The following is a 143,888-nucleotide window of genomic DNA, read 5'->3' on the forward strand; positions in this document are numbered from 1 at the left end:
GCTCTTTCCTGCTATGGGACCTTTGCACATGCTATCTTATTGTCCCACCCTTGCCTCTCCATTTCTTCTTCTAGCCAAACTGTCATTTCACCTCAGTTCAAACACAAGTTCTTCAAAGATGCTTTTTCTGAATGCTGCAGAGTAGTGAGGTGCCCCAGTTGTATGCTCCAATTATATCACAGCATGTTTTGCAATTATAATTACATATCTATAGTTGTGTAATTACTTTATTTCTCCTAAGGTCATGTAACTTATTACATGTTTATAAACAATCTACATAGCTTGTTGTGTACATTGACATGACTACTATTCTATTGCTGCCATCCACATAACTACTATTCCAGGAAATACTTGACCAGGAAGATAAAAGTTACAAACATCTTTATTGTTGATTCTAGGATCTTTTTAAAAGACCCATGAACTCTTTAAAAGAAAGTATTAAGTGACAATTTATACAACAACATTCTTCGACTCCTTGCCTCAATTGCTGTGCCAATCCTAAACTATAATATCATGATTCTTACCCAATTTTAACTAAGACTTCTCTCTCTTCCCAGTGAAAGACTCACCTTAAAGCAGACTTTTAAAGTTTAATAAATAGCCCTTGCTGGTTTGGCTCAGTGAATAGAGCATTGGCCTGAAAACTGAAGGGTCCCAGGTTCAATTCCAGTCGAAAACACATGCCTGGATTGTGGGCTTGATCCCCCATGTGGGGCATGCAGGAGGCAGCTGATCAATGATTCTTTCTCATCATTTATGTTTCTATCTCTCCCTCTCCCTTACTCTCTGAAATCAATAAAAATATATTAAATAAAAAAGATTAAAAGAGAAAATAACCAAATTTAATACTATGTATGCATGGGAACCTCGCATACATGAGAGAGTCAGAGACCCCACATGCAGTAGAGGTCCCAGGAGAGAAAGTTAAAACGAGCTCTATATGACATTCTGAACTAAGGATGAGGTAAAGTGCCTTGGAGGCTTCAAAGGGTCAAGAGCAGATGTTAGAAATGAGAAGTTTGCCCTGCTGTAGTGGATTTCTGGGAGAGATTAGGCTTCAGTAACTGAGTCCAAAAGCCCTCCTAATAGAAATCAGGTAAGGTGGTGAGAGCTGGGGAAGGTCAGGCTATAGCAGAGAGAGAGAGATGCACTCTGAAATAGGTCCAGGTTGGCCAGCCTAGCCCTTTGTCACTCTGAGCCAAGGGTATCTAGAAGGGTTCTGAAACCTATTTAGAAAATTTCAGTCTGATTTTATGGGACATACCTGTGGCCCCTGAACACCAGGTGGCCTTGTCAATTCCCTGACGTTATAGGAATATTTCAAACTGGGGACAACTCCATGGGAGGTGGAAGTCAGGGAACTAGGCATTCGGACAGAAGTTCTTTTCAGAGGATTGAAGACCTGGAGTTTGATATCTATGGCAGGCAAAGAACACTTTAGCCAATTCCTTCCTTTCTTCCTGCTGACTGAATGGACAGGAGTTTCTTATCTGTTAGGCTTCAACACATTGTTCCTCTTTCTGGGAAGATCGACTGAGTTTTATTTAAGGGTGAGGAAAAAAACAAAAAAGATTCAAGTAATCCTAGAGCTTACTAATAAGGCAATTTTTTCCTGAGGACCCAGTCAATGAAAATGTTGGATATTTCTTAGATATAAAGCTGTGTGCAAAGTAGTGGTGGGAGAGGATACAGGGTTTGATAAAGTGTGGTCTCTGCTCTCAAAGAGCTTGAGTCTAGCTGCAAAAATAAAACATACATAAAAAATTATAATAGTATGTAGTGCTGTCCAGTAGATCTTTCTGCAATGCAATTATGGAAATATTCTATAATGTTCATATCTAATACAGTAGCCACAGCCACATGTGGCTGTTGGGCACGTGAAATGTGGATGGTGCAACTGAGGAACTGAACTGAATTTTTAACAAGTTTAATTAATTTAAATAGCTATATGTGGCCATGGCTTCTGAACTGAACAGTTTTGGGAGGACAAAGATCACCCATTTAAGGTTGATATGGACAGGGAAGGTTTCCAGGAAGGGGTATAATTAGAATTGGGCCCTTAGGAATATGTAGGATTATGATGAGGGAATAAAAATAGATGGTACTAGCTTTTGGGAATTTTCAGAACACTGTTAGGGGTACCAGAGAGTAAATATTAAACAGAGTAGAGTCCTCTTCTGGTTTTCCTGTCATCTATCGTATTGAAAAGATGGTAGGGCCCTGGTCGTTGTGGCTCTGTGATTGAGCAACGATCCATGAACCAGGAAGTCATGGTTCAATTCCTGGTCAGGGCACATGCCCCAATTGCAGGCTTGATCCCCAGTAGTGTGTGTGCCAATTGAAGATTCTCTCTTATCATTGATGTTTCTATCTCTCTTTCCCTCTACCTTCCACTCTCTGAAAAAAACCCCCCACAAACCCACATATTTATAAAAAAAAAAAAAAGAAAATATGGTAGGGTTTGATGAGGCAATTATCTCTCTTCAGTGCTCTCTGCCCCTTGCTTTTCAGGGTCCTGAGCAAATAATCTTTAAAAAAAATTTTTTTTAAAAAAAATGTATTTTTAATGGGGGGGATGAGGACACATTTGTAATACCTTAACTAATAAAGAATATATATATATAATTATTATTATTATTATTGATTTCAGAGCGGAAGGGAAAGGGTGAGAAAGAGAGAAACATCAATGATGAGAGAGAATCAATGATGGGCTGCCTCCTGCATGCCCCACACTGGGGATCGAGTCCACAACCCGGGCATGTGCCCTTTACCGGAATCGAACACAGGACCCTTTAGTCCGCAGGCCAACGCTCTATCTACTGAACCAAACCAGCTAGGGCCTGAGAAAGTAATCTTAAGGGCAATGGGAAAAGCACAAAAATGGGAGTCAGAAGACATGGGTTCTACTCCTGCTGTGTCATTAACTCACCCATAAGGCTTAGTTTCCTTGTCTAAAAAGAATCAAGGGTACTGTTCTACCTGTGTTCCGATTCCCATCACATTTTAGTGGAGTAGGATGGTGTAGCCAACGTCACCCAGCTTAAAGTCTTGCTCAAAGTGAAAAAGGGGACTCATAGGGGGTGCAGGAATATTAAGAGTCTACATCCTCTTTACTCTCCTATCTTGAGGGAGAAAAGCAGAGGTGAAGGAGTGGGTAAGCTCACTTCTAAAGTATCTCTCATCCCTAAGGCAACAGGGGTTTTCTACAGGTTGAGAGGGGCGGGAAAAGATAGAATAGAATTGGAAAATACATTAAACTGAAGTGGGGATGAGTTTAAGGTGTGTTGAGAGTATTTGGGATAAGGATAGGTATGGAGAGTGGGTGTCTGGAGGAAGAAGGTGGTGTGATCAGGAAGTTCAAGTCCTGAAAACTTTTCCAACTGTACAATTTCCCTTAAGATTTATCATCACTGCAGCCTACTATCAAATATGGTGTTTTAGAGCAGGGGTCCTCAAACTATGGCCCGCGGGCCACATGCAAATACAAATATTGTATTTGTTCCCATTTTGTTTTTTACTTCAAAATAAGATATGTGCAGTGTGCATAGGAATTTGTTCATAGTTTTTTTTAAACTATAGTCCGGCCCTCCAACGGTCTGAGGGACAGTGACCTGGCCCCCTGTTTAAAAAGTTTGAGGACCCCTGCTTTAGAGCCTCTGAAATAAAGGGATATTTCTCAGTCATTGGACTTCTTAAATCCAGAGTTCTGTTTGATAAAAATTCTCCTTTACCAAAATCTAGTCAGGCTTCTTTGAGCTCTATTCTCAACTAAGTCTTAAACTTGGCCTATAAAAACTATAGACTCTTAGCACAAATGATTTTTCCAATCCACCTCCCATAAACTAAGAGATCTGAACAAACACCAGGATACAGTCAAATCTCGGTTCTTGAATATCTCTCTGATCTTAAACAATTTGGTTCTTGAACAAGTTGTTCATGGAGAACATGTTGCAGTTATCCAACGAAACCTCAGTCCTTGACCTGACAACCCTTTCATACTGATACCTCAACATGATAAAAAATGTCTCTCAGGCCACAAACAAAGGAGAAAATGCATGAGTATGAGTCAGTTTACCACTAAATTTTATGTTGTTAACATCTCAGGAAATCGTGCTGTGAATATTTCTGTGGGGTGTGTGTGTGTGTGTGTGTTTTGCTTTTGTTGTTGGGGAAATGAATGATTGGCACAATTTTAAAACATAAAGAGGCCATCAAGAATGCTGATGTGGTCCAGTTGGCGAGAGTCAGTGATTGAGTGTCAACCTATGAACCAGGAGGTCATGGTTCGATTCCTGCTCAGGGCACATGCCCAGGTTGCCGGCTTGATCCCCAGTGTGGGATGTACAGGAGGCAGCTGATCAATGATTTTCTCCCATCATTGATGTTTCTGTCTCTCTCCTTCTCTCTTTCTTCCTGAAATCAATAAAAAATATATATTTTTAAAAAACTGATGTGGCCTTTGCCAGTGTTTCTTAGTGGTTAGAGTATCCACCCATGCATGGAAGACTTTGGGGTTCCATCCCTGGTCAAGGCCACATACCTGGGTTTCAGGTTTGATCCCGGGCCCCAGACAGGGTGCGTGCAGGAGGCAACCAATCCATGTGTCTCTTTCACATGGATCTCTCTTCCTCCTTCCCTTCCCTCTCTCTAAAAATCAATGGAAAAAATATCGTCAGGTGAGGATTAACAACAACGAAAAGAATGCTGATGTGGCTAAGGGTGTGAAAGTGCTCATGAAACAACAATCCCAGGCAATTGAAGAGGTAGAAAAAATGTTGTTGATTTGGTAAACAGAAAGCAATCAGCTGGTGATAGCATTTTGGAGGCAATGTTATATGAAAAAGCGAAGATGTTGCAGCTGACCTCTTGAAAGATGCCCCTGGAATGAGTGCTGACCAGGTGCTGAAAGTGATTCATTTAGGGCTAGTAGGAGGTGGTTCTTTAATTAAAAAAAATAAGTGTTTGTTTATAGATTAAACAGTATATTAGACATGTACAGTATATAAAAAAGGTTCACACAGGGAATCATTTGGGGGTCTGGAACAGATTAATTCAATTTATATTATTATAATATTATATATTATAACAAATCACTTCTCAAACAGGCCTCTGGAATGAATTAAGTTTGAGAACCGAGGTTCCACTGTAGTTCTAACAGCTCAAGGCCACATCCTTAGGTTAACTCCAGGTCCCCTTCCCCACCCCTTAAAATGCCTGCCTGGGAAAGCTCAGTGCTGCCTGGAGAATTTACTATTTGTTCCAGCCAAAGCTTGGTGTTAGGCAGATAGGCCCCAGAACCCCTCTTTGAGCAGTTACTTTTGAAAGCTTGCAATTATAAATCTTTTGCTGCTTTCTTTCTTTTTGAAATGCAAACATTCAAGAGATAACTCATTCCCAGCCCAGGGCTCTTACTTGCATCACTGCCTCCTGTCATAAAGATGCAAAAAGAGCCTGTGATGAGTTGCTCTAAAAAAAAATGCAAAAAGTTTGTCTTCCAGTTAAATGCCAATTAACAAACCCAGATGGCCTCATCACATGGACCAACCAACCTTAACACTCTTCAGAGCCTTTTCCTTAGCTCACCCCAGCTTTTACAAAGTCTATCTTTTGTTTTAGTGACATTAAATTCACATCAGGCCTTTCCCCCTATTGGAATAGTCATTACTGCATAAAGTCTGTTCTTACTGTTTTAACTAACGTCTGGTTTTCTCTATCATTGATGGTCTTCTGTGTTGTTGTGTGTGGATTCAGAAAGGGGAGAGGTTAGGCAATGAAGAGAACTTACACACTTATATGCAAAGCCCATGGACACCAGCAATAGGGTAGTGAAGACCTGAGTGGGGGTTGGGTAGGGGCTGGGCAGAGGAGGATGGAAGGGGGTTAAAGGGGGGATGGGAGATGTCTGTAATACTATCAACAATAAATACTGTTTTTTTTTAAAAAAAAAGAAGGGACAATTTCAGGTACAGTCATGAGCTACTTAATGACTTAGTCAATGATAGACTATATATATGATGGTGGTCCAATCCTATATAATTAAACCCTAATATGCAAATCGACCAAACGGCGGAATGACCCGTCACTATGATGTGCACTGACCACCAGGGGGCAGACGCTCAATGCAGGAGCTGCCCCCTGGTGGTTAGTGTGCTCCAACAGGGGGAGTGCCACTCAGTCAGAAGCTGGGCTCATGGCTGGTGAGTGCAGTGTTGGTGGCAGGAGCCGCTCCTGCTTCCAAGGCAGCACTAAGGACCGACCCCTCAGGGGATGTCCGCCTAAGCCGGCAGGCAGACATCCCCCAAGGGGTCCCAGACTGCAAGAGGGCACAGGCTGGGCTGAGGGACCCCCTCCCCCAGTGCACCGGGCCTCTAGTCTATATATATGTGGACAAAAGGGGCCACATGCTGACCTGACAAGCTCAGGGGAGGCCTGCATGGCAGTCTTGACCTAAAGTAACCACAAAGGATGGTCTGAAATTAAACTTTAAGAGCAGTTATGGTGGGCAGTTATGTCCTAGGCCAGTATCTTCACTGACAAGGTCAGCCTTTACCTTAACTGAGCCTATCTGTCTTTTTCATCTATGATAACATACCCTTGAAATGTCTGGGTAACTTGTAACTTCCCTTTTTCTGGAGCCCCTGGGGCACAACCAAATGTGCTGGGCTCTAGGACAGATACCACAAATTCCTTCATCATCATGTTAATTGTTCCTGCACCCACCTAAGTATGTGTCCATCATTTTACTTTTTATCCAATCCCAGGGGTTTCCCCTGCTTTGCTTTATCCCTCCTCCTTAATTTATCACCAATGGAATTCATGTAACCCACCTACGTCCCTCCTTTGATTGCAATGTATAAATACAGATGTAACCCCGCCATTCTCTGGAGCATTACCTCAATTCGTTGAGGTTCTGCTTCCAGGCATATGTCAACAGTTTGGCTCAAATAAACTCACAAAAATTCTTTACAGGTTTCAATGTTTTGTTTTTTTACATTAACATATAAAAGCCTAAGCAACCGTTCGACCATTTGATAGGTAGTTATGACGCTCAACACACAGGCATGGAAACATGGAACAGACTGATGAATCTCAGAGGGAAGTGGAGAGGGGAGAGGGCAGGAAGAGATTAACCAAAGATTTTATATGAGTACTAGAGGCCGGTGCATGGATTCATGCACCAGTGTGGTCCCTCAGCCTGGCCTGCAGGGATCGGGCCGAAACCAGCATTCCAACATCCCCCGAGGGAGCCTGGATTGCAAGAGGGTGCAGGCCAGTCTAAGGGACCCCATAGGTGCATGAATCCGTGCACCAGGCCTCTAATAAGATTATAATGGAGCTGAAAAATTCCTATGGTGTCGTGATGTCGTAGCCATTGTAAAGTCATGGTGCAACACATTACTCACTTGTTTGTGGTGATGCTGGTGTAAACAAACTACTGAGCTGCCAGTCGTATAAAATATAGCATATACAGTTACATACAGTACATAACACCTTTTTTCCCCACCAGTCCTGTCTTGAACAGTACGTAAAACTTGGTAATGATGATAAATGACTACGGTTGGTTTGTGCATTTATTATATTATACCTTTGTTATTTTAGAGTGTTATAAAACAGTATGCTGTTATGTTAGCAGCAGCCTCATATGTCTTGTGTTTACATGCCTCTTGATTCTATCATTTTTGCTTATGTTTGATTTAATCTCATGTTGCTTCGTATGGTAACAAGCTGTGCAGACTTGCAGCCTAGGAGTGATAATAGGCTTTGCCGTACAGCCCAGTGTGTAGTAGGCTCTACCACCTAGGTTTGTGGAAGAGCACTCTATATGATGTTTATGCAATTATAAAGTCACCTACAGACAACATCTCTCAGAACATGTCCCTTTGTTAAGCATGGCTATACTGCAGTACTTCCACACCAGGGCAGCTTTAACCCTGACTTTGAACTGCATAGCACTGCCAGTCTTTCTCCATTTTTACCCCATTCCACCTCGCTCCTCCCCTGTTCTCTGACTTGGTTGGGGCCTTGGTTCCCAAGCTGGCAAGTAAATAGGATACAATATCTCTGAGTCACTTTTAGAACTTCCTTTCCCCCTATACCTTCGGATTCTATCTCCTCCTCCCTGGAATATCCTCTCCTTTCCATTCCTGATGCAATTGCTCTAGGTCAGGACTCATTATTTCTTGCCTAAATGAATCTAATTACTTTTAACTAATCTCCCTACCTCCAAAGTGCTACTTTTAAAACACTGAGCTGACAACAATGAGGTACCATCTCACACCTGTCAGAATGGCTATCATCAACAATTCAACAAACGACAAGTGCTGGAGAGGATGTGGAGAAAAAGGAACACTCGTGCACTGCTGGTGGGAATGCAGACTGGTGCAGCCACTATGGAAGACAGTATGGAGTTTCCTCAAAAAACTACAAATGGAACTCCCATTTGACCCTGTGATCCCACTTCTAGGAATATATCCCAAGAAACCAGAAACACCAGTCAGAAAGGATATATGCACCCCTATGTTCATAGCAGCACAATTCACCATAGCTAAGATCTGGAAACAGCCTAAGTGCCCATCAGCAGAGGAGTGGATTAGAAAACTGTGGTACATTTACACGATGGAATACTATGCTGCTGTAAAAAAGAAGGAATTCTTATCATTTGCAACAGCATGGATGGAACTGGAGAGTATTATGCTAAGTGAAATAAGCCAGTCAATGAAGGAAAAATATCACATGATCTCACTCATTTCTGGATAATAAAGACCATTATAAACTTATGAACAAAAATAGATACAGAGGCAGAGCTGTCTCGAGCAGACTGTCAAACTACAGCAGGAAGGCCGGGGAGGGTGGGAGGACAGGAGGGGGGTGGGTAAGAGATCAACCGAAGGACTTGTATGCATGCATATAAGCATAACCAATGGACATAAGACACTGGGGGGTAGGGGAGGCCAGGGGATTGTCAAGGGCGGGGGAAAAAAAAAAAGAAGACATATGTAATACTCTTTGTAATACTTTAAGCAATAAAAAAAAACAAAACAAAAATAAAACACTGAGCTGATCACCTCACTCTTCTCAGGACTTCTGATTCTATTGCCTAGTGAATAAAGTTAAAACTCCTCAGCAGGCATTTGGGGCTCCCCATGCTCTCATATTTTTTTTAATAGTATATTTTTATTGATTTTAGAGAGGGAGAGGGAGAGAGATAGAACATCAATGATGAGAGAGAATCATTGATCGGCTGCCTCCTGCACGCCTACTGGGGATCGAACCCACAAACCAGGCATGTGCCCTTGACCGGAATCGAACCCAGGACCCTTCAGCCTGCAGGATGATGCTTTATCCATTGAGCCAAACCATCTAGGGCGCCTCATGCTCTCATCTTAACCTCAATGTCTTCCACCCCATCTTCCCTGGAACTATTCCTTAAACTCATGTGTATCTTTACACTTTTAGGGTTATGCTCATACTCTGTCATTTTGGATAAATGGCTCCCTCTTCCCCCTTTTTGCCAATGATCAAACGATTAATCTCTTTCAAGGCCTAATTCAAATATCATTTCCTTAATAAAAGCATTCCCAGTAATTTGAGTTGGAATTATTTCCCTCCTCTGTATTTTCACCTTATATCATTTTTGAATGTCAGGTTCATAACAGGTATAACTAACCATCACCACAATGATGATATAAAGTACAGTTAACCCTTGAACAACATGGCAGTTAGAGGTGCCAGTACAATACAAAATCTGTGTAGCTACTGTATTTCCATCAAACAAAGTTCCTTTCTCTTTGTAGACAGTTCCTTCTTCCCACTTCTAGTTCCTGTCAATCACGGATTTGATTTCTGTTCCTACACACCTCATATAATTTAATCTTATTTTTTTATTTGTCCCTGTAGACCTTGATTTGTGTATACATCTTTCTATCATTAGGTTGTATAATCTCCTTGCAGACAGAGAGCTGTAGTTATTCACCCTTGTGTTCCTCATGGTTCCAAGCACAAGTTCCAAACACATTTATTATGTGTCAGGTCATAACTATTTGATAAAAGAAAAAGGGAATTAAATGAAAAGGAAAGAAGAAAGGAAGAAAAGAATGACCCAAAGAACAAATGGACAAATCGCTCTAGAAGAGTTCTGATTCACCAATAGGGCAAACCAACAGGGCTCATGCCAGTTTAATGAATTATTCTGAGTTATTAATCTGAAGTATAAAAGTAGCTATTCTTAAACACCTAGACATAAGCTGCCACTGATCTCCTTGTATGTGACAGCACTATAAGATCTGAGGGGTTCTGTCCTTGGTATACAGCAAGTACACTTGTAAGTTTCAGGGAAGTTAAGGGAAGGGAAAAGTAATTCATTTACCAAGTGCCCCCACAGCCATTGTGCAATATGCTTTATTATTCCCTTTGATCCCTGCTCTGATCTGTTTTAATCTAATTCTTACAACTACACTCTCACTTAAGTTAAGTTATTAGGAGGTATTTCTTTGTTGGAAAAGGAAATAGGCAATTCAAGGAAATTTAGGGGTATGCCTCCAAGGGGAGGGACAGGTTAACAATTGTATTTTTGGGTGAGGATGAGTTCTTCAGAGATTTTTTCTGAGCGTTTCATTTGTGAAATCACAATAAACAAGAAAGGATAGGAGACTAGGGTAATCAACACTTTCTGATGTCTATCATTGATCCATCCAGGGTGCTTCTGGTATGGTGACCATGTTCGCTTCATTAGCCGATATGATGCGAAGGAACTCCGAAGTGCTGTTTAATGAAGTTGTCAACTTGGGCACATGGTGGAATTTAGGGTGAAGGGGTGTAGTTGGTCAATGGGTAATAATAAGAACAGCCTTCTTTCCTTATTTTGGTGTCACGGAAATTGAAAGTGATTTTGCAATCACTCTTGGGAGATAATTTTCTTGGTTCTTAGAACAAGTTGGAAGATAAACTTTGGACAATATACTGTACTATGCCCTTTGTAATGAAATAACCCAAGATAGTATGCTACAGTTTAGTGATTTATGTTCCCGAGCTGATTAAAGAGAGCTGTTAAGACCAAAATATGTGTTCGTACTACTCCCGGAGTTTCAACTAAAAATAAGTACAATTCAACCTGACGGCTAAGACCGGGACAGGAACATCTTGCAATTTTTGTTAATTCCGGGTCCCGTCCACAGAAGGTGAAGCCATTAAAAGTTGTGGAGTCGTGATGGAAGCGCTGTTCCATCCAGGAGGGTAAATCTGGCTGTGCGTGTGGAGATGGCCTGGAACAGGGAAGACAGAAGGAGTTCGGCTGCTTGGAGGTGACTGCAGGATCCAGGCTGCGGAGATCAGAGCAGGGATCAAAGGAAAGAGTAAGACGTGAAAAAAGAAAGTAATAGTGCCAGTACGTGAGTGAGGAGGGAAACTGAAAGAAGGGCTTCGCGTTCCCCAGAGACGCCGTTTTCTGCAGAAGCCCCCCACTCCTTCTCCGCCCTTAGAGGGACGTCCTGAGACCAGCATGACGGCGGAAGCCAGCAAAGGCGCCCGGGACGCAGGACCCGCCGCCAATGTCCTCCAGCCCCCTTCCCTCCCCGCCTCCGCACTCCAGCCGTCCCTCGGGTTCCGACCCCTCTCTCTTCCCGGAGCAGAGTCCCCAGAACCGCCCCCACCCCCATTCTCCGCCCGCCGCCAGCACCGCCTACTGCCCCTTCCCTCCCCCTCCCCTCTGGGGTGCTGACTTTCCCGGCTGCCACGTCTCACTGATGACATCACCAGGGCCGCCCGGCCTCAGCCAATCCGCTAGGGGGAGTCCGAGCGAAGTCCTAGCCAGCGAGTCAGCGGGGCGGGGCGCCGGGAGGAGCGGAGGGCGGCGGTGAGGGAGTGGGGAATGGGGCGGGAGACAGCCCCGCAAGTACGCATGCGCCAGGAGCGCGGGGCTTGGCGGGAAGTTGAGTCCCGGCCTCCCAGCCGCACCGTCAACCCTCAGCGCCAGCAGAAGTGCTAGCAACACTCTCTCCCGGCATGCCACGCGGTGCGGCCGCCTCTGGGCTATGTAAAGGCCCCTCCGTCTCAGGCTTCCCTATTTCCTGGTTCGCCGGCGGCCATTTTGGGTGGAAGCGATAGCTGAGTGGCGGCGGCTGCTGAGTGTGTTCTAAGGGGACGGAGTGGGGGAAGACGTTTGCTCTCCCGGAACAGCCTATCTCATTCCTCTCCGACTACCCGGGGCGGCGCGGAGAGTCAGGTCGGCGGCTGCAGCAGCAAGGGCGGCGGTGGCGGCGGCGGCAGCTGCAGTGACATGTCCAGCATGAATCCCGAATAGTGAGTGCAGGAGAGCACCGGTCGGCTGGGTCGGTGGGCCAGTTCTGGCAGGCTGAAAGGGGGCGAGGAGGGCAGGGAACGGGGTGGGGGCCTCCGCCGGGCTGAGAGGAGGGTGATGGGGCCGGAGGAGAGGCTGGCGGCTGGGAGTCGGGCCCCATTGTCTGACGGAGGAGGGGCGGCCTCGGGGAGGGGTCGGGCTGGAGGGGCGAGCCGCCGGGGCCTGGACCGGGTCCGGGTCCGGGTGGAGGCCCGAGTGTCGGACGCCGGAGTGTCGGACTGACGCGGAGGGACCGTGGGCTGAGAGGGGTGGGGCGTGGGGCAGTCGGCGGCAGGGCGGTGGGAAGGGTAACTTCGGGGGCTGTGACTTTGGAAGGGGGATTGTTCTTCGGGGGAGAGGCCGGGAGGGACAGCGCTTGCGGGGGGCCCTGCCGGACCCCGCGCCCGCTCGGCGGAGCTGTCAGATCGCCTGGGCGGAGGCCAGTTTACTTGTAAATCTTGAGTTTGTTGGCTCTCTCCACCTTCTCGGCCAGGTTGCCGGTAATGTGGATGTTTTTCAGGGCTAAGTGGGATTTGAGGGGAATGAGTCGATGGTGAGAAGCGTTTTAAAATTTTTAGTTGTCTTTTTTTGTTATTTCCCGGAGTTCTTTAAGAACTCGCCATTGCCTTCCTAAAAAGCCTAGGCATTTGTGATTTTTTTTCTTCTAGAGGACACTTAAAGTCGTTTTGCATTGTGTAGGTCAAGAAAGAGAAAGACTAATCGTAGGAGCATGTATCGGATATGACCAGGTTAAAGGAAGACCTTGCTGTGAAGTTGAAAAGAGAAACGAATGGGCCGGTCCTATGATAGATCTGCAGGTTTTGGATTACCTCCTTGGATGTTTGCAGATAGGGAATGAGGTTCCATGACGTGTCATGAAAAGTTAATGCATTTCTTTTTCTTGCTTACTCAAGAAGTCACCACGGCAGATGTGACACACCTGGCACGTTTCCTAGGAACTGCTGCTCACTTTCCGTGGGAAGACTTTGTTTGGGCTCTCTTAATGGCCCTTAAAAAAATCCTCCTACAGTTTGTATCTATAAATTAATGAATAATTGGAGGAGATTTAATTGGCATTCCTCTTCAGTGTCAGAAGGCTTTTGGGGGGCAGGGTAAACTTTCTTTCTTTTCTTTTTTTTTTTTTTCCTAAAGCAAAAGTCAGCATTTGCTCTAGAAGTTGAGTTTATTTGCTGCTTTGGTCAATTAGACGTTTTCCCTTCAAGGTCCACCCATCAGTTTAGCTGACTGTCATGTGTGTGTCACATGGTTCTTGCAAAATGCATTCTGACTTCAAGTTTTGTAATATTGTGGTTTGATGCTGAAATGTCCCCTTTTTGTACTAAACAGAAGCCATAGTATTTTGTTAAAATGCTATAAGCTTTTTAGAAGTTGAGGATAGTGTTCTCATGGTGCCGTATTTGCTATGTTGGCAGTTTTAAAATATCTTTATAAAGGGCTCCAAGGACAAAGTTTGTTTTGCATAGTTGGGCAGAGTTGAACTTGAGGTTAGTAGTTTTCCTGGCAACAATAAAGTACATGGATTTGCCACTTTCTGGAGGTTTGTAAACCTCTTGTGTTCCAGAGGTTTCTTATATTTGCTACATATATTTACTATTGTAAATAGATTTTTGAAGATTAATTTAATAGAACCATGACAAATTATTTAGCCTGTGATTTTGTTTCTCCTTAAAAATAGGGTAATAGGAGTAGTTGTGAGGTTCAAGTGTACTAGTATATAAAAGAGTTTGGGAAACCAAGAGCACACTAAGTGGTGTACATCACTATCATGTAAGACATTCTAGTAGTGCTAGGATTTAGGCATGTAGTCCTTTCTCCCAAGGAGCTAATAATGGAATATAGAGAATAGGTTGTATGTATGTCAAATACCTGTACATATAGCAAGTTCCAGATGTGCACCATGGATTGGAACAGCAAATTTTCAAAGGAGGTTAGAGGGTTGTGGTTGGCTAGTTGGGTTCAGGAAGGCTTTGTAGGAAAGAGACCTGTTCAGGAATTATTAGCAATTGTTTTGGAGAAGCAGAGGATTTTTCAAGGGGTAAGAAGGAAGGAGAATAAGCAGCAAGGATAGTAATTCTTAAAGACGGTGCCAAATTATCCTTCCTTTTCATTCTCTGGATTAATGACCTCAACAGAACCAAACCCAGAAACCATGTTTATATTTTTCCGGCATCAAGTATGCTAGTACCTGGCCTACTGTATTTATATTCTATATTGTGTCTAGTAAAATAATGTAAGAGTTTTGGGAAAACCTTTGGAAAAGCATCAGTGAAAATTACTTGAGGTGAGAGGAAGTGATTGATATTTTATTATGGAGGATCACAAAGGCAACTAGCAAGCAGATTTTTAGCACTCTGACTTAAGCAGTTTCCTTTGTCTTAAATGAAATTTGTTATAAAAGTAAATAGAAAAAAATGGCAAATAGAGAAAAAAAGGAAAGAATTCTTTTATCACCGCCACACAGGTCCATTTACTTTAACACTTTGTTCTAAAATTTTAAAGTCTTATGTTTTTTTTTCTTAAATTAAGATTTGTATTGGTTGACATAAGATTACTTGTTGATAAAGTTTTATTACTGAGTGCTTTTATTTTATAATTTTCAAGTTGTAAGCTTTTGGTTTTAGAGTAAGAATAAGAAATATATCAATCACTGATTAAATTTTAAGCTGTGCCTTTAACTCCTTTCCATGTTATTTTTCTGGTTGGGGAGAATTGACAACCCCTAAAGTTATCTTTGTGGTAGAAATTAAGGGTAATAACTGACTCACTTGAATTTCAAGTACAAACAAAAACAAAAAGCAACTGGAAGTGGAATCTGAACAGTGGAAAAGTAGATGGAAAGTGTCAGAGCTTTCTTTTTTTTTTCTTTTTTTTTTTTTTGGAGATCTGAAGAAAGATTTTGATTTCCTGAGCTAGGTAGTGAAGCAGGCAGTGATTATTTCAGCACACTGGTTAACAAATATTTAACATTTTTCTCGTGCCATAAACATTTTTCCTAATCCATTAGCTTCTAGTGGGCTTTTTAGTGTCAAGAAAATCATTTTGGCTGCTTCATCTATAACAGGGGTCCTCAAACTTTTTAAACAGGGGGCCAGTTCACTGTCCCTCAGACTGTTGGAGGGCCGCACTATAGTTTAAAAAAAAACTATGAACAAATTCCTATGCACACTGCACATATCTTATTTTGAAGTAAAAAAACAAAACGGGAGCAAATACAATATTTGCATTTGCATGTGGCCCGCGGGGCCGTAGTTTGAGGACCCCTGATCTATAAGGAATGTGTTAAGAATAAAGTACGTGTACCTATCGTGAATACACCAGTTAATTGCAGAAAAATGTTTATAGTAATTACCCTGTTTTTAGTTTTTATTTGCTTTTTAAAATCATGACTCCAGATGATATTGAGATCATGGCTCAAGATTTAATCATTCTTTCAAACTTTGCTCATGGAAGACTCAAGAAACATAGACTTTTTTTTTTTTGTGGCAGCACTCTGCTTTGAATAAGTCTTTTTTTAAATACATATTTTTAATTGATTTTATAGAGAGGAGAGGAGAGAGATGGAAACATTGATGAGAGAGAAACATCAATTGGCTGCCTCCTGCAGGCCCCCTACTGAGTAATGAGCTGCAACCCCCGGTATATGGCCTGACCTTCAACCTCTTGGTTCATGGGTCGAAGCTCAACCATTGAACCACACCAGCTGGGCTGAATAAATCTATCTTTTAAGTTAAGGATTTGAAAGTAAAAGCAGGTTAATTAGGTCTCTTATCTATCTAACAGTACGTATTTTTCTCTAATGAGTATATATCATTACTGGCTTTCATATAATTTTTAGTTAGAATTTTTTTATTAGAAAAGCTGAAAATCTAAAAGTAAGTTGTTTTTGTCAGTTGTCTTGACTTTTGGTAGTGTTGGTAGAAGTTTGAAAAATTCAGAAAAGTTTAGAGAAGAAAAGTAACCAGTATTTTCAGTATCAATATGATTTCTTAATGTCTGTAGATAATCAACATATGTAATTCTTTGGGTAATGTAAGTTTCCAGTAGCTATATAGAATCTCCACAAAATACATCTTAAGAGTTTTATGTCAGTGAATGATCTTGTAGGATCATTTATTTATTTTAATATATTTTTTATTGATTTCAGAGAGGAAGGGAGGGGGGGAGAGAGAAAGAAACATCAATGATGAGAGAAAAACATTGATCGGCTGCCTACTTCATGCCCCCTAATGGGGATCGAGCCTGCAACCCAGGCATGTGCCCTTGACTGGAATCGAACCCGAGACCTTTTAGTCCGCAGGCTGAGGCTCTATCCACTGTGCCAAACCAGCTAGGGCATTGTAGGATCATTTAAAGATAACTGAAACTTTACAACAAAAAATTTTCTATTCCTTTTCATCATAAGTTAAAATAAGAGATGTTGACAGTTTCTTACATATTCTAGCAAATAATTTAAAAATATCTTAAAGATGGATGAACTTGAGGATCAAGTGTTCTCTTGCCAACTCTTTAGTTGGTTTTTTAAGAGAATTTTGCTTTCTGAGTAATTTTTAAATTGTTTTTTATTCTGAAAGCAATCTTAGTAATTTATCTGTAACCTAAAATCTTGCTATAGTCACATCCTACTAGCAATCCTTTGGCTGTGTTGTGTGTGTTTTCTCTCCTTGGCAACTTTTGACTGTACTTATATGATGATTTTACTAATTGCAGTTAAGTTCTGTTTTTGATTGTTAAGAATAGCTTCCTTTTGCTAATGTGACCTCTTTTTTTTCTAATATGAAAATGGGTTAAATAAGGTGCTTTTTAAGGTTTTGATATTTTTAAAGATTTGTTAAAAAATAAGGTGAAGAGAAAAAAAACGGGTGTAGGATCAGTGCATGAAATATTTTAGATGTGTAGTTTATCAGTTTTACTACTCTCTGGACTACATTTTGGAGTTTTGAGATTTAGGCAAAATGCCCACACTTAAAAAAAAAAATCTTACAGGGAGAGGGTGAGGTCAAGACTGTTCCATTGTTTTCCTGTAGAGGGTGGGGCCTAGATTGCTTTTTTTTGGTGTCTGAAATAGAATTTAGGGAAGAAAGTCTAGGGCTTGGCTTTTCTGTGGAACCACCCTGTGAGTGTTTCAGATTATAAAAGAGTAATGGTGGAATATTTGGGGGGGGGAAAGTAGTCCTAAGGCCTTATGAAGCCCGAGAACAAGTGTTTGTTGACTGACTGAATTAAACATGTGAAGAAGTAAGGTACAAAGTAGTAGGAAATGGACGTTTTTCTAGGTACTTTTATGACAGGTTGGTGCAGTTGGTCAGAACACCCTGCTTTATTAAATTCAAGGTTGTGATAGGTTCCAATTAAGTTTACTATATTCTATGTTTGTAGGTTCTTAATTGTGACAGGTAAAGTGTTAGTGCCTTTGCTCAGAAGAGGAGCTAGTCTTTGGAGATATTTTTAAATAATATTAGCTACTGTTTGTTTAATCAGTGCTTACTCTTTGTGCTAACCGCTTGGCTAGGGTCTGTACCTCAGATTGTGAGCTTTACAAATAAATTCAGTGATGGGTTTAACTTGTCTGAATGTATTTCTTTTGAATAACAGTATAATTTAAGTAGAATTATCCTTTGTCCTTTTCTCCCTATAGGTGTTTTCTAGTAACTTTATTTAGTATGGTAGTTATTAACCAATTTATAGTCATGTACTCTTAGGAGTATTTGATGACCCCTGTGGGTCTGCTGCCTATGTGCATACATACTCATAATATTTTGCATAAAGTTGCAACCTGTTCACACTGACTGAGCCTATTCATGAACCTCAAGTTACGAATGCCTGATTTAGGAGATTGGAAACAGAAAAGAGAATGTTTGCTACCATTCTTTTGAAATTTGGAAACCTGAGTGACAAAAGTTTAACTTTAAATCTGGTATTCTGAAGTAATTAGTTTTAAAATGTGAGACTTGTTTGGGCATGGCTTTATTTTGATGACTTTTCTTCTCTTCCTTTTAAAAAAATTTTAAATTTTATTTTAAAAATATATGTTTTATTGATCTCAGATAGGAAAGGAGGAGGGAGGGAGGGAGGGAGTGAAGGAGAGAGGTGAGAGAAGACAGAAATGAAGAGAGAGAATCACTGATCAGCTGCCTCCTGCATGCCCCCCCACTGGGGATCCAGCTGCAACCTGGGCATGTGCCATGACTGGGAATTGAACCTTGACCTCGATTCTTTTCCTTTTTTTTAATTTTTTATTTATATTTTACTGATTTTTTACAGAGAGGAAGGGAGAGGGATAGAGAGCTAGAAACATTGATGAGAGAGAAACATCGATCAGCTGCCTCCTGCATACCCCCCACTGGGGATGTGCCCGCAACCAAGGTACATGCCCTTGACCGGAATCGAACCCGGGACCCCTGAGTCCACAGTCGGACGCTCCATACACGGAGCCAAACCGGTCAGGGCTCTCTCTTTTTTTTTTTAATGCTTACCTTTCTGTTCTTCATTAAGTTACTAATAAATGAAGTGTTTCTAAGAGTCTTGAAACAAAGGCACACTGAGTTCACAGAACACTAGCTTTCACATTAAGAACAATAGGTCATCTCTAGTGTCTTTACTACTTTAAAGTTCATATGGTTGTAGTTAAGATAAATACCTAGCCATGTGTAGTATAGTCTTACGTGGATTAGGTGAACTTATAAAAATAGTTAAATAGCTAGATTTTATAAAAGGACATTTGAAGCAACTTTGTGAAATATACATCGTGTATATTGGTGGCTAGCACCTGTCCTCATGAATAACATTTGTGTTCATTGCTTACTAAAGCTAATGAAGTCTGAACTCCAAAATTTACCATGATCTTTTGAGTTGAGCTAAATTATTTACTAACACAGATATTCTAAGTTAACTTTTTTAAAAGTATGCTTTTATTGATTTTATAGAGAAAGGAAGGAAAAGAGAGAGAAATGTCAATGTGAGAGAGAAACATCTATTAGCATGTCTCCGACTGGGGATTGAGCCCACAACCCGGAGATGTACTCTGGCCACAATCGAACCATGACCTCTTGGTTCACAGGTCAAAGCTAAACCACTGAGCCATGCCGACTGGGCCATACTTTTCTTTATATTTGGTCAAGTTCAGTGTGCTAGTTCATAGATGCTTTGATTCATTCTGATAGGTTTTACATATAGGACTTAACATACTGACATTTTATCATCTCCATACTGACATTTTATCATCTCAGTATATAAAATATGTTATTGATGGAATGCGGTATGATAAAAGAATATACTATTTGGAGTTGTAAACCCTGGGATTAAGTTCAGACTGCCACTTACCTCATACAAGTCATTTATGCCTTTGAGGCTGTTCCTTTGTCTATAAAATGTGATTAGTTCTACCTCAGTTCTGATTCTCAAGAGTAAACTGTACAGACATTATTTGACATGCTCATTCTAGTAAGGGATGGATGTTAGAATATGTATAAAAGCAGGTGGTTTCATGATCTTGTCTGCTTTAACTATTTTTTCAATACAGACTTGTAAAATCTTCCAGTGAAAGTATATGTATACATACATATGTATACACACACAGAGCTAATTTCACCTTGAAAAAAGGCTTGATAAAGAAAACAGCCATCAGTTAGAGTATGCTAGGAGTTGAGGGGTTTTCTGTTTTTGTTTTTTAATTATGAAATATGAACTCTGCTCCTAGGTGTTTGCCAATTAGTTAAGAAGATGACTCATGTTCAAACAGGCATAATCAAAGTAACAGTATTAACACAGATTAAATCTTGTGGTACTTTTAAAGAATTAGGATGACAGGATAGATAGTGCAAAAGATTTGGAGGGGCTTAATGATTTCTGTTTTTTAACAAAGTTTTAGTTATGTTTGATTTAGTTGGAAAGGAATAGAGCACTGAGGAGGACTGTCCAGAACCCTTGATGCTAACTAGTTCTGGCAGGAGGTCAACAACTAACAATTTGAGTCCTACCAGCAGCCAGAAAATTATGTATGTACATTATTTCCCTTAATTCCATGAAGAAATAGTGCCCTAGTTTTACGGATGAGGAAAAAGAGGAAGAATTAAATGGCTTGCAAAGGGCATTCTGAGTAAACAGAATTGAAATTTTAACTCAAGGACCTGTGAATTCACAGTCCAGATATGCTGTTTCCAGTTTTACAATGTGTGCTTAACTTCTGAGAATTTAAAATTTAAGCCAGTTAATTAGGAAACTAACATTTTTGTGGTCAATTACTTTTTTTTAAAATTTTTATTTTTTATTCAATTACTTTTAAAATTCATGATCAGAGAGGTCTTTTTAAAATGTTAAGAAGGGTTTGTGAGTTACATATTATGAATGGACCTTTGTTTTTGTCCTTCATATCTTGTTTTGGGTTGATATTTAAAACTTCTTTAGGCTTGAAGTTAATTATTGTATCTATTCTCAGTTTTTCTGTCCTCATGACTATCCTTAATATGTTTATTTGGGGCCTTAGAAATCATGGATGTCTTTCTGTGAGTAAAGCAAGTAAAGCAGAGAATTGCCTTTCTTTTGCTGAAGAGGACACACTTGCTGCAGTCCATGCTACTATAGAGTTCCTAGGTTTTGAGAGTCGTGACCAGTATGATCATAGTACCTATAACTATTAGTTGGTAAGTTGTGATACTTGTCATCCATCTTCTGAACAGAAGATGAATAGCTTCAAAGTTTTTGTCCATAGCCTTTAAAGCTTTCATCAAGTTTCCTTGTGGTTTGAATGGAGGAAGGAAAATTAATAGTAATTGCCACTTATGTTGTGCTATGCACTGTGCTAGAGGTTTTCGAGGCATTATTTCTAATCCCTACAAGAAGCCCAATTGGGTGGTAGAGGGTTCTAATAGAATCTTTTTACAGATGAGGAAATTGGTGAGTACCTTACCTCAATCATAGCTAGTATGCAATGGTACTTGAATTCAAATGCAGTCTATTCAGCTCTAAAACCATGCAGGTTTTTTTTTTTTTCCATCTTTAATTTCTTTATTGGTTAAGGTATTACAAATGTGTCCTCACCATGCAGGTTTTGAACTGTAAAGAGGTAGAGGACATTTACACCTCTTCTTTGGTATGTTTCTCAGCAAATATTTGGTATGTAGGTTGTAAGACCATCTATGTAGTCGTTTGTCTTTTTGCATGACTTGCCACTTCTTTCAGTACTATCAAAATTTCCCTCATTTCCCATTTTGAATTTTTGGAACACTGTTCTAAACAGCTAAAATGGAACCTGGAGAATTAATCGGTTGTCTCCAAATATCAAAGAAAAACATGCAGTTGTAGGGGTTGATTATGGGAATAGTTTTAAAAAAAATTGTTTGGCTCTTTCCTTAAATTTGGCAATTGATTATTTATTTTGATTAACAGGCTGCTTTTGTCCATAGCTGAAGGTTTATTTACTTTTATTTAACCATAAAACTAATATGTGTTCTATAAAATTCAGACAGTATAGAAACATATGAAGTAACTAAAAGTTCTTGCCTCTCTTCTCTATCCTGATGGTCAATTTTGAATTGTGTTCTGTTGAGCATAAAGTAAGTGAAAAAGGAAAGTTGATGTTAGACACAATTATTGCAATTTTTATTAGTCATTCCATACCCCAAAGGCTAATAAAATAGTGTGTAGTTTAATAGTGAATTAAGCTTTATTTGGCCACTGTACATTAATATCATTCATAGTCATGATTTTGTTTTAAATTTGATGTGAATCTAGTTTTAGGCTGTTTTCAAGTATGACATTAATAAAAGGTAAAATAACATGGTGACTATCACGCAGGTAAATTAGTTCTAGATGAAAGAGAACAAATTTTAGTTTCCATTGAACTTTTAAAAATAGCAGGCCCTTTTAAAGGTATACTTTAAAAAATATTTTTTATTGATTTCAGAGAGGAAGAGAGAGGGAGAGAGATAGAAACATCAATGATGAGAGAGAATTATGAATTGGCTGCCTCCTGCACATCCCATACTGTGGATCGCTCTTGCAACCTGGGCATGTGCCCTTGACTAGAATCAAACCTGGGACCCTTCAGTCCGCAGGCTGATGCTCTATCCACTGAGCCAAACTGCCTAGGGCCTTAACGGTATACTTATAACTGATACTGGAAAATTTGTATTTTGGGGCTAGTGTTTGATTAGATGACTAGACATTATTTTTAGTCATCTTCTGTTTTACTTTCGTCTTTTTTGCTTTGTTTCGTTATGATAAACTAGGGGCCCAATGCATGAAATTCATGCAAGGGGCTTGGCCCTCACAGCCCTGGCTGCCTCGACCGGCCCTCTTAGCCCTGGCTTCGTCCAGAAGATTGTCCATATGGTCATTCTGCTGTTTGGTCTAATTAGCATATTAGCTCTTTATTATATAGGACTAGAGGCCCGGTGCACAAAAATTTGTGCACTTGGGGGGGAGGGGGGTGTCCCTCAGCCGGCCTGTGCCCCCCTTGCAGTCTGGGACCCCTCAGGAGATAACGACCTGCTGGCTTAGGCCTGCTCCCGGGTGGCAGAGGGCAGGCCCAATCCCTAGGTGCAGCCCCTGGTCAGGCTCAGAGCAGGGCTGATTGGGGAGTTGGGGCGCCACCCCCTGTCATGCACAGAGCAGAGCGGATTGGGAGGTTGCGATGCCACCCTCAGTCACGCTCAGGGTGGGGCCGATTGGGGGTCGGGGCACCGCCCCCTGCACACTCAAGGCAGTGTCGATGGGGAGGTTGTGGCGCCACCCCCTGTCACGCACAGAGCAGGGCCAATCAGGGGGTTGGGGCGCTGCCCCTTGTCACTCACATAGCAGGGCCCATCAGGGGGTTTGGGGCTCCGTACCCTGTCACGCACAGAGCAGGGTCGATCAGGGGGTTGGGGAGCTCCCCCCTGTCACTCACAGAGTAGGGCCGATAGGGGAGTTGGGGCACGGCCCCCTGCCACACACAGAGCAGGGCGGATCAGGGGGTTGGGGAGCTCCCCCCCTATCAGGCACAGAACAGCGCTGATCAGGGGGTTGGGGCGCCTTCCCCTGTCACGAACAGAGCAGGGCCGATATGGAAGTTGTGGCCCAGCCCCTTGCCACACACAGAGCCGCAGGGTGATCAGGGGGTTTGGGCGCTGCCCCCTGTCACGCTGATCCCGGTGCCGGGAGGCCTCGCGGCTCTGCTGATCCCGGTGCTGGGAGGCATATTACCCTTTTACTATATAGGATAGAGGCCTGGTGAACGGGTGGGGGCCGGCTGGTTTGCCCTGAAGGGTGTCCTGGATCAGGGTAGGGGTCCCCACTGGGGTGCTTGGCCAGTCTGGGTGAGGGGCTGAGGGCTGTCTTCAGGCTGGCGGGTGACTGAAGCTCCTAACTGCTCCTTTTTTTCTTTTTTTTTATTCTGGGCCAGCTTTAGCTCTGAGGCTTGGCTCCAGCTCTTAGGCCTCCGCTGCTGAAAGCAGGTATCTGGTTTGTTTGGATTCTATAATCGAAACACTGTTTCAACTCCAGCTCTGAGATCCGGCTGGCTGAAAGCAGGTTTCTGGAGTTTGTTTAGATTCTATATTTGAAACAATGCTTCAGTTTGCAAGCTCAGAGGCTGGCAGCGGCAGGCGGGGAATGTTGGAGTCCTCCGTCACTGAAGCAAGCAAGCCTCATGTTCGCTTCAAGCTGCCTGGCTGCTGGCCGCCATCTTGGCTGGCAGTTAATTTGCATATCACCCTGATTAGCCAATGGGAAGGGTAGCGGATGTATGGCTAATTACCATGTTTCTCTTTTATTAGATAGGATTTCTTGTAAGGGAGAGGGAGAGATAGAAACATCAATGATGAGAGTCATTGATCGGTTGCCTTGTACATGCACTTCCCCTCCCCACTTGGGATTGAGTCGCACCCTGGGAATTGAACCCTGACTGGGAATTGAACCGTGACCTCCTGGTTCATAGGTTGATGCTCAACCATTGAGCCACACTGGCTGGACTCTCTTTTCTTTCTTGTTATATCTTTTCAAAGGGTGGAATGTTGAAAGTGTGTTAGTGTCCATCAACTTTCTCTTGTGAAATATTCACTGATCTGTGAACTATGTCTAATAATCCAAATTTTATTGCATAAAATAAGAAAAATATTTTCATTTAATCCAAAAAGTTATAGTTGTGGCTATATTGGGAATGTGCCAGTGCTATCTGCTTACAACTTTGACCTACTCTACCTACCTAGAAATCACTTGTGTTATGGCAGGTGAGCTGAATGAACTTGTAAGGGTGTTAAGTCATTGAACAAACGCTCTCATTAAAAATTTTTTTTCTTCCCTCAACATCTTTTCTGGTTATAAAAGTAACACAGGCTTACTGTAGACTTAAAGTATAAAGAAAAATATCAATCAATTGTAATACTATAATTTAGAAGTGTCAATTTTTTCCAAATCTTTATGTGTGTACACAATTTTTTAAAAACAAAAATGGGTTATACTAAATAAAGTGTTCTATAATCTTTTCACATACAGTGTTTCACATAACTATCTCTTTTGAGATTTTAGAATTCCCAGTAGCATTTTAGATTCAGAAAGCAGATTTATCCCCTGCTTCATATATTATGCAGTATGGTAGCTTAATGAAAAGAAAAGCATTTTACCTAAAATATTTTGAACCAAAATCTGTTTTAGTAAATTTTTTAAATCAATAAACACTCGAGGATATGTTTTTTGTTTGTTTTTAAAATAAATTTTTATTGATGTCAGAGAGGAAGGGAGGAGAGAGGGGAATGGGAGAGAGAGATAGAAATATTAATGATGAAAGAGAATCATTGATCAGCTGCCTTCTGCATACCCCCATATTGAGGATCGAACCCGCAACCCAGGCATGTGCCTGACTGGGAATCGAACCGTGAACTCCTGTTTCATAGGTGGACACTCAACCACTGAGCCATGCCAGCTGGGCTGAGGATACATTTCTTGATTTTAGAGGGGGGGGGAGAGAGAGAGAGAGAGAAAGAAGAGAGAAAGAAAAAAAAGAAAGAAGAGAGAAACAGTGATGTGAGAGAGAAACATTGATCGGTTGCCTCCTACACGTGTCCTGATCAGGGATCGAACCCTTTGCTTTGGTGCATAAGATGATGCTCCAACCAACCGAGCCACACTGGTTGGTGATGTTCCCTTTGATCACCTAGTTAAGGTTGCATTTGTCAGGTTTTTCCCATTATGAAGTTAACTATTTTTTTCTTTACATACTCTGTTAGAAAGCAGTTATTAGGAGCCCACACTCAAGGGAAGAGAATTAATAAGCTCCATCTTTTACAGCAGTGGTTCTCAATCTTGGCTGCACATTAGAATCACCTGGGAATCTTTCTAAAATCCTGATTTCTGGGCCTCATCCTCCAGGAATTCTGTTTCTTTGTTACTAATATTGTGGCCCACCCCATAACAAAGAAACAGAATTTCCGGAGGATGAGGCTCAGAAATCAGGATTTTAGAAAGATTCCCAGGTGATTCTAATGTGCAGCCAAGGTTGAGAACCACTGTCTTAGAGGGAGGAGTGTTTAACAAATTTGATAGCATATGTTAAAATCACCACAGCAATAAATATTTTGGGGAACATACTTTGAGGCCATGCAAATAACTTGTTTCTTCTTTAAAAGTTTCATCTATTGCTCAGCTGGTGTGGCTCAGTGATTGAGTGTCAACCTGTGAACCAGGGGTCATGGTTTGATCCCGGTCAGGGCACATGTCCGGGTTGAGGGCTCTATCCCCAGTGGGGGATGTGCAGGAGGCAGTTGATTAATGATTCTCTCTCATCATTGATGTGTTTTGTTTTTTTTAAATCTTTATTGTTGAAAGTATTACATATGTCTTCTTCCCACCCCCGCCTCCATGGACCTCTTTAGCCTGCCCCATCATTGATGTTTCTGTCTCTCCCTATCCCTTATCTGAAATCAATAATAAATATATATACACACACACACACACACACACACACACACACACACACATCTATAAAAAAAAAAGAAGTTGCATCCATTAATTTTAGCATTCATTGGTGGATCTTGCCTGTCATAGTTATTATTGTGATGATCTGGTGATTTTCTATTTCTCTCGTTTCTTCTACATGTATTATTAGGAATCCTCCTATAAGGAAGATTTGTGTCTTCTCTCTCATTTATTTAATTATTTATACCCATATAGAAGCATGAATATCTATTTTATTGCTTGGATTATAGCATGTGGTTGTTTACTTTGTGGCTCATATTGTTCTGCTTTGGCCTTTGAGAGAAATTTCAGGTTGGCTCCCATATTCTTTTAACATGCCATGTTTCCATCCATTTTTCCCCTCTAGTATTTTGCCCCAAATGTTAACCAGAGATGGCCATAAATATTCATTATTTGTATTTCACAATGAAAAAGGTTGATTAAAATGCAAAATTAGAATGTCCTCTGATCTCTTAGCACATGTTTTGTGAAAGACACAGTGCTAGATTTTGGATACACAGATGAGTCAGTTTACCTTCACAGATAGTTATGTCAAACAAGAGTGGGGGAATAGATTCCAGACTACTTAGGGGGATAGAATATGAAGGGTTATAGCAAATTAGAGACCTGGTGCATGAAATTCGTGCACTGGGTGGCTGGGGGAGGGGGGGTGGTGCATCCCTCAGCCCGGCCTGTGTCCTCTCACAGTCTGGGACCCCTCGGGGGATGTCCGCCTGCTAGCTTAGGCCCACTCCCAGCAGGCGGACATTTCTCTTGCAGTCCAGGAGCCCTTGCTCCTTATCACCCGCCTGCTTGCTCCTTATTGCCTGGCTTGCTGCTCCTTAGCACTACCGAGGAGGTGGGAGAGGCTCCCGCCACTGCCACTGTGTTCGCCAGCCATGAGCCTGGCTTCTGGCTGAGAGGCACTCCCCCTGTGAGCGCACTGACCACCAGGTGGCAGCTCCTGCATTGAGCATCTGCCCCCTGGTGATTAGTTCGTATCATAGTGACGGGTCTTTCTGGCTCTTCCACGTTAATGGTTGCTTAGGCTTTTATTATATAGACTAGAGGCCCGGTGCACAAAAATTTGTGCACTCGGGGGGGTACCTCAGCCCGGCCTGTGCCCTCTCGCAGCCTGGGACCCCTAGGGAGATAACGACCTTCTGGCTTAGGCCTGCTCCTGGGTGGCAGAGGGCAGGCCCAATCCCTAGGTGCAGCCTCTGGTCGGGCTCAGAGCAGGGCTGATTGGGGAGTTGGAGCGCCGCCCCCTGTCATGCACAGAGCAGAGCGGATTGGGAGGTTGCGATGCCACCCTCAGTCACGTTCAGGGTAGGGCCGATTAGGGGGTTGGGGCACTGCCCCCTGTCACACTCAAGGCAGTGTCGATGGGGAGGTTGTGGCGCCACCCCCTGTCACGCACAGAGCAGGGCCAATCAGGGGGTTGGGGCGCTTCCCCCTGTCACGCACAGAGCAGGGCCGATCAGGGGGTTGGGGAGCTCCCCTCTGTCACGCACAGAGGAGGGCCCATCAGGGGGTTGGGGAGCTCCCCCCGTCACTCACAGAGTAGGGCCGATAGGGGAGTTGGCACACCGCCCCCTGCCACACACACAGCAGGGCGGATCAGGGGGTTGGGGCGCCGCCCTCTATCACCCACAGAGCAGGGCCGATCAGGGGGTTGGGGCGCCGCCACTCTCACACTCAGGGCAGGGCCGATGGGGAGGTTATGGCTCTAACCCGTCACACACAGAGCAGGGCCTGTGGGGTGGGGGGGTTGGGGCGCCGCACCCTGTCACACACAGAGCCGCAGGGTGATCAGGGGGTTGGGGAGCTCCCCCCTATCAGGCACAGAGCAGGGCTGATCAGGGGGTTGGGTCGCCTTCCCCTGTCACGAACAGAGCAGGGCCGATAGGGAAGTTGTGGCCCCGCCCCCTGTCACACACAGAGCTGCATGGCGATCAGGGGTTTGGGCGCTGCCCCCTGTCACACTGATCCCGGTGCCAGGAGGCCTCTCAGCTCCGCTGATCCCGGTGCTGGGAGGCATATTACCCTTTTACTATATAGAATAGAGGCCTGGTGCATGGGTGGGGGCTAGCTGGTTTGCCCTGAAGGGTGTCCTGGATCAGGGTGGGGGTCCCCACTGGGGTGCCTGGCCAGCCTGGATGAGGGGATGATGGCTGTTTGCAGCTGGTCACACACCCTTCAGGGTTGGGGTCCCCACTGGGGTGCCTGGCCAGTCTGGGTGAGTGGCTGAGGGCTGTTTTCAGGCTGGGACTGAAGCTCCCAACTGCTCCTTTTTTTCTTTTTCTTTTTTTATTCTGGGCCAGCTTTAGCTCTGAGGCTTGGCTCCAGCTCTGAGGCCTCAGCTGCTGAAAACAGGTATCTGGTTTGTTTCGGTTCTATAATCGAAACTCTGTATCAACTCCAGCTCTGAGATCCCAGCTCTCGGAAAGCTGGTTTCTGGGGTTTTGTTTAGCTTCTATATTTGTTACAATGTTTTTTAAACTGCAAGCTCAGAGGCTGGCAAGGCAGGCGGGGAACTTTGCAGTCCTCCGTCACTGAAGCAAGCAAGCCTCATGTTCAGTTTAAGCTGCCTGGCTGCCGGCCGCCATCTTGGCTGGCAGTTAATTTGCATATCGCCCTGATTAGCCAATGGGAAGGGTAGCGGTCGTACGCCAATTACCATGTTTCTCTTTTATTAGATAGGATTAGACATGAAAATGACCAAAGGAAGTTCAGATTTGGGAGCAGTGGATAGGATTTACTAGGATAATCTAATATATGAGAATGGTGATTACAGTTGTAAGTACAGATTTCTAACCTAGCAAAATTATATTTTAGACTAAAAACCTGGGCATGTGCCCTGGCAGGGAATCGAACTGTAACCTCCTGGTTCATAGGTCGACCCTCAACCACTGAGCCACACTGGCCAGGCCTGATTCCAGATTCTTGGGAAATAAAGAAAAAATGGTTTGACCATTTGCTCTAGTATTCTTGAATCTTTTAATAGTGATTATTTTTTTGTCCCAATGCAAGTAACATTCTCTTAGTGTGTATATTTAAAAAAGGAAAGAAGTTTGTGAGTTTGACTTTGTTTGCCTTTCTCCATTTCTCTTGTCATGTTAGTAGTAATGGTTTAGGAGAGAACAAAATACAGTTGACCATTGAACCAATGGCACAGTATTAAATCTGCATATACCTTAAGTGGATCCTCCGCTTATGCAGATTCCCAGCTGTTGACTCATGGGCAATGTGGATTTTAAAAAAGTGTGTGAAAGTGGACCTGTGCAGTTCAAACTTGTGTTAACTAGAATCTTGTTTAATACTGAGTACTATCTCATTGTAAAGAAGAGGACTCAATTCGTCATATTATGTATAATGGCTGTGAACCTTATATTATCATAAACTCATAAATTAATGTTTGAAATAACACTCTAGCACTTTAAAAGAAAAATTCCAAAACCTGTAGGGAATTTTTATGAGTTTATTTGAGCCAAACTGACAACATATGCTGGGTTGCAAGATCTGAAATGCTTCCAACTATTATTTTCTTGAAACCATAATGTAATTTGTAATAATTAGGGAACATTCATGTTTTTTCCAGCCTTATGATTACTCTGAAATAGAGAAATTGCTCTTTAAGGTAATGATGCTACCTTGGGCAACATCTGTGGCTCAAGGCTGTCCTTTATTGTAACAGGCTCCAGTACAGCTGATTCAAGGGATGTTAATTGAATGTCTGCTGGATGCCTGGCACTGTGCTGAGGGAGATTGATAAACTCAGAGCATCTGTTATGTTGAAATTTCTGTTAAAAACTAAGTAATTATAGTGGTATCAATGGTGCGATTATTCTTGCTAACTGAAATGTAAATTCTTTTTTTAAAATATATTTTTTATTGATTTCAGAGAGCGTAAGGGAGAGGGAGAGATAGAAACATCAGTGATAAGAGAGAATCATTGATTGGCAGCCTCCTGCACACCCCACTCTGGGGATCAAGCCCCCAACCTGGGCATATGCCTGGCAGGGAATCGAACCCGTGACCTTCTGGTTCGTAAGTCGACCCTCAACCATTGAGCCATGCCGGCCACGCCTGAAATGTAAAACATGTACTTACTCATTGCTGATGTTCAGCATCCTCAAGAATTTAACCTAATTAAGAAGGAAGCTATCAATAGTGCTAAAGTCAGTCAGAAACTGTATTGCCCAATAAAAGTTGTATGGTATTATGTATTAATCATTTATTAAGGGTAAAATTTTACAATCATTAGCTTCCCCCCTTTTTTCATTAGGATGTCAAACTGAAAAGGCTGTTAGTTATTTAGTTCATCCTGTGCTTCAATTCCCTTCTTAATTACTTGTTTAAAGCTTATTTCTTTCTGTGAACTTTATTTTGCTGCTGATTAGAGCACTTTGGATCTCCCCCCCCCCTTTCCTTGAGATATAATTAGGGACAATAAGTGTACTTTGGTAACTTGGTATAACCAAAAAGATATGTTTTAAGTAACACATATCATGGTAAGCCTGGGTAATAATGAATATTCAAAAAAAATAATCACTGTTAAAAGTTTTACATCTTGCTTACATGTAAATGTGATAATTGTAATCCTAATTTAAATTGTGAATGATACTTGGGTTTCACCTTACATAGGTAGCATTTTTTAAAAACAAAATCACAAAGAACAAAATTGAAACTCATGTCTTCTAAAATAATAAACTGTAAATTCTGGATCGTTTTTAACCAGGGGTCCTCAAACTACGGCCCACGGGACACATGCAAATACAAATATTGTATTTGTTCCTGTTTTGTTTTTTTACTTCAAAATAAGATATGTGCAGTGTGCATAGGAATTTGTTCATAGTTTTTTTTTAAACTATAGTCTGGCCCTCCAACGGCCTGAGGGACAGTGAACTGGCCCCCTATTTAAAAAGTTTGAGGACCCCTGGTTTTTAACCTTTTGAAATTGCTTAATAGAACTGGTCAGAATTAGGAAGGATCTGTGAGGGGTTCCTTTGGAAACCATGGGCAGATAGTCTGTTGTCTTCAGGTTCATAGAGGAATCTCTGGGGATGGTCTTTGAGTCAGGCCTGGCAATGGTCAATGTACATAAACAGAGCCTAGCTTTCAATGTTTTCTGAAGAATGCTTTAATACAAGCTTAGAATGTTCCTCAAGTTGTGTGTTTTCATAAAACAGCCTTTTATTTTTAATTTATTTTTATTGATTTCGGAGAGAAAGGGAGAAGAAGAGATAGATAGAATCATCAATGGTGAGAGAGAATCATTGATTGCCTGCCTCCTGCATGCCCCCCACTGGGGATCAAGCCCAAAACCCAAGCATCTGCCCTTACCAGGAATCGAACTGTAACCTCCTGATTCATAGGTTTACGCTCAACCACTGAGCCACGCTGGCTAGGCAAACAGCCTTGGATTTTACCACATCTTTAGTTTAAAATATTTATCATATAGGGTTACCAGAAGTTAAATGGTCCTTTTTTTTTTTTTTTTTTTTTAAAGGTAGAACTTCCAGGTAGATGCTAGGGAAGGATCATAAACGCCCCTTGGAAAATTGCTATGAAAAAATGATTTGATCTTGGAATTAGGAGGAGAGATTTGCTTTATTGGCAAGAGCAATGGAAAGTTAACTCTGTATCCTAATAATGTAAAGGGAGTGGTATTTATCTAGCATAGTTCTTTGGGCTCTCCAAGAAAGCATATCACTTATGTTTTATTTCATTCTTTCCTTGGAAGTAGTTCACTGATCTCAGATCATTGGTGACATTGCTTATTTTACTTTTAGATAATTCCGTCCTGTGTAGTGATTCATCAAAAGAGCTTCTGCTGTTGGTTGCAATTTTGGCTTCTCTTAAGCTATTCATAGGCTTTTCAAGAGCTGTAGTCTTCTTCAGTGAGCTGTTAATTATTCTTGGTATATTTTTGTTGCAGAATTTACAATACAATATGCCTTTTATTAACGTGATTTTTTTTTTTCCTTTTTGCAGTGATTACTTATTCAAGTTGCTTCTGATTGGAGACTCTGGAGTTGGAAAGTCCTGCCTCCTTCTTAGGTTTGCAGTAAGTTGAAATTGAAATGCCTTTAAAGAAATTAATGCTGTGTACATTTTCTAGGTAGACAAAAGATTAAGCTGTTTTATTCACAATAAACTAAATCTTCCAGAATTTATATATTAAAGCAGGGGTCCTCAAACTATGGCCCGCGGGCCACATGCAACCCACCGAAAACATTTATCTGGCCCACCGTGTGTTTTTGCTGCCGCTGTGTGCATAGGAATTTGTTCATAGTTTTTTTTTAAACTATAGTCCGGCCCTCCAACGGTCTGAGGGACAGTGAACTGGCCCCCTGTTTAAAAAGTTTGAGGACCCCTGTATTAAAGTCTTCGAGTATATACCCCTAGTGATACCTTTGAGTCTTAAATAAAGAAATGCTGTTGTTCTTAAAAGAAACTCAGCAAAGTGTGGTTTATAAAATCAGAGTTGATAGTCTTGGTAGAAGTCAAACAATGTTTCATTCCAACTTGGGTGATAAGGTAAGGGGAAAATAGTTGGCCTGTGTTGAAAGCAACTTGATGGAAAACAACTTTTCAAGTAAAAGTTTAGCAAAAGGCCGAAACCGGTTTGGCTCAGTGGATAGAGCGTCGGCTTGCGGACTAAAAGGTCCCGGGTTCGATTCCGGTCAAGGGCATGTACCTGGGTTGCGGGCACATCCCCCAGTGGGAGATGTGCAGGAGGCAGCTGATCGATGTTCCTCTCTCATCGATGTTTCTAACTCTCTATCTCTCTCCCTTCCTCTCTGTGAAAAATCAATAAAATATATTAAAAAAAATATTAAAAAAAAAAAAAAAAGTTTAGCAAAAGAAAAAGCAGGCCTGGCACATTTTGACAATGGTGCTCTATATGCTGAAATTTATCAACAGATAAGTGACTTTCAACCTAATGAATTCACAGCTTCCTTTATAGTATTTATCAACTGCCTTCGAATTTAGCATATTTTCTGTCTCATTATATCTTTGGTTCTCAGAGTGTGGACTAAAGGCCCTTGGGGATTATCAAGACCCTCCCAGTGGGTTGTCCATGAGATCAAAACTATTGTCTTAATAATACTAAGCTGTTAGTACAGACAGTCCTAGGCTTACGTCGCCATCTCCCATTTATTTATAAAAAAAAAGTTCCGTTATTTCGACGTATGTACATATGTGCTTTATGTTTTTTATTATTTATTTACCACAAGTAAAGGTCAGTAATTGTTATCTTTCTTTTAAATTTACTATTTCACTTCATTACTGCTGTGCATGTGCTTGATGTGAGTGACTTAGATGCTTATGTAGGTGGGTTCTGACTTATGGCGAAAATCTCATTACTTTGCACTGTAGGAATGGATCTCTGATGTAACCCGAGGACCTACTGTATTTACTAAGTAAATAATTACTTAGTACTAAAATAAATAAATAAATAAATTAATTAATTAATAAATTGCCTTTTTCACTGTGTTGATATTTGCTCTGACGATGCAAAAGCAATGGTAGGGCAAAACTGCTGGTGCATTAACACAGCATATCAAGGCAAAGCTAAGCCCCAGACTCTGTTCATGCTCATTGTATTCACTTCTATTCACTACAGGGGGAAAAATCCATTTTCACTAAAGAGTGTCTTTGATAAAACAGTAAAAATGATTATTCTAAAAATCTTGTTCCTTGAGTATTTTTTAAATATGTTGTGAAAAAATGAGGAATATGCATAAAACACTTCGTCTAGTTGTCTCAAGGAAAAGAAAAGCAATTTTTTTTTTAACTTGAAAGAACAACTGATAGACAAACTGTAGTTATGTAGAATTGGGTATTGGCAAACATTTTCTGAAATGAACTGAGATTGTCATTTAAAGGAAAAAATTTGGCAGCATTCGCTGCCTTTAATAAAATTCAAACTTTAAAAGAAAATTGGAATTTTAGAAAACTTATAATTCACCACTAAGAGCTTGGCAGCATCTCAAAAAATAAATATGACTTTTTTTGATAAGATAAATGTTGATATTAATGTCATTAAAAATAATTACATTATAAAAAATGAAATCATGGAAGTACTCGAATAACATATAGGTGATTCTTTAATATGTGTGAAAGAGTATTCTGATAAAAAAATTAGAAAAGATTGTTAAATTTGATTGCATTAAAATTAATGTGAAACATAAAAACAAATGGTACTAGCAAGAAAAATATGAGGAAGGGATGATATTATCAGTATATAAAGCACACTTACACAATAAGAAAATATGCTTGTCCTAATAGAAATATGGGCAAATACATGAGTAGGCAGTTCACAAAAGAAGAGATACAAATTAAATATGAACAAATGTTCAATTTTATTTGTAATTAAAGGCTTAAAATTAGATTTTACTTAATTTTTATTAAATTGGCAAATACTAAAATTGATAATAGTTCCTAGTATTAAATCAGCAATTCTTGGTAGATGGGAGGAACTGGTGTACCTCTTTTTTTAATATGTATTTATTTTTATTGATTTTAGAGAGAGAAAATCATTGATCTGCTGCCTCTTGTACACCTCCCATTGGGGATCGAGCCCGAAACTCAGGCATTGCCCTGACCAGGAATCACACTAGGACCTCCTGGTTCATAGGTCAATCCTCAACCACTGAGCTGTGCCAGCTGGGCAGAAATGGTATCTTTTGATGAAAGTGGCTATATAGTCTGAGAATTTCGTGTTTCAAAGAAAATCCTCTTTGAAATGCCTATTGATCTAAGTTATAGGTTTTCAGTACTACCTACACAGTAAAATCACCCAGGAGCATTTATAAAAAAATACTGATTTCTGGATCCCCAAAATAGATACCAGGCCCAAAAGATATTGTAAAGAAATGTATAGTAAGCTATGGGAGCACAGAGGAAAGGATCTCTTAACTATTGGCTGAGGAATTGAATGTTTGGACAGTTAGTATTGCCTGGGCTCAAAATTGAAGCGTGAGTAAAAATTGCCATGTGATCCAGGGGCTGGGGTATGCAGAAAGGGAAAACTGAGAATTTGAACAGAAGGAAGAGCATGTGCAGTGGCTCAGCCATGCAAATAGGAGTCATTTAGGGGTTTATATGAATTCTAGCAAAGCATTTATAAGTATTTCTAACAAAACACCTGACATGTATAAGTGCTAAGTGAATGTTTATTGTATTCATTTTGTTCTCTATCCACTTTCTACAGTGCCTGTTACTTATTAGATATGTAATTAAAAATAAATAATTTCAAAATGAATATCTAGTGATGAGGAGCATTTTGTCAAATTGCAGTCAATGCTTTTAAATGTATTCTTTTACCCAATGGTTCTGCCTGTGCACAAGTGTGAATCTATGAGGAGAATAAGTCCCTTAGAACTCCCTCCCTCTGATCACATTTTATAATTTAAAAAGATATTCTTACTGATTTTTTTTTAAGAGAGAGAGAGACAGAGAGAGACAGAGACAGAGAGAGACAGAGAGACATTGATGTGAGAGCACATCATCCATCAGCTGCCTCCTTGCAAGTTCCATACCCAGGATTCAGCCTGCAACCTTTTGGTGTATGGGATGATGCCTAACCACTTGAGGACAGCAGCCAGGGCTACAGTTTTCTCTAGAGTTTTTTTTTTTTTTTTTTTAACCCTATGTTTGGTCAGATTCTGCATTATCAAGAGTTGCTCACACTATCATTTTCCCCTTTTTGTTGGAGCGTTGTAATGCAGATCTCAAGTGTTGTCTCCCTCTGTGTCAGCGGTTCTAAACCTGTGGGTCGCGACCCCTTTGGGGGTCGAATGACCCTTTCACAGGGGTCGCCTAAGACCATCCTGCATATCAGATATTTACATTACGATTCATAACAGTAGCAACATTACAGTTATGAAGTAGCAATGAAAATAATTTTATGGTTGGGTCACAACATGAGGAACTGTATTTAAAGGGCCAGAAGGTTGAGAACCACTGCTCTACGTACTTTTGTATGAATTTCCAAAAACGACATTTTCATATCAAATAACATTGCCATTGTTAACTTAGAAAATAAATCTCCCTGATTGTCTCAGAAGTATTGGTATTATGGTTGACTTGAATTAGTATTCATTCTTGGTCCACACATGGTTCCATCCATACATGGTCCCATTTAGTTATTTTGCTGCTTAGTCTCTTAACCTAGTTTTCCCAACCTCCTCTTTTTTTCATTTTATTTATTTTTTAATTGATTTCAGAGAGGAAGTGAGAGGGGGGAGAAAGATAGAAACATTAGTGATGAGAGAGAACCACCAATCGGCTGCCTCCTGCATGCCCCCAACTGGGGATCGAGACCACAACCCAGGCATGTGCCCCTGACCGGAATTGAACCCGGGACCTTTCAGTCCGAAGACCAATGCTCTATCCACTGAGCCAAACCAGTTAGGCCCAACCTCCTCTTTTTTATGTGTTTTTCTTGTCATTTACTTTTTTCAGAAACCAGGGAAGTTTTCCTATAGATCGTTCAGTATTTTAGATTTGTCACTTTGCTTCCTTGTGGTGTCTTTAAACTTGTTCAAATTCCTCATGTTTCTGTAATTGGAAGTAAACCCCCAGAGCTGTGTTATCCTTGTGGTATCTACTAGCCCCGTGCAGCTATTTAAATGGAAACCAATTAAAATTGAATAAAATTAAAAACTCAGTTCCTTTTACTCAGTTGCCACTTGGGGCTAGTGGCTACTGTATTAGCTAGCTCAGCTTATAGAAGCTCCATCATCAAAGGAAGTTCTGTTTGATAATGTTACTTTTAATAGTTTTAGTAAATAGTTTTATCTATTCTTCCATCCTAGTCCCCTTATTTATCCTTTGATTAGATTTAGGACCATCTTTTTTGTCAGAATACTTAAGTGGTACTTTGTGCTTGCTAAGATGGTTCAGTGGGTTTAGGTGTTGATAGCTTGATCTCTCCATGTATCTTTTCACAAGCATTAAGAGTTTTGTTTCCATTCTGAGTAAAATGTCAAAACAGATAACTTGAGAAAAACAGGTACAATTTTTAAAGTTTAACATTGGGTTAAACATTGTTCACATAAAAGCTTATACACAAATGTTCATAGCATTATTTATAATAGCCAAAAGTAGAAACAACCAGATGTCCATTAACTGATGAGTGGATAAACAAAATGTGGCATATCCATACAATAGACACTGAGTGGCCAGATTATTATGACCACCCCATCAGTACTTCATTGACACTTCCAAAAGTACTGAATATTGAAAACTTCCTAAGAAAATACTCTCAATGCTTTATTATTATTATTATTTGCATAACTAATTCACTTCATTGTACTGATGGGGTGGTCATAATAATCTGGCCACTCAGTGTATATTATTCAGCCATAAAAAAGGAATGATGTATGCCCAGCCAGGTGTGGCTCAGTGATTGAGGGTAGACCCAGGAAGCAAGAGGTCACCAGTTTGATTCCTGATCAGGGCATATGCCCAGGTTGCGGGCTCGATCCCCAGTAGGGGGCGTGCAGGAGGCAGCCAATCAATGATTCTCTCTCATCATTGATGTTTCTGTCTCTCTCTCCCTCTCCCTTCCCTGAAATCAATACAAATATATTTTTTTAAAAAAGGAATGAAGAAGAACTAATACATGCTATAATATGGATGAACCTGGAAAACTTTATGCTAAGTTAAAGAAGCTAACACGAAAGGCCACATACTGTATGATTCCAATCTTACGAAATGTTCAGAATAGGCAAATCCATAAAAACATAAAGTAGATTAGTGGTTTCCAGGGCCTAGGGGAAGAGAAGGAAATGGAGAGTGACTGCTACTAGGTACAGAGTTTCATCACAGGATGATGAAAATGTTCTGGAGTTAAATAATGGTGTAGGTTGCAAAACCCTGTGAATATACTAAACAAAACCATTGAACTGTACACTTTATTTTTTTTTAAATATCTTTTATTGATTTTTTTCAGAGAGGAAGGGAGAGGGATAGAGAGTTAGAAACATCAATGAGAGAGAAACATCGATCAGCTGCCTCCTGCACGCTCCCTACTGGGGATGTGCCCCAACCAAGGTACATGCCCTTGACCGGACTCGAACCTGGGACCCTTGAGTCCGCAGGCTGACGCTCTATCCAATGAGCCAAACCGGTTAGGGCTGAACTGTACATTTTAAAAGGATAAATTTTATATTGTGAGAATTTGAAAAAGTCATAACTAGGAAATAAAATCGATTTCTAAAAAATCCAGAAGAGGAGAGTGACATGGTCATTAATTTGTGGTGAATAAGTGGGATTTGTGGGTAGGGAGGAGCTAGAGTTTCACTGATTAGCAATTAGGAAAATTATTCATCATTGAAAATATAAAACCTTTTCCTGTGTAACATATGTAAATAATTTGCCAAGAAATGTGTGAAAAAATTAAAGAATAGTTATTGAACAAAATATTAAGAAAAAACTGTTAAATAGTGGTTTTAATCAAAACATGAAGTAAATACTGGAGCAGGATGGAGTGGTTGTTCTCAACATGTTATACCTTTTAACCTTATCAACTTTGTATATAAAAGTTAGCACTGTTTTCTTATTTACTCTAGTATTGAACATTAATTTTAATCATGAACTATTTTTCTCTTCAGGATGATACGTATACAGAAAGTTACATCAGCACTATTGGTGTGGATTTCAAAATAAGAACTATAGAATTAGATGGGAAAACGATCAAGCTTCAAATAGTAAGTAATTTTTGAACTAGAAATTTTTGAAAAAAAATTATTTTGATAAATTTAGAATGTATTATTTATTTTTTAATATTTAAAAAAATTAAATTTGAAGTATTTTAAGCATCATGCATCCATAATAGAGTGGTAGAATAAGAATTGTTCAGATTAAAAATGACTTGTCTAAGATTATCTTCCTCATTGAATTTCCTATTCATAAAGCAGAGAAATACATGTTTTAAGTCAAACTTGTTCTTTTTCTTGTGCTTTTATCAGTGGGGTCTAAGTTGAACTTTACCTTGTCTTATAGCAAAAGTATGTTGAGCATTTTGTCTATGTCTTTTACTGTGTTGAGTACTATAGAACATGAAAAGAAACCTTGGGAGAGGTTCTTCATATGTGGCTTAATTGAGTACAGTTGACCCTTGAACAATGTGTTAACTGTGCAGACCCACTTATACACTGATTTTTTCCCAGCTGACTCATGCAGCTCATTTGACCTAGGCAGTTCAAACCCAGATTGTTCAAGGGTCATCTGGAGGTTGGGAATCCACACGTGTGGAGGACAGACTTAAGTTATTGGCGAATTTTTGCACTGATGGTTGGCATCTCTAGTAACTTCTGGGTTATTCAAGGGTCACCTGTATTTTTTTTATTTCTGTTGTATTTATTATGTAGTATTTACCAACTCTTAGAAACAGAATTTTATCTGAAAGGAACTTAGCTTTTCTAATTTGTTGCATAACTCAGAAATTGATGCTGATTTAATTATTTGCCTATAGTTCGTAGCAGAACCAAGTGGCCCATAGCTCTGCTTTCAATATTTTGTGTCCTTGTTCCATCCTAGTCCCCTTATCTATCCTTACAACCCCAACCCCAAATTAAAAGTAGGCAATTGTAGTAGTTCAATTATTATCACTTCAATATGAGTCTGGGACGATTAGTGTGGACATATCTGTGGTCTTTAAAAATAATCTCTGGATATCTTTTAGAGCTGGCTATTAGTATTAAGTAACATAGAAAACTAGTGACTGTTCTTTTTTATGGAATTGGTAATACACTGAACTGGGAATTCTGGATTTAGAGTCAGAAAACTTGGATTTGATATCTTCATTCTGGTATTTACTAGTTATAGAGTAGTTATAGAGTTATGGGTTTAACTTTAGCCTTTTTCCTGAGACTGTTTCTTATATCCAAAATGAATGTGAAAATACTTGATTTATGAACAAATAAGGTAATTGTGAGAACCAAATCTGGTAGCTTTGTGTATGTGTATACAATAATGTATGTGAAAGCCCTTTGTAAACTTTTGGGCAGTACAGTAGTCCCCCCTTATTCTAAGACCCCCAGGGGATGTCTGAAACCACAGATAGTATAGAACCCTATATATACTGTTTTTTCCCTATGCTATATACACACACCTATGATAAAGTTTATAAATAAGGCACAGTATGATATTAATAATCTATAATAATAAATCTATAATAATGAAAGCATAATATGCTAATTAGACTGGACGTCCTTCCGGACAAAGTCGGGGCTGTGAGGGAAGCCTGGGTCCCAGGTGCCAGAGGGAAGCCAGTGCCGGCAGCCGGGGAAAGGAAGGCCTACTCTGGCACAACTTTCGTGCATTGGGCCTTTACTATACTATATAATAAAAGGCTAATATGCAAATAGACTGAACAGCGGAACAGCCAGTCGCTATGATGTGCGCTGACCACCAGGGGGCTCATGCAGAACATGGCGGGTGTTGGCCAGGGCGTGGTGGTGGAGCAGGTTAGTGGAAGTGCCAGACTAAGGCGGAGCGCCGATCGCTGTCATCAGGGTGAGCCTCTGGTGGTTACTGAAAATTCTTTGTTCCCACATACCACGGTCCCGCCAGTCACTCACACCTGCTGCCAGCGCTGGCCCTGCTTGCACCCACAGCTGGCGCCAGAGCCATTGCTCACATCCACTGCTGGTGCCCGGGCGCCGGTCCCGATCACTTAGCGCCATCAGTGCGTGCGAGTGGCGGCTGCCAGCCCTGATCTCCCCTGAGGGCTTCTCCATCTCCCCCTGCTCCTGAGGGGTGATAGGAGCAGCAGCCACCACTCACACCTGCTGATGGTGCCGGCCCGGTGTCCACCTGCTGCTGGCACTGGCCACAATTGCTCTGCGCCACCGTCAGCGCATGGGAGCTATGGCAGCAGAAGCGGGGTTGCCAGCAGACAGGGGACCGGGGGACACAGGAGGGGCTGGGCAGGGGCACGGAGGATGGGCCGAGACCCGCCCCTGTACCTACCGCAGCCTCTCGGCACCCCCACAGTTCCTTTCAAGGTGCATGAATTTGTGTACTGGGCCCCTAGTACTATAGTAAGAGATATGTGAATGTGGTCTCTCAAGATGATACAGTGCCTACGTGATGAAGTGAGTTAGATATGCTGAATGAAGGGGATGATTCAGGTCAGGGGTAGGACTGAGTGTAATGATGCAAGATTTCTGGCACAGCTCAGAACAGCATGCAATTTAAAACTTCGGAATTATTTCTGGAATTTCCATTTAAAGTTTTTTTAACCACGGTTGTCTGCTGGTATCTGAAACCGTGGATAAAGGAGGGACTATTGTATACAAATGTTACTGAAGATATGACATTTTTCCAGAGAGGTAATATTTTTTTAGTTCCTCCCTTATATGACTCTGATGAGGGGGAAAAGGTACATTAAAAAAGAACTGTTGGTTTTGCTATAAGTTAACACACTTGGCATTCTAAATTAAGACTTGCAAGGATATAATTTTCTGAGTGTGTGTGAAGTACTTTAAACCAGCCTTCCATATTGATCCCCCCCAATTATATGTAGAACTTTATACTTGGCACCACCTAAAGTAAGAGGCATGTTTCAGAAAGCTGCACCCAAGCTTCTTAACTACTGATGTGAAATGGTTGTATGTGTGATTATTGGTCTGCATAAGGTTTGAATATATATTTGTGAAACATTCATATAGTGCTACCTTCTTGTGGCTGGAATGGTTCATAATAGGTCATTCTTTGAGTCTTTCTTTGTCTTTGGGAGTAATTTCCTTTCCCTATTTGAACATTTTTGGGAAGCTCGCCAGTTTTTCAAATAAGCTAGTTCCATTTGTAAATAACCTCTAATTGTTAACTCTTTATGTTGAGCTGAAGCCAGTTTCCGTTCACTTCTAGCTCTTATTCCTCTGCCTTTTGGAGCTTCCTGAATGAGATTAATTTCTTTTCTGTTGGCACCTGCCTTTATTTATTTTATTGCCCTTTATTTTTATTTTATAATCTTTATTTTTAAAAAAATTTTTATTTTTTAATTACATTTGACATATAATGTATTATATTAGTTTCAGGTGTACAACCAGTGATTACACAAATAATTTACTAAGTGATTATCCAGATAAATCTTGTACCCATCTTATACCATAGTTACTAGAATATTATTGATTATATCCTTTTTGCTGTACTTTACATCCCCATGACTATTCTTAACTATCAATTTGTACTTCCTAATAATCCCTTCCCCTTTTTCACCCATCCCCCCAACCCCCCTCCCATCTGGCAAACATCAGAATGTTTTGTCTATGAGTCTGTTTCTGCTCTGCTTGTTTATTTTGTTTTTTAGATGTTGACAGATATGTATTTATTGCCATTTTATTGTTCATATTTTTAATCTTTTTTTTCTTCTCTTTTTTAAAGAAGATCCTTTAACATTTCATGCAATACTGGTTTGGTGGTGATGAACTTTAGCTTTTTCTTGTCTGGGATGCCCTTTATTCTTTGATTCTCAATGGTAGCTTTATTGGGTAGAGTAATATTGGTTGTAGGTCCTTCCTTTTCATCACTTTGAATATTTCTTGCCAATTCCTTCTGACTTGGAAAGTTTCTGTTGAGAAACCAGCAGATATTCTAATGGGAGCTCCCTTGTAGTTATCTGCTTTTTTCTTGCTGCCTTTTTATTGAATTCAGAGAGGAAGGAAGAGGGAGAGAGATACAGGGACATCAGTGATGTGAGATAATTAATTGGCTGCCTCCTGCATCCCTTACTGGTGACCAAGCCCCACAACCTGGGCATGTGCCCTGAACGGAAATCAAACATGACCTCCTGTTCATAGGTTGTGCTCAACCACTGAGCCACACCAGTTGGACTTTTCTTCCTTCTTTTAAGATTCTCTTTGTCTTTAACCTTTTGTATTTTAATTATGTGTCTTGGTATGAGCCTCTTTGGGTTCATCTTGTTTGGGACTTTCTGTATTTTCTGGATTTGTATGTCTATTTCCTTCACCAGGTTAGGGAAATTTTCTGTCACCATGTTTTCACATAGGTTTTCAATTTCTTGCTCTCTCTCTTCTCCTTCCAGCACCCCCATGATGCAAATGTTGGTATGCTTGAAGTTGTTCAGAGGCTCCTTACACTATCTTTTTTCTTTTTATTCTTTGGATTGGGTGTTTTCTTGAGAGTTTTTTGTTGTTGTTTGTTTGTTGCTTTTATTCCAAATCACTGATTTGATTCTTGGCTACATCTATTTTACTATTGATTCCCTGTAAATTATTCATTTCAATTAGTATATTCTTTTTTATGGTTTCCATATCTTTTTATGTTTTCACTAAGTTCATCTATTTTTTTCTCTAAGTTCATTGAGCATTCTTATAACCAGTGTTTTGAATTTTACATCTAATAGATTGCTTGTCTCCATTTTGTTTAGTTGTTTTTCTCGAGTTTTGTTTGGTTCTTTCATTTGGAACATGTTTCTTCTCATTTTGGCAGAGCCCCCCACCCCCCATGTTTGTTTCTTTGTATTAGGTAGAGCTGCTAGGTCTCCCAGGCTTGATAGAGTAGCTTAATGTAGTAGGTGTGCTGTAGAGTCCAGTGGCACTCCAAGCGCACCCCTTGTGTGGGCTATGTACACCCTCTTGTAGTTGAGCCTTGATTGCTATTGGCATGTCAGTGGGAGGGATTTACTCATGGTCTTACTGGCTACAAGGACAGGCTGTGAATACACGGTGAAGGGTCAGCTGTGCAGGAGTCCAGCTTATGGAGAGGGATTTACTTCCAATGCTGCCGAGTCTGCCTCTTGAGTGTGTCACTTGTGGAGGTGGTTGGGTAGTGCTTCATTGTGATCTACAGCTGTTCATGGGTGCCTCCTGGGAGGTGCAGGCCAATGTCAGTCGCCACTTATGTTTTGTCCAGTGCCTCCTGGCATGAGCTACAAAATGACCTGCAGATGACTGCTGCTTGTGCTGGTCTTAGAAATGCTCAGCAGAGACCCAGCTGCTGCCACTGGTATTGGGCCTGGGGCCACTTAGCAAGAGGTATGAAGCATGTTGAGGCCAGATGCTGCTTGTTTAAAAGGTTTTAGGAAAGCCTGAGGCATGAGCCAAGACAGGCCATTCCAATGGGAAAGTCACTGGAAACAGCTTGAGTGGGCCTGCAAGTTGGGTGGGGCAGAGTCTCAGGGAATTATGGGTTCTGGAGATGGAGAAGACAGTGACAGCCAGGTTGATGGAGACTCAGATATGGCACCTGTCTGACATCTCTGTGCAGGGAGAGCTAAGCAAAGGAAAAATAGCCTCTGCCAGCACTTCTGTCTGGGAGAAAGCTGCCCCTCTAGCTCTCACCCTGATGCCAGACAATTCAGTTCCTCCTGTATATCCCTGGAGCCTTTCAAGCTCTGCCCCAGCGCTGGAGCTTAGAGCAAGTGAGTCAGAGTAAGTCCATGCTTGGGCCCTTTATTAGGAACTGCCTAGGCCCGGCTGGTGTGGTTCAGTGGTTGAGCATTGATCTATGAACCAGGAGGTCACGGTTCGACCCCTGGTCAGGACACATGCCTGAGTTATGGGCTCAATCCCCAGTAGAGGTTGTGCAGGACCCAGCAGATTAATGATTTTCTCTCATCATTGATGTTTCTATCTCCCTCTCTGAAATAAATAAAAATATATTAAAAAAAGAAAAAAGGAGTTGCCTGGGATTCTAGCAGTCCTCTGTTTCACTCAACCACAATCCCTTCCGGTTTTTATAGCCAGAAGTTATGGCAATTTCTCTTCCTGGCACTGGAACCGTGGGTTGGGGGGCCTGGTGTGGGGCTGGTATCCCTTTCTCCTCAGGGGTGTTGGACCAGCCCAACCCTTTCTGTGTCTCCATCCCTCCTATCAGTGTTGATGTGGCTTCTTTATAATCCTTAGTTGTAGGACTTCGATATTTCAGGTGGTATTGAATGGTGGTGGTTCTGTAGTTGTAATTTTGAGGTGGTTGTGGGAGGGTGTCAGTACTGCCCAGCTTGCCCTTTGTGTTGATCTTATCACAATCTCTACATCTGAAGTCAGTGTTTCCTTTCTGGAATCATGTTTTCAGAATCTTTTACAATTTAAGTTACTTTTGCATTTTATAAGTGCCTTTTATTAAGATGGACTCCTGAAATAAAGTACGATACATAATCTAGCCAGTGTGGACTATATGAGGTAAATCCTCCCTTAATTTGGATTCTGAATTTATTTTTTCCCCTCTTGGATGACAGGGACTCATGGCCTTTTCTCATCACTAATCCATTCAAGGATAGGGGAAAAAAACACACCTGAATTTAACAACATTTGCTATCTCAGTTAAATTACTTACTAGTTTGGATTTTATCGCTTTGGGTTTGTAACTTTTTAGAAAGTCTTATACTTCATGACTATAGCTTTTAAATCTGAATGCTAGATTTTACTTTTATTTGCTTTTTTAAATATATTTGTATCGATTTCAGAGAGGGAGAGATAAAAACATCAATGATGAGAGAATCATTGGTTGGCTGCCTCCTGCATGCCCCACGCTGGGGATCAAGCCTGAAACCAGGTATATTCCCTGACTGGAATCAAACTGTGACCTCCTGACGCTCAATCACTGAGCCATTTCGGCTGGGCAGATTTTACTTTAAACCCATTACATTTCATCTTGCAAGGCTTGAATTATCCTTCCAAGTTTTCTGGGTCTTTCAAAATCATTATGTTGATCTATATTTTAATTATCCTTTCAGCTTTTCCTTTTTAAGTGTGCCCTCTGGGTCTTTCTCAGAATTAGTGATTACAAAACATTCAGTAGGGCAGGGCAGGTACGGGATCCAGACCCACAGAATGAAGGCATCCTTCTGTGATTGTTCATTGATGACTCATTTATGGACATGCTTACGTTACACCAGCCAATCCCAAGAGGTTCTAGGTTACAGAGAGAAATGATTAACATAGCCCCGTGGTCGGCAAACTGTGGCTCGCGAGCCACATGCGGCTCTTTGGCCCCTTGAGTGTGGCTCTTCCACAAAATACCACGTGCAGGCGCACATACAGTGCGATTGAAACTTTGTGGCCCATGCGCAGAAGTCGGTTTTTGGCCTGGGCGAGTCTATTTTGAAGAAGTACTGTTGATATTTGGCTCTGTTGACTAATGAGTTTGCCGACCACTGACATAGCCTCATAGACAGAAGGAGAGATCCCATTTCAGTGGGACAAACATGGGAAAGTCAGTAAACCTGTGATTAGGAGGGGTAATGAGGATTATATACAAAGGGTGATCAGTTACAGAGGAAGGTACTATTAGGATGTAGAGTCAGGAGTTTTCATAGTGGCAAGGAGACATCAGAAAGTTTACTCTGTGGATGCCTTGCTTAATCAGTTACAATTCTTTGTTAACATTTATGCATAAACAATTTCTTCCTTGTGCTGTCTTTGTGCAAGTGGTTGATGGGTGGATAAGGGAAGGAAGAACTTTCTTCTGTATATAATCCTTATTACCCCTCACAGAGTAATTGGTTTTCTCGTTTGTCTCTCCCACTTAAATGAGATATCCTGTGAGCGCTGTTTCATTCATCTCTGTAACCTTGAATCTAAGTGCCTTGTGTAGTGTAAGCATTTTCATAATATTTTACTGACCAGCCTCTACAGTTAGGCATTTTGCTAGGCATTTTACAAACGTTGTTTATTTAAACTCATTTAACAATTCTATAAGGTGAGTTACTCCAAAGATTTATAGATGAGGAAACTGTTAATTGACTGTCCCAGCATTAAATAACCAGGAACCTAGATTTGATGTTTTGAAGTCAGATTGGCTTGACTCCAAAGCTCAGGCTTTTCCAAGGAATCCTGAAAGACTTTGACACCTTTTTAAAAAAATATATTTTTATTGATCTCAGAGAGGAAGGGAAGGGGGAGAGAGAACAATCAATGATGAGAGTGAATCATTGATCGGCTGCCTCCTGTACGTCCCTACTGGGGATGGAGCCCGAAATCCAGGCATGTGCCCTTGACCGGAATCGAACCAGGGACCCTTCAGTCCACAGGCTGATGCTCCATCCACTGAGCCAAACTGTCTAGGGTGACTTTGACACTCTTTACTGATACAGATCTAAAGTCTTTTGGGCTCTCAGGCCAGTACTTTGAACAAAAAAAAGAATGAAGCTGTTGTGACTTGTTTTCATTTGTTTTAGATAAATGATGTTAACTTTATTTGATTCATTAACTTTTCCCCTGGAGCAGTGGTCGGCAAACCGCAGCTCGCGAGCCACATTCGACTCTTTGGCCCCTTCAGTGTGGCTCTTCCACAAAATACCGACTTCTGTGCATGGGCCACGAAGTTTCAATCACACTGTAGGTGCGTGCCCACACGTGGTATTTTGTGGAAGAGCCACCCTGAAGGGGCCAAAGAGCCGCATGTGGCTCGCGAGCTGCGGTTTGCCAACCACGGCCCTGGAGCATGTTAAATTACAGACATTATATTTTACTCCAAGCATAGGTTGGTATGCATCTCTATTTTCCTATGTAAACATTTATCACATCTAGCAAAACTGACACTAAGGCCTCAATATTATCTAAAATCCTGGCTGTATTAAAATTTCCCCCCAATTTGAATTTAACAGCTCTTTGTCCGCTGGAAAAGAAAGTGATTTCACTGAGTGCTCCTGAAGCAGTTTTTTTTTTTTTTTTTTTTTAATTTTGCCATTTAAAACAAAGAGGATCAATGCCAAGTTCACAGATATCCTCCAGAACTTTATAATCTCCCTATAAGGCTATTGCATCTTGATCTTCACTTGTCATAAACTTCAAGTCCATTTATTTTTACAGTAACTATAAGTTTCCTTTCAGGTTTTTTAAAAACCCAGCATTTTAATATAGTAATTTAAGTGAGTATTTGTTTTTGGTGTTTAAGTCTAAATGGTGAAGTGTGGCAAATTGCTTTTAAAATGAATTTTATGAAAGTATTTTGAATCATCATCTTTACATTGTTTTCCCTAGGATTAAGATAATACTTTCCAGAGATGGTTAAAGTGCTATTTTGACTGGTAGTTAACTTAATTAGATCCTTTCAGTGCATTCCATGATGCTAAAACACGCTAGCAAATGATATTGTCTTATGTGTGTTAAAGGGATGTAAGGGCAGCAGCCTTCCTAATCAAATCAACCTGTTTATGCAGTCATTCCGAATGTTTTGCACAATTCTAAGAATGGTAGGGAGTATGAAAAGTATGACATAGTTCCTAATCTCAAAGAGCTGCTGTAATATTGGTAGCATAACATAAGCTAAATTGTAGGCACTAGCTTCTTTTCTGGACCTTCAGGTATTTGGCAGTTATCATGCAATTTAGTAGTGTGAGCACTGGGGGCTAATGTTTCCATATCAAATCCTGGTCGTTTCTGTACACATGTAAACAAACTAAACTGTTCCCCCTCCTCCTGCCCCTTTCCCCAACTCTAACTTAATGGAATTGTTTGGATTTCTTGATTATTTTATACTAGTGGGACACAGCAGGCCAAGAAAGATTTCGAACAATCACCTCCAGTTATTACAGAGGAGCCCATGGCATCATAGTTGTGTATGATGTGACAGATCAGGTAAGTTCCAGGAGGAAATTGTGTTACAGCGACCAAGTAGGAAGTTACTATTTGATAAATAGCCATCCATTTTATTTATATGGACAAAAACTTTGTCCACTTCCAAATAAGTGAATCACATAAAAATGTCATATTTTCCTTAAGTAAATAGAAAATTTAGTACAGGGGTCCTCAAAACTTTTTAAACGGGGCCAGTTCACTGTCCCTCAGACCGTTGGAGGGCCGGACTATAGTTTTAAAAAAAACTACGAACAAATTCCTATGCACACTGCACATATCTTATTTTGAAGTAAAAAAACAAAATGGGAACAAATACAATATTTGTATTTGCATGTGGCCCGCGGGCCGTAGTTTGAGGACCCCTGATTTAGTATTTGGTTTTACATTTGCTTTCAGGGACCTTGGTTATATTTATTACCAACTAAAAAACTGATCGTTTTGACAAGAGTTTATAGTGAGCTGTTGTTATTTGGCTTATACCATGTTCTTGGTATTAAATATTAACAAATTTGCCTAGTAGTTAGACTTGTCAGAATTGCCAAAAAACAAGATTATGAGTCTGCCTGTGGAGGATATTCTCGATAGGTTGAGCTAGAGGAAGATTTTAGGAAGATAAAGAATATCTGAAGATTAGCTTTTGAGAGAAGGGGTGGTGGGGGTATAGGGATAGCGTGAAGAATGTACTAGTAGTCCAAGGACCATAAGAATTGTTGATCAGGAAATTAGAAAATTTCAAGTTTTTTTTCTATCAAAGAATAAAAGATAAGTGTTTAGAACTTACTTTTCTTGTAGCAAATGGTGTCACTTCAACTATGATATAGTTAATTAAGAGATAACTGAAATCATAATACTTTAGATTCAATGCCTTGAGAAGTATTGGGTGAGTGATACAACAGGAGAAAAATGATGCTAATTTCAAATCTCATGTCATTACCATGAAATACTTAAAAAAAAATTCTTCTCATTAATATGATTGTGGTAAAAAAACACCCCAAGCATCTTTGGACCCATTTATTTAATATTTTTTGTCTCTAGTAGTAACAATCTATTCATAAACCAAAATAATCAAATTTCAATTCAAATTTATCAAATTTGCTTGAGCTATAGTTTGAGGCTGAGCTGTATTTCTCTGTCAAATAAGGTGTTTTTATCCTCAAGCCTTCAAATTCTAATTTATTTAGGTAAGGATAGTCATTGTAATATTATCAGTTTACTTCTAAGCCAGCAGTATAGTAATTATCTTATAGCTGGAGTTGCTTCATTAACTCTTCTTAGGTTAAGAAAACACTTCTTTTATCACTTGCTTCATTAGAACAGTTGTTATATTATAGAACAGAGCTATATTATCATCCTTAAAAATGTCTGTCTTCTTAGGAGTCCTTCAATAATGTTAAACAGTGGCTGCAGGAAATAGATCGTTATGCCAGTGAAAACGTCAACAAGTTGTTGGTAGGGAACAAATGTGATCTGACCACAAAGAAAGTAGTAGACTACACAACAGCAAAGGTATGTTTAAAGTTGATTTTCAAACTGAATTTGAAGGCATTGAATTTGAATTATGTAGTGAGGAGTCATGCAATGATCACAACCACCTTTTGCTTTTAAAATGTGCACTAGAATACTTTGAAATGACAATTTTTTAATGGTGTCTGTTTGGATTCAGTGAACTTAGTCTTTCCTCACTGCCCATTTTAGACAGAAATGCACTAAAAGTGAAAAAGATTTTTTCAGTGTTAATTGTGCTTTATTATTCTCTTAGGAATTTGCTGATTCCCTTGGAATTCCATTTTTGGAAACCAGTGCTAAGAATGCAATGAATGTAGAACAGTCTTTCATGACAATGGCAGCTGAGATTAAAAAGCGGATGGGTCCTGGAGCAACAGCTGGTGGTGCAGAGAAGTCCAATGTTAAAATTCAGAGCACTCCGGTCAAGCAGTCAGGTGGAGGTTGCTGCTAAAATTTGCCTCCGTCTTTTTCTCACAGCAATGAATTTGCAATCTGAACCCAAGTGAAAAAACAAAATTGCCTGAATTGTACTGTATGTAGCTGCACTACAACAGATTCTTACCGTCTCCACAAAGGTCAGAGATTGTACATGGTCAATACTGACTTTTTTTTTATTCCCTTGACTCAAGACAGCTAACTTCATTTTCAGAACTGTTTTAAACCTTTGTGTGCTGGTTTATAAAATAATGTGTGTAATCCTTGTTGCTTTCCTGATACCAGACTGTTTCCCGTGGTTGGTTAGAATATATTTTGTTTTGATGTTTATATTGGCATGTTTAGATGTCAGGTTTAGTCTTCTGAAGATGAAGTTCAGCCATTTTGTATCAAACAGCACAACCAGTGTCTGTCACTTTCCATGCATAAAGTTTAGTGAGATGTTATATGTAAGATCTGATTTGCTAGTTCTTCCTTGTAGAGTTATAAACGGAAAGATTACACTATCTGATTAATAGTTTCTTCATACTCTGCATATAATTTGTGGCTGCAGAATATTGTAATTTGTTGCACACTATGTAACAAAACAACTGAAGATATGTTTAATAAATATTGTACTTATTGGAAGTAATATCCAACCAAATGGTGATAAGTATTGTTTTAATTCTTATGGTTAAAGGGAAAGAGAGCCTTGTATTATTCCTAAAACATCCATTTGCGTGTGCAACCAGGGCATTGTAGACCTACCTTAGAGCAGCATCCATTATGCTTTCCAGATAATATACCTAATAAATGACCTAGGGAAGCTTTCTGCTGGGTAGGATTTTACCCAAGCTTAGTGGTTCAGGGAGATTAAATTGTATGCAAAACAAGTTTAGGATGTATGCTATATAGTCTGTTATCTTTGATCCTTCTCTAAAACCATCTGAAATGGCTTCATTAATCAATACTTTAATTCTTTTATGTGTTCAAGGTGCAAAGTATCACCTTTCCTTAATTGGCAAATGATCAGACTAACGCATGTGCTAATATTTCTTCCGTGCTGGGGTCAGATGTCAACTATTTTATCTTCCACAATTGTGTAACTTAGGTTGGAGGAGAGGTAAAGCATTAAAGTAGAAAGAAGGAAAATTTTACTATTTGATTGCCCTAATTTTAGAAATGTCCCTAATAATTAGTTGAAAACATGAACGTTAGATGGGAATAAGTGAGAGAAATATATTTATTTCCATGGAATTTTGCACATGTGAAAATTTTGTTAAATAGGACCTTAAAGATTCTAGGGTTTGTTTTTATTGTGAGAAACAAAAATCTTTTGCTAATACTGGCATTTTAAGGTAATAGAAATCAAAGACTGTTTTCCTTGGGGTTGAAGGTAGCCGCCAAAATATTCTTTACTTAGGGGCTTGATGTGTTTGTTGGCAACATATTTTATGGTGGGGTCTTGAATTCAGTGATAAAATTTAAATTAAAAACAAGCCAAAAACTAAAGGTTTTTATTTTTATTTTCACCAAACAGGCAATTGAAACACATGGTACAAAAATAAGTGGTAAGATTATTGTAAAATGAAATGGACAGAATATTCCATTTAATTTTCCATCTATGAGAATTTCACAATAAAATCATAGTTTTACTTTGTATTATAGATGTGCTTGTTGGATCTATTCATCCTCTCATAAGGCAACTGAACTCAAATTACCAAATTGTTATTTGGGTGAAGATTTTTTAAAAAATGTTTCAAAAGGTTTTTTGGTTTTTTTTTGCTTTACAATACGGTATAAAGGGGGAAATAATTCAGAAACTATCTTCCAAAGTAATAAACGATACAAATGTTAGTGTGACACCGTGCACTTCAGTTTTATATAGCAAGTTGTTCAAACTGTCAGTTTATTCTTGGTGAGTTGGCAAAAAACATATGAATTTCAGATGTAAGCATATTTACATACTTAGTTTTGAAAATTTTAGTGTTCTTTCCCCCATGACAGTCAAGAATGGAATGGAGTGTATCTAAACAAGATGTTTCAGCATGCTCCACTGTTTGCTTTTATTAATATGCCAATAAATGCAGTCTTGAAAAAAAAAATCCCATTCCTACCCCCTTTTCAAGTACACCCATTTCAAGCTACTATGGGCTTTTATCTAGTCACTTGTTGAACTATAAACTGTAAGTGGCTGCCATGAATTAGTTTATGTAAGAGTAAGCTAAATCTAAGCAGTGCAGTCTCTGGGAAATCCTTGCAAAATGATAGCTTTTCTGGTCTAAGCAGTAACTTCCTATTCTTTGACCTTGGATTGAAACTTCCTTAAGCATACATAACATGTTGCCATTGCAGTATATTTTCACATCAACCCTTCTTTATGTCCCCATTTAAGCTTCAGAACAGCCCTGTGTTGTTGACATTGTATTTGATTTGCAGATGAGCTCAGCCATGGAGCTGTAACAAGAACCTAGGTCTTGAAACTAGCAATAGAGTTCTTAGTACTGCCACTTCCCTGTGGACTTAACTTTTACTAATTTAAAGGGACTACTAGGAAATTTTCCAACAGGTAAATTTGGGATTTGATAATCACACTTATGCCACCATAGGCCACTACTGTCCTTAAGGCTAATGTGTACCCCTATGCACTGGCCAGCCAGGCCACTTGAACTGTAACTCAGCCATGTTGACTCATGGAATTGTTGCTGGCATCTTCCTAGGCTGAAACAATTTCAGCTTCAGTTTTAAGGGAGGTCTTCAACTTTTTATAGCACTGCTGGAGAAGTAATTAGCCACTGTGTTGATATTCCTTAGTGGCATTCTCAGCTAGGTCTAGAGTGAGCATCCTTCAGTCACACTTTATTTCAAAGGGGATGAACAAAAATCTTGAGTTCATCTCTAGGTAAAGTAGTACTTTCTTGGGAAACAGTACTTTGAAATAATGTACCCTGAAGATTTCTATCATTACAATTACTAGGTTGAGTCGGAATAGAATGGCATATGCAACATTCAATTACTATAACTCTAGCCAGTTTGTTTCCATAGGATTGTCATCAATTTTTTTTTCTGACCTATAGACTTATTTTCATGCCTATCAAATAGTACTAGTAAATAACTGGGTTAAACTCTTAATGGCTACCCTGTAACATACTCAGTGGAAAGTCAGTGGAAAGGCATGTACCATTTTATAGCCACATCAAAGGGAAGGTGGAATATAACAATATAAAAACAGGCTATTAGACATATGTGCCTTTTTAACCAGTTCTAGGCTGTTAAAATCTATGTATGGAATCAAGATTAATATGAAGAATCATAATATAGGCAGAATCTTCATACATAGTTTAATTCTAATCATGCCCTTAAACTAAGCATTATGGTAAATCATACCATAGTAGCAGCAGGCACTTGAAATACTGAATTTTATATAGCTACTATTGAAATTTTATATCATTTCCCAGTGACTATGCAGTCTGAAATTTTAAAGCAGAAAAAGTTACATTTATAATAGGACTTTAGTTCATATGGATGTGGGTGAGATGGCGTTAAAGATTATGTGGCTCAGCCCCCAAAACTAAAGTCCTAAATTTCCTTTAAAGAAAGTAATTTGGTATTAAATGTTTTGTTCTGAGGGGTATCGGAAGTTTGCTTGTGAGAGTAATTGTTCCATCATCATCTTCTTTTGATTCAAGATGACTTGTTCATTCTTTACAAACTTAAAAGATCTTCCTTTTTAAAGCACCTTCCTGAAATGAGAATCTGGAAGGAGTTTGAAAAAAGATCTTTAAGTGCTTATCTCATATATTTAAGTATGAAGAACCCTTTCCTTAAATCTTAGCCCACTATAATACTAAACTTACATGGGGGGAAATGTGCTTTTCTCATTCCATGTTAATTCATAGCCCAATAGAAATGAACTGATTTTTGTTTTTGCATTATCTGTGGTTACCGGCAATGGATGATTGCTTTGCTTTAAAAGCTACAGAATCGATGTTTTAAATGGTTGATCTGTAGATTTAATTCTATCAAGGTACTTACACGTCAACTCCCCAGCAACAAAAAATTCCTTTTTGTCCTTCACTATTTACAGCCTTAGTTTCTGTAGCTAACCAGGCTGTATGACCCTATCCATGCCCTTCCCTTCCCTGACCGTGGACTACCCTTCACAGGAGAGTAGGAATGGAGGGGAGCATCCTCCTTGAGGTACCCTTTTTGATGGCTCATTAGTCCATAGACTTGCTGTAGCTCAATGGCAATTCCCAAGGTCCCCAACACACTGTCCTTTAAGATATTAGTTAGGGAGGCAGATGGACCCCTAAGCCCTGAAGATGACAAAAGGTCTAATCCCCTAACTAATTTGTAGAGGAATCTTCTATGAATTTAGAGAGTTAAAGTCTCTTCTAAAGTCTTCGAAATGGGACTCACAAACCTAAGCTTCATTTTTATGTAAAGACCCAAGTTCCTGACCAACCAACCAATCACTTGAGTCCTCTTGTATGCCTGAGAGTACTGAGTATTTGGTACCTTATTTCTCATACCAGCCTTCTTTACATGATCTCAGTGCATGGACTAGTTTAGGAGCTGTCTGCTTTTTTTTAACTGGGCAGAAGGGAAGAAAGACCTATGTGACTATTAACATTTTATCAAAAGACTGCAAAGCCTCATGCTCTTTGCAGAGAAGCACCAAAGGAACACTTTAGTTGGGAAGTATTCATTTTAAATGAAAACAGTAATTCAATAGCCCCTTATTTCAGGGAAGAGAAAGGCATTTTAAAGCTAGTACATTAGCTTTAAGTTTCCCCCTTGATTATCAGTGTTAAATGGCTCTTACTTTCTTCCTGAAAGTTTCCCACCAGCCAGGTTTTGGGAGACAGATTACATCTCTGCCTGAGAAGATGCCTGAAAGAGAAAGAGAAGCATTTGTTATAGGAAGAATGCTGCAGAGGGAGGAAATACAACAAACATTTTAGAACCAAAACGACTTGCTCAATTTCTGATACAAATACATGGACTCCCTGCTCTTGACATACCTGGATTTTATCCGTTACCTTATTTTGTCATAGTTCTAATCTGGAAAATCTGAGTTAGGCACCACATTTTGATTGGAGAGGCAATTGCAGAGATAGTATGGTCCAGTTGTACCAAAGAGGGTACCAACTCCCTACACTCTCTCAGCCCGTCTCTCCTATCATTCATTTGGACCTTTCCAGAGATCAAAAGAAAGTTGTACTATTAAGTTTCCAGGCATGTTACCCCCAACTATCCCCTCCTAGCCTTTTGTGGGAAAGGGAGGTGTGGGGAGTTACCAGTAACTGGGTCTATAGGCACTGGGTGCTGTCAGTAGTTGCTTGGAGAAAGAGTATCAAATGAGTTGGGTGAGAAGAGCAAGTAGGTATAGATAAGTTTTGCTGCTGTTGCCCCTGGGTGCTGGTGAAGGGACTGCCATAGAAATGGGAGCATGGCATCCTAGTCCTCAGCAGGCAGCACGGGTGAAACAGTAATGGAAAACACAGCAGTGAGCCTTTGTCCCCAAAGGAAGACTCGCCCCGCCCCCCACTTCTTCCTGGCAATGGTAGCATCTCCTCCTAGCATCTTTTTTTTTTTTAGCCTCACCCAAGGACATGTTTCCATTGCTATTTTTTAGAAGAAGGGAGGGAGAGAACGTGAGAGAGATGCATCAGTTAGTTGCCTCCTGCATGTGCCTCAGTTGGGGATTGAACCTGACTGGGAATTGAATCCACCATCTTTTGGTGTATGGGAGGACGCTCCAACCAACTAAGCTACACCAGCCAGGGAAACATCTTATTTGTTTTAATAGCTCTTGGCTCAAGCTTCTAAGAAACAAGCAAATGTCAGAGCTGTACCCTAATCCAGCACTGGGGTCTGAGGAGGTGTGTTCTCTTGGGTTATTCTACTTACCAGGCTCATCCCAGACACATCAGCACTACTGTGTGCCACTGGTGTGTCATCAGGGATGAGGGTGCAACCAGCCAGCATGTCCACAGAGGCTAAGATTGTGTCATACAGGTGATCTGCATGGCTCTCCAGCTCGCTGGGCTGCTTTGAGATCCTCCTGAGGACATCCTTTAACACTAACAAAACAATTAGACCAAAAAAATCATGCAAGTTATTTTCAAAAGAACATACAAGGGTGTGTAGCATTTTACATAATGGTTTCAGAATGTCTACTCTTAACTGAGTCTCCAAGAAACACTATTGTACAGGTGGATCTGTTAACTTATGATTAAAGTGAGACAAGAATTTCTCTGGCTTCACTTTGGAATTACGTAATTCATAAAAAAGCAGGCATAGTTCTGTGGTGACTGGTATTATCTGACTTTTAGAGATAAGACTCAGGGCACACCCAGATCATGTGGAGCAGAAGGCTTAAATGAAAAAACAACAAGCCAGTATTAGGGCTCCTGGTCTTACTACCAGGTCCTATTAACTTCTGTTGGCTGGGGGACTATCATTTAGCATGTGCATGGGTAGTCTGGTAACATTTGGGGATCGCTTGTACCCCTTTTTGTGAGTTCTAGAGCAGATTTCAAAAGAAAATATCTAAAATCAAGCAAAGACAAGATGGTTAGCCAGCCCGGCATGGCTCAGTGGTTGAGCGTTGACCTATAGACCAGGAGGTCATGGTTCAATTCCGTCATGGCACATGCCCGAGTTGCTGGCTCAATCCCCAGTGTGGGGTGTGCAGGAGGCAGCCGATCAACGATTCTCTCTCATCATTGATGTTTCTATCTCTTTCCCTCCCTTCATCTCTGAAATCAATAAAAAGATATATAAAGTGTTCATTTGAGAAAGGGATGGGCTAGGTTCAGAGTGCATCCCATACAACAAGCTTGTTTTTTTCTTAAAAACTTTTATTTCCTTTGTTAAACAGAAAGCCTGCTCTAGTTTCCTGTGCTTTTATCAGCTGTGTTAACACTCCCTAGTTTCCTGCCTCAGCTGCAACATCTGCCAGCAGTGGAAGGGGGAAAGGGGAAGCTGTGTATCTGCACAGGATGCTGACGGGTGGGCAGAAGCACAGGCTGGCTGTGTTGAGATCAGCCCCAAGGGAAGCTACACCAGTGCACAGTCATCAGGGCAAAGTGCTGTCCTGACAACTCATGAGAGCTGTGAGGGGAAGGCCTGGCAGAGGAATGCAGCCAGGGTGCACAGTACAGCTCGCCTGTGAGGGCACCTGGGATGGGCTCTCCCCTCCACGTCCACCAGACCTTTGCCCAGTCTCCTGTGTGCTGTCAGTGGAGTTCAGGGGACTTAGATATTTTTGAACTTCTATTTTAGAATGTTAGTTTGGTTGGAGTCAAGTAAAAGGAAAGCTGGGAATAGGAATGAAATATTCCCAGTGAGATCTTATGTTTTAACTAGAGCCCGATGCATGAAATTCATGCAAGAGTAGGCCTTCCTTCCCCCAGCTGCCGGCACCAGCTTCCCTCTGGCACCCGGGGCCCCGGTTTCCCTTGCAGCCCCAGCTTTGTCCAGAAGGACATCCAGTCTAATTAGCATATTACACTTTTATTATTATAGATTTTATAGAGACCTGGTTCAGCTTGAGGCCAATAGGTTCCAGCCATTTGATCCAGTATAATGAGTAGTTTGTTGAGACAGGACTGTAATGAAAACCTGCCAGATTTCTGTGGAGAGGCCTTTGGCAGGAGGCTGAGATCGGGACATTTTGGGGGGAGTTCATCTGGCTTCCCATCCCCAAGGTTATGCTGTGGCAGAGGCTGGGGAGCAGTGTCTGTGCTTGGACTCTTACCGTGTGCCCTGGAGCAGCGATCACCAACCTTTCAGACCTCATGGACCACCAGTGGTCCGCGGACCACCCGGTTGGCGACCACTGCTCTGGAGTACACCTAGCTGGAAAAACCCTGTGAATATCAAGGAGAACTTGTGATTTCCACAAAGCAATCAGGTTCCTGGGTGCCAAACAGGATGGGGAGGGGCAGTGTGTCAATCTGAAAGAGACCAGATACACAGAGCCTGAAAACTACGAAACCCCCAAAGCCTCTTATTTTGACAGAACATTCTAGGCTCCTTTGAGAGAAAAGCAAAGTGGGATATTTTTATTACAAATTAAGCACTGAGAAGTTTTCTAAATTGTTTTTTAAATGAAGGTCAAAGAACCTGTCTGTCGCCTTTAAGGGGCCCATTGTTACCTGTGGCTTCTGGGAAGAGTTTCCTGGTATTGAGCTCCTTCCCTTCCTGCTCAGGGCCCTGCCTGCACCTCCAGACACTGACAGCAGCATAGGAGCCAGCATATAGGGGCTGGAGCCCGGCTGCCATTCCTTGTGTGACCAAGGCAAATTCATCACTCCACTGGGATGACAGTAATAATAGTATACATCTCACAGGGCTGTGATTAAGTGGGAAAAAAAGTGAACTGCTTCAGCAGTGTCTGGCACACAGTGTTCAGTCAAGTGCTGGTGTGATTACAGGTAGCAAAGGAGCTTGGCATACTGAATTTCTGCCCCAATCAAAACAAAAAAAACCCTAGTGCAAGAGAATACCAGAAGAGCCAAAACAACGGCTTCCCAAGGGCTGGGGACTGCAAAGATCTCATATAAGTCACTGGATAAGCACTACCCCTTGGAAATCCCTGCAGTGTCTCCATGGCTCCTTCCGTTCTCAACCCTGGTGATTTTTCTTCCCAGGGGACATTTGTCAACGCTGGAGATACTTTCGGTTGTCATAACTGGAGAGGGTGCTACTGGCATCTAATGGGTAGAGGCCAGAAATGCTGCTAAACGGCTTAGCATGCACAGGACACCACTTTCAAAGAAGTACGTGGCCCAAAATATTGGTAGTGCCGAGGTTGAGAGAAACTGTGCTCTACCACCTCTTAATATGCACCTGCCCACTACTTCTGGTCAGGAAAGGGCAGCCTCAATGCCTCTCAAGCCCGCAGGCCTTGCCCAGCTTTGCTTATACTATTTGTTTCTAGCATAAACACCATCTCCAAATCTGAGGCACAATATAGATGGCCTTTTAGCACTTGAATATTGAGTCTCAGGAAACTAGGGGCTGCTTTTAGGGACCCATCACTTCATTGCTTTGACCTAGCATTCTCCTACCTCATCCTCCATATCACATCCACCTCCAGCAAGGGTAACACCATCATAAATTCTTGCACCATGCATGCTTTACTGTACTCTTGTTTGTGATTTTAACATTTTTCTACCTTGGAAATCCACCCTACGAAACAGGCTTGAGCTTAGTTTGTGCACCACTGTCCGCCCTGTCCCCTCTGTCCACTTCTTCAGTCTATTCCCTCAGACTAGATTGACTGCTCTTGAATCCTGAAATTCTTCTTGAAAGCAGATAACCAGAGAGGGGTTCTGCCTGCTGGAAAAGGAGAGGAAGCCTCGAGGGCTCCCCACTGTGAACACCCTAGCCAAAAACCAAGGACAGCTGGATTAAAACCAGCATTCCCACCCCGGACACCAGGAAAGATGAAAGCAGAAGCAAGAGTGTTGCTCTTACAAGCTTGACACTTGACTTCTACTCGGCTTTCCTTTGTGACTGCCTGCTACATGGTGCAGCTGCGGGGGCAGTGATGATGTGAGGGGCTGACAGTCATGGGAATCCAAGGCAATGGGTGCATGTGGGAGTGGCTTAGGCACTATTGGCTCCTTACCAGTGAGTGTGTGGAGCCCTGGACTGTTGCTGACAGGCTGGCTAAATTCAAAGCCTCTAGCATCTCACCTGGGGTGTTATCCAACAGGCACTGAAGAAGAATCTCCCCTTCCTGTAAGACATTCTCCGCCAGGGACTGGTGTTCATCTATGTCTTTCTTAAATTGCTTAAAGTAGATCAGAAAAAAAAGAAAAAAGCTTCGTTACTTTCATTTTATAAAAGTTATTCAAAATGATCCCTTGTAAGGGTAGCTTGAGTCCCCTCTAACCTAGAATGTAAACCCACTGGTCTTCAGGACTCTCCAAGTAAAGAGCGTGAAGTTGAACCACCTCTCTGGAGCCCAAGGTAAATACAGAGGCAATCTTTTTTTTCTGTTTAAAGTTTGACAAAAGAGTTTTCCCCCTTGGTGGAGCCTGGCTTATCAACAGGGAGTCAGGGCTTCCTTCTTGTGCCACACCTCACAGGATAGGTTTTCTTTAAATTCACAGGCAATGGGATTCTTAAAAAGTCCTCTATTCTAATGGAACTGGCAAGTAAGAGCCACAAGAGATGCTGTTAAGGTGACCACAGGGACTGCTGCCTCCCGTATCCTCCCTTAATAGCCTGTTCTGTGTAGACTTTAGGCCTTGGGAAGGCATCAAGGAAGCTGAGTCTTCAAACAAGCTCATCTGTTTCTCCTCACAGGTACCACTCCTTGTCATCGACTGTTTTTGATGCACCTTTAGCCCGTAGGTGTAAGAGTCAAAGCCATGACCACTTTTAGTGTAGGGTCCAGAATGTGTTTCACATTCTGGTTATAATTTTCCTCTTGGATTTACTATATTCCTGTGTTCAGCCCTAATACTATGCTTATTATGTTATTTAGTACTCTTGATGTCTATATACTGTCACAAACCCAATGCTATTAAGACAAAGTATGTGACATAGAGTCCAGTTAAAATATTTGAGTACATACCCATAATCATGCATATATTAGGTATGTAACATGGGTCAGAGTAGCTCGTACATGAGGAAGCGGGTGACGGAGTGGTCCCACAGTTAGTTGTGTGTATGACACGAGGGCTAGGCTTCACTGACCTGCAGGGATAACTCCCAGCTCAGATCTCACCTCTACCCACAAAGCAAGAATGTTGCTCTGGTTGGCCTGGAAGTTGATGCACTGGACAGAATGAGGGACATAGAGGGAATGGAGTTGTTTCACTTGGCACCTGCTCTGATGGGGGTGGGGCTGAGGCACTCTGGAAAGGCCACCCAGGTAAGTCTAACAAGGATAATTTCCTCTCCCCACAATGATATTGCCCTTGGGCCTCTGAGAGGTGGGCCCAGCACATGGAGGACTCATACTCAGCTTTGCTTAGTGTATTCTAGGCAAGGAACTCTCTGCATAGCAGGCAATAGCATTCCCACTAGTGTAGAGCAGCTGGCCCACCCAGATGAGGCTCCTCCCTTAAATTTTACTTGGCCCCAAGTTGGAAAACAAAGGCCCTCCATCCTGCCTGGGTGTGGTGGGAACTGTAGGCTCAGCCCAGCCTGGTGTGGCCCTGGCTCAGGAAATCACGGCCTCTTTTGCTGAAGGCAATCGGTCAGGTTATAATGTGGGAGAAATTCAAAGAACTGTCCCAGAAAAACCCTTTCTAGACTAGCATCAGGCTGAGACCACAAACACCCCTGCTCCTTCATTAGAGGTTATAAAGATTTGGCCAACCAGACGTGCCAGAAGTCATGGTCAGGTCAGTCAAGGTTAATGTTATGTTTAGGGTAACTGTATAATTTATCATCCAATTCAAAACACTCTGGGGTGAAGGGGAGCCTATTGATAATTATGCCAGAACAGTAGGCGCAAACTCACCTAAATATTTTGACCCAAAGTAGTAATCAGAACCACCATTAAAGAGATTTTTGTAATTACAAAACCTCAGTTTTTTTTAGAGGCAAAATTCCCCCAAACAAAAAACACTGAGAAGCAAATAGAGCTGTGTCTTTGTATAAATACCATCAAAATGCCCGGATATGTTCTGGAGTCAGTATAATTTCAGCTTAAACACTTAAGTATCAGTCAGTGCTGTCCAACAGAACTCTGTGGTGGTGGAAACGTTCTACCTGCACTGCAGCCCCTGGATCAGTGGTTCTCAACCTTCTGGCCCTTTAAATACAGTTCCTCATGTTGTGACCCAACCATAAAATTATTTTCTTTGCTACTTCATAACTGTAATGTTGCTGTTATGAATTGTAATGTAAATATCTGATATTCAGGATGGTCTTAGGCGACCACTGTGAAAGGGTCGTTCGACCGCCAAAGGGGTCGTGACCCACAGGTTGAGAACCACTGCCCTAGATGAATGTGGGACTACTAAACCCTTGGAAGGTGGTTATTGCAACTGAGAAATCTGGATTTTTAATTTTAAATAGCCATATGTGCCTAGAGACTCCATAATAGTACAGATGTATGCGTCTCAATCCCTGAGATATTTGGAAAATTACACTGGAAATCACCCTTAAATATTTTTGATTGAGGATAAATGTATTTTCTCTATTTGGCTTAGGAAATAACTGATACATTTTAGTTTTTTGGCATTAAGAATTTGAAAAGGACCTATGATTCGTTTTCAGGTAAAAGTCAACTGAGCCACAACATGCTATTTAAGCTTTTACTTTGTAATCAATTGACTTAGCCCCCTCTCATGAATATTACCCGGTAAAGCTGCAGAGAAGACTTGAGACTCGTAAGGCTGGACTTGGGTGGAGTCAAGTGGTCGGTAACATCTGCTATGTTATACAGCCAGTGGATCAGCTCGTCTAGCTGACAGCAAAATGTCTGTGTAGACAAATAAAAGACACATGCTGTTTACATTTTCAAAAGGCTAAAAATATCCAGGGGATTCAATGGACTGTGCACCGGTCCAGAGCATTCCTTCACTTGAGGCTTTGGTCTCTTGTCCTCCCCTGCCTGTCCGCACCCCATGACTCCAGACCTCTGCCAGGGCAACAGAACAGCCCACCTTGGTTCTGTCTCCCCTCAGCCTGATATGACTCAGAAAAGCCAGCCCTGCATGCAAACGGAGCAGAGGTGAGGGCAGGGATGGGACACAGCACAGAAGAGGTATGCCTGCCACAGAAACCAGTTCCTAGTTCAGCACCACTAACTATGGGACTGTTCCTGGGAAAAACGTGGACATAAATGACTGGTTATGACTCACCTGAATGTTCGGCTGACAACTGACAATGCACGCCCATTCTGCTTCCACACTGCTCAGGGAGTAGGGCCCCTAGAATCCTGACAGCTACTCGCCCTGGGGAAGCTGTGAGCCAAGCACTTTACCTCATCATTTCTCTAGCTTTTACCACAAAGGAGGGTACATGCTAACATTTCTCCTACCTGCTTTACAGTACAGATGAAATCATGTACAGGATATCTTGGGCAGGTTATTGCCCGCCTCCAGTGCTAGGAACCATCTCATGGGTACACGGCCCTTTGGCCAGCCACCCTGCTGTGGTGCAGATGGGGTATCCACGTGCTCACCTGGGGCTCTCCCAGTGTGCGTGCAGAGAGCCACATTTCTGAACATACCTGTGTCAGGACTACACAAAGCCCACCCTCCCTCAACACGAATTATTTCATTTAATCCACACAACACCCTGAAGTGTCACATCTCATTTTGGAAAAGCAAACTCAAGAGATTGAGCTGAATTCCTAAGACAGCAGTGCCATGATTCAAATTCAGATCAGCTGACAACCTTGTTCCCTGTAATAGTCATTATATCCAGATATTCTTGGTTGGTCCATGAGAGGTTCAGTGGCCAAGCAGTTGAGGAAACGGTACATCTAATAGCCCCTAACTCTGCAGTCACACCACTTTATTAGGTTGAGGCTCTGAGAAGGCCTGCAGTCAAGAGAGCACTTACTTGTGCAGAGTACCTCTTGATCTTCAAGGTCAAGAGCTTTGGGAAGCAGCTTGGGGTAGTAGTCAAGATCTCAGGCTCCAGCCCTTGCTAACTGTAAGTGGGCAGGTTGCCTAACCCTTTGCTGCCATTTTCTCTGTGAAATGAGAACAACAGTCCTTATTGGGTAGCGAGTTGTGAGGATTAAATAGGATAAGGTACAATACAGTGCCTGGCACATGAAGTGTGCTCAATGTTACTAAGTTTTGTTATTAAATCAGTGGGCAGGGGGAAGAAATGAGACACCTTTACACAGGCCTCTTAATGTTGAGTTTACCTTCACACAGTGCATGAGTGATTCTTTTCCCTGCTCTCTTCCTCTCCTGGGAGGCTGCCCTTTGCGGTCTGGGTCCAAGAATGTCTGCCGGTCCAAAATAACTGGTAAGGAGGAGCGTGTTCTCAGAGGTCCACAGGAGACCCCCAGTGCCTGGCTGCTCACCAGACTGCCGTCCCCTGCAGAGTCCCTTGCATGGAGAAAGGAGCGGAGCAAACAGTGGTTCTGCTCCTCAAGTCCCCCAGGCCCTCTGGGGACAGCCCCAGGGGGAAGCTGGCTTTGGCTGGAATCCGATGGTGAGGAAGTGGGCCCATCACTGTTCGACACATCCAGGGAGCTCTGCCCTTCGGCAGCTCTGGTGGGCAGGGTCACCAAAGTGGGAACAGAACCTAGATATGAAACCAAGCTAGAAACCTGTGTCAGCCGAGTGGGCAGGGCAAGATACTCGTCATCACTTTCTAAGTCCTCTTCTGGTTTCCATCCAGACTCCATGCAGGCAGGGCGCTGGACACCTTGGCCAGCCCCCTTCTCTCTTTCTGGCCCAGATGAGGGCCATCCTCTGTCCCATGTCCTCAGTTGGGGAGGGCCCACCTCGAGGTGCTTGCCCGCGGTCCGCCAGTCCTTCATACCCCTCAGGGCTGGGTCTCTCCTTTCCCAAGGAATATCCTTGCTGCCTGCAGCTCTGGGAGTAGATGTGAGCTGGCTACAAGATGCCAGCCCCACGCTGCCCTGCTCCTGGGGTACTCCAGAGTACCACCGTTTAAAGCTTGGTTCTCTGGGCCCAGAGAATGGCAGGGCACTGGCATCTGCTGGTGGGCAACTGTGGGAGACATTAGTGGGTGACTTTAGAGTGCTTGCTGGGGAGACAGAAAAGCTATCCAGGTCTACACCTGAGTCCTGCAGGACAGGATCAGCCAACACGCGGCTTTCCAGATGCCTTGGGAGCCGAGGCCTGGGCCTAAGTGGGTAAGTATAGTCCAGCAGGTCTTCATACTCTTTATTTGGGTTCCACAGGGGGGAGCGGCGGTCAGGGGAAGGCGGCAGGGAATCTGGCAGCACGCAGGCCCAGTACTCGGCTTGGAAGGATAGATGCCTCCTGCGCAGCCCAGGACCATCACCCCCAGAGGACACAGGCTGTGGAGACCACTGGAGCTGAGGCCCTGGTCCCACCATGGAGGGGGCCGACTGGGGGCCAACCAGCTCCAGGGAAGAGACCTTGGCAAGGGAGCAACTCTGAGGCTCCGCCTTCTCTTGGTGTCCTTGGGAACTGCTGCCAGGGGATGAGGCAGAGACACTGCAGCTGGGAAACGGAGGAGCAGCGGCACCTGGGCTCACCATGGACCTCCACTTTGACGAGAAAGGGAAACCTGAGATGTGAGGCTGTTGGCTGAGGGCCAGCACCCGCGGTGACTCCAGGGGGGATGGGTCATCTTCGGTATCAGCATCATGTCCTGAGCAAAGGGCTGTGGCTCTGGGAACGGTTGTAGCCTGAGGTGGCTCCTCTGAGACAGAAAGCCTGGTTTCCTCCATCTGCAATGAGAAGAGGGAAGAAAAGGTGATAAGTAAGCTACATTTCTTTTCTTTTTTTTTAACATAGATGTATCATAGTTTTACTTATTTCTTTTAAAAAATATATATATTTTATTGAGAGAGAGAGGGTTAGAGAGATAGAAACATGGATGAGAGAAGAACATCACTGATTGGCTGCCTCCTGCACATCCCTACTGGAGATCGAGCCCGCAACCCAGGCATGTGCCCTGACCAGGAATTGAACCTACGACCTCCAGGTTCCTGGGTTGATGCTCAACCACTGAACCATGCCAGCTGGGCTACACTTCTTTCTTAGATGATAAATCGGGAGTTTTCTTTGGGGAGCCCAGGTGACATCCAGGAGAGGTCTTGATATGAGTCTGCTACCCGACGCAAGAACCAGATAGAGTGCTGCTAGTGGCAGCATGAGACTTCCCAAACTGATCCTACTCTCAGTCCTTTCAAGAGTTCTTCGTCCAGACACCCTGCCTGTGAGAACTCCGAGCGCTTTGGCATGCAGAAGCTCGAACACACTGCCTAGCCTTTCAGAAGAGGATAGATGAAGCCTCAATCATTCTGTCACTGACAGGAGACACATCCAAACCCACTTAGCTCAGCTCAGTTCATATGCCAGTGGTAATAAATAATGGCAAAATGATCATTCGTCTCAGCCGCTTTACTCTGAAATTTTTATCTGCTTGATGAAGAACTTGCCCTGAGGGAGGCCAACAGCACAGTAGTTACAGCCATGGGCTTTGGAACAGACAGAGCTGGTGCTAATCCCTAACTGCCACCTTCCAGATGTCTAACTTTGAGCCTTGCTTCCCACACCTATAAAGTGGGGATAGTAATAGCACCACTTCCTCAGGACACGAGGATTACATGTGCTCATGTGTGAAAAGCACAGGGTGAGGGCTCAACACAACAGGAGTTACAATAAGCAACAGACTCACATCATGAAACAACAGCCCAATTGGCTTACTAGTATTTCCTGCCTCACTGAGTCTCTGACTCACAGGTTCCCTGAGCCTCCCACCACCCTGGCTCCCAGGCAGGTGGGCCCAGCTTGTTTTCTCCCACAGTCACGCTCAGAGGCTCCTTGCAGGATGGGGCTCCATAGGGGCAGCATGCAACAACCAAGGCCACAATGACACTGAAGAGATCAAAGTCATTCCCATGAAAGGGCTTGGCAAGCAGAGCATAATAGGATGTCAGAGATGGGAGGGATAGGCCACACAGGTCACCTTCCAATTATACGGAGGGCCTGAAAGATTCACTGATTTGCCCGTGGTCACAGAGGCAGACAGGACTCCTTCTCCATGTGATTCCCACTAGGCAAGACTGCCCTGCACTCAGGGAGGCCCAAGAAATTTTCCTTGCCCAGCAACAGTGCTGCCCACCACAGGGCAGCTTTGTGAGGTTTCCTAGGTTCCAAGGACATACAGTCTTAAAGCCCTCAGGAGACCACAGCCCTGGGCCCTCCTTCCTCAAGTCTCCTCAGGGCCCCCAAGGCCTTCGGATCACCAAGTCAGAAACAGGACAGGGCTCCCCCATTGAGAGCATTCCTGGCCCACCCCTCTGGGTCACTAGTCCAGGGGTGGGCAAACTTTTTGACTCGAGGGCCACAATGGGTTCTTAAACTGGACTGGAGGGCCGGAACAAAAGCATGGATGGAGTGTTTGTGTGAACTAATATAAATTCAAAGTAAACATCATTACATAAAAGGGTACGGTCTTTTTTTTCAATAGTTTTATTCATTTCAAACGGGGCCGGTGGGCCGTAGTTTGCCCATGGCTGCTCTAGTCTCTTAAGGAACAGGGGATGCTGTGGACAGAGCCCCCTGCTGGCCCCAAGGCCCAATTCTCCAGATGAACCTGTAAAACAGAAATCACCTCACCCAGACTCCCCCAATGCCCCATCTTGTACAGGGACTGGGAAAGCATGTAAAATGGTGACACAATGCTGGCACGCACTCCCAAAAGACAGCATTAGGCAAATCTACAGTGCCACTGACCTTAGTAGCTACCTGGCTTCCCACAGAATGCAGATCTCCTGTCCCCACACCGGCAGGAGGAAGCAGGCAACTGAGAGCAGGCTGAGATGCACCAGCCACTGGCTCCCTGCTGGTGTTGCTGGCCTGTGACTGGCAGGCTCCAGAGGGGCAGCAGAGAGGGGCAGGTAGGCCCTCTGTCCCCCACACAGGGGAGGCAGGCCCTCCCTCAGCTTCCAGGCGTGGTGGCTGCTCCCCACTCACAGGCCCTGGGGTTTCCACCTCCTGCTCTCTGCAGCTCCACCGCCCACAGGACGGGGCCTTTGTGTCCAGGGATGCCTCCACCTCTGCCTTTTCTTCTCCCAGGGCCATTGATGCGTCCCTAGGTCCGGGTTCCCTGAAGCCTTCAGCTGCCTATAAAGTGGGAAAGGGAGACAAAAAGATAAATTCTCTACATCTGTGTAAGGCAATCTTGCTTTTTAATTATTAAGAAAAACTTTTTATTTTTGGCCAAAGGAAAACAAACAAATGATGGCTACTTCCTTAGAGAAGAACAGAGGCCCAAGTCCAGCGTTTCCTTGGCCCCAAACCCTTCCGAAGGGAAGGCAGGAACACAACATTTTGTCCTCTGCTTTTATGTGGCCTGTGCCAGGCCCCAGCAATAGGTCCCAGGAGGGTAAATGCAGGCCCAAATCAGAGGCAAGGCTTAGTCCTCACTAAAGTCACCTTTTCGTCCCTGTCCCTTCAGCCCAGCCCCACTGGGTAAGAGGCCTGGCTTGTGCCAGCCCAGCTGCGGATCTGTTGTCGAACCGCCCCTGTCAGCAGGTGGCTCTGGCTTGGCACTGACTGCTCTGCTCTGCAGATCAAGTCAGGGCACGCCCAGGCCTCGGCTGAACCCAGGGTGCTCTCGCAGTGCCCACTCTGCCCTGCAGAGAAGGCAGGACCCTCTCAAAGCACAGAAACCATGCCCCAGGTTGTGGGGCAGGTTGAGAAAAGAGATACACAAGGCAGCAGGCGAGGAGGGAAGAAGGAACACATAGGAGGCGGATCTGAAAATAGGTCTGTTGCTATAAGAGCTTTGGAAACAGAAGGAGACCCCCTCAGACTAAGTGTGTAGGCTGCTGCTGGGAGCACATCTATGGGAGGACTTGGAAGGGGAACAAGGGACCCTCGAGCACCCAGGATTTCAGCAGCTGCCTGAAGTACAGTGAGCCAACCCCAAAGGTAAAACTTGGACACAAATAGCCTTGTTTCCTCAGAGACCAGGAGGTGAGTGATGGCAAGCAGGTGGGAAGTCTGAGAAAGTGGAGGGAGCTGTGGATGTGGGCTTACCCTGCTCAGCTCACACACCAGGAAACACAACTATGTGAGGACAGCTATCCCGAGACCATCCATACAGGAGGGTCCTGCCCTGCCTGCCTGGGCACTGAGGCTCCGAGTCACTTCAGAGGCCACCCTAGGGCGGAGCACACACTTCACATGTACCCCTGTTTACTTCTCACAACCACCATCTGTGGATAAACTAATCAGGAAAACTATTTTTTTTGGACAATTTTAATATATGGCTGAAAAATAAAATGTATCCCTCCGCTCTTGTCCCTATTTCTCCCTAAAAGGAGCCAGTGCAAGCAGGGCACCATGACAATGCCTGGCACAGTGTCAGCTAATGCCACCATGGTCAAGGGGGCTGTATGTGTGACAGAATCAGTGTAACAAGTTACAAGGAACAAAGTCCAAGAGAAGGAGAAAAAACAACCTATTTTTCATATAAATCAAGCAAAATATTTACTATTAGATAATGCCACACACAAAAAAACAAGAGGCAAACAGTCTCATTAATTGTATTTATGTCTCTCATCTTCTGATACATATGCAACAAACACAAAAATCTATTTCATCCTTCTCCTGTTTTGTTTTTGACATAACAATAGCAAAATGTATGCGACATGCTTTTCTCTTCTTTCAGACAAAATCTCTTAGCGATCATTCCTTAGCCTTACACAGACAGCTTCCTTGTTCTTTGTATCACTGCCCAGTACTATAGTCCATTGTAAGGCTGCACACTAGTTAATTTCACCAGTCTCTTACTAGTGGACATTTGGGTTATTTCCAGTCTTTTGCTACTACAAACTGCTGCAGTGAATGCACGAACACACATCACTGGCATGCATGCTAGCACCCCCACAGCATAAATAGCCAGAAGTAGAACTGCTGAGGCCAACGATCCCTGCATTTGTACCTCTGGCATACGCTGCCAAGTGCCCTCTATGGGATGGCATCACTTTATATTCCCACCAGCAGCATGTGAGGGTGCCAGTTTCCCCTGGGAGGCAGGTCCTTTTATTCTCATTTCACAGATGGGGAAACCAAGGCTGAGAGAGATTCCACGCTAGAACTGTGTGACCAGAACCTAAGCTCTTTATGAACCAACAAGGGAACAAGTCACAAAGCAGAGGCACACAAAGTAGAAGAGCGAAGCGACTGATCCAGGGACAGTGACCAAGTCCTGCCGAGAGAGATTTTCATGGAGCCACATCCTCACCTTGTGGCTATTTAAGAAACTGCACATGAAGACTTACAGGCAAACTGCTCTCACAATGATGGCGATAAACTGAGCCCATGAGCAGGGAAAGTCAGGGTGATGGCTGAACCTGGCCCCCAGCCCCTAGCTTCTACTTCTGGCTCCATTCCTAAACTCCCTACTGGCTGGTGCTGGGCCCTGATAGGTGGCAGCTAATCTCCCTTTCACGCCCTGACTTCCCCCCTCCACTAACGGGTGTGGTTTTAAAATGGGGCTGGATTAAGAGGATGCTGGGCAAGAGACGGGTGCAAACGAATGATCTTTGTCTTTGTTTTGATGTTTTGTTTTTTGTTGTCTGGATTCCAAAATAGAAGTGTCCATTTATCCCTGGGGGGGGGGTGTTGTGATTTAGAATTATAAGCGATTCAGGAGACACCCCTAGGTAACTTTCAAGTATACACACAAACCTGAGCTAGGTTAACAGTGTTGCCAGAGGCCTTTTAGCAACCAGTAAGGAGGTCTGAAATTTAAAGACTTTCATGGAAATGGTACTTCTGAAAAGACAGATTACAGGGGGTTATTTTCTCATCTGGATAAGCAGTTTCTTCATAATCTCATTTATTAATCCTGCAAATTCTTTCCCCCCTGTGCTACACAAGTTTATTATGAGAATCACACAGATACATGTAAAAGAATAAAAAGAAGCCCATGAGAGTTCATTCCAAATTGTATATAAGATGCTACAGAATACAAAGAGAAGGGAGAAGTCTCCTGGGTAGAGATAATGAGGGAAAACTCCTTGAAGTAATGACTGCTGAAGGCAGACCATTTAAAAAACATCGATCATGTTGAAGAAAACAGTGGCCTAGCAAATGCCCAGTTTTCAATTTCTAGGGCTTGACCCTGTCTGCACTGCCAGGTGGGCATCCGTAATACTGCACTAAGGTCCAGCCCTCATTTACAGATTCTAGATTTTACACATCATCCTTTCTGACCATCTGGGTCTGAGAGTGGAGGTGTGGGATCTGCTTGGACCCTTCCAATGAGAGATAGTTTACTCCTTTTCAAAGCACCCAATGATCTTATGCTCAGTCTGATAAAAATGACTTGCTGGGCTGGCCAAAACTGTCCCTGGTCAGTAGCTTTAAAAAACCTGGTATTCTACGTGGGGCTTCCCTGCTCTTAGCTCACATTTTACAGTGCTCCTGGGGGCTAGCAGCTCTGTGGTGGGCAGAGGCCTCAGTTGGCCTCCTAATGGAAGCACCAGTAGGTTACATTGAGTGACTGGAGGCCTCAGAGCACAGACAATGAACAATGAATTCAACCCTCCCATCTGAGAATGGTCTGTGCACACCGTATCTGCCAAACCAAGAGACACGCCACATAAGCTTCAGGATATTCTGGGGACCACCTGCACTTTGCTGTTAAAATTCTCCACTAGTTTCCAGGACTTGCAGAGGCCACATGACCTACCAGATATAATTAGGAGTGATGTAGGCTGGCTTGGCTTACTCCTACCCTACAGTAAAAATATGCTCACACATCACGCATGTGGTAACACTAACTCCATGAGCCTGGACATCTGACCCTTCCTGGTGTCTGGTGCATCACCCTTGTGCAGTCCTGTCCCAGCTGCCAGGGCTTCCTCCCACTTGCTCCTATCCCGGATGGAGGAAGGAGAACTGTGAACTGGGGGGGTGTGTGCGTGGGGGGTGGGGGTGGGGGTGGAAGGATGCTGTTCCTCTCTTCGCTAAACCACTCAAATATATGAATGATCAGCTAGGGAACAATCCTCCTCTGATCAGAAAAGGACTTTCCCAGAATTCTTTAAATCATGAGCTCCCTTTGAAACAATCTGATTTATACCAACTTTTTCTTGGAAGGGCCATCTTTGTACCTGAGCATGCAGACAGCCACCTGTACCAGCAAGGGCAAGGTGTTTCTTGACATAGCAAGTCCTTACCAAGTCAGGGGCCAAAACCCCAACACTCGCGTTGTTTTCACAGGAGGCCACAGGTATAGTGGCAAGTGCCATGCACACACGGGGGCAGAATCTGACCAGAGAACCAGACAAAGAGGCTCTCAGTACTGCTCTTTCTCACAGAACATGAAACTGCCCACAAGGAAAGGAGGAGGTAGAACCCAGTGCTGTAGGTTGCTGGAAGGCTTCTGGGAACTAGATTAATAGGAAAAAGGAGCTTAAAGGCAGAAGCTCATCTATATGTGGGAGGCAGCATGAAAGGGGGTAAAGACATATGTGGAGGAGGCCAACAAAGGGGGCAGTCACAAGAGGCCCAGGCCTGCCTCAGAGCAGGGTGGATGCCAGCGACACTGTGGCCAGAGGTTTGAGAATGGGAGGCCAATGGCCAAGAGCAATTGCCGTTCCACCTGCTCCTTCCCTGGCTGCAGAAGCTCTGAAGCCCCTTAGTCCTCCACACTGGTCCCGCTTCCCCTGTAAGGCAGGTCACCATGAGTGCTGGGTCACCTCCTTTGCAGGTGGAAGTAAAGCAAAGTGAAAAGGAAGACCAGGCTTAAACCTGCAGAGGGGGAGATATGGCTCCAATGGGCTGATGCCATTCTCAGGATCCTTGGGTACCAGCAGCCCCTTCTCCCCCCAGGGCTGCTTCCCCGCCTTTGCTTAGTGAAAGAAAGGGTCCTCTGGGCCCTAGGAGGAGCCACCAGGTCCTTTTAGACCAGCGGTTCTCAACCTGTGGGTCACGACCCCTTTGGGGGTCGAACGACCCTTTCACAGGGGTCGCCTAAGACCAATGGAAAACACATATATAATTACATATTGTTTTTGTGATTAATCACTATGCTTTAATTATGTTCAAGTTGTAACAATGAAATTGGGGGAACTGTATTAAAGGGTCGTGGCATTAGGAAGGTTGAGAACCACTGTTCTAGGTCAATGTGGTGGGAAGGCTGTTGCCAGAGTGCTCTCCACCCCCCCTTTCTCTCTCTCTCTCTCTCTCTCTCACTCACCCCCTCACTCACTCACCAGCTGGCTGGCTGGCTGGGACCACCAACAGCCTCAGAGCAGGCCAATCTTCTAACTTGTCCTGAGAGGTCTCTGTGTGACCTTTAGAGAGACACAACTGCCACATCTACAAGGAACTGAGGACTGAGCTCCTAGCCACCCCTCCCCTAAACCCCAAGTTCTCCTTAGCAGTCAGCAGACTGTTCCCGTCCAACGAAGCTCAAAGTGCAAGGATGATGAGGACTGAACATGTCAATCAACTGTACCCGCTGTTCCCACCAAAAAGCAAGGCAGGAAAACAGCTTCCCTGGAACAAAAAATTGCTCCTACTGTCCCAGGAAGCTGGCCCTGGACCAGTTCCACAAGCCACTGCTTTTACTGTGCTGACAGTTTGCTATGAGCCCATCAGGCGACACATATGAAGAAGGATAAGAATCTTGCTGAATTTCTCCAGAGAGGCTATGAAGAATGTTACTCAAGTACCAAAACCAAAGGGTCCTATTAGAGAACCCAGGAGACAAGAATTCTCTGGTCTCAGTAAGAGAAACAGCTGTTTCACTGAGCAGCCAGTTGATTTTTATAATTCATGGCAAAACGGATTTTTAAAAAATATTTTCTCGCCAAAACCGGTTTGGCTCAGTGGATAGAGCGTCGGCCTGCGGACTGAAGGGTCCCAGGTTCGATTCCGGTCAAGGGCATGTACCTTGGTTGCGGGCATATCCCCAGTAGGAGGTGTGCAGGAGGCAGCTGATCGATGTTTCTCTATCATCGATGTTTCTAACTCTCTATCTCTCTCCCTTCCTCTCTGTAAAAAATCAATAAAATATATTTAAAAAAAAAAATATTTTCTCTTTGCTTTGGCTGCTAAGAAGCTCAGGGCCAGATCTGTAGTCCCACCCCAGCAAAATATATAGGACAAAGAGGCAGTCATTTTTTGTACTGATCTTACCCCTGACTTCTCTCTTCTTTTACCCTCTCTGTCTCAATTACTTTCATTAAAAATCCTATTACACTGAAAGTATCCTGGAGAGATTCCTCAAATCATTTTTTTGGAACAAAATAAGAGGAACTGTTAAAAAACAGAATAACCGCCCTGACCGGTTTGGCTCAGTGGATAGAGCGTCGGCCCGTGGGCTGAAAGGTCCCAGGTTCGATTCCAGTCAAGGGCATGTACCTTGGTTGCAGGCACATCCCCAGTAGGAGGAGTGCAGGAGGCAGCTGACCGGTGTTTCTCTCTCATCGATGTTCCTAACTCTCTATTCCTCTTTCCTCCTCTCTGTAAAAAAATCAATAAAATATATTTAAAAACAAAACAAAACAAAATAGAATAACGGGGGGAAAGCTCCTAAACCCAAGACTTCATTCCAATACCATAAGAAAACAAAACCTGTTTATCAGAACTTCTAAAAAGCAAATGCAGATATTTTTGTTAGTATCTTTCTATTCAAAGTGTGCATGTAGTCCACGGGCCAGCAGCATCTACATCACCGTAGAGCTTGCTGGAAATATAGATTCTCAGGACCCACCCCCTATACCTGGAATCAGAATCTGCACATGAGCAAGATGTCCAGATGACTGGTAAGCACCATGTTTCAGAACCGCCAGGTTAGAAAGCCCATATCTGCACTGTGAAGCAGAACTGTAATGGCTTTATGCACATTCACTGAGTGCCTATCTTATGCTGGGCACACAGAAGAAAATTGATGGCCCTGTCCTTAACGTCTTTCTAATAGGACACTAGAAAAAGCTCACATCTTGTGACAGGTTTTTAATGGCTAATTACAGAATGTCACGGCTGGATGGGAGTCCCCAGAAAGAACAGCATTCCCTAGAAAGGATTCATGATTCTCTGTGGCTTCAGTAAAAGCAGAATCAAAAATCAGAATTCTCCTGTGACAGTTAAAAGTAGTGGTTTTGTTTTTGAAACTCCAAATAATTTAAGAGAAACTGGTGTGCCAAGGGAACCTACAGCTGGAAGGAAATGTATAACTTAGCCTGTTTCCTGCAGCCAGAAAGTGGTACAGGAAAGCCTGGAAGTGAGGCAATCTCCCCGAGGGGTTACATCTGCAACCTCTAGGGCTGGCAACTAGGTCTAGAATCAACAGAAGATTTCTTCCGCTTTTCACGTTTATGAACAACTTTCAAGACAGGAACCAGTTTCTTATGAAAAGAGATTTGTTGTAAGGAGAGAAGCGACAGGGCTCTGCCTCTCTCTGGCTGAACTAACCAACCATCCTAAAGATTTTCCGTCAACCACACCAGGACGCCTTTTACTCCTCTGCTCATTTTGAGTAGGAGGCCACATTTTGAGAATATCCATTCCCATCATCATGCTTGCCAAAGTGTTTTTTTGGCGCTTCAATCTCCAGTGGGTCGCAAGACTAAAAGCATAACGAGTTCATTTCTATGGAACAGAGGCATACCTTGAGACACTGCGGGTTCAGTTCCAGGCAACGGCAATAAAATGAGTTATGATATTTTTGCTTGAAGGGTCTTGCCTTCAATTTGTCTAAAATGCAACCTCTGTGCATCACAATAAAATGAAGTTTGCCTGTATGCACTTGTACTGAGGGAGGCTAGGGTGGGATCTGAAAAGGTTTAAGGGATTTTTAAAAATCAAGAAACACACAGGACAAACGCAGACAGGTCCTACAGGGTCAAAGGCAATGCAGATATTTAGTATTAGCGAATCTGTTCAAGTATCTGTTTATTTTTATCCTAACAACTGCTAACAGCTCCAGAACATTTCCTGTGTGCCAAGGACTTTGCTGAGCACTTTCTGTCAATTACTTAAGCCTCAGAACCCAAGGAGCAGCCCCCATTTTACAGATGAGGAAACTGAGACATACAGAAGTGTAATCACTGGTCTGGAGTTACTAACATGGAAGAGCTAAAGTCTGATTTGACTTGGAGGTCTCCCTACCCTGTAAGAACAAGTGGTCCAACAAGGTAACGAAAGTACAGTTTTTGTTTTGTAAACTTTTGGGCTGTGCTGCTGATTTTTTGTTTTCTTTCAGCTTCCTTCAGTCAGAGTGACTTCTGTGTCCCAAGCACTGTGCCCGGGGCTGGGGAAACCACACCGCAGCAACAGAAGGCAGCCTGAAGGAGGGAGTGGCCATCAGTTGTGGGGAGGGGGGAGAGCTTTAAGAAGCTTTCCCAAAGAGGCGAAACCGAGTTCTTTGCTCTTTTCTGTACGGAGTGGCCCAGAATTGATGGATCCAAGCGGTGGAAGAAACAGGGATGAGAAGCTGTGGCCTCTACTTCTTTTAACCAAGCCCGAGACCCTTGATTTCTAACATCACACACTCTGCCAAGCATTTTAACAACATTCTTCATACTCTAGATCTAGGAGCTGTCGGGGTACTTACCAACACTGGCAATCTTGGGACTACCTCCTCCCACCCGACACTCCCCACTGAATTCCCAGGGAGGTCCAATGTGCTCCGGCAGGTTTCCGCTCATTTTTATTACAAACAATACAACCTAGACAGCCTACAGGGCCTGAAACAGGCTTTGGACAACGTGCCCCTGGGCCGCATACAGCTGTTCCCGCGATGGCAGCTGGAAAGGCTGGCCCTTCCAGGCATGAGTGAGATATCTTGCGTTTTCCCCTTGGCAGCCGTGGACAGCTGCATACGAGGCGACCAGAGCGCATCATTCGCCGTCCTCTTCCCGTGGGAATGGCCCTGAGCTGCGAGCCTGGGTCGGAGTCGCTTATACCCCGGGGCACCGGGCCCCCGGCGTGGGCGCAGGGTCAGCGGCACAATCCCGGGCGAAGCCCGGAGGGAAAGTGCGTTCCCGGGAGGCAGCGGCCCAGCAGCGCGCGGCTGCGAGTTCGCCGGGCCACGCGCGCCCCACCCCCCGCCGCGCTCAGGCTTCCCAGCCCCGGCCTCCCGCCTCCGCGCCCCGACCCCTGGCCGCGACCCGCGCCCGCCGTTCCGTCCGCAAAATGGAGGCAAAGGCACGAGGCGCCCCGGCACCCAGAAAGCCTTCGTGCGCTTCCAAGTGGGGGACGCGAGGCCCGGCAGCCCGCCCCGTCTCGCAGACCCGGAGAGCCCGCAGGGCACAGGGGGCCGGGCCGCGCGGGAGGGGACTTGCCTGGGCCGCTGCCTCCAGACCCGCGGATCCCCGACGCCCGCGCCGGGCACTACCTACCGCGCCTCGGCCGCTCCGGACGCCCCCAGCAGGCCTGCGGCAGCGCCCGCGGCGCCAGCGGCCCCATGCGGCAGCCCCGCGGCTGGGGTCCAGGTGCAAACCGCTGCCCCCGCGCGGGAGCCCAAACGCTTGGGGCGGGACCCGGTGCCGGACACGCCCTTCGCATCCCCCCCGCCTCCGGGCGGAGGGAGCCGCGGGCGAAGCACGACCAATCCCAGTCCTCGGTACAGAGAATCGGCCAATGGCGACCCGCTCCTGCGAGAAGAGCCCACCCCTTGTGACGGATTGGCGTATGGGAGGCCGGATCTTCTTGGGGCTCTTGGCCTCCGTCCCTCCCTCGCCTTCCGCGCTCGCCGCTCACGTTCGCTAGTTCCGTGCCCGTGGGGTCGTGCGAGGGCGCGTTGTCTGGCGGCGCGGCGGGTGGATGGATGCCGCCGCGGGCGCTCTTTCCCGGCGTGTAGGCCGCGCCCTCAGTCTGCATTCGGTTATTCGTTCATTTTGCTCGGAGCGCACTGCTGCACGCCCGGCGCGCCGCTAACGGGATTCCGCCGAGCAGGAAACGCTAGAGTTGTGTCACTGCTGCCGGGCACTGCCGGAGTGGGGGCAGAGCACGAGGAGGTTAGAGACTTTGCCCTGCCCAGGAGTCACAAACTTTCGACAGCAAGAGCAGAAACTAGCCCACAGATTTTTTTTTTTTTTTTAAAACAAATGTATTGTATTGTTTTTTTTTTACAGAGAAGAAGGGAGAGGGATAGAGAGTTAGAAACATCGATGAGAGAGATCGATCAGCTGCCTCCTGCACGCCCCCCAGTGGGGATGTGCCCGCGACCAAAGGTACATGCCCTTGACCGGAATCAACCCGGGACCCTTCAGTCCGCAGGCCGAGCTCTATCCACGGAGCCAAACCGGTTCGGCTGTTTTTTTGTTTGTTTGTTTTTTATGAGACTTCAAGCCCAAAGGACAGCAGCACTTGTGTGTTAAGTAACAGCCAGCCTATACATTTGTTACCTGCTTGACGTCTGAAGGCATTTGTGTTTGTGACCCTTGGTCTCTGAATATACAGCTGGAAAGAGAACAGGTCAGGTAGAGAACCAGGGCACCAAACCCAACCGAAGGGAACTTGATGGGGGAGGAGGGGGGGAGGAGGGAGGGATCAAGGCTGAATGAATAAGATTGCAAAAGTTGCCCTGACTGGTTTGGCTCAGTGGATAGAGCGTTGGCCTGCGGACGTAAGGGTCCCAGGTTCTTTTCCGGTCAAGGGCATGTACCTTGGCTGCGGGCACATCCCCAGTAGGGGGTTGTGCAGGAGGCAGCTGATTGATGTTTCTCTCTCATCGATGTTTCTAACTCTCTATCCCTCTCCCTTCCTCTCTCTAAAAAAATCAATAAAATATATTTAAAAAAAAAAAGATTTCAAAAGTCCGAGGGACTTCTAGATGGTAGAATTTGACATAAGCAGAAAGTAATTCTGAAGTTAGCAAAAGACCAGCACAGTCCTGACCCGCTGTGTGTGTCTGGTCCCATGTCACATCCCACCACCTTCATAGGCCCACCCTGATCTCAGTCAGATGTGCACGCTCCCTCCGTGGACCTCTGCAGCACACCACGTGTACCTCTCCTGTGGCCTGTTTCCTTTTCTACCCCGTATGGTGCCCTCACCTGTCAGAGGGGATCGGGGGGATGGCTCCTGAGGGTCTTTTCTGCTCTGACATTCTGTGACTTTGTGTCGTAAGCATCTTTTGTTTTTGCCTGCCAAGTAATTTTTCTTTGAGGAATTGCCTAAAATCCCCTGGATCAGATGGTTCTTAAGGGCCTCCCGAGACTGGAAGGGTGGGGAGAAAGGGAGGCAGGACGCCCAGGCCTGGCCAACTCTAGTCCCTCCTCTAGTCCTCATCGATGTGACCCAACCGGAGGTGGTCTGAGCCCTTGTCTGGGATTTCAGAGCGGAGGCTGGGAGAGAGCGGCTCATTCTTTTCCTGCGGTGACTCTAAGCTTGCGAAGTAAGCCTGGAGCTGGGTATGTGTATAGTCCTTACGCCAGAAGAGCTCCAGAACCAGATCCGGAAATGGGAGAAACCCAGGAAGGCCAGGCAGCGATGATCAGTGAAAGCCATGCTGCTCAAGTGCTCTGATTAGAGTGCAGGCCTGCACTTTTCATGTTGCCTGAATTGTTTTTCAACTCTTCTGTGATATTAAATATCCTCTCAAGATTCATGGTTTTGGTCAGGATCGTTGACTTGGCCTCGTGTAGGTCGTGTGCCTGTGTTCCGGCTGGTAATAGGCAAGGAGAGTTCTGGTTTCTGCTGTGGCTTCTACTGGACTCATTGGCTTCTAGTGTGAGAGGAGGGGCCCGGGACTCAGAGTGGGGTGGGCTTCCCCCAATTTCAAAGGATGTTCAGATGCTGGGTAGCCAAAAAGAACTCTACTATATAGTCCATCTCAACATCCACAGACATGCTTCATCTTGTGCTCTCAAATTTAAATAAAAATACTCCCATCCAAGATAATGCAACCATCTCCCTTACAACAACAATAAAAATGTTACTCATTTCCTCCCCAGATGAGGACAGCTCAAAGTTTCATCAGTTATTGAATCTGGCCCACGTCCAAATGTGTAGGTGATGATGCATTTTTCCTCTAAGTTTCATCATCATCCTATCTCAGTGTTGGACAGTGTAGACTAAAATGTAAAGTTCACCCTCACTGATACACTTTAAATGCAATAATGAAGAGAAGGGAGACAAAAGAAAAGGACAATTGCTAAAAAGTCTATTTATGATACAGCAAGGAAGGAAATACCAGTAGAGGCTACACTCTTCATTTTTACTACTGGTAATGAATCTGTACTGGTATTTACAATTTCCCTTCTCCACTATCCATTCCAGTTCTCCTTACCTTCAAGCTGACCAGGATTCTTTACCTGGTGGGTTAACCCCATGTTCACTCATGTGTAGGCAGTACCTCTTCAGTAACTTGTATCTCTGCCACAAGAGTGATGAGGTGCCCCAGGAGACCTCCTGGCCTCTAATCGTGTTCCTCCTCAGTTGCCTTTTGCTGATCTGACCAAAAAAATAGGTATGATTTTGATTCATTCACACTGGACGACTATCGTTGTGTTGGCTGTTGTCATTTTTTATTGGACAATCCAAAGGAAAAGAAGTCAGTGCCCCCTGACTAAATAGGTATTGCATGTTTTAAACATTGTGGCACACTGGTTGAAAATGGCCAGTGTAGAAGAAGGAACTTTGCTTGGCCTATACACGCCCGTCCCACTGGCAGAGATGACATGCACAGAGGAAGCTGACTGGGGTAAAGACAATGACGTTGATTTTGGACTTAGATGAAAGCAAGACTTTCAGATGGTGCTGATTTCTAGTCAGTTGGAGACAAGGAGCTGAAGTTCAGGAGTCAGGCTGGAGGTAAAGATGAGATCGTCAGTCATATAGCCCAGCTATAGCTAAAGCTACTGTTAGGGAACAGAACGAGTTCGTCCACCGGTGCTTGCAGAGCCAAGCACTAAGCACAAAGGATTGCAGTGGAGAAATACTGGCTATTTTATCGATGAAGGGCACCATCCAGGAGAACAAGGAAGCATTTGCTCAAAAGCCCGAACTCCCTGATGGCATATATGTCATATAGGCACCGTGAGTTAGGAGTTTGGGGTCATGCTGGAAGCTGATTGGTTGGAGGTGAGTTAAGGGTAATAAATCATTTCTTCAGGCATTGGCGACAGCTCCAGGGCCTGTTCCACTGTCCCTCTGTCCGGTTTCATGAGAAAGCAGCCCCAGGTGTCACTTTACCTTCGGGCTCAGGAACTGAAGCATCATTTAGGTCAAGATGTTATCTTTAGGCCCAGAGGCCTGGACCATGTGGCTATTAGTCAGGTCCCGGTTACTGTTTTCTTCCGCCTTGGGGGTTGCTGATTATCTGGGGGGAAAAGGGTAGGTTTCTAAGGGGAATGTATACACTGGTGGGCCAAAGTAGGTTTACTGTTGTGAGCATGTGAAACAGATTTTGTTCTTGTTTTATTATTTGTTAATTATTGTATTATTTTTCATACGAGCATGTGATTAGAGAGAGAGAGATGTGATTTGTAGAACTGGGATTTAAAGCTAAACTTAAAGTCATAAGGCTCTTCAGTTTCACTACAGACAGGACAGAGATTGCATGGGCATGGGAGGGAGTGTAAGCCTGGAAAAGCCAAGGGCAGTTGCTGTAATAACATCCATTCTTCCAGCCACTTTACCAGAACTTCAGAAATTTGCATCTGGCATAAAAACGTGGAGTGAAGAGGTTCTGAAAATGGTATGATGTCCAGACTGCACCAGCATCTATGTGCCGCCCCCAGATTTCATGTCTAACATTAGTTTTTGATGACACTGCCTGACCATAGGGTAATTTTGGGATACTGATGTAGTATTTACCCCCATATTCCCCCCCGCCCCTCCAAGCGTTCACTTTCATCAGGGGAGGTTGGGGAGAGCTGAAAGAAGTTGCCTGCAACACACTTCCCTTTTTGGCTTTGTTTTCAAAAGTTTAACCCCCCTGATATGACTTAGTGTAGAGGAGCAAGGAAATGGCTTGGAGGGGAACCTGAGCCTCCTCAGGCTGGGGAAGGGGTCCAGGCTCCCTCAACCACTGGGACCTGGGCAACCCCTGGGGAGGTGGCCGGACCTCAGAAAGAACAGTGAGGGTGGCCTGTAAGCTAGTGGGCTATTGGAACCAAGGGAATCAGCTAACCTGAGACAGTGGAGGCCTTGGCAGTGACCACAGATGACCCCAGACTGCAGGGTCTTCCTAGGACCTCTAATGGATAATGTGAAACAGAATTTCTGTTGGTTTGGAGTTGAAATTAACTTGATTTAAATCATTTATTCCAGAGTGGAGGTTTTTAAAGGTTGCAGGGGATGAATATACTACATCAATAATACTGCCCTGATCATCTTTGTGCATTTAGCCTTATTTATACTATACACAGGGTTTTTGTTTTGAAGGTAGATTCACAGAAGTAGAATTGCAAATTGAAAGGACATAGATATTATTAAGGCTCTTGATACATGACCTAAATCTCTTCTGGATGGGTTGTACCTTTTCAGATTTGTATTTCAAACCTAGGACCTCTTGCCTGGCTGGAATGACTCACTGGTTGAGCATCAACCTATGAAGTAGGACCGTGGTCGGCAAACTGCGGCTCGCGAGCCACATGCGGCTTTTTGGCCCCTTGAGTGTGTCTCTTCCTAAACCTTAGGAGTACCCTAATTAAGTTAATAACAATGTACCTACCTATATAGTTTAAGTTTAATAAATTTGGCTCTAAAAAGAAATTTCAATCCTTGTACTGTTGATATTTGGCTCTGTTGACTAATGAGTTTGCCAACCACTGAACTAGGAGGTCATGGTTCAATTCCCAGTCAGGGCACATGCCCGGGGTTTCAGGCTCGATTCCCAGTGTGGGGAGTGCAGTAGTCAGCTGATCCATGATTCTCTTCCATCATTGATGTTTCTCTTTCTCTCTCCTTCTTCCTTTCTCTCTGAAATCAATAAAAATATATTATAAAAACACACACACAAAAAACCTAGGGCCTCTCTTCAGTGGGGTGGGGTTGAGGGGGCAGATTGGAAAACTGTTAGGAGGCTATTGCAGTAGCTCATATGAGACATGAGGAATGGCAGTGGGGAGAAAGAAAGGCGAAAATTCCAGTGTCATTGAGGAAGCGATATCAGTAAACCATCTCCCCGTGTGGGTGAAGGAGAGAGCAATCAAGAACACCTTACTGATTTCCAGCTTCAAAATCAGAGTAGATGAGAACCTATCAACCAAGAGGCAGTATGGCTTGGTGGCATGAGCCCGTTTTGTGGATCTAGTTGATCTAGTTTAAATCTCTGCTTCCCACTTCATTAGCTGTGTGGCCTTGGGCAAGTTGTTGAAACTCTGAGCTCATTTGCCTAGATTTACTCATTGTGAAATGGCCATAGTAATTTGTCAGTCTCCCAGGTTACTGTGAGGATTAAATGTGAAAATGTTTTTAAGGCTCTTGGCCTATTATGGTTTTAAAGACATTAAAGAGGCTCTGGCTGGCTGGCTCATTTGGCTAGAGCATTGTCCCAATATACCAAAGTTGTGGGTTCGATCCCCAGTCAGGGCACATACAAGAATCAACCAATCTAATAAAAGAGAAACATGGTAATTGGCGCACGACGGCTACCCTTCCCATTGGCTAATCAGGGAGATATGCAAATTAACTGTCAGCCAAGATGGCGGCTGGCAGCCAGGCAGCTTGAAACTAACATGAGGCTTGCTTGCTTCAGTGACGGAGGACTCCAACGTTCCCCGCCTGCCTTGCCGGCCTCTGAGCTTGCAGTTTGAAACATTTTAACAAATATAGAAGCTAAAAAACCCCCCCCCAGAAACAAGCTTTCAGCGAGCTGGGATCTCAGAGCTGGAGTCAGAGCTGGAGTTATACATTGTTTCGATTACCTACTTTCAGCAGCGGAGGCCTAAGAGCTGGAGCCTCAGAGCTAAAGCTGGCCCAGAATTTAAAAAAAAAGAAAAAAAGGAGCGGTTGGGAGCTTCGGTCACCCGCCAGCCTGAAAACAGCCCTCAGCCCCTCACCCAAACTGGCCAGGCACCCCAGTGGGGACCCCAACCCTGAAGGGTGTGTGACCAGCTGCAAACAGCCCTCAGCCCCTCACCCAGGCTGGCCAGGCACCGCAGTGGGGACACCCACCCTGAAGGGTGTGTGACCAGCTGCAAACAGCCCTCAGCCCCTCACCCAGGCTGGCCAGGCACCCCAGTGGGGACCCCATCCCTGAAGGGTGTGTGACCAGCTGCAAACAGCCATCATCCCCTCACCCAGGCTGGCCAGGCACCCCAGTGGGGACCCCCACCCTGAATGGTGTGTGACCAGTTGCAAACAGCCATCATCCCCTCACCCAGGCTGGCCAGGCACTCCAGTGGGGACCCCCACCCTGATCCAGGACACACTTCAGGGCAAACCAGCCAGCCCCACCCATGCACCAGGCCTCTATCCTATATAGTAAAAGGGTAATATGCCTCCCAGCACCGGGATCAGTGTGACAGGGGGCAGCGCCCAAACCCCCTGATCGCCCTGCGGCTCTGTGTGTGACAGGGGGTGGGGCCACAACCTCCCTATCGGCCCTGCTCTGTTTGTGACAGGGGAAGGCACCCCAACCTCCTGATCAGCCCTGCTCTGTGCCTGATACGGGGGAGCTCCCCAACCTCTGATCGCCCTGCGGCTCTGTGTGTGACAGGGTGCGGCGCCCCAACCCCCTGATCGGCCCTGCTCTGTGGGTGATAGTGGGTGGCACCACAGCCCTTACCCCTCCCACGGGCCCTGCTCTGTGTGTGATGGGGTAGAGCCATAACCTCCCCATCGGCCCTGCCCTGAGTGTGAGAGTGGTGGCATCCCAACCCCCTGATCGGCCCTGCTCTCTGGGTGATAGAGGGTGGCGCCCCCACCCCCTGATCCTCCCTGCTCTGTGTGTGACAGGGGGCGGTGCCCCAACTCCCCTATTGGCCCTACTCTCGGAGTGATGGGGGGAGCTCCTCAACCCCCTGATGGGCCCTGCTCTGTGCGTGACAGGGGGCAGTGCCCCAACCCCCGGATTGGCCCTGCTCTGTGCGTGACGGGGTGGGGCCGCAACCTCCCCATCAACCCTGCCTTGAGTGTGACAGGGGGCGGTGCCCCAACCCCCCAATCAGCCCTACCCTGAGCGTGACTGGGGGTGGCATCGCAACCTCCCAATCCGCCCTGCTCTGTGCATGACAGGGGGTGGCGCCCCAACTCCCCAATCAGCCCTGCTGTGAGCCCGACCAGGGGCTGCACCTAGGGATTGGGCCTGCCCTCTGCCACCCGGGAGCAGGCCTAAGCCAGCAGGGTGTTATCTCCCGAGGGGTCCCAGACTGCGAGAGGGCACAGGCCAGGCTGAGGGGCCCCCCCTTCCCCCCGAGTGCACAAATTTTTGTGCACCGGGCCTCTAGTGTATGCATAAAAATGTGGAACAACAAATAAGTCTCTCTCTCAATCTCTCTCTCTCCCCCCTTCTCTCACCTTCCCCCTTCCACTCTTTAAAAATCAATAAATAAAAATGTAAAAAAGAAATGAAAGAAAACTGATACTATTGATAGAATAAGATATAAAGACTTAAGAGAATGAAGAGTATGTGTGGTTTGAGATAAGTTGTGTTTAAGATACCTGCATGAGATTCCATGCAGTAGACTTCATCTCTGTATACTTCTCTTTTTAAAGAGACCTAGAGGTATGAGAAGGACTGGGAAAGAGAGGGTGGTGATCCTGCTCTTGGGAGTAAACCAGAGGGCAGTGCTGCAGTTCTCAAGTATGACCACAAGGTGGAGTCCATGTTGTCGCATAGAGCTTTTCAGACTTGACTGCCCCGGTGGTAGTGCAGCATTTATCTGCAAAACATCCGGGGAGCATCCCTTCTGTGCTCAACTCTGCTTTGCAGAAGTTCCCTGACTTGTATGGTGGGGGCTGCTGTTTTTGGGAGGGAGTCAGTTCCTTTCCCACCATAGGGTTGTAGGCTTTGACCTGGTCAGGGAAGTTTTCTTTCCAGATGGTCACTGAGATATCTGACTAGGTCAGTGGTTCTCAACCTTCTTAATGCCGCGACCCTTTAATACAGTTCCTCATGTTGTGGTGACCCCCAACCATAAAATTATTTTCGTTGCTACTTCATAACTGTAATTTTGCTACTGTTATGAGTCATAATGTAAATATCTGATATGCAGGATGTACTTTCATTGTTACAAATTGAACATAATTAAAGCATAGTGATTAATCACAAAAATAGTATGTAATTATATATGTGTTTTCCGATGGTCTTAGGCAACCCCTGTGAAAGGGTCGTTTGACCCCCAAAGGGGTCGTGACCCACAGGCTGAGAACCGCTGGACTAGGTGCAGAGTGAACTGCACACTGGGTTTCCTGAGAGCTAGAAGCACTTTTCTATTTCTGAAAGTGGACTTCGAAAAAAGGGAACATTTAACAGAATTCAAACGATTTCTTGGTGACGTAAACTCTCTTCCCCACCTGCCACTTGAAAGGAAACGAGGACATTGAAACAGTTGAAAAGGGAATGTGTGGCTGAAGGCACAGATCTTCCCTGCAGAGTGTTGGGGCACAGTAGACCTCCTTAATCTGGAGAAAACAAAATTTCCTATTAACAGGAATTACACTGCTATCAGCATTACACTAGTATAAGTGGAATGTATGTGTGTCCCCTCCCTAAATCCGTATGTTGAGGCCCTAACCCCCAGTGTGGCTATATTTGGAGTAAGAAAGTAGTAAAGGTTAAATGAAGTCACAGTCTTTTTTAGAAGGTAAAAATAAGCCTACAAGTAACTAGAATGCAAAACATTATAAGGCTTGGGCTAGATATCATCGGGGGAGTCATCCCAGCCCACCGGCCACTCATTCCGCTTTCTCGAACCTGTCCACCTGCCCTGGGAAGGGGCAAGCAGCAGCTGATGCAGGAAGAGACTCTGTTGTGAGAAAAACAAACAACGAACCACAATATGGAGAAGGAGATGGAGCATGTCAGTAGACATGTCTCTGCTTTTGTGTCCAAAGAATCTGTAATCCCCAAATGGCTTTTGGGATGTTGCACCTACTTTGATTTCTCGCTGATTCCAAGTTACCTTTTTTTTTTTTTAATTAAATCTTTATTGTTCAGATTATTACATTTGTTCCTCTTTTTTTCCCCTATAACACCCCTCCTCCCAGTTCCTGCCCCACCCTCCACCCTCACTCCCCACCCACTGTCCTCATCCATAGGTGCACGATTTTTGTCCAGTCTCTTCCCGCATCTCCCACACCCCTTTCCCCCCCAAGAATAGTCAGTCCATTCCCTTTCTATGTCCCTGATTCTATTATAATCACCAGTTCATTCTGTTCATCAGATTATTTATTCACTTGATTTTTAGATTCACTTGTTGATAGATGCATATTTGTTGTTCATAATTTGTATCTTTACCTTTTTCTTCCTCTTCCTCTTCTTAAAGGATACCTTTCAGCATTTCATATAATTCTGGTTTGGTGGTGATGAACTCCTTTAGCTTTTCCTTATCTGTGAAGCTCTTTATCTGACCTTCAATTCTGAATGATAGCTTTGCTGGATAAAGTAATCTTGGTTGTAGGTTCTTGGTATTCATCACTTTGAATATTTCTTGCCACTCCCTTCTGGCCTGCAAAGTTTCTGTTGAGAAATCAGCTGACAGTTGTATGGGTATTCCCTTGTAGGTAACTGAGTTTCTTTCTCTTGCTGCTTTTAAGATTCTCTCTTTGTCTTTTGCTCTTAGCATTTTAATTATGATGTGTCTTGGTGTGGTCCTCTTTGGATTCCTTTTGTTTGGGGTTCTCCGCGCTTCTTGGACCTGTAAGTCCATTTCTTTCACCAGGTGGGGGAAGTTTTCTGTCATTATTTCTTCAAATAGGTTTTCAATATCTTGCTCTCTCTCATCTTCTGGCACCCCTATAATTCTGATGTTGGTACGCTTGAAGCTGTCCCAGAGGCTCCTTACACTATCCTCGCATTTTTGGATTCTTTTTTCATTCCGCCCCTCCGATTGGGTGTTTTTTGCTTCCTCGCATTTCAAATCATTGACTTGATTCTTGTGCTCCTCTGGTCTGCTGTCGGGAGTCTGTATAGTATTCTTTATTTCAGTCGGTGTATGCTTAATTTCTAGTTAGTTCCCCATCATAACATCGATGGTCTCATTAGTTTTCTTGTAGATCTCATTAAGTTTATCGGCGGCTTCTAAACAGTTCTTGAGAGACCTTAAAAGTGTGGTTCTGAACTCTCTATATCTTCCATTGACAATTTTGTCCTGTTTCTTTGTCTCCGCATTTTGTTATGCTTTCTTGGTGCACCCCCCAGTGGTCTTTGTGCGCAGTCTTGTAGTTAAGCCTTGATTGTTGTAGCTAATACCAGGGAGGGTTTGACCTCCAGGCCAAGTGGCTATGAGAATCAGCTGTGTCAGCAGTGAGAGAACTTCTGTCCTCTAGGGAGGTGCTAATCTAGCCTTTGCCTGAGGCTATCCGGCAAATGCCTCTGTGCAGGGCTTGGGTGGGCCGGGTCGCACAGGATCAACAGGGTGGGCCGGAGAGAGCAGTTATGGCGGCTCTCAGTCCTGTCCCCAGGGGCTGTGCCTCTCTGAGTCCCAGCGACCACTGCAAACCTCAGAGAGAAAGCTGCACTCGCTCCGACCGAAGCCAGCCAGTCCCGCTTCTCCCGTTTGAGTCTGGGTCCCTAGAGACTCGCCCGGATCTGGAGCTCAGAGTCTGCGACTCCCTCCCGATTGAAAACGCCAACCGCGCCCTCCGCCGCCAGCCCGCTCCGCGCACTCCGCACCTCAGAATTTGACTTCAGCACTGCGCCTCCTCTGAGTGTCCGTATGCGTTTCTCTTTCCTCCTAGTTGTAGGACTTCCACTCAGCCAGCGTTCCTGTGGTTCTGGGTGATGTCCGTTCCGTCTTTTAGTTTCACTTTTGAAGTAGTTGTTCAAGGCGGCAAACTCCGGCGTTAACCTATGCCGCCATCTTGGTTCTCGCTCCGAACCTGGGACCCTTGAGTCCGCAGGCCGACGCTCTATCTACTCCCAAGTTACCTTTTATATCATTTATATAGTTAATCTACACAGTATATTTTCCACATGATAGAATAGCCCCCTCCCCCCATGTCTTTATTGATTTTAGAGAGATGAAGGGAGAGGGAGAGAGAGAAACATTGATCAGCTGCCTCCTGCATGCCCCCTACTGAGGATGAAGTCTGAAAACCAGGAATTGAACTGACGACCTCTCCATGCATGGAACAGTGCTCAACCAACTGAGGCATACCAGCCAGGCTAGAATAGACTTTAAAGATGGGTTTCATGTTACTTTATGTGTCTATTTTAATTTCCTGCCTGCTCGATTAGCTCTCTGCTTCACAGAGACTTCTTCATGAACCCTTGTTTACCAATCGGACAGGGCTTCTGAGTATTCTGGGGCACTGATGTCTACTGATAAACTGGCATAAACCGTTTCTCTAGCTCTATGTCTCACTAAAGGCTAAAAATAATATGCAGAATGTAGATATAAAACGTATCCATTTCCTCTATCTCAAAAGATTATTCACTGCTTTTCAGGTGGATGAGATTGGACAAATTACTTAACCTTCATTTCTCATTTGTAAAATGGCAATTACAGTAGTGCCACCCTCACTGGGTTGTTCTGAGGATTAAATGGGATTATCTGTGTAAACCGCTTAGCACAGGCCCTGGCACATCAGTAAACCAGGCCCTCAATCCCAGTTGGCAGCTATCCAGGTAAAAGGAATGAAGAGTATCTCTAAATGCTGCCGTAGAGGGATCTCTAGTATGTACTGTGAAGGGAGGAAAACAAGGTAGAGAGCAGTGGCTAGAGTATGCAACCATATTAAATATAAATATTTAATTTATAAATATAAACACTTATGATGAGGACAGGGACGGGAGCCAGACTGCTTTGAACATACCTTCATTTGTAGATTTGACCATGGAAGTAGTTTACATAATTATAAAATAACATTCAAAAAATGTAAAGCCATCCCTAAAAATAAAAAATAAAATAAAACAAACAAACCAGTTTTGGGGATAACTACCCAGAGAAGGAACTCTTATAAGTGACTGTAAAATAGTCATTTAGGTATACATCTCTGGTGGATATACCTTGAGGACAAAAGGAACTGCCAACATAAAAGCATTGCACTGTGTAAAATAATCATAATTTTGCTGGCAGAATTGCCTTTCTGAGATTGTTGTGTGTTTATTGTGGTATGATAAAGCAAAACACATTATGACATTGTCATCCTGCCATTCCCAAAGTAAATGAAAACCAGGATTGTCAGCGTGGGAGGAAGGAGATATGGAGGGAAGAGGGAAGAGAGCAAGTAAAATTCCCATAGTGCTGATTTTGAATGCGAACTTTCAGTCTGAGTTCAGAATGTATTTCTTGGCTCTGTCCATGGAAAAGGACTAGAAGTAATGACCAACCATGTAGCAATGAGCATTCCTGAACTCCAGATTGTGGACTCATGCATTAAAATGTATTAATTTATAGAGGTGACTGAGTGATGGCATAGAAGACTTATTACCTACATTTCCTGAGCGAAGGAGAATGCCACATCATGCAGCGCCATGAGGGAGCGCCAGGTCCCATCAGGAGGCAGGAAGAGTGAGGAGAAACACGGGGCAGGTACTTCATTGTGTTTTTGTGGGAAAGGCAAGGCTGGGCAGGGTTAATAGTTTAGGTCTGGATCCTCTGAATCATGGCGGCAGGCTCTGGCCCCTAGGGGTGGGTTCTAGTTATCTGCTATCTGGCCCTGGGTTGATTTAGGGCAGTGGGAACATGGGCTTGGTATGTGAGAGTGAGATAAAGGAGGTGGTTGGGGGTATGAACTTGGGATTGGTTGGTTTGCGAACGAAAGGTGTGTTGGCAGGTAAGTTATTATTTTAGGAATTAGCAAAACCTGGGAGGGGCAGTCTCCTCCCAGTCAGCAAGGCTCCGGAAGATGTCAAAACATCAGAGAATGACATGATTAATACATCTCAAAGTACCATTTCCCACTGAAAGGAGCCAGCAGTTCTTAGAGAAATTGTTGGCTCCGGGAAATATATGAGATGAGCCTAGAAGATGTTGTCATACTAGAGATTAAGGAAGCTTTCAGAGATGGCTTGGGTCATACCAAGAGGGCTCAGGAGCCAACGTGAGGAGCCTGCCACTGGCCAAAAATGGGATCATTTCAGCGTCAATAAGAATAAAAACTGCAGTGGATCAAAACACATCAAATACATTTAAAGTCAACTCAGTATTTTGAAAGCTGGCAAACAAATAAAAAGAATCAAGCATTTGATTTTTCTGTAAAAACTGTACCACTCAGTAACCAAATAGTAAAACAAAAGGCATCTTCCTTGTTTAAGTGCCGTATGAGGGATAATGGAATCAGGCGATCACCATTTGATAAGCCCGCATGTTTTAAAGGATCTAGGTGTGGAGTATCAGCACCTGCTGCCATAGCAAAACAAGAAACAAGTAGACATGAAGAGCCTCCTGCTAGCAGCGGTTCTCAACCTGTGGGTCGCGACCCCTTTGGCGGTCGAACGACCCTTTCACAGGGGTCGCCTAAGACCATCCTGCATATCATATATTTACATTACGATTCATAACAGTAGCAACATTACAGTTATGAAGTAGCAACGAAAATAATTTTATGGTTGGGTCGAAACATGAGGAACTGTATTTAAAGGGCCAGAAGGTTGAGAACCACTGTGCTAGAGGAACACACCACTCCCCAGGAAGCATTCTTGCAAAGAAATTGAACCCAAATCTGAATGAGCCTCTAATTTCAACAACCAAATTATAAGAAATTCAGAGGAAAGAGAAACACATGAAATGATGCCATCATAGAGTTGTAGTCAGCAAAATCCAGACTGTGGGAAACTCTCCCGGCTAAATACTCTTCTGTATTAAACAAATTAATTTCAATGAAAAAATTTTAATAGGGCAGGGTTGTAGGGGTGGGGGACATAAGAGTAAAGTCAATTGTCATGTGGAGTTGATATTGATCCTAATTCAAATAAACCTTCAAAAAGTTATAACTTTGAGTTTTTTTAAATAAATTTTATTAATTTCAGAGAGGAAGGAAGAGGTAGAGAGAGATAGAAACTTCAATGATGAGAATCATTGATCAGCTGCCCCCCGCAAGCCCCACACTGGGGATCTAGCCTGGGCATATGCCCTGACAGGAAATTGAACCTCCTGATTCATAGGTCGATGCTCAACCACTGAGACACACTGGCCAGGCTAACTTGAGTTCTTATTTGTTAGAGACATATACTAAAATATTTATAAATAAAACTCTATGCCAGTGGTTCTCAACCTTCCTAATGCCGCGACCCTTTAATACAGGTCCTCATGTTGTGGTGACCCCCAACTATAAAATTATTTTCGTTGCTGCTTCATAATTGTAATTTTGCTACTGTTATGAATCATAATGTAAATATCTGATATGCTATATGTGTTTTCCGATGGTCGCGACCCACAGGTTGAGAACCGCTGCTCTATGCTGTCTTGGATATGCTTCAAAATAATGCACGAGTGGGATGTGGGTGTGTATAGATGAAATGGGATGGTCAGTGTGTGATGAATACATAAAGGTTCTTTATGCTATTCGGTTTACTTTAGTGTGTATTTGAGGTTTTCCATAATAGAAAGGTTAAAAAAAGAATGTGAAGGTGACAGAGTAGGCATTTAGACAGGCCTGAGCAGAACAGCAACAATAGGACAGGTACGGAATGTCACCAGGGCGGAATGTCAGGGCGGAGTGTTCCCGGTGCCTAGCAACGAGCAAAACTAGAGAAAACAACTGCTATAGGCAAGGTCCTCACCCCCAGGGTCACCCTTCCTCCCCTACTATGTCACTAGTCATGCAGTTTAGACCCCCGTAGAGGAGAATGGCCTCATAGGACTCCCCTACAAGCCTTTGCACGACCACTCCCTTAATTAAACATTAAGTCCCCAGGACAATGATCAGCATCAGATAATCTTAGGAACAAGGCCTCAGGTCTGTTGACCACAGAGACAGGGTTTTGGTCAAACTGGAAACAGCATCTAGGCCTCAGTTGTGTTTCAGCTCTAGGCTCAGAAAAGCCCAGATGAAGAGATGCCATAGCTGACATCCCTTCGCACCAACCAATCAGTAGAGACCAGGACCCTGAAGGGACACGCCTGGAAAGCTAATGACTATTCCATTGAGATCCTCTCCTGAGACCGCCCCTAAAATCCCTGCCTTTGGAAAATAGATAAAAACCCTTAAGACAAAGAATCCAGTGCATGCGCTCTCTAGAGCAGCGGTTCTCAACCTGTGGGTCCAGACCCCTTTGGGGGTCGAACGACCCTTTCCCAGGGGTCGCCTAAGACCATCGGAAAACACATAGATAATTACATATTGTTTTTGTGATTAATCACTATGCTTTAATTATGTCCAATTTGTAACAATGAAATTGGGGCTCACCACAACATGAGGAACTGTATTAAAGGGTCGCGGCATTAGGAAGGTTGAGAACCACTGCTCTAGAGCATGCTGTACCACTCCCCCCACTTCTTCCCTTAGGCCGGTATCTTTGCTTTATTTTTCCTAAGCTCCAAGGACCCTTCCTTTGCCTCGGTAACTTGTATCTTGAGTCCATGCAACCCAGCTGGCCCACTTTTTCTACCTCTGTGACTTTCTAAATACACTTCATGTGCCAGAGTTCTTGGCTGTGAATTCTTTCTTAGCTGAATTCAAGAACTGAGGTCTAACCCTGTGGTTAACAAAGTAACAATAAAATTTTAGCAATTGTTCCCTCTATGCTCAGCCTCACATCTCCAGCATAGCTCATTAATATAAAAAGACCCAAAGACTAGCAGGACAGTCAACACTCAGTTTTCAAATTCTTCCTTAATATAACTGAATAGAACTTTCCAGGCACATTTATAATAATATCCTATTAATTCTTATGGAAATTAGATAGTCTAGATTTAATTCATCATTCAGACAACCAAAAATGACCCTTTTAAGTTAAATGCTAATTATTTTTATTAAGCTTTTTATAAATGTTTTATATTGTTTTCTGTTACAGGAAATTAATTTTTACAATTTTTGTTTTGGTAATTTTATTACTTCAAGTCGTTGTTGAGAAACCTGAGGCATTGTGCTATCTGTAATCCAGCCTGGGGGGCAATTTATTTTTTAAAATATATTTTTATTGATTTCAGAGAGGAAGGGAGAGGGAGAGAGAGATAGAACATCAATGATGAGAGCATCATTGATCGGCTGCCTCCTGCATGCCCCCTACTGGGGGTCAAGCCCACAACTGGGGCATGTGCCCTTGATCAGAATTGAACCCGGGATCCTTCAGTCCACAGGCCGACGCTCTATCCACTGAGCCAAACTGGCTAGGGCAAGCCTTGGGGTGGGGGTGGAGGTGGGGGACAATTTAATTGTCTGGTGTTATTAGTGTAATTCAAAGCTCTGAGACTTTTATTCTTTTGTTCTATCTAGTGATCTTCCTATTTCCTCCTTCTTTTTGCCATTCCCATATAGGCTTGACACCCGCCCCCCCGCCCCCCGCCCCCAACCTGTTCCATATACATCATTGTAATCTGCTCACTGCTATCCTTTTACAATCTTCATCACAGTCTAACAGGGTGCCCCAACACAGTAAGCACTCAACAACCATTTAGTGAATTGGGTTAAACCAGGGAAGAATGGAAGGTAGCCAGAGGAAATAAAATAATTATTAAATCATTAACCTTAATTTTAGACACATCACTTAAGCTGCTGAGTGTAGTTTGGTAATTCATGCCTGAGTTCCAAAAGGTTGAGACTGCCAGGAGTCTGGCTGCTGAATTAAAAGGGGGTTATGGCTTTATTAAATACTAACAGGTATATTTGCAGGCACACATAATTGCTGCTAATTATACCACAGGAAGAACAAAAGTAGCAAACTGATAAAGGAATTCTGTTACTACTTCTATTATGAAGAATAGTCCTTGATTAGCTTAAGTACAACCCCTACCTTCACTGTAGATATCAGTGTATAAAAGTATTAGCTGTGAAATTCCAAGGTACTTGTTGAAAGCAAAGCACTTAAAAAAAATCTTCATAGAAGGATATGTTCACTGATTTTTTTTTTTAAGAGAGAGAGGACGAGAGAGAGAGAGAGAGAGAGGAGAGAGAAACATTGATCAGTTGCCACCGAACACACACTAACTGGGGATTGAACCCCAAACCTAGGTATGTACCCTGATGGGGAATCGAACCCCGAACCTTTGATGTATGGGATGACACTTTGACTAACTGAGCTACCCAGCCAGGGCTAAAACACATTTTTATAAAAGCAGATGAAATATATTTTTAAAAATTTTTATTGATTTTTAGAGAGAGAGAGGAAGGAAGAAGGATAGAGAGATAGAAATGTCATTGATCAGCTGCCTCCCATACTCTCCACCCCCACCAAGGATCGAGCCCGCAACCTGGGCATGTGCCTTGACTGAGAATTAAACCGGGGACCTCTTGGTTCATGCTCAGCCACTGAGCACACTGGCTGGCCAGATGAAATATTTTTACTAAAGTAAAGAATTAAATAAATTACGTGGAAGGAAAAAAAATCCATAATCTTCATTTAAATGGTCTTTCCAACTAAAACATTTGCTCTTTACCTTACCTATGAGACACATCTTAAGTGTGTCTTTGGTAGGCAATCAATTATTTCTCATTAACAATAGTTTTGCTAAGGCATAAAAGCTTACAGTCATTCTAGATTCCTCCAGAATGGTATTCAATCTCATCCATCTCATCATGTGGCATTCCATCCATTCATAAATCCTATTGGTTACCTTTGCATTACCTTCAGAATCCATCTGGAATCCAGCCATCTCAGCATATCCACTGCTGCATCCAATCCGAATCACCATGCTCCCTCTCCTTAGCCTTGTGTTAGCTCTTATCTGGTCTCCTACTTCCACCACTGTCTGTTCACTATTTTTTAGCTGGGCCAGTTGTAAGAAGACAGTCTTATCATGTCTCTTCCGTGCTCAGTACCCTCCAGTGGCTCCTATGACACACCTGTCCTCATCATGGTCTAGTTGTCTACCCAACCTGGCCCCTGCCGGCCTCTTGGAACTCTTTCCCTCCCTCTCCCCCTCAGCTACTTTGCTCAAATTACATTTTCTTTTCTTTAAACACACTATAAATATTTGCTGAATAAATGAAGTACAATAGTTTCTGTATGAATGAATGTATGAGATCTATAATAATTATAACCAATAACTATTAGTATATACTATTATGCTAGCCCAGCTCAGGGAGATGCTATTTTATCCAATTGTTTGAAACTGGTGGTTCTCAGCCTTTACCTGGGAGGGCTTATTAAAACTCAGATGGTTGGTCCCATTGCTAAAGGTTCTGGTTCAGCTTTAGGTTCTGGAATGGGCCTAAATATTTGCATTTTCGGCCTAAATATTCCAGCCTGGAAGGCCAGTGGACCATTTCGAGCAGAAATCTGGCTAATTTTGTCCTGCTGTTCCTAGCTGTTCTTTGGATGAAAAAGATTAAGTGCAGAAGTATATGGGGTTAAAAAAACCTGAACCTCATTTTTGGACACTTAGCCACAGGGTGGCCCCGTAGCTCCAGAAATGACTCCATCGGTCCCCAATAAAAACAGCTGTTGCTTGGAGAAGTTCCAAACTTCTGTTTTTAAAAGTGAATTTAGCTGCAGGACCAGTAGTTTGTTGTTCACAAAAGGCTGTCGTGGGACATGTGGGTGGCTTTGTCAGCAATGTAAGATTCTGTGTTCTATTAGAAGTCACTGCAGCCCCTCTGAGGGAAATGACACAGGCGAAAGGAGATTTGAAAGTTGAAAGATGAAGGGAGATTTCGTTGTGGCCCAGAAGGAAGAAAGTGTACCCAGGACAAATGTCCATCATGCCATCCTGCGCAAAACAGACATCCCTCACACCCCTCACACCCCTCACACCCCTCACACCCCTCACACCCCTTCACACCCCTCACACCCCTTCACACCCCTTCACACCCCTCACACCCCTCACACCCCTCTATACCCCCTCACACCCCCTCACACCCCTCACACCCCTCACACCCCTTCACACCCCTTCACACCCCTCACACCCCCTCACACCCCTCCACACCCCTCACACCCCTCACACCCCTCACACCCCTCACACCCCTCACACCCCTCTATACCCCCTCACACCCCCTCACACCCCTCACACCCCTCACACCCTTTCACACCCCTTCACACCCCTCACACCCCTTCACACCCCTCACACCCCTCACACCCCCTCACACCCCTTCACACCCCTCACACCCCTCACCCCCCTCACACCCCCTCACACCCCTCACACCCCTCACACCCCTCACACCCCTCACACCCCTTCACACACCTCACACCCCTCCATACCCCCTCGCACCCCTTCACTCCCCTCACACCCCTTCACACCCCTTCACATCCCTTCACACCCCTCACACCCCTCACACCCCTCACACCCCCTCACACCCCTCACACCCCTTCACATCCCTTCACACCCCTCACACCCTTCACACCCCTCCATACCCCCTCACACCCCTTCACTCCACTCCACATCCCCTCCACACCCCTCATTACTGTATGAGGAGAAAGGAGCCTTTCACTCAAGTGCTGGCTGCCCTTCCCCGACCTCTTCACTTCACTCCCAGGCGGACAAGGGGGCCCGGGCACAGCAAGAGTGGGAGAAAAGAACAGGACTGAGGGTCTGGCATGCCGTCTTCCTGGGCATGGCATTGGCACCTGAGGAGGAGCTGGGCTGGCAGCTGATGGGCCAATGGCATGAGCGCTGAGGAACTGGGGGGCAGGGAGGCAACGTGTGTGGACGCTATGTACGGCTCTTCCCTGTCTCCCTTGCACCCCTGTTCTCTTGCTTCTCTTTCTTCGTAGAGTGAAACCCAGTTTTATACATGAATGGAGTCTGGAAAATGCATCCAAGTGAGGACATGCAAAAGTGAAATGTAGACTTCCATATTGCAAGGGGGTTTCCACTCCCAGAAAGGTAAACAAGGCTGTAACATTCCTGATGGTGCCCTGTGCATTAGACATGTTTTTCAGTACTAGTTTTAGCACTTTACATGTGCTCCTTACATGGGAACAGGCACTTGCTCTTTTTACCCGATAACGGTCCTGTTGAAGAGATAGATTGCTTTGGGTACTACTAGTAATCTTTAAACTGTTTCAGTTTTTTTGTGTTTTTTAAAAAAATATATTTTATTGATTTTTCACAGAGAGGAAGGGAGAGAGAGAGTTAGAAACATCGATGAGAGAGAAACATCGATCAGCTGCCTCCTGCACATCTCCCACTGGGGATGTGCCCTCAACCCAGGTACATGCCCTTGACCGGAATCGAACCTGGGACCCTTCAGTCCGCAGGCCGACGCTCTATCCACTGAGCCAAACCGGTTTCAGCTAAACTGTTTCAGTTTTATTAAATTTAGTAAGAGACATAAATCTCATCACAAATATCATTACCCTCATTTTTCTTCTTCTCATTTGAGAGAAAAATAGAACAAGGGCAAATGCAATAAGACGCTCAAGTAGCCACAGAACAAGTATTGCCGAACTAAGAAGCTGATACCACAGACACGGATCCACCGGCTGGTGGGCAGCATTGTGAGAGGGTTTGAAGTACTCACTCATTCACCAAAGTCTGCCTTTGTCATGTGACAGGCACTTAGGGAAATCCAGCCCTTGTCTGGAATAGGGGGATGTGTCCTGTAAGTGAGAGCTGTGACCCACCCTGCCTGTTGGCCCTCAACACCCACTCTAACTCCTCTACCTTGCCGAGCTATTTAAAGCCTGGGGAACTAGAAACCACTTTCCTGCACTTCCTTGAAGCTCTGCCAAACAGAGGCACCTGTGTGAAACCCAAGGTGAGGCTGGGAAGGCGGAAGCGAGAAATATAGGTTAGAGCTACCGTGGGAGGTCAGGTTGCAGTAGCTTGGCGGTGGGTTCCCACTGCCTGGTCCCTAGGGTCCCCGGGTAGGGGTGGTGGGCAGCGGCAGCAATGGAACTTCTTAGTGCCATTCTTCTCAGAACCCTTAGCTGCGTTGTTCATGGCTCCTGGCAGCCCACCTGTTCCCTTATCCCCAGAAGTTCTGTCTGTTTCTTACTCAGACCCTGTCATCAACACTTTTGCTTTTCATAACTAGAGTGGGGTTCTGCTGTCTCCAACTTGGGAATTCTTACCAAGAGATTACCCAAATCAAAGCTTCCAGCCGGGCTCCAGGAGATCTGGCATGACGTTATCTCTTCAAATCCCCTGAAGTTGGGACCTGTCTCTTGTTTTATTCTCTTCCAGTTACTGTTCACAGGTTTGACCTCTTCTTCCCATGTGCTCTGATGTTTATCAGTCAGCATGGCTCCAGCACTCCCTACCGGATGGCTGGTTTTTGCCCTGTTTTCTCATCCGGTTCCTTGGAGGTGTTTATTTTGACAGCCAGCCTCACAGTCTTCCTTGGCACTTTTGTAGGACCAGTAGGGTTCTGTTCACAAAAGGCTGCCTCATGGTGCTGTCACTTGGCGGTTTTTTTGACAGCGATCACCATGAGGAAGTAAACACATTGACTTGCGCAACTCAAAACGGACAAACAAACCACAAGTGCTCATTGATCCAGAGCTGACAGCATGGCATGCTGTGAGAGCTCCCATCGGCCAAGGGCGCACAATAATACCCCACCCCTGGCTAGTAGGTATTGTAGGAAAAAAACCTATGTCAACTCTCTTTTCAATACTGCAATCCCTCATGTGAATGGCACTCTCAGCTTTAAATATGGCACCAATAGGGTAGTCTACTTCTCTGGCACAAAAGGGCAGATGGCAGGAAAGTGGAATATAGGCATTGAAAGCCACATGGAGATATATCTGCCCAACAGTGACAGAAGGCACCTGTGCTAAGAGAGGACAGACAGTGGCTAACTGCAACTCTAATGCCAGATTCCAGTGTGTGCGGGAAACCTCCCACAGGACCAAGCAATTCTTCTACACCAGCTGGGTGTCCTACAATTCAATTCAATTCTGACACTATCAAGCTCAGGGGTCCTCAAACTACGGCCCGCGGGCCACATGAAAATACAAATACCGTATTTGTTTCCATTTTGTTTTTTTACTTCAAAATAAGATATGTGCACTGTGCATAGGAATTTGTTCATAGTTTTTTTTTAAACTATAGTCCAGCCCTCCAACGGTCTGAGGGACAGTGAACTGGCCCCCTGTTTAAAAAGTTTGAGGACCCCTGATCTAGCTGGAGATAGCATCAGATCCCACAGGGTAAGGGCTCCGTCCTATAAGACTGCCTCCACTACAGAGGCCAATTGCAAACCCAGGCAGGCTGTCACCTGAACTTTTGACCAACTGGCTATATATTAGGCGTTTTCACATTTGATTGATTTGCTAGCGTGGCTCACAGGACACGGGAAATGGTTTACTCACTGGATTACTGGTTTATTAGAAAAGGATACCTATAACATAAGAATCCACAGATGAAAGGGATGCCTAGGACAAGGGCAAGGAGCTCCCATGCGCTCTCTGCAAGTGTCACTCTCCCCTCACCTCCACGTGCTCACTAACCTGGTAACTCTGGGAGCCTCATCCTTTTGGGTTCGTATGGAGGCTTCACTACTTAGGCAGGATTGATGAAATCATGGCAATCAATTCAACCTCTGGCCCCTCTCCCAGGAGGTTAGGGGTGGGGCTGAAAGTTCCAACCTCCAGTCACATTGTGGATTCTCCTGACAACCAGCCCCTTCCTTGGGTACAAGTCACCTCATGAACATAAACTCAGTCGTGGTTGAAAGGGGATGGTTATAAATGACAAGAACCATCTTACCTTTATGGCTGTGAAGCACTTTTAGGAATGAAGGACAAGAGACCAAATATTGTAATAAAAGATGCTTCCCCTGCTCTAATTGCTCAGGAAATTCCAAGGTTTTGGGGAGCTGTGAGCCAGGAACTGTGGGCACAGACCAAATATATATATTTCTTATAAATATTGTACTAGCTCAGTGGTTCACATATTAGAATCACCTGTGACTTTTTAAAAAATGGAAATCACCAGGTCCCACACTAGGCTGATGGAATCAGAGTCTCCGTGGGTAGGGCTCTGGCATTTTATTTAAGCTCAGGGAATCCTAATGAGCCCTCGAGGCTGAGAACCGCTGGGCGGGGCTTCCCACTTTGCCCTACTCTTTCCTGGGAATGTGGCTTTTTCTCCTCTCTCTGTGGACATCTGAGGGTTTAAGATGAAGTAGCCACACAGGTTTTTCTACCAAATAGCATTTGTGGCTGGAGGCCAGCTTCCTGTCCAAAGGCTATCTCTTACACAGACCAGGCCTGTATGGTGGGGATGGGAGCTGGGCAAGGGTATGAACATACGGAGGAGGAACAAACTTTCCTCTTATCCTCAAGGTTCTTCTGGTTGGTTGACTAATCAAATAGACATGAGACGGGTTAGCAAGAGAAAAGAAGTAAATTTAATACATATGTATGGGAACCCCACATACATGAGATTCAGAGATTCCCACATGCAGGGGAGGTTCAGAGAGAGAAAGGGGGATTGAGGAATATAAGAAAGGCATCCTGATCTAGGGATGAGGTACGGTGCCTTGGGGGCTTCAAAGGGTCATTGCAGGATGATAAAAAGAGCAGACATGCCCGGCTGGTGTGGCTCAGTGTTTGCACGTCAACCTATGAACCAGGAGGTCAGGGTTCGATTCCCAGTCAGGGCACATGCCCAGGTCGAGGGCTTGATCCCCAGCGTAGGAGGCAGCTGATTAACGACTCTTATCATTGATGTTTCTATCACTTTCTCCCTCTCCATTCCTCTCTGAAATCAACTATATATATATATAGTTGATTTAGCAGACATTTAGTAAATAGAAGTTTGCCTTGTCTTGTAGAAAGTAGTTACAGAGAGGAGCCAAAGTTTCTTTTAAGCCTGAAGCTAAAATTGCCTTTATCTCAAAGTAATCGCCATATCACGGAGGCCCATCTTGGGGTGGCTTGTTCTGAACCCCTCCAAACACTAGCAGTCAAGGATCGCTGAGGGCCATTTGGAGTGTCCCTCAGAAAAGGTCTTACGTTGTCCTCCAGCTAGTAAAAATTCCAGCCAGCCAACCTGCAAACCTCAGGCGGCTGCTGTCCCAGGATTGAGCTGGCTGAGCCCTCTTTCCTGGGCCGAACAGTGCAGCACAGGTTACACGGCTTTCCCGTTTCCATCAAACAATACCAGTGGCAAATGGGTCAGGAGAGTGGGGACATATTTTCTTTAGAGCAGGAGTTGGCCAACTTTTTCCATAACGGACCAGATCATAAGTTATTTAGGCTTTCTGGGACAAGAGGTCAAGTCGATGATATGAAGTAGGTTCTTATGTGGCAGAAGAGAAAACTCTGCCCTGCCCCACCACCCATTCGCCGGGGGGGGTGGGCGGGGGTGCAATCCCCAGTGGTGGACAAAGGTGATGACCCGTTGCCATCAGATGGAGACAAAGAGCCACTGGCCTGATGGGGGTGGGCTTGATGGACAGTGGGGGAAGGACAGTTGGTTACCAGTCAGTTTCACTCTGCCAGTGTCATCTAGACCCTGGAGCACAAGTCCAGTCATCTCAGCTGGGGCCACTGGCCAGAGCGGAGCAACTCTCCCAGTTGCTGACTCCTGAACTGGGACTCCATGCCTTGGTCCGGAGCTGTTGCCAATAGCAAAGTCCCCAACATGTTTGTGGTGACCAGCATGGGCCCTGGCAGGGGTGAGATGTGATCCTTCCCCAGGGAGGCCGGCGCTGGGAGTGGAAGGCAGAACAGGGGCCGGGGCTGCATGTGACTTTCGTGGGGTCTTGGTGCTTTTGCCTTCATGGGCCCTTCCTCCATTAAAACATATTAAAGATTATATTTCATAACTGTGTTGATCTATGGACCAATATAATCCAGACTGGATTCTATCCTTCTGATTTTAAAATATCTTTGTGGGTCCCTAAAAGTATTGGGGGTCATAAACCCTGTATGTACTATGCTTAATGGGTAAGTCAGCCCTGATACAGGGGGAGGGGGCCACCCTGGCTTAGCTCACAATGCTGTCTTCTGGAGCAGGGTCGAGGGCACACAAAAGCAAGTGGTGGGTTATGATTGGCTGGCCCCTGCTCTAGATGACCAAGATGAAATTAGCTGAGAGAATTTCCAATTTCCAATTGGTTCTCTTAGAGGGGCTTGGCTAGAGGCGAGGGGGACACCTAAGAAAAGACATGGTCAACCAAAGTGACTAGTAACCACTACAGAGAGTTAGATCTCCTGCCAGGTCCTGCCCCCTAGCCCTCACCTTTTTTTTCCGAATGAAGTATCACCTGTGGAAAAGTACATAAAACATATGCACAACATAATGAATTATCGAGAAGCAAACACTCATCCAGATCAAGAAACAGAACTTGCCAGCACTTCCAGCGGTCCCTCTTGTCCCCCTCCCAACCACTGCCCCCTCTGTCCACCTGAAGAGGGGACTGACCTGACTTCTCACCCTGTAGACCAGTTTCATTGCACCTACAGCATTGCACTCTGGCGCCTGGCCTCTTTCATCATGGCCCTGGTTGCTCTTGTGTTTCTGGAGGGATGGGATGTAGTTCACCTCCCCTCACAAGATCCTGGGGCTGTCCTTTGGTCATGAGATTGATTCTCTTCGAGGGGCTTGGCTGGAGGCAAGGAGGGCCTGTGAGCCATCCCACCGCCCAGCCCAGGCTGCTCTGCGGACTAGAGAGAGAAAAGTTTCACTGATGCTACAAAGCGCCTAGCAGCAAACCCAGATGCCTTGTGACAGGCACACTAACACCAGGAAAACCAACGTGAGCAGTGACGCTGATGAAGGAGGTTCCTCTTGACCTCAAATCAGTCCTATTGCCTCTGAGACTCATTAGCCTCCACCTATTAAAAAGGAGAAATTAATTTATAGGGCAGACATGTGTGAGTGTGAGTCAAGTCTCTTACCTGGAGCCCGCCTCCGGAGTTCAGGGCTGCCGTGTGCAGCGGTGACGGCTGTGCGCCGCCCAACTCCAGGCGCATCACTCACGCAGAGCACGGCGTGGACGGTGCCGCGTGGAAGTGCGCAGTGCGGTTAGCAGGGATGTCAGCAGAAAAAGTCGCCTGGATCCAGACCACATTTCAACTTAGCATGTGGTCTAGATACATAGACCTTCACTGCTTATACATGTTTGGGGAGGAGGCTCTTCAAATTGTTTAAGTGTTCTTGTTAGCCCTGTAATCAGAAATCCTTTTGAGTGAGAGGGGGAGGGGGGGGAGAGGGAGGGGGGAGGGGCTCAGTAGGCTAGCTAGAATGATTGAGTCTGTATTTGGTGATCAAGAGGATTTTATAGGATCCCCTTTGAGTGTGTGTGGGAGAATGCGTGTAGTGAAGGTGGGCGGTGATTACTTTTTGAACATCAATTCTCTGTATCTGGAATGCACTTATAAAAGGAAACAGCTAGATACCGTATATATGTGAGATGTCCAGAATAGGCGAATCCATACAAGCAGAGTAGATTAGTGGTTACCAGAGGCCCCGGGATTCTTCTGGGGGTGATGAAACTCCTCTGGAAGTAGATTGTGGTGGTGGTTGCACAACTCTGGATATACTAGAAGCCACTGAATTATACAATTTAAAAGGGTGAATTTTATGATATGTAGATTAGATCTCAATAAAGTTATAATCTAAAAAAAGTGAAGAGACGCTCTTTGCTGACCTCAGGGCACCCCTGAAACTGTCCTCTCAAAGAAGGAACACTCTGAGCTTCAGGCATGATTGTCTTTCTCCCTGAAGGCGGAGCCTGGGACCGCTGTGCCCTCAGACCTGAGGTAAGTGCATCTGTTACAAACCACCCTGAGAGCCCCCAAGCTCTCAGCTCAGTCTCGGGTCTTGCGCCAAATAATCCTAATTTGGCTAAAATCCCGCCCAACACTGATATAGTATTATTTCAAAAACAACAATAAAAATCAGGTTTGAGACTCTGACTTGATACATTTTAGGATTCTCAGCTCTACTCTGAAAAGATGAAAAACCAGTGAGGACTCGTGGCTGTTTTCCTTTAAGAGGCGGAAGGTTGCTTTCAAATGAATTAAGAGCGTCCCTCTCCCTGTGCAGTCTCACTCACTGAGTGAGTAAGGGGCCTGCAGGTGGAGGGTCCTGAGATTGGGAGGCAGACCAGAGCCCCCACATCCCAGCCTGCCTTCGTCCACCCCCCACCCCGCCCCCATCCTGAGTGTGATAAATAGGGGTCAAATTTGGGCCAGGAGAGCACATTCCTCTCCAGAAGGCAGGGTATCGCTGGGAGCTGCTGCTTCCTGGACTGCAACTTGGGAGGATAGAGCTCAAGAGAGGAAGGCTCGAGCGGAGGGCTGCTTTTGTGAATAAGGGCATTCCAGTGCATCCTGACAATTGTTTATAAGGCCCAGTTCCTTCTAAGCAGTCGTCCAAATATTTTTAGAACACACGTTCAAAATGGGCCCGCTCCCATACTACACAGGGATGGGTCAGCAGGGGAGTCCAGGACTGAAATAGATCTTCTCTCTGTCTCTTCATGAGCACGCCACTTGGGCCCGAACGCAAAGGGACGCAGGCTGGTTGGGAAACTTTCCTGCCACTCGGTGTCTGATTTGAGAGTCAAGGCTGACAGAGTATGTTCCACGTACCAGGCGCCTTGTGGAACACTTTACATATGTTAACTCTTTCCCTCTTCACAATAGCCTATGCCATTGGTACAATTATTATCCCCATTTTAAAGATGAGGAGACTAAGGCACAGAGAGGTTATGGTGCCCAGGGTCACAAGCAAGCAAGCGGCAAAGCTGGGACTGGACCCCAGGCCGTGCACGCTCCTCCTTGCTACATGGTTTACCCAGCGGTTCTCAACCTGTGGGTCCCGACCCTTTCACAGGGGTTGCCGAAGACCATCGGAAAACACATATATAATTACATATTGTTTTTGTGATTAATCACTATGCTTTAATTATGTTCAATTTGTAACAATGAAATTGGGGGTCACCACAACATGAGGAACTGTATTAAAGGGTCGCGGCATTAGGAAGGTTGAGAAGCACTGGCCACTGTGCCATTCACAGATGCCATCGGAAGTTTCTCTGAACAGGCTCAGGTGACCCCGCAGGTCACTGCGCACCTGGAAGAGGCAGCTTACAGAATTGCTCCTCTTGATATGGCCGTGTGAAAGCTGAACCAGCGAGTATTCATCTCAGCCTCCAAACACTCTCCATAACAGAATCAGGGCAGCTGCACGCCACGGTGGGAACCTAAATTTCATTAGCAACAAGCCCCATCAGGCCCTTGATCTGGGCAAACTCCCTCCTTGTCCCTTTGGGCCTCGCCCAGAAATTAAAATCATATTGTCTGTGCAGTATGAAGAGCTGGAAATGTCCAGGCCAGAATGAGGACTTGTTTCGTCAGGAGCCTGAGGGAGTAGAAACTAGCCTCCAGCGTGAGCTTGTAGGATAATCTCATTATGAGAGGTTTCTAAATTCCCTAATTGTGCTGGAATGTGGTGTCACTTAAAACAGGATTATACATAAAAGAATGGGCTGGGTGTGGTGGTGATGATGGTAGAGGCTCGGGCAACTGCCTGATGCAGGGACTTGCTGAGTAATGCAGGCCCGTTGACCTAGTTGTCCTAACAAAACTTAACTTTATGGAGGTAGGTGGCAAAACTGCTCGCTTTTCGCAAGAGCCCTGCTAGTGTTGAGTGGGAGACGCCCAGAAGCAGCTGGCCATCGCCAGCCGGAAGTCAAATCAGCGATGGCCCTGCAGCAGCTTTGCTCACCTGAGCGGGCCTACCTGCCTCAGGGGTCCTGCTGGCCAACAGCTAGAAAATAAGTCACCTCAGTCACCCACAGGTCCTTGCCTAGTAAGAGCTCCATCGGTATATGCCAGTTCAAAACACAAGAAAGGAAGAAAGGAACGCAGATCCTCGTAGAAACACTGTATTCATTGTTGAAGACTGCTATGTTTAAGGCAAATGTCACACATACAAAACAGAGATGAACGGTACTGGAACAGTATTTACGACGAGTTACAAGAGAATCGTGGGGGAGACATCTTCAGACAATGAGAAAGTGGGACTTTTCCCAGCCAGGTCACTCCTGGTCTGATTGCTCTTGTGCACGGAGAAACAGACAGAAAAACAGCACCTACCCCCTCCCAGGGGAGGGGGTGATCACTATCGGGAAGAACCTGCTTCAGGCCGAGCTCGCGCTCTCTGTGCTGCGTTTCCAGGCACAGCACAGACAACGTGCAGTCACCGGGTCTCACTGCGCAGCTCTAACGTCCTCGTTTTGTGAAATTCACCGTTAGAAACAGGAAAATCAGGATGCCAGAGCCATTCAGCTTGCAGTTAGGTCACCTCTATCCACACTCAAACTTGCTTGGATTGGAGCTCAAACAACACACACACACACATACATATGTGTGTGCACATACAACCATAAATCTGTGGAAGAGGGAAAGACGAAATATGCTAAAGCCTTAGAAGCAGCGAATGTCCATTTGCAGTTTGTAATCAATGTGATTGTCTCCCCCTCTGAAAACAGAAGGGTATCAGCAAGCTCTAGCCAGGGGGTAAAGGTTTTGAGATAGCCCTGACCGGTTTGGCTCAGTGGATAGAGTGTCGGCCTGCGGACTCAAGGGTCCCGGGTTCGATTCCAAGGGCATGTACCTTGGTTGCAGGCTCGATCCCCAGTGGGGAGTGTGCAGGAGGCAGCTGATCGATGTTTCTCTCTCATCGATGTTGCTAACTCCCTATCCCTCTTCCTTCCTCTCTGTAAAAAATCAATAAAATCTATTTAAAAAAAAAAAAAAAAGGTTTTGACACACCTCAGCTCAGTTCCTAGCCACTCCAGGCATCACAGGAAAGGGGCGTGGCTTCACTGGTTTAAAGGTTTCAGGGAGCTGGGTCAGCTCTGTGCATCATGGCTCCTCCTCACCCCTTTGACTTAGGCTCAGGCCTCTGATTTTATAACAGAGGAGTCTGGCCATCTCTGTACCATCCACCCAGACTCATCGCAATGGAACACACATTGCAAAGGCGTGTTTCCCTCCTGCAGGGCCTGGGTGACAGCGAAACCACAGCAACAGGGAAAGCAAGGGAATGGCTGAGGGTGAAAGTCTGGGGGCTTTGACGGGCTGCGGAGGGGTGGCAGAAACGGGGCCTGGGCCTGGCAGTCACAGGGAAGCCGGTACCTGGAAATGCAATGGCAGGGGCGATGGCTGGTTCATGAAATCTTGGGGGACCTAGGAGAGGCTGCCTCTGATGCTGCGGAGGAGGTACACAGAGAACGAGCGGTGTGAGGAAGTGGCTAATGCACAGAAAGCAAAGCCCCACTCATAAATGGTGTCTTCACCAGGAGACCAAGGGCTTTGGAGAGAGGTATCACTTAGGTAAAAAAAATAAAAATAAAAATAAATCTCTGGCCGTTTTGGCTCAGTGGTAAGAATGTCAGCCCATAGACCGAAAGGGCCTGGGTTTGATTCCGGTCAAGGGCACGTACCTCAGTTGCAGGCTTGACCCCTGGCCCTGGTTGGGGTGTGTGTGGGAGGCAACCAATTGATGTGTCTCTGTCTCCCCCCCTCCCTTCCACTCTCTCTAAAAAATCAGTGGGGTGCGGGGGGGAGGGGGAGGGGGATAGACCCTCAGGAGGATTAACAACAACAAAAAATAGTAGATTGAGAAACCAACCAGGATCCTGCAGCAGAGTGGATGGCGAGGAAGCTATAGTGTTGTCAGAGGCCCAGGTCACAAAGCTGCAAACTTCCCCAGGGCTGGGAGGAGAATGAGAATGTGTGTGTGTGTGTGTGCATCCTGTCTGGTTAAGATGCTTCCCTTTCCCCTGCAGGCTGCATCCCTGCTCCTTTCTTTGATCTCAGCACTTACAGTTTACTCAATGCCTCTGACCAGAGAAGCCAGCAGCCCTACCACCATCTGGAGTATTTCTAACTTGACAATGTGCAGCACCGCCAGTCCACCAACAACCCTTGAACCAGAAGCCAGCTGTACCTAATTGTAAGCACAAACTCTAACACCCAGAGTCCCAGCTCAGCGAATTCCATTCAAGGCGAAGAATTTGGGAATTATCCAATCACTAAGGCTCGCAAGGCAATGTGACCGATGACTGCAAACCCCCTAAGTTTGCCTAGAAAGCACCCACCGCGGTGACTGGGTGCAGTGAAGGGCACATCTGCATGTTCCCAAGCTTTGACTGAGCCTGTTGTTTCCCCGAGCCTGGCAGCTCGATGGCGTGTTTCAGACGGACCCTGGTGCGCGCACATGGTTGCATCTAGACGGGGATCAAGCTGAATGTCAGTGTCCTAGTCCCCAGGAACCAGTTCTGGCTGGGAAGCCCACTGCCTGTGCTGAGAAGTGATCCTCAAACCGGTGATTGGGCCAACGCATTGCCCGGAGGCTAAAGTCGGTGAGGGCGGTGGGCGGCGCCCGGTGTCCGGTGGCTGGACTGACAGGGTGGGCACGACCGATGGCAGGCAAGCTGGAAGCCCAGCCCCATCACAGAACCGACTCCTTGGATTCCAGTTCCACGGCGCTGGCAGCAGGGCCGCCCGCCGGGTTCTGGTGTGTCACCAGCGGTGACGTCTCCTCCTCTGACTTGCAGTTGGGGATGGCTTCCACTTTCACCTCGCTCAGTTCCTGCGCCCCTTTCTTCATCGCCTTCTGATTCAGGTGGTGGAGAATGCCCGCACCCAGGGCGTCCCCCTCCACATTCACCACGGTGGTGGTCCGGTCCCTGGTGGGAAAGGAAAGGTAGGCGGTCCAGCCAATGCCACCGGCGGCAGCCGCCTGGGGGCAGCCCCGTCACAGGGGCCAAGGCCACGGGCAAGCTGTGACCCTCCGGGGCCCCTGCTCTTACCCAGAGTGCATGCTCCTAAGGGCATAAGGCTTCACTTTACTCTAGGTGAGCTTTCTTGTAATTTTTTTTCTTATAAAAGTAATAGATACCCAGGTTCCTGGACTCTAAGGCTCATTTTCTTATCCACGTGCTCTACTGTCCAACACTAGTACTTCAGCTAATCTTCCCTATAAAATAGGTATCGCCCCTACCTGAAAAAGGCATCACTCAACTCAAGGAATCAGCACTCAGAAACTGTTCTGTGTCTACAGGAGCTCTGCCGATGGCCGTCCGAATCACACCTCCTTCCTACTCCTCCTCCCCCGAGCCCAAGGCATTCCCATTAACCGGGTTCATCTTCCCTCTCCTCACAGAAATCGCTCTCTGGGCATTTCTGGCCAAGGACTATCTTCCCAAAGGCTCACTGCACCCATGGCCACGACTCCTACGGAACCAACACCTTCCACAGATTTTAGTGCCGTGCCCTCCCCTCTCCTCCCCCTCCCCGGGGGCCTGCGACCCATGCTTTCCCGGATGCTCTAAGCAAGTTCTTGGTAATAATATTTCATGGTCATTCAGAGTCTCTGACTCATGCTGTTAACTTTTCCTAGCTCTAAGTTTTGTCTTGCCAGCTCAACTGTGGGCTCCTTCACAAGGCAGGGAGCATGTTTGAAGTTTCTCCACACGCCTCAGGTCGAGCGGAGTGCCAAGCCCCTAGGGAGCTCAAGACAGACTTTCCTTTGTTCGCTGCCCTTAGGTAGGACTTGCTACTTACACAATCCAGTCCACAGCCAGGATCAGAGAGAGATCACGAGTGGGCAGCCCAATGGCCTCCAGGATAATGGCGATGGTGAGGACCCCTCCGGCCGGCACGCCTGCCGCTCCAACACTGGACGCCGTGGCTGTCACTCTAGGGATGGCACAACAGGGTCACCATGAACACAGAACATGGAGGGGGCACAGAGAAATGCAGAACATGGCAGCCATGGCGCGGCAACGGAAAACCACATGACCCTAGACCAGGGGTGGGCAAACTTTTTGACTTGAGGGCCACCATGGGTTCTTAAACTGGACCGGAGGGCCGGAACAAAAGCATGGATGGAGTGTTTGTGTGAACTAATATAAATTCAAAGTAAACATCATTACATAAAAGGGTACGGTCTTTTTTTTCAATAGTTTTATTTATTTCAAACGGGCCGGATCCGGCCCGCGGGCCGTAGTTTGCCCACGGCTGCCCTAGATTCTGCCCGATGAGCCTGCGAGAGACAATGCACTCTCTCCAAGTAATGGATTCACACTGTGCTCATTTCATAAATGAGACGCCGTGTCCTGGCCAGATTGGTACTTAGCAGGATTTTTCAAAGGAAATCACAAGAAATCCCTCAGGTTCTGAGCCAGGCCTAGAGTTAGGAGGGAGGAGTGAACTCACAGAATCGTGAAGATCTGCCCTGCCTTCAGCTCGATGTTGTTGAGCTGGGCGATGAACACGGTGGCCACGCACTGGAAGATGGCTGCGCCGTCCATGTTCACGGTGGCTCCGATGGGGAGAATGAACCTGCTGATCCGCTTGTCTACACCGTTGTTCTCTTCGATACACTTCATCATGGAGGGAAGGGTTGCTGAGCTGGAAATGGAGACACAACTGACCCTGAGAACAGTGCTTCCAAGGGCAACAGGCCGCTCGGCTCCGGCCCTGGACCGGAACCACGAGCACCACCCTCGTTTCTGGCTTTCTCCCCCGGAATACAAGGAAAGTCACAATGGCTTCAAAGTTTGTCACAACGTGGGTTTTTGCCAACTTCCGAAGCATTCAGAACCCGACTCACATTGACCTGCTGTGTTACTTACCTGGATGCACCTGTTCCAAATTTCTCAAGAACCACACTTGACCTTGTGGTACAAAAGGTTCTCAAGAGAACAAAGAACTGTTGACTCTGTATGTGCACCTCCTCTCTTGACCCCCCTCCCCCCCCCCCAAAAAAAGTACAAGGCAAAAAACCATGATGATTTCTTTTTTTCTTTTAGGCCAAGAAGCAGAAATGGCTCTGAACATTTGGAAAGAGTAACTGTGTTCACAGATAACTGGATAAACGAAACCTGTTCTCTCCAGCGGCCTCTGAGGAGGGTGGCTGGCGCAGCTGAGGAGCAGGTTTGTTTCTGTTGAAGCCAGAGAACCTCGCCTCCCTAATCCTTTGTACCAACACTACCTGGTCATATGACTGGCCCTTCAGGATGGGAGGAAGCATGCGGTAGGGAGGCAAAAGCTAAGCAGGAGAGAGAAACAACGTGCTGCCATCCTTGGAAAGTTTTCTTTCATGTATTTAGAAAGCCCCCCACTTTTTTTTTTTTGAAAGATTTCTGATAACGACAGGTACATCATCTTTTACGCTAAATTAGATAATCCTAGAGAGCTGAGCAGGCATCCCTCACCATGATGCCTTGGTTTATTTTCTAGTCATGCATCCAGAGGGAGCGCTGGACAGGTAACATTCTAGCAACTTCCCTGCAATGCATTTTGAGTTAAGTGGCTACTTTCTTTTACTCAGGCAAAGGGCTTACTAATTAGGGTGAGGACCCACAGCTCCTATGGCCTAAATAACGATCAGGTTGACTGTCAAGGAGCCAGAAGAAGAAAAAACAAGGCAATTCCTCATTTTGGCAATCCCAGAAATCCATTTCCCTAAGAGCTGTGGGGGCTGATAACACAACATGTGATGTGGAAAACATGATTCTGTATCTTAACTAGTATCTTAACATATTTCATTCTTTGAAAACTCTAAATTGGTTTTAAGATGCCAGCTGTGCACCTACCATTGGGCTCACCTGGTTTCATATCAACACAGCTCAGAGCCATCAAGGGCTCCCAAAACGCACTCACCTGGAGCAGGTGGCAAATGCTGTCGCAAATGGTGTGAGGAGGCCCAAGAGGAACTTGAATGGGTTTTTTCGTGTGAAAACAAAGTAAATAAGCGGCAGAACAATTCCTCCATGAATAACATGGCCCAACATAGACGTCAAGATATATTTCCCAAGGCTGGTCACCAGCACGACGATGTCCTTCATTTCCACAATCTTGCTTCCAACCAGGAACATGATCCCCACAGGAACATACCTAGGGCATAGCACAAGGTACTTGCCAGTAAGAGTGATGTGACGTAGGTAGGGGCTGGGAGACGCAGGCCTTTCCCACTCAACACAGGGACGTTCAACTAGGCGGCCTTCGTCTCCCCCTAGGAGGATTCTGAGAATGAAAGGGATGGGCCCATTTTACAGGCCGTGAAACTGAGTAAAACTGACATGACACATCTCCGTGGGTAACGGAGACAGGATCAGAACCCAGGCTTCTTTCCCCTCGGATATGATGTTCTGAACAGATGGCTGTCACCGACCACAGGGACTCCCAAGTGGAAAGACAAGGAACTGCTCGAGATCAAAGCCTCTGGGAATGTAGTCTGACTTTCGGCTTTGCTCAGGCTTGTTTCTGAAAACTTAGAGACACAAAAGACTAGTACCGATTTCGTAGAACTGAGACGAAGCTGGGATTTTTGTGAGGCTTAAAATTCTTTGTGATTTGGGAAACATGATTCCGTGGGAGAAAGTCATTAACAATGGCCCTCTGGGGACACTCCTGGAGCGTGAAGGTATTTTTTAATGGCAGGACGAGAGGAAGGATGGGAAGGAGCAAGCCAGGGGAGCTGCAAAGAACCAAAGTCAGTTGTTTTGAATTTAATCTAAGTTGAGGAAGAATTTTATAACCATTGGCTTTTTTTTGATAAATTTTATTTATTTTGAAAAGATTTTCAAAACTTGATTTTTAGACAGAGAGAGAGAGGGAGAGAAACATCGATGTAAGAACCAAACATCAATTGGCTGCCTCCTAGATGCCCCCTACTGGGGATCGAGCCTGCAACCTGGACATGTGCCCTGACTGGAATCAAACTGTGACCTTTCAGTTCCCTTCTTCAGGTGGAGAGAGGGGGCAGCGGTTGGAGGGGGACAAGAGTGACCTCTGAAAGTGCTGGCAAGTTCTGTTTCTTGATCTGGATGAGTGTTTGCTTTGTGATAGTGATAATTCATTAAGTGATAATTCATTAAGTTGTGCACATGTTTTAAGTACTTTTCCATAAGTCATACTTCATTAGGGAAAAAAAGTGAAGGCTGGGGGCAGGACCTGGCAGGAGATCTACCTCTGTGTAGTGGTTACTAGTCACTATCAGTGACCATGTCTTTTCTTTTAATCCAAATTTTGGGAAGATTTTAGACAAAATAAACAACAGAAAACAAACAAACAAAAAACCCAGGAAAGGAACTGACCTGTGATGACAACACTTTTTCCTTCCTGGAACTATTTCTCTCCCCAGAACAACAGTCATACAAACAAAGTGTCATGTTTGCAATGATAAGAGTCAGCCTCTGGAATGGTGGTTGAGCAAGAAAATGTGGTTGAGTAAAAGAAACACCACCATTGGGGGCTTTGGATTTGGCCTCCCACCCAATTCCAAACTTTCCTACCAAATTCCAGGCTTCTCTCCTGGAATTTGGTCAGTTCAGGTGCCACCTCAATGCCACTGAGAGAGAGAAGTTCTGGGATATTTAAGGATTGACAGTTAGGAAAATGCTTTGTGCATGAAAAGATAAACTAGTTTCCTGACAATGAATGGATAGACGCTAAAATTCACAGAAATCTGGCCTGAGTGAAACAGCAGGACGAAGATGACGAGGGATGGCCACTGGAATTAGTATAATTTCTGAGGGATATCCGGTCAAAATTTTACCTTTTAGCCAAAAATCAATCTAATAATTTTGTATTAAACAATTACACTTTCATCGATACTACCTACAGAAACATTTAGGTTAAAAAAAAAAAAAAGGCTATTCCAAGTTTACATGTGCATGAATCTGTCCTCCATGTAGTGAAATACGATAGTAAAGGGCCCCTCTGAAGCTTTAGGTCTATCAGTTTAAGATAAATAAGCCTTATTTCACAGAGCAGATAGCAAACTTATGGAATTCATTGCTCCACAAGATGATATGGGCATCACATATAATATGGGATGATGGTGTGAACCCATAAGTAGATGACTGATGATCTATATATATAAAAGCCTAAGCAACCATCCGATCGTTTGAACTGTAGCTATGATGCACACTGACCACCAGGGGGCAGATGCTCAACGCAGGAGTTGCTGAGCTGTGGTGACTTGGCAGCTGTGGTAACTTGGCAGCTGCAGTTCTAGGGTGACACACCCTAGAGGAACCAGAGAGGAGGGAGCCTGATTCTGGGGTGCGTCACCTGAGAACTGCCCTCTCATAATCAGGGTCCCCTCGGGGGATGTTGGAGAGCTGATTTCGGCCCGATCCCTGCAGGCCATGCTGAGGGACCCCACTGGTGCATGAATCCATGCACCGGGCCTCTAGTAGAACCATAAGGGGTCACTGTGGGTGCTGAAGAAGTAACTGGTAACTATGGTACATGCCTGATTCTCTGAGATCCTGGACAGGAGGGGAAACTGCCTCCACCTCTATCACACCAGGACCCACCTGGGGGTGCATCAACCACATACAGAGCCCTGGGCCAGGTGGTGATCCAGAGGTGACCTAGAACAGCAGAGTCAGGTTCTTTTCTGGATGGAGGAGAGATAAGAGGGAGGGTTGGCAGCAGCGGGGAGGGCAGCAAGACTCACCACATAATCCACGACACCAGCACCATCGTCGCCTCGTTGAAGGCATTGAAGAAACGGATGAGCTCTTCTCCTTCAGAGCCTAGTTTCTTTAGGGCCACTCCTAACACGAGGGCAAAAAGGACCAATCCCAGAATGTTCATCCCTTCGATCTCGGTGCCAAATGGGATCTGCAGGATCAGAGTGGACACAGGGTCCAAGTTTACAACATATGATTGTAAAGATGCATTTGCTTTGTGTCTCCACCAGGCTGAAACACTATACCCAGAATGAGAAAAGGTTTGTATTTTCTTTAACCTTAAGTGATTTTGCAAATCAAGGGATAGGAAAGTCAAGGGGGAGATGGAGTGTAAGGATACAGAAAGTCAACAAAAATTTCACCTAGTTGCTAACTCTAAAAGCTGTTCAAAGATGGTATGGATTGAAGCAGAAAGCAGTGAGCTCCCTGTTACTGGATATATTCAGGTAGAGGTTGGACAAACAATCACTTCAAAGGGTGGCTTTTAAAAGAAGAGCTTGTTGCTGAAAAGTTCCTTCAGATCAAGAATTGATGCCTATACCTTCACCTCCTAAATGTCAATAATTCTTTTTGCTGCTAGGCTGTTAGGATGGCCTTTGAGCTGATGAAAGTCCCAAGATTTTTCAGGATTGACATGGATCTCTTCAGGATATTCGTTCCTAAATCACTGACTTTAAATGTATAGGTAAAATGCACTCTTTATTTTTCCAGTAATGCTGAATCTCACGGCTGCAAGTATATGTTAGGCAGGCATTTTACTCCAAACACATTATGAAATTCTGAACAGGAAACATGGCGTGCACAAAGAGCATTTTTACCAGAGTTCTAGTCTGACTTCTAGTCCCAGCTCTGGCATTAAATAACTTCTCTGAGCTTCAGGTTCTTCATCTGCAAGATGACGTGAATTGGATTTAATTCGTAGCTTTCAACTTTCTTTTTTAAGTGGAACTTTTCCTTCAATCACAGAACGGTGGGTAGTACTCGGAGTCCCTCAGCCCTGAGGAGGTAGATGTGTGGAAAAAGGCAAAGTACCCCCTTCTTCCCAGATAGTTCTGGGGCTGGACTGAATAATCTTTGAGGTCCCTTGTCCCTTCCTGCTCAGTGTCTGGGAAACAATAGGTACTCAAAAATATATGCGTGAATGAATAATGGCTAGAGTAAGTTAAGCCCCTAGAACAAGTTCTATGTGTAGGGGTAGGGTAAATCACCTATTAATGATATTTCAGGATAGCAGAAGGGTGTTATAAAATACTAGAGGCCTGGTGCACAAATTCGTGCATTGGTAGGGTCCCTTGTCCTGGCCGGTGATCATTGGGGCCGATGGGGGCTGGCCGGCCGGGAGGGACCGTGGGAGGTTGGCTGGCTGGGGAGGGACCGCAGGAGGGCTCCAGGGCATGTCCAGCTCGTCTTGCCCAGTCCCGATCAACCAGACCCCAGCAGCAAGCTAACCTACTGGTTGGAGCATCTGCCCCCGGTGGTCTACCAATTGATCAGACACTTAGCATATTAGGCTTTTATATATATAGATATTTTAGGAGAGGGGACGTTAGTTCCAATTTGATGAAGTAGATCCACTAAAGATTGCAAAGCTACAGACGCTAGACTTCGGCCATGTTGGTAAATAACTAAAGAAACAAACCAAGACCATGTGCTTTGAACAGCCCACCCAAACCCCAAAGTTTTCAGCCCTGCTTGAAAAAAGATGCATTGTGTGGGCTCCTGCAATTAAGAAGCATTCTTTACTTTATAAGTATTCATCGCAAGTGATCTTACAAAGAGCTTTACCTTCTCAAGGGTTATGTTTCCATTGCTCACGTTGTGGGGGTCCATTTTATAATCAGTTGCATACTGTAAGTGAGAGAAAGAAAAATCACTGTCAGTGCACAGGGGAAGATGGGGCTGAATAGCTGGGCCTCTAGCTAGTCTGTCATTATTCACATCAAGTGTTGGGGCATTGCTCAATTGGTTGGCCTGACTTTAAGACCAAGGCAGCATGTACTTCAAGAGGCCTCTGGTTAGATAGGGAACCAGGGAGAATGTCCTTATGCCCTTGGACAATGGTTGGTAGGTCTGCCCAATTGCATGCTGAGAGCTTGATATTTCAAACAGCTGAGAGTTCACAGTATTTAGAGAACCTTGGTATTAATTCCATAATGCCCAAGTTGACTTTTCAATGTGTCCATTTATGTGTATTCATTTACTTATGCTCCATTTGGTTCCAGAATTTGTTTGAACATGACTGTTTTTCAGAATCTATTTCTAATGGGCCAGAGCCTCCACTCTCCAAAGCAAAGGATGTCAGGCGAGCTGGTGTTCCTGGCTGAGCCTTCTGAGAGACCCACTTCTCTGAAGTGAAACACCTCTCCAGCTTTGGCCTACAGCAGACTGCACATATTTCTGCACAGGTGTCTCCCAGTGGCAGCAGGCATGATCGAGTGGAATCTGTTATGAAACACCCTTCCTGGTCTGTTCTGAGGACAGCTGGCTTCTGCGCTGTCAAGAGCAGTGTGTTAGGAGGCCTGGACCCGGAGACCAGCTCTGTGCCCGCCTTTGAGGAGCTCTGGTCTCTCTCAGCTTTGACTGATGGAGCTTTCAGACACGCTGAGGTGTTCAGTGGTCCTGTGATCAGGATGGCAGGAAAAACAACACTCAGCCCACATGTGACAGGCACCGAAACCCCATATGCCTTTTCTTTTTCTCCTACCTCATGTTGTATACAGAAGCCACAGCTGTGCTTATATGCAGATTTGTTTTGTGTTTTTTAAAGAGAGAGGCTATAATTAGAAACAGAAAAGTCTTTATTAAGGGCAATCAGGTTAGTCCATCTAATCTAGACCTTTATATTTCTTCTCTGTGTAAAGCATGGCCACAGGGATGTTACTTAGAGTAATGCTAAAATTAGGGAAAAACTGAAAACAAGCTTAATGTCCATCAATAAGAGACTGATGGAGTAAAATCATGGTACACTCATACAGTGGAATACAACCAATAACATGTGCAGGGGGGTTATTTACTGATGTGAGAAAATCTTCACAATATACGGCTTTGAGAAAGAGTTTAGAGTGAAAAAAAAGTTTAGAGTTTACAAAAAAGTGGAAGAAAATAAAATAATCATCCATACTCACCACCTAGAGCTACCCATGAACATTTTGATATACATCCTTCAGATCTGTTTTTCTCTATGCATGCCCACATGTTTAAAAAATAATCATACTAAATATGTTGTATGGCCGGTAGCTCAGTTGGTTAGAGTGTCATTCTGATACTACACCAAGGTTGTGGGTCTGATTCCAGGTCAGGGCACATATAAGAATCAACCAATGAATGCATAAATAAGTGGAACAACAAACTGAAGTTTCTCTCTCTCCCTCCCTCTAAAACCAATAAATTAAAAGAAAAATCTTAAAATTATAAAAGAGAGTTTACAAACAACATATTTAGTATGATTATTTTTTAAACATGTGGGCATGCATAGAGAAAAACAGATCTGAAGGATGTATATCAAAATGTTCATGGGTAGCTCTAGGTGGTGAATATGGGTGATTATTTTATTTTCTTCCACTTTTTTGTACTTTACTTTTACTCTTTTTGCAATGAGCATATACTTCCTTTATAACCCGAAAAAAGATACCATTATACTTGAAAAATATTCTAAACTATTTAAGAGAGCCCGAAAATGTGATCGGAGGGTATTTCTCAGGTGATATGAAAAGATGTTGGAACCAGTGGGATATTTTAGAAAAACGTTGAGTTTTGCTTTGTTTTATCCCAGGGGCCCATCTATAAAACTTAGACCAATGTTACCAAGTTTTGTTAACACCTTACCTAATTCTACAGCAATATTTTATACAACCTCCACCCCCATCAAAGGTTCATAGTTTTAACAAAGCATCAAACCTTACCGTTTTAAAAGTTGCAACCACAAGATTTGAGGGAAACAGGTTTCTGTTGGAAAAGGAAGCATTTCATCAGTATTCTTAAAATTCAGCGAAGTATGCGCTTTAAGCTTGCCCATTCCTGACAGCCCCACGTACAGTACTCCTCCTCCCTCTCCACCTCCAGCAATTACTGCGGTCTTCTGCTTGTCCAAACCCCCACCTATGCCTCGGCTGCTGGGCACCATAGAAACTTGAGTGCCCCAATGTTTATTTCCTCTCCTTTGGGGTACTATTTGATATTTATGCTCAACCAAACCAGAGGAACTGCACCCCTTTCCGTTCCCCAAGCGGGGAAGCCCTGTTGCAGAGGTTTTCAGTGGGGAGTGGTGCTGCTCCACAGTGAAATCCACGGGAGTGTTTTTATTGCGGAGATAATTGGAGGGCATTCCTGGAATTGGGGGAGTGTGTGGGAAAGTGCCGGGTGCCAGCCATTCACTCTGCTAAGTACAGCAAAGTCCTGTACAATAAATGGTCCCAAGGCCCTCACCCTCATGCCTTCCAATATCCTATACCTGCAGATGAAACCTTATAATTACCTGAGCCTAAACTAACCTCCACACAAGGCAGTTTTTGCCTAATTTGAATCTATTCTGAATTTTCTAGGAGTGCAACTATTGTATAAAACGTGGGATAATTATTCTTTTGTTTTGTTCAGAATGTTTCCAAGAACTGTTCATCTTTCTGGAAAAATCACATTGCCCAAGGCAAATGGTAAGATCTGAGTCCTTAACTGCACACATGGTATCAGGTTCCAGTCTGTATTTATAGCTATGTCATTAACAGTGAATCTAAATTCAGAAGCAAGCACTTCGTTTCAGAGCACTTACATATTAAAAACCATTATTTTTATTATAAATTACTCTTTTTACTTTTATATTACAGTTAAGTCCTATCAATGTTTTGAATAATGCAAATAGGTAAATTCTGTTTATGAATTTCATTTCAAGATGAAGGATATAAAATATTGTTACAAAAGCAGGGCAATAGAGCTGAGCTAAGCTGTGTTTTGAAACCAAAGTCTATTCGTGCAAACAGTTTTACTGAGGGCCTCCTTTGGGTCAGGCTCTTGCAAGATTCTGTTCTTAACATGTGAGAAAATCTCACCGACAGTCCATCTGTTCTACCCACTTCCTGTAAGAATAAGTCTAGGAGCGTAAACAACTCTGGATCATCCTTACAATATGAGCCAAATTTACGCACTAATTTTTACGTCTGTGGTTGAGTTGTTTACCTAACACTGGAATCTCCAGGCAACTATTTGCAATGTGTTTGGTTTCAGAGGGAGACCGGTCTGATTGCAACCCAACTCTGCAAACAGGTGGTCCCGGGGAGCCACACCTTTGTGTAATACCTTCTCCTTGAGTGTGGGTGGGGGCCCATGACTTTCTTTTACCCAAAAGAATGGAGTAAAGGTGATGGATGACACTTCGTGATTTGGTTACATAAAATTGTGGCTCCCAACGTGCGAGAAGACTCTCTTTACTGCCTTCTGGGCTTGCATGTTTGATGAAACAAGCTGCCATGTTGGACAGGCCCATCTGACAAGAAACTGAGGGTGGCCTCTGGCCAACAGCCGACTAGGAGCTGAGGCTCCCAGCCTGAACCTCAAGGACCCAACTGCTCAGAAGTGAACACTTCCCCAGTCAAGCCTTCGGAGGAGACCTTAGCTGTGGCCAACACCTGATTGCAGCTCTGTAAGAGGCCGGCGCAGAAGACTCAGCTAAGCCATGCCAGGATTCTTACCCCACGGATACTGTGAGATAATGCATGTGTGTGATTTTAAGCTGCTAAATTGTGGGCAACTTATTAATTTGTGCATTAGATAACTCGTGTGCTAGCCAACAGGGTTAATAAGATAGAAAATTTTATTACACTAAAGTTGGCTTCCTCAAGACAGCCAGTATGTAGAGACTGCAACACAGCATTTTCCAAATCTACTTGTCTGTGAAACCAGTATTGCTTTGAACATATTTAGAGAATACCGGCTCGTGCACACCTGCATTTAAGCAGACAAAATGTGATCATCAGTTAAATTAACCATTACGAAATGGTGATCAGAAATTTGAGTTCTATCACAAGCATATTTACTTAAAAAAAAAAAAAGGTAGAAAAGACTAGCAATGTGTACTATTTCTTAGTGTATAGATGAATAGCAACTTACATTTGCCTGTTATTTCCATTACCAAGCACCTTTATTACATATTTCAAACTTATGGGGTAGGTTTGGTATCTCATTTCCATATGCTATAATATTTAGAAGCAGAAGTCGGTCTTGAGGCCAGGATTTCCTATTCTACCCGCACCGCATGACAACCCTCAATAGTTCCAGGACTGAGCTGGCCACTAGGTTCTCTCCCCAAGAGGGCAAGGAAGTTAAGGACGAGCTGGGTTAGAAGCTCTCCATCAGTCTCTATGGGGAACAACTCCTGCTGGATGTACCTTGCATCCTTAAGGATTAGCAGTTTCCTCAATTGGTACAAGTACAGCCTCCCGACAACCTTGAAATACACTCTCTTCCAAAGAGTACATGCTATTTGTTTAAACCTTGCTAGTTAGCCTGCCTGGTCTCCTTAGCATGAGCAATAACCCAATACTGTCTCACCCACATAGACCATGACCCTCACCCAGAACTTCTAGACCAGCCATTGACACACTGACCTGTTTTCAGACAGTCTACAGTATCTAGTCTACAAAATCCAATGGGAACAGAGAGGTACAGACAATACTAGAGGCAAAACAACAACTCCTGTCCCCCCCACCCCCTTACCCAAAAAACCAATTTCCTTAGAAGAAAACAATATATCCTTGCAGTTTCTTACAAAGTTAAACATACACTTACCATATGACCCAGCAATTCCATTTCTGGATATTTACAAGAGAAATGAAAATATGTCTGCGAAAAGGGCCTGTATGGTTAATATTAACAGGGGTCCTCAAACTACGGCCCGTGGGCCACATGCAAATACAAATATTGTATTTGTTCCCGTTTTGTTTTTTACTTCAAAATAAGATATGTGCAGTGTGCATAGGAATTTGTTCATCGTTTTTTTTTTAAACTATAGTCCGGCCCTCCAACAGTCTGAGGGACAGTGAACTGGCCCCCTGTTTAAAAAGTTTGAGGACCCCTGGTTAATAATCTTAAACATAGTAGCCTCAAACCCAAATGTTCACCAACAGATGAATGTACTGATTATGATAAACTTGCACATTGAAATCCTACCTGGCAATAAAAAGAAACCAACTACTAATATATGCAACTGGATAATCTCAACAACATTGTGCTGGGCAAACACAGCCAGACAAAGAAAAGCACATGCTGAATGATTCTATTATTATGAAACTCTAGTAAAAGCAAAACTAATCTGTAGTGACAGAAAGCAAAACTTTCTCCAGCCAGGGGCGGAGAGTGGGCATTGCTGAGAAGGGTCATGGGTGACAGAAATGTTCAGTGTCTGGATTGTGGTGATGGTTAAGGGAGTTCTCTATTTGTAAAAACTCACTGAAATGCACACTTAAAAGAGGTGTGTTTCATTGTATGTAAATCAGACAAAATGCTTTAAAAGTTAAAAAACAACAACAACATATAGTGCTAACTGCAAAGGAGATTTTACAACCAAAAAAATTTACATTCAATGGAATGAACTTTCTTTAGATTATACAGCTCAGCTCTCAGATAGTAATCCCCGGGAAGGGATTGCCTGGGGGCAGTGAGCTGAAGCTCATGCACCCACACAATCCTATTCCTTTCCCTTGGTCCCTCTGGTTGCCACAGACCAAGAAGAGGAGCAGCAGTCCCCTCCTGCCCATACCAAGGGGCAAAGAGCTGAGGCTGTGATTTAGTCAAGCCAAGTATCTGACAGATTGTGTCTTTGCTATTGTATCTAAAAGTCATTGCCATACTGGAAGCCACCTAGGTTTTCTCCTGTGCTATCTCCTGGGAGTTTTACAGTTTTGCATTTTACATTTAGGTCTGTGATCCATTCCGAGTTAATTTTTGTGAAGGGTGCTGGGTCTGTGTCCAGATTCATTTTTTTTGCATGTGGACGTCCAGCTGTTGTGGCACCATCTGTTGAAAAGATTATCTTTGTGCCATTGTATCACCTTTACGCCTTTGTGAAAGATCAGTTGACCATATTTATGAGAGTCTATCTCTGGCTTTCTATTCTGTTCCATTGATCTATTTGCCTATTCTTTCACCAAAATCACAGTCGTGATTACAGTAGCTTTATCACTGTAAAGTGTTAGGGTCGGGTAGTGTCAGTTCTACAACTTTGTTATGTCTGCGCTCTTCTTACCCCTCTCCTTTCAAACACATACGCTGCTGTGAGCTCAGGATTTTTCTTACTCGTGACCTCTCCTGTATCCAAGGTGCTCATCATCCAAGCAGTTTTGCTTCCCAGAGCTCTGTCTTAGGCATTTTCCTCCAACTCCTCACATTCACACAATAACTTTGCGGGCTTTTAAAATACGGAGCTGGAAGGAATTTTAGCGGTGACCACGTTCAACCCTCCTCTCCGCTCCCCCACACTGTTAGCACATGGTGACACCATAGCTCCGAGACCAGCACTGTCCAACAGAACTTTCTATATTTGTGCTAATATGGTAGTCATGTGGCTACTGAGCACTTGAAATATGGCTAGTGCTCTTGAGGATCTGAATTTTAAATTTTGTTTACATTAAAAATTTAAATGACATATTTAAATTTAAGTAGCCTCTTGGGACTGGTGTCTGTCAGATTGGACAGTGCAGGTCTGGAGTACAGAGATCAGAGTCTGGAAATCAGAGGCCAATGCTCACTGCTGCACCGCACTCAGCCTCGCTGGCTGTTTGGGTGCTTCTAACTACTGAGATCTTCATCTTGTTTAAATTCTCAAATATTCCTTCTTTCTGTTATTTGATCCTGAGATGTTTACATGAATTACATAAGACCAGATACACATTAACCAAAGTTTCTCAAACATCAATAATCCGTGAAATCAAATGTATGGGCTCTCACCAGCATTTTATAAAAGATGTAAGACATGAGATAGAATGGAAAAAACCAGCACGTATCACATTTACAACACTGTTTTATGAAACAGGTATTTCAGGGTAGGGTCGGGGTGCATATGTGTGGATGCCATAATCTTAAATGTATTTCTTCCTTGTCACTCCCCAGTCACCTCAGAGGTTGCTTCTGATTGGGGGCTGTACTGCACCAAAGGCGGGAAGATGGTGGCTGCAAAGAAGACAAAAAAATGTTGCTGGAATCGATCACCTCTAGGATCCACCTTGTTATGAAAAGTGGAAAGTGCATGCTGGGGGAGAAGCAAATTCTGAAGGTGGTTGGAGAAGGCAAAGCGAAACTGATCATCTTTGCCAGCACCTGTCCAGCCTTGGAAATCTGAAATAGCATACAATGCCATGTTGGCCCAGACTGGTGCCCATCACTATAGTGGCAACAATACTGAATTGGGCACAGAATGTGGAAAATTCTACAGAGTATGCACACTGACTGTCAGTGATCCAGGTGATTCTGACATCATTAGAAACATGCTAGGACAGACTGGTGAAAAGTAAATCATGCAAAATTTTTCTTTAATAAAACTGGCCAGAAAAATATATTGGTTAAAAAATCTATTTCTTGCCGAAACCGGTTTGGCTCAGTGGATAGAGCGTCGGCCTGTGGACTGAAGGGTCCCGGGTTCGATTCCGGTCAAGGGCATGTACCTGGGTTGCGGGCACATCCCCAGTGGGAGATGTGCGGGAGGCAGCTGATCGATGTTTCTCTCTCATCGATGTTTCTAACTTTCTATCTCTCTCCCTTCCTCTCTGTGAAAAATCAATAAAATATATTAAATATATATATATATATATATATATATATATATATATATATATATATATATTTCTTATAGTGGGTCGAAATCAAGAACATTTGCAAAAATGCCAAGACCATACTATTAAATCCAGAGACACAAATCAGACCAAATTGGGAAAGAATGAACGGGCATGCCTTCCCAGAGCTGTGGGAATCTCTAGATACATTACTTAGAAAAACTGGTATGAGTCGAAGTTGATGTGGTGACGGTAGAACTTTAGTTGGCGGTACTGTTCAGACTCATGCAGCTCACAGGATGCAAAACTTCAGTGTTCCTTCTTTACACATCTGCTACTATTTGTTCTTCTGATCCTATTGTGAAGGGTGGTATGCATTTCCCTGTTCTATATGAGAAGAATGTAAAACAATTTACTTTTGCTTGGGTGTATTTTTTGTTCCAGAGTATTCCCTTTAAGTTACAAAATTCTTTCCCTATTTATGAAAATTTCAAAGGCTCCTTAGAACAGGATATGGCTCACGCTATATACATCTGATACTTATTACCCCTGGTGTTTATTGTTAGAGCCAGTTAACAGAATGTGCTCCTTCTGATCCTGGCACCCCCCCTCTCCCCACCCCCCCGCCCCAAGGCTGGGAGCACAGAAAGGGCTTAGGTGATGGGCTCACACTATTGTGACAGTGGGGGGTAGGGGGAGTAATCCACCCTCTTTTTAAGGCCCACATCCAGTTTTAAATTCCAGCTGTAAAGGTTAATGCTGGGCCTCTGGGGTGGGAGACATTTTAGGAAAGAAAGCTAAGAACAGCACTCATTCTCTATATCAAGTAGCCTGAGTGGCTAAGGTACACTAGCATATTAGCAAGACACTCAGATAACAAGTCTAGGTAGTAGATACTATTATATGCCTTATTTTACAGATAAGGAAACCGAGGCACCAAGAGGCTACATGACTTGTCCACAAAGCTAGTAAGTGGTAGAGCTGGATTCAAACCCAGGGAATTGACTTCAGTGTCTGCTCTCAATCACTGCCCACACTGTCTCTCTGCGTGCATGTTCTTTTCAGTACTTGAACTAGTCGGGTAGTCTCCCGAGTAGAAGGAATGGTGTCAAGTTAAAACCTTTTTTTTAAATTACAAGCTCCTATTTTAGTGAGTAGTTTGGCTGAGAAACCTCCATGGATTTGGATCCTTGTTAGATTTGCTAAGAGTCTTCATCTTGCCAATAGAGATACGTGGGCATAGATTAAACAACCTGCATGGCCAACATTTAAAAGAAATTATGCACTATTCACTCTCTTGTGATCCGGGGGCTAATATTAGATCACAGTCCCCAATAGGATTCTTTGCATCTTTGCACCTACTGAGAAATGTGTTCTTTGCAGCTTGAGAGGCATCCCATTCACACTAGTCCTTGAGGGAGGAAATTAAGTCTCTCATGCCTCCCTTGGTGAAGGGAAAGACTCAGAGCTCAGTCCATTGTTGATAAAATGAGCACAAGAAAAAACATAACTCCTAGAATAAAGGGCAACAGGCAAAATCTCAGTGGTGCTTACCAGGTACACGGAGCGCCTGCTATACTTCCGCAAAAGACAAGGCCCAGCGCGGTTCTTCTGCCAGAGCACACAGAGCCTCAGCCCAGAAGCTGTCCTACCTGCCTTCTTTGCAGATAAGTCTTTGGTTTCCCATTTGAAAACTACAAAGTTTAGCATCCAGATCAGTGGCTCTCAACCTTGGCTGCACATTAGAATCACCTGGGAATCTTTTTAAAATCCTGATTTCTGGGCCTCATCCTCCAGAAATTCTGTTTCTTTGTTACTAATGTTGTGGCCCCACCCCATAACAAAGAAACAGAATTTCCGGAAGATGAGGCCCAGCAATCAGGATTTTAAAAAGATTCCCAGGTGATTCTAATGTGCAGCCAGTGATGGTGAACCTATGACACGCGTGTCAGAGGTGACACACGAACTCATTTTTTTGGTTGATTTTTCTTTGTTAAATGGCATTTAAATATATAAAATAAATATAAAAAATATAAGTCTTTGTTTTACTATGGTTGAAAATATCAAAAAATTTCTATATGTGACACGGCACCAGAGTTAAGTTAGGGTTTTTCAAAATGCTGACATGCCGAGCTCAAAAGGTTCGCCATCACTGTGTGCAGCCAAGGTTGAGAACCACTGATCCAGATGAAGGTTGAGAAGCCAGCTGCCTCAGTGCTTTCCATCTACAGCTGAGGTCAATTTTGGAGACTGTACAGGTAAGGCAGGGATAAAATAAACTGGAACATCATGGAGCACATGTGAGGATTTCTGCCCATTTCAGAAATCTGTGTTTAGTTTTGACTTTTCTCCATTTTCCAAATTTCCCATAGTGTTGATTCTATTAGTCCAAAACAGTCTGGCACTGCTCACTTCTTTTTCTCCAGGCTCCACGTGGTTCCCAAAATACCTAAAGACTACGTTAGCTGCAAGGCATCTTGAGTTCCCTCAAACATTCTCTCCCCCCGCCCCCTCCGGCAGCCCCCTATTTACTCTCATTTATTTCAAACTGTAAAAACAGGGCCATTCCCATTAGTTGTGTAAACCCCAATCGCTCTGTAACATGGCTCCATTCATAACAAGAGCAAACATACATTGGGCCAGACATAACTCATTTAATCCTCAAAGCAATCCTGTGAGGTAGGTACTATCATGATCCTGATTAGGAAAATGAGGAAGCCAGGGCACCGGAAGTTATGGGCATGCCCTAGGACTCCGAAATAAACATTGGTAGGGACTACGAACTTTCACAATGACTGGGTTCCTGATAAGCTAATTCTGTGTCTTTGGTGCCAAAATCATTTCGTGTTGGATGAAACATCCTGGCTCAATTGGATGGGTCACACCCAGCTTGGAGAGTCCTGTATTGTTCCCGGACCTCAGGCATAAAAGCTGCAGGCTGCTCAGGAAGGGACTGTCTGCGACGCTGCCACCTGACAGCTACTATCCACTGTCCTTTCTCAACCTCTCGAAGGGCCTGCTCCTAGTGCAGGCACCTCACACCCACTCGCGGCTCCTTTGTTATTTCTAATCCATTGTGTGGTAGGAAACCAAACCCCTTGGTAATGGCATTCTGGATTTTCTCAAAGGCATAATGAATATCGATTGGTTTCATTTCTTTTTGACTTGTACTTACAGCTTCAAAAATCAAATTAGAAATTGTGGCAGAGAGACCCCGTGGGATTTGGGGCCACTCCGCGACCAGGAAAGGTCATGGACTTTGGCAAAGCCTGCACTGCACGAAGTCACCAGAGACCTTTCCGACTCCTTCCAGGTGTTTTAAGTTGTGGGCAGTGATCAGGGGAGGGCCTGCTGCATGACTGAGGTGTTTACTGGTAAATTCTCATTTCATTCACGTGCCCACAGGCAGGAAGGACTGCGCCCCGCCTCTGCCAAGGAACATGCCCAGAGTCACTTAAAATGGACATCTGTAAGGATTCCTTAAAGGAAGCAATTTTAAAATTTTTACCCAGAGTCTTCCCAGACCCAGGAAGTATTTCCATGTGGCTCAGGACTGTTTCCTCTCACAAGCTGCTCACGGTGAAAGCCACGTCTGAGCAGCTGCACACGTGCTTTCCTCCACCGACACCGAAGGGGCTCATCTCCTCCTTAGAGGAAGTGGCCATCTGCCTCGACCCTGTCAAACCCTTACCTGGTTCCTCTTTTGACCCAGAGATAACACTTCTGAAACTGTGGGACTAGACCAGCAGCGTGGTTTCATTACTATCGCATGTTGACTTGGGGGAGGGGAGGGTAGAGAAAGAGAACCCTGAACTATGGAGTCCAGAGTCCACTGGTTCTTATAATCCCTCTTTTGATCAACTACTCCATGATCTTGAGCAAATCACTTAATCTCTCTGTAGCTCAATTTCCTCAGTTTATCCGTGAGCTGCTGGATCAAATGAGGTTGGCTGTTGGATGCATTATGAAACACTACCTATCCCCAACAAGCCATGACAAAGGTTCTTTTAGTCATTCCCTGTATCTGCAATCCCAAGTCACTGAAAAGTCTGCACCTACACTGACCGTTATGCCATGATACTGGGTCACCATTCACTTCAGAAGCAGGAGCTAAAGGGGCTTGGGTCTAAAACTAGCAAGCCACGATCAGAAACTAAGAGATCTCTTCTGGGGCTGGTGGTAATAAGGTACCCCTCAGATCACCCTCACCCCCTGTTTTTGGCCACTGCCCCTCTCTTGGAGATGAGAATGCTACTGAGCCTCCGATGGGGGTACAACTCCCTCCCTGGACCACTGATCCTTGCAAAAAAGAATCCTTTCATCCCAATATCCGCTTTCTCTCCTGGGACAGATGACAGATACACTGAAGAGCCAAAGGCACTCTCAACCTCATTAGACTGTTTTCAACACCCAAGTGAGTCCCCAAACTTTAAGGATTTCTCAAGATTCCAAATATCAAGCTGCCAGACACTAAGCAAAGGCTGTGATGCCATCAAAGTCCTAATAGGCTACCTCTACCTGCCTTTTAGGGAAGAAATTTTGGTATGAACTTTCTGGTCCGCCTCATCAGAGATTTTTATTTTTCAATGTAATACCTTGGACTTTTTTTTTTTTTTTTGGTTGTCACTGCTGTAGTTTCAAATGAACACTCTGTCTGTTCGGTGGCAGACCGTTGTCACATTTTCCAGAAGGAGAAATGGAAACAGCAGGAAGCCCAGTCACTTTGCCCAGGGTTTGCCGTTTTTTTCACAGCCTTAGTTAGCAATGAGGAACTTTGCCTCAGTGACTTAAGACTAAACAGACCTCTACAAGGCTCCCAGTCGGAAACCTGGAGCCGGAGCCAGCTGAGCCCCTCACTCAGCTGCATTTGGCCAGGTCAGTAAATGCCTCCAGGCTGCAATTTTCCGTCTGTGAACTCTGAGCTAATGGAGAAAGCAGGAGAGGCTGACTTGAGTAAACCAGAGAAACTACCCTATGTCTCAGGGTTTGAAAGGCAACTTGGAAGCGTCACAGAAAGTGACTCTCTCCCTCTGCTCTGGAACTCACATCTTCCCACAAATAAAGCCCCTTGAAACTCACAATACTGTACAGTGGTCCTGACTATGGGTTGGAGGGCAATCTGTTCCAAGCCCCCAGGAGAGGCTAGTCTGGGCAACGGGCCCCACACAACTAAGCCCAGCCTTGTTATCCTTGGGTCTTCTGACCAACTCTTCAAAAAATTGCCAGCTTCCTCCCAGCCAAAGGGCTGAAGCAGAGAAGGCCATAGATTACAGGCCAGGATGGCTCAACAGGCAAAATTTAACCAATGCGCCCGGAAGCTTTCAGGGACTCTGTTGGATAAAATAGGGTGAAGCTATCCAGGAGTGGTTAGAACATAGCCAGAGAGCGTAAGAAGTCAAGTACAGGCGAGGCTGCTGCCTCTGCCCTAATGCACACTCACACTTGAAGGTAGGACTGGCTCTTGCTAAAAAAATATGTGGCCCTGCTCCTTCAGACTGTCCGGTGCATCAAGACTGATGTTTGAAAAGGGTGGTCAGCATGCAAAGCTCCAGACATTACTTTGATATTTAAAAATATTAGCAACCAATTAAGAATGAACTCTTTAGGAGTATATGAAGGTGTGTGTTTATGAATGAACTGGAGGGTAATTGAAGAGCTGGCGTCTCCATGGAGGGGAGAGGGGGAGGATGGTCGTTACCTGGCCAGGTCGAGGAAGGAATCCACTGTCTCTTTGGGGACCGGAGGGGAGCCCGAATCCTCCAGCCCAAGGTCGCTGGACTTAAGGGTCTCCGCGCCAGACCCAGGCTTGATGATGAACGCCAAAGCGACGGCGAGCGCAGACGCGCCGAGAGTGGTGAGGCCGAAGTAGGCGATGGCGATGCCGCCCAGGCGCCCAAGAGAGCTGGCGTCCAGAGAGGCGGCGCCCGACACCAGACTGCAGACCACCAGGGGCAGGATGATCATGCGCAGCATGCGGAGCAGCATCTCCCCGGGGAAGGCCAGATAGGTGACCTGCGTGCGGCTAAGCCCCAGCCCGCGCAGTGCCGCGCCGAGACCGGCGCCCGCCACCACCCCAGACACGGTGAGCAGCACCAGCGCATGGTGCCGGAGAAAGCCGAGGCAGCGCCGCGCGCGTCCTTCGGTGGGCCGGGGCGCTCCAGGCCCCGCTGCAGGCCCAGCCTGGGCGCTGTCTAGGTAGCCGTTGGTTTCACTGCTCTTCTCCATGGCGTTGCCCGCAGCTCGGAGCTGGAGAAGGTGAGGGACTTGGGCTCTAGTGAAAGACTGAACTCTCAATGAATGGCTCAGGCGGAGCTGGCGCAATCCACTAGTTGTGTCTGGTTCTGGGAGCCATCCCTCGGGAGACAGCCGGGCCGGGCGCAGGAACAGGTGTGGAGAGGGCCAGGAGAGGCGCTGGAAGCGGGCTGGCGCTCCCGGCTAAGTGGATCACGCACAGCAATCTCGGGCAGAAAATGATGCAACCTAGTCACCGATGGCAAAGAGAAATGGGCCTGGGCCGCCCTCCAAGGCCGCAGCCCCGCCCCCTCCACGGCCATGGCCAATCAGCACCCGTGCGCACCCCCAGCTGGGCGCGGTGGATGGGGCGTCTCGGATGGGGGCGCTGCCCCGGGGACGGGCTCCTGGCTACCGTGGGGAGGCGCGGTCTGAGGGACGGCGCGGGCCGTTGGCACTGCCAGGGCCTCTCGGACGGGCCGAGGTCTGGGCGCTCCGAGCCCGAGGGCCCGGGAGAAGGGGGAATGGGGCTGCGTTCCTTGTCCTGAGTGGGAGAGGGGAGGGCTTTCCTTCAGGGTTATTGCTTTCGCCCCGCACCGCCCGGATCCGATAACTCGCCCGTCTCTTTTGAGGGGGCCCCACGGTAGTCTTACCGCCGCGTCCTCCTGCATCAAACCTCCTCCTCCCATGCAGTCCCGTGGGGTTCTGTGCGGTAAAGCACGCCGGGATGCCCAGAGCAGGCCCTGGCCCTGAGACAAAAGATGGATGGATGGGCGGATGAGAAAAGCCTCCTCCACACGTGCAATAAGGGCTCTGACACCCCTCAGTGAAACCCGGGTCCACTGTGCCATCAACTCCAGCGCCCGGCCCCGCCACTGCGCGCCCCGAGGAGCGCGCCTCGGGTTCCCCTGCAGCTGTCTGCGGTAAAGACGCAAAATTCTTCTAGGAAAAAACAGAGCTCCCACACCGCTACTTCCAGCGCACCCCCGCTGGCACACAAGCCACTGGATATTAACCTCTTCCATCCCCAAGCCGTCCCGCGAAAACAGTGCAGATGACTGTTTAGCCAGCCTTTGAAGTTGGTTCCTTACTGTTCACACTTGATTCATTTCCTTTTTATTTAACATTTGCTCTGGTTACAGCAGATACAGGAGAAAGCTCTAGGTAGTAGTTTTACTTTTCACATTTATTGGATTTTTATATTTTCTCATTCTGCTTTTGAAAAGAATTGTTCTTTCAAGACTTGTGAAAGGGAAGTCTTACATGAGTTAAAGAGGAAGGCAATTTGCTATAGATCTCTTGCTGAAAAGGGAGTCATCTTAAAACATGTCATGACAGATATTTGTACAAGTCAAACAAAATGCCTTCCTAAGGAACTTTCAGGAGCTATTCAAATTTTGACAGAGTGAGGATTTCCATTACTGTCTCATTGTAGGGTTTTTTGTTGTGGTGGTAGTGGTGGTTTTTTTTGTTGTTGTTATTTTTGAGAGAGGGAGGGGGGCGCATGTCAAGTGAAGAGTTGTACATATTTTTATCTGATTTTTCATTACACAATTTATTTCTCTCTGTGCACAGAAGGAGAGGCAATTCTAGAGACACCCTCTATTTTGCCAACCAGCAACTTCCTTTGTTTTGACTACCGTTTTTATACAAGGACTCTCGTATCATGCTCCAGAAATGAATTCCCAATTGCCTGCTTTACATCTCCACCTGGACATCCCGAAGGCATTCCAACTCAGCATGTCAAACACTGACTCATGGCTGGCTCCCTCAAGCCCGCTCCTCCTCTGACTCCCATTTCTGTGCCCTCCTCAAGCCTGCTCCTCTTTCTGAATCCCCTGTTCTGTTACCAGCATTGTTGACCGCCAGTCACCTCTCTTTGAAATCTCACAGTGACCTTTGATTCTTCCTTCTTTGGTGTCTCTTCCCCTCAATTACCAATTCACAAAGACACTGTTTTCACAATATATATTATATCCACCACCCCCGTCCATTTCTACTGCTACCATACTTGGCTCAGTTTTTCATTCCTCACTGCTTATCTTGACCGTGGAATTGTTTCCTAATTAGTCTTCCCACCTCCAATGCTCCTCTTGTTCCAACCATCTTATATTTTGCCTTGCCTTGGGCCAATCTTTCTAATAAGTAATTTACATGTTAGGATTAGTTTCAGCTTCTATCCAACAGAGGGGGCGGGGGTGGGGAAGAGCAATTCTTTGTTCCCTTAAGAAAACTTCCTAAAAGTTGGCTACATAGTCCTATTTCCTTTAGATTTCATTAATCAGAATTTAGGCACATGACCACACCTCGCTGCAAGAGACGTTAGGAAATGCAGTCTTTATTTCGTACAGGCATATATGCAGTTAAAAATCAAGGCTCTGTCATGTCACTTCTCGTTCAAAAGCTTCCAGTGGCTCTCGCTGAATTATGAATATGCTTTTCACCCTGGCATTCAAGACCCGCCATGATCTGGTCTCAGCTCACTCTCCAGCCTAGTGCCCTCTATGTTTGCAATGAAAATGAGACTGTGTAATAAAAAAACAAATAAATAGAAAAAAAATGAGATTGTGTGCTGCTTCCACATTTTATTTCTTTAAAATATATTTTTATTGATTTCCGAGAGGAAGGGAGAGGGAGAGAGAGATAGAAACATCAATGATGAGAGAGAATCGTTGATTGGCTGCCTCCTGCACCACCCCCTCTACTGGAGATGGAGCCCGCAACCCGGGCATGTGCCTTTGACTGGAATCAAACATGGGACCCTTCAGTCTGCAGGCTGATGCTCCATCCACTGAGCCAAACTGGCTAGGGCTGCTTCCACATTTTCTTGCCTCTGCATCCAATCCCGGTTTCGACACCACTTCTCTCTCAAAACTTATCCTAATCCCCCTTGCTCCAACTCTGCTTGCTGCCCAGCTTTTTGTGCTGTTCGGTGCACCCCAGAACTGTGGTAATGGTTAACCCTCAGCTGGGAGTGGGCACTCTCTGCATTATTGGCACTTTCATTGGACTTAAGTGTGGTGCTGAGTGGGAGAGCAGTGTTTGAAGGTGCCTTGGGCCATGGTGAATGTATCTGTTATTGAATGAGCAAAACCTCTCCTTAAAGGAGGAGCTGGTCTCAGGCTCCTTCTGGGACTAACTGCCCTGTAGCAGCTCCACGTACACGTGAGGCAAACCAAGAAACAGGTGTCTGCCCTTGGCCCCCCCAACAATTGGTACAGGGTTTCATTTTCTGCCTTCTTCTCTCCTTGTTTGTATTTAAAATTCCCCTCCTTTCAGTCTTCTATTTCATTTCTGTTGTCTTTTCATAATTACACATGCTTCCTGTTTGTAGGTATTTAGTACAAAAAATTATTGATCCCTGTATTTATTTATTATTTTTTAAATCCTCACCTGAGGATATGTTTTTCATAGATTCTAGAGAGAGAGGAAAGGAGAGGGAGAGAAAGAAAAAAGAAAAAAAAAACCCATGGGTGTGAGAGAGAAACATTGATCGGCTGCCTCCCGTACACATTGGGACCCGGAATCAAACTGCAACCTGGGTATATGCCCTGACCCGAATCAAACCAGTAACCTTTCAGTTCACAGGATGACACTCCAACCAACTGAACCACACAGGTCAGGGTGATTCCTGTATTTAGACATCTCCTCCCACAATACTTACAGTGTTCTCTCTAGGTTCTAGATGTAGAAGCATGAAATTATACAAACACCTTAAACAATGGGTGCTGGATTTTATCAAATGCCTTTTCTGCATCTGTTGACATGATCATGTGGTTTTTATATTTCATTTTATGTTTTGTATCACATCTATTGACTTGTGGATATTATAGAAACCTTGCATTGCCAGAATAAATGCCACTTGGTCATGGTGTATGATCTTTTTAATGTGAAACTGGATCGTTTTGCTAATATTTTGTTGAGGATTTTAGTATCTATGTTCGTCAGGGATATTGGCATGTAATTCTCTTTCTTTGTAGTGTCTTTGTCTGGCTTTAGAATTAGGATAATGCTGGCCTTGTAAAATGTGCCTGGGACTCTTCCCTCCTCTTGAATTTTTTGGAAGAGTTTGAGAAAGATAGGTGTTCGTTCTTCTTTGAATGTTTGGTAAAATTTACCTATGAACCCATCCAGTCCAGGACTTTTGTTTGTTGGGAGTTTTTATTTTTATTTTATTAATGCTTTAATTTCATTAGTTATAATTTTTCTGTCCAGATTCTCTGATTCTTCTTGATCCAGTTTTGGAAGATTGTATGTTAAGAGGAACTTATCCATTTCTTCCAGATTGTTCAATTTGTTGGCATATAGTTATTCATAATATTTCCTTGTAATCAATTGTATTTCTATGATGTCAGTTGTTACTTTTCTTTCATTTCTGATTTTGAGTCCTCTCTCTTTGTTTCTTTTATATATATATTTCAGAGAGAAAGGGAAAGGGAGACAGAGATAGAAACATCAATGATGAGAATCATTGATAGGCTGCCTCCTGCACTCCCCCTGCTGGGATCAAGCCCTTAACCCGGGCATGTGCCCTTGACCAGAATCAAACCCTTCAGTCCCTAGGTCAACGCTCTATCCACTGAGGCAAACTGACTAGGGCTCTCTTTGTTTCTTGATTCGTCTGGTTAAAGGTTTGTCCATCTCGTTTAACTTTTTAAAGAACCAGCTCTTGGTTTCATTGATCTTATATATATATTTTTTAGACTCTATTTTATTTATTTCTGCTCTAATCTTTATTTTTTTTCCTTCTACTGACTTTGGGCTGTTTGTTGTTCTTTTTCAGGTTCCTTAAATTGTAAAGTATTTCTCTCTATTAATAAATGACTCTACAATGTTGTGATTATAGAAAAATTTAAGAGAAGTTACAATTTTTTTAAAAAATGAGAAAGAGTGGTACTTCACTAAGAAAAAATACATAGACACTGTGACCGATTATGAAAACAATCCCCTACTTCATTTGTCCTTGCATCCTGACTTTTGTCATGTTTCTTTTTAGAGCCCTCCAACTCATTCTGGGCGCAGTCACATGATCTTCTTTAGCCAGTGGATATAGCTGACCTTAGGCAAGCAGAGGTTTTAAATAGGCTTATACATTGATTGGGCTTTTATCCTGTGCCTGTGCCGCTGCCCTCAGGACATGCCTGGGCTAACCTGCTGGCGGAGGAGAGACATGCAGTACCGCTGAGTCCTCAGGCATCATAGCAGAGGTCATCCTACATCAGCTCTCAGCCAGTCAGCCTCAGCTATGGGAGCAAGCCCAGCGAAGATAAACAGAGCTGTCTAGTCACGTCCCCACATCCTCTCTCTGAAATGTGAGCAATAAAAGGTCATTGTTGTGTGCCGTGGAGGTTTTATGGTTCTTTGTTACTGTGTTAGTCCAAGTCCTTTACGAAGCAGATGCCAAGATGGGATAAGACGTACAAGGATTTTATTTGGGCAATACCTATGCAAGCTCCCAGAGCTGTTGGAAGGCAATGCAAATCTTACCCCAAGTGAAGGAGAGAGGGTGGGAAGATTGGGGAGAAATATCCTAGATTGTTGTGCAGCCTAAGGAAGGTTCATTAAAGCTACTGGGAACCTCAAGCCAAAGTCAGCTTTCAGAGGAGTCTGGAGCCTCCCACAAACAGGTCTGCTAAAGTACCTCCACTACGCTGGAGCCACTGGCTGGGAGCCACCGGTGGGAAGCATGGCCTTGGCACAAACTTGGCAGTGGACTTCGGAGCACACTAATTGGCCAATTAGATGAACAAGTCTGTGAAGTAAAATTATCTGAGTCAAGACCTAATTCTGTTTACACAGAAACATCATTTTTTCCCCCCCAAAATAAAAATGCACTGTATGTCTATGATTAGAATAGCTGTGGACATTGAAGAAAGATTGCTTTGTTTCAAACTTTACTAACTGTTGGTTACCCATTCTAGGAAATCATGCCACCAAGCAACACTACCTGTGGTATTTGAATCACCAATGCAGAGCTCCTGAGGCAGTCTACGTCTGTGGCTGAGGCCACCATGCACAATGTGAAAATACTTGGTTATTTCATTATATTCCTTATGTGATCATTCACAGATACCTACTCACAATAAAGCATATCTTATTTTATTATATTGATTTTCCTGAAAGTATGTGTTAGGTAGGCTATATTATTTATGAACTTCATTTAAGGATGAAAGAAGGTGCTAGGTCTGACATAGCTAAGAACACTCCTGCCCTGGCCAGTGTGGCTCAGTTAATTGGTGTGTCGTTCTGTACACCAAAAGGTGGTGGGTTCGATTCCTGGTCAGGGCACATATCCAGGTTGCAGGTTTGGTACAGAAGGCAACTGATCGATGTTTCTCTCTCATATCGATGTTTCTCTTTCTCTCTCTCTCTCTCTCTCTCTCTCTCTCAAAAAAAAGTCAATTTGAAAAAAATGAAAAAACAACACTCCTGTAGAATGAAGATCAAAAGCTATAGGATTATAAAACAGAAAAGAAATGTACACCCGTGTTCACAGCAGCATCATTTATAATAACCAAAAAAGTAGAAGTACCACAAAAGTCTACTGACAGATGAAAGGATAAGCAAATTGTGGTATAACAGAGCATTAAAAAGCCTTAAGGATTAGGAAGGAAATTCTGACACATGCGACAACATGGATGAACCTTGAAAACATTATGCTAAGTGAAATAAGCCACTCACAATGACAGGTATTGTATGATTCCACACATTTACCTAGAGTAGGCAAATTTGTAGAGACAAGAATATACAGTGGTGGTTGCTGGAAGCTGGGGGAGGAGGGATAGTGAGTTGTTGTTTAATGGGTATAGATTTTCAGTTTTGCAAGATGAAAAGAGTTCTGACGATAGGTTGCACAACACTGTGAATATATTTAACACCACTGACCTGTATGCTTAGAAATGGTTAAGATGGTAAATGTTCTGTTATGCATTTTTTACCACAATAAAAGAAAGAAAGAGAGAACAAGACAATGTAATTCCAATCCAGGTCAGACTCTGAGTTAAATATGAATGTATATTAGTGTGTAACAGTGCCCATTAATGTTATGTTGACATTTAAATACATAGGTTTATAGGAATGTATAGTCATGTATATTTGATATCATTAAAATTGATAAGAAATGATATGACACATGAAGAAATTGGTAACTCAGACAATATTTTATAACAGAGCAAGGTATAATAAAAAAGACTTAAAGAAGCTGGAGTTTCATTGGAAAGTCTGGGTGCCTGCATGACCTTTGCACAGGTTATCCACCTATTGTGGCCCCACTAGGCCCACCCTTCTCCACTCCGTGGTGCTCTCACTCCCTTGCCAGAGGCTTCCTAGGTTCTGGGAGACACTGGTGGGAAATGTGAGGGTGGAGGAAAGGAAAGCAGAGCTTCTTTCCTGCTTCTACCTCTTGTTGGGAGACAGCAGAAGCAGAGAGCCGTAGCTCCAGCTTCTAGCTTCTGTCTGCAGCCCCTTGGGAGTGCCAGCGTCAGCGGGGCCTCCCTTCCCCAGCAGCCAGAGCTCATCCAGGACGGAGCCGGGACTGTGGAGAGAGGCCCGGAGTCAGCTCTGCTGAGTCTGCTCTGAAGTCCTGGTTTCTAGTATATCATCTCTTCCCTTCTGCTCCCCAATCCAGGGATAGCTGCTGGGTTATTCATCTCTCAGTTATTCATCTCTGGTTTACCTAAGCATTCCTTTTTTAAAAAATATGTTTTTATTGATTTTAGAGAGAGAGGAAGAGAGGGATAGAGAGAGAGAAGCATAGATGGGCTGCCTCCTGCACATCCCTACCGGGAATCAAGCGCACAACCCGGCCATGTGCCCTGACCGGAAATCGAACCAATGATCTCGTGGTTCATGGGTTGATGTTCAACCACTGAGCCACACCAGCCAGGCTAAGCATTCTTTTTGTCCCCAACCCAGCTAACACTTTTTTAAGTTCTTAGTTTATTAATTCTCTCATGCACAATCACCACAGCGGAAGAATCTTTCCTGCTGTTGTCTGATCTCCAGCTCACTTTTAGCAGCACCAACGCTGGCCTTTGCAGTCCCCTGACTTTCTTCATTCAGTTCTTGTGTTCCTTTGGCTGTTTTCTTGAGGTCTTCTTCTCATACAGGCCATGTCTTGTAGGTCTATGTTTTGGGTTCCATTTTCTTTGCATACTACAAGCAATTATTAATCATGCGAAAGCCAATTGTCTTGCCACCACCAAAATGGGTTCTGAATCCAAATACAAAAATGACATCTGATGTGCTCTTGTACATTTGGGCTAGTTTTTCCTGAATTTTTATTTTTTAAATATGTTTTTGATCTACTTCAGAGAGAGGAAGGGAGAGGGAGAGATAGAAGCATCAATGATGAGAGAGAGAATCATTGATCGGCTGCCTCCTGCATACTCCCGACTGGGGACAGAGCCTGCAGCCTGGGCATGTGCCCTGGCTGGGAATCTAACCGTGACCTCCTGGTTCATAGGTCAATGCTTAACCACTGAGCCATGCTGGCCGGGCCTGAATTTCTGTCTTAGGTACTCTTGCCTTCCCAGGGTGAAAGACGTCAATGGCCATTTGTTTTGCTAATGCTGTCCGTTGGTCATGACCTTTTTGTTCTGGATAGTTACTGTGTCTTTCATCCCAGTGGCTGTTCTTTTAGGATCCAGGGAGGAAAAGAGCCCCAGCTAACATTTTTATGATCAATTGTCTGTATTATCTCTCTTCCGATGGAAATTCCTTGCGTGATTTCTGTTTTCCTGACTGGACCCGGACTAATGAAATCTTTTAAGGATATATCACATCTGCCTGTCAGTAAAGTGGTCTGATAGTGATGCTGCCTCCACCTGTGTCCCTAGCGCATAACTTTATGGCTCTGTGTTTGGGGCAGAGAGAGTAGAAATGGTTTAGAAAATCTTATTGCAAAAAAGGAAAAAATGCTTGTAAAGATCTCAGGACTCCCATTGGCCAGATTGTGACAACTTGAGCATCTTAGACAGAAAAATATTCAGTGGAAAACATGAGTACATGATGATACTCACAAGAAGCAACTAAAACGCAGTACATTCAAGAAAAGACAATTATGAATTTTGAATAGAGTTTGCAGATATCAAAGTTTACATTATAGGTAGGAGAGGTCAGTGCCCAATAAGCCTACCAAAGAAGTAGATTATATAATAGGTTAGAGGGTGGTAAGTGCTAAAAAGAAAATGTAGAACAGAGTAAAAAGAATGAGGAGATCCAGAGGTGGGCAGTTTGCCGTTTTAAATTGGTAGGCCTCGTTGTGAAAGTGAGGTTTGAGTGAAACTTGCAGGAGATGAAGAGGTTATCTGGGGAAAGAATATTCCAGGCACAGACATTAGCCACAGCAGAAGCCCTAACTTGGAAATGTACCTGGTGTGGTTAAGGGTTGGAAGGAGGCCAGTGTGGTTGGAGTGAAATGAATAAAGGGGAAAATAATAGGAACTGTGGTGAGAGAGGCGACGAGAGAGCCACATCATGAGGGATCTCATAGGTCATTATAAAGACTTTGGCTTTTATTGTGAGTGAGATAGATAGCTGCTGCAGGGTTTAGGGTACGATTTGGCTGGTGTAAAATGATCTCTGTGTTAAGAATAAGTCTGTAAAGGGGACATGAGAATAGAAGCAGCCAGACCTGCTATTGTAATTATCCAAGTCAGAGACGATGTTGACTTAGGTCAGAGTGGCGGCACAGGAAGGGGTGAATGGTCCAATTCTGAATATATTTTGAAAAGAGGGCCAAAGGTATTTGCTCATTGATTGGGTATAGGATGTGAGAGAAAGAGGAGACAGGATGAAGCTGAGGTTTCTGCCCTACACGATTAGAAGGATGGAAGTGCAGGAGGGCTTTTAGAGGGGGAAGATAAGAAATTCAGTGTCATTGGAAATGTCTATCGAGATACTCGGGTGGAGCTGTTGAGTTAGTATGTGGGACCTGTGTCTGGAGTTCAGCAGAGAGGTGTAGGCAGTAAATGTTAGTCAGGATGGACAGGGCTAGGCTGCAGTAGCAAACAATTGAAAAATCTCACTGGATTAACACAACCAAAGTTGATTTCTTCCACGTAGGTCTCTGTTCCATGTCATTTTCTCTCTGGAATTCAGACTAGTAGAGGCTCCACTCTCTGGACTGTTGCTGTGAAGAGGGAAAAAGAGCTGGAGAGGCTCACGCCCTCAACAAAATGCTTCTACCTTGAGGTGGCGCAGGGCTTCCACTCACATTTTCTTGGCCAAGGTAAGCCCACGACCAAGGGATTTGAGTGATTAGGAATATTTTACTTTTTAGATTTATAAGTCCATGGTGCAGTGTTTGAAGTCCATGTTCTATTTGTGGCTGTGGTTTGAAATCTCTAAAGGAATTTAATTAATCAGTGTGTTCAATGTTTAGGGAGTCTGTCATATATATATAGGCTTAGTAAGAATAAATCAAAGACTAAGTGAAAGTATTTTCACCTAAACACAAAAATTACTAGATTTGTAAGTAAACAAAATCTGTATGTTAAGCTGAGAGGCTTTAGGAAAAAATAGGTTTATATAGGTTTATAATACAATACTAATGAAAACACAAGGAACACCTGGTGTGTGTTTTTCCACATACAATAACACCCATGAATGCTGAAAACCCAATCAACTGTCCTCCTCCTCCTGGTGCTCAAGATGGCCTGGAGGGGCCCCTCGGGCACTTGCTGCTCCATCTGGAGGGGCGGGTGTCTCAGGGCTAATGTCCAGCCCCTCCCAGTTGTTCATAGCTGCCACTGTTCTGACTGGCCTATGATCCATTTTGCTGGGTATAGGTCTTTTCTAATGGATTGGGACTGAACTCATTGCTCAACATTTCGAATATCGTTATTTATTTTGGATCATGATCATGTTCTATGCCATTTCTTTTGGTCTCAAAGTCACCACATGCTAAAGCTCTTTATCTTGACTTGAGGTCTCCTTCAGACAGCCAACTCTCCGGACCCCTGAGCCTGCCCCTGGGCATGTGGGAACTTCTGGGAATGAGTGAACCAACAGTGAGATCCTCCTGGCCAGGACCCTGCTTTATTCATCTGCCCATTCCCAGCACATTGCAAGCTGCTGGGAGCTTTGCAGGCACTAGTGTACAGTATAGGGACTTGTTGAACAGTGCGGCAGCTGGGGTGGTGGCTTGTTGATGGTGCAGCAGCATGGGGTGGTTGTTTGTTGAACAGTGTAGCAGGATGGAGCTGTGGTTTGTGGAATGGGTACAGCATATGGAGTGAGGAGTCAGACTATGTTTATACCCTTCCCAGACACTTATTAGCAGCTATGTGGTCTTGGGCAAGTTAGTTAACCTTTCTGTACCTCATTTTATCTTCTAAAAAAGGAAGCTAATGACTTTATGATATTGCTGAGGATTGAATGTACTGTGTATATAAAATAATTAGCATGGCTCCCGATCCATGGTAGAATGTTCAATTAATAGTAACGAAAATAATAATTATAGCTCTGGCTGGTGTGGCTCAGCTGTTTGGAGGGTCGTCCCGTACACTGAAAGGTGGCGGGTTTGATTCCCAGTCAGGGCACATACCCAGGTTGTGGGCTAGATCCCCAGTCAGGGCATGTACCAGAGGTAACTGATCAATGTTTCTCTCTCTCTCTCTCTCTCTCTCTCTCTCCCTCTCTCTAAAAATTAATTAAATTTAAAAAATATCCCTCAGGTGAGAATTTAAATAATAATTATATAACATACTTTTATTATTGTTTTATGTGGTCTACTTACTTGAGCGAGTTCATGTGTCAGAATAAAGGTGGGTGAAAGGGGAAGCAACACTCCAAATCCTAATTCCATCCAAGGGAAAAGAATTTAAATTCTTATCTGAATATTGCAAACAAGAATCCAGCAAACCCTTGCAGTGTA

General features: G+C 44.3%; 3 protein-coding genes and 1 pseudogene across 7 annotated transcripts; 2 read left to right on the forward strand and 2 right to left on the reverse strand.

The window, feature by feature from the left end:
• The first annotated feature begins 12,010 nt into the window (after positions 1-12,010).
• RAB1A (RAB1A, member RAS oncogene family) lies at positions 12,011-51,437 on the forward strand. Of its 2 annotated transcripts, XM_036334336.1 has the most exons (6): positions 12,021-12,297; positions 32,282-32,354; positions 38,914-39,009; positions 48,754-48,849; positions 50,224-50,355; positions 50,609-51,433. In XM_036334336.1, exons 1-6 carry the CDS (start codon positions 12,275-12,277, stop codon positions 50,804-50,806), a joined length of 618 nt encoding a protein of 205 aa, XP_036190229.1. In that variant the 5' UTR covers positions 12,021-12,274; the 3' UTR covers positions 50,807-51,433. The 2 variants fall into 2 exon arrangements, with proteins under 2 accessions (XP_036190230.1, XP_036190229.1); XM_036334337.1 differs by lacking the exon at positions 48,754-48,849 and having other exon boundaries at positions 12,011-12,297; positions 50,609-51,437.
• Positions 51,438-52,623: 1,186 nt separating this feature from the next.
• CEP68 (centrosomal protein 68) lies at positions 52,624-77,938 on the reverse strand. 4 transcript variants are annotated; one of them, XM_036334334.1, is made up of 8 exons: positions 77,804-77,938; positions 68,172-68,561; positions 64,631-66,157; positions 63,107-63,229; positions 60,484-60,580; positions 56,686-56,858; positions 55,598-55,665; positions 52,624-54,525 (listed from the first exon to the last, which is right to left on the reverse strand). In XM_036334334.1, the coding sequence occupies exons 2-7, from the start codon at positions 68,517-68,519 to the stop codon at positions 55,642-55,644; spliced, it is 2,292 nt and encodes a 763-aa protein (XP_036190227.1). In that variant the 5' UTR covers positions 68,520-68,561; positions 77,804-77,938; the 3' UTR covers positions 52,624-54,525; positions 55,598-55,641. The 4 variants fall into 4 exon arrangements, with proteins under 4 accessions (XP_036190227.1, XP_036190226.1, XP_036190228.1 ...); XM_036334333.1 differs by having other exon boundaries at positions 52,624-55,665; XM_036334335.1 differs by lacking the exon at positions 63,107-63,229 and having other exon boundaries at positions 52,624-55,665.
• A 29,460-nt stretch (positions 77,939-107,398) lies between these two features.
• Positions 107,399-132,285, reverse strand: SLC1A4 (solute carrier family 1 member 4). The gene is made up of 8 exons (XM_036334338.1): positions 131,478-132,285; positions 119,927-119,969; positions 117,810-117,872; positions 116,009-116,175; positions 113,203-113,436; positions 111,754-111,948; positions 111,100-111,234; positions 107,399-110,222 (listed from the first exon to the last, which is right to left on the reverse strand). Exons 1-8 carry the CDS (start codon positions 132,002-132,004, stop codon positions 109,985-109,987), a joined length of 1,602 nt encoding a protein of 533 aa, XP_036190231.1. The 5' UTR covers positions 132,005-132,285; the 3' UTR covers positions 107,399-109,984.
• Positions 121,767-125,563, forward strand: LOC118668938 (annotated as a pseudogene).
• Positions 132,286-143,888: the final 11,603 nt, after the last annotated feature.

Source organism: Myotis myotis, unplaced genomic scaffold (genome assembly GCF_014108235.1).
Source record: "Myotis myotis isolate mMyoMyo1 unplaced genomic scaffold, mMyoMyo1.p scaffold_m19_p_14, whole genome shotgun sequence".
Lineage (NCBI taxonomy): Eukaryota > Metazoa > Chordata > Mammalia > Chiroptera > Vespertilionidae > Myotis > Myotis myotis.

Excerpts from the sequence above, each read along its gene's own strand:
- RAB1A (XM_036334336.1), top strand. The coding sequence starts at position 12,275 with ATGTCCAGCATGAATCCCGAATA. Across the intron at positions 12,298-32,281 it reads TCCAGCATGAATCCCGAATA|TGATTACTTATTCAAGTTGC; the intron begins GTGAGTGCAGGA and ends TCCTTTTTGCAG. Across the intron at positions 32,355-38,913 it reads GCCTCCTTCTTAGGTTTGCA|GATGATACGTATACAGAAAG; the intron begins GTAAGTTGAAAT and ends TTTTCTCTTCAG.
- CEP68 (XM_036334332.1), bottom strand. The coding sequence starts at position 68,519 with ATGGCCCTGGGAGAAGAAAAGGCAGAGGTGGAGGCATCCCTGGACACA. Across the intron at positions 66,158-68,171 it reads GAAGCCAGGTAGCTACTAAG|ATGGAGGAAACCAGGCTTTC; the intron begins GTCAGTGGCACT and ends TTCTCATTGCAG. Across the intron at positions 63,230-64,630 it reads CACTCATGCACTGTGTGAAG|ACATTTTGCTGTCAGCTAGA; the intron begins GTAAACTCAACA and ends TTGTCTACACAG.
- SLC1A4 (XM_036334338.1), bottom strand. The coding sequence starts at position 132,004 with ATGGAGAAGAGCAGTGAAACCAACGGCTACCTAGACAGCGCCCAGGCT. Across the intron at positions 113,437-116,008 it reads CTGGTGTCGTGGATTATGTG|GTATGTTCCTGTGGGGATCA; the intron begins GTGAGTCTTGCT and ends GCTATGCCCTAG. Across the intron at positions 110,223-111,099 it reads CTGGCTGTGGACTGGATTGT|GGACCGGACCACCACCGTGG; the intron begins GTAAGTAGCAAG and ends CTTTCCCACCAG.